General features: G+C 53.5%; 1 protein-coding gene across 4 annotated transcripts; it reads left to right on the plus strand.

The window, feature by feature from the left end:
• The first annotated feature begins 5,716 nt into the window (after nt 1-5,716).
• Nucleotides 5,717-106,641, plus strand: AGPAT3 (1-acylglycerol-3-phosphate O-acyltransferase 3). 4 transcript variants are annotated; one of them, XM_067739623.1, is made up of 10 exons: nt 5,717-5,853; nt 32,895-32,960; nt 74,391-74,617; nt 82,978-83,147; nt 83,737-83,898; nt 84,798-84,951; nt 85,448-85,550; nt 90,143-90,218; nt 95,618-95,816; nt 96,456-101,753. In XM_067739623.1, the coding sequence occupies exons 3-10, from the start codon at nt 74,440-74,442 to the stop codon at nt 96,542-96,544; spliced, it is 1,131 nt and encodes a 376-aa protein (XP_067595724.1). In that variant the 5' UTR covers nt 5,717-5,853; nt 32,895-32,960; nt 74,391-74,439; the 3' UTR covers nt 96,545-101,753. The 4 variants fall into 4 exon arrangements, with proteins under 4 accessions (XP_067595724.1, XP_067595725.1, XP_067595723.1 ...); XM_067739624.1 differs by lacking the exons at nt 95,618-95,816; nt 96,456-101,753 and adding an exon at nt 106,449-106,641 and having other exon boundaries at nt 90,143-90,217; XM_067739622.1 differs by lacking the exon at nt 96,456-101,753 and having other exon boundaries at nt 95,618-96,311.
• The last annotated feature ends 2,862 nt before the right edge of the window (nt 106,642-109,503 follow it).

A 109,503-nucleotide genomic window follows, 5' to 3' on the forward strand; every position in this document is an offset into this window, starting at 1 on the left:
CATAAAAAACAAACTTATGATTACCAAAGGGGAAAGGGGGTGGGTAGGGATAAATTAGGAGTGTGGGATTAACAGATACACACTACTGTATATAAAATAAATAAACAACAAGGATTGACTGTACAGCACTGGGAACTATATTCAATATGTTGTAATAACCTACAATGGGAAAGAGTCTGGAAAAGAATATATATATTCTTATTTTATATATATATGTACGTCCAAATCACTTTGTGGTACACCTGAAACTAACATAATATTGTAGATCAACTCGACTACAATAAAATTTAAAAAAATAATAAAAATAAATGACAGCTAATAAAAAATAAGCAATCTATAATAAGAATGGAAGAGAGGGGACTTCCCTGGCGGTCCAGTGGTTAAGACTTCACCTTCCAATGCAGGGGGAGCGGGTTTGATCCCTGGTCGGGGAGCTAAGATCCTACAGGCCTTGCGGCCAAAAAAAAAAAAAATCCAAAACATAAAACAGAAGCAATATTGTAACAAATTCAATAAAGACTTTAAAAATCGTCCACATCAAAAAATATATATTAAAAAATTCTTAACAACAACAACAAAAAAGAATGGAAGAGCGTTTTATTCAAGCCAAGGACTCTAGCCTGGGGGTGAAGTCTCCACCGAGGAGGAAAGCATGGTCTTCAGCAGTTTTATGTTGTTTTCGCTAGAACGGAGAACAAACATCAAACAAGACAGGGGTGTATTCCTTCAAGGTTTCAGAAGAGACAGATTAGCACCTGCACAGCAAGTCAGTATGGCCTTGGCATCTGGGAGGGAAACTCATCTTTGAAAGAGGACCAGCATTCATCCCTGTCTTCAAAGTGGACATTCTTATTTCTGGATAATGCATTGTTTTCTTTAATGGTTAGAGCAGAGGTAATGCATGTTTGCCAGGCCATAAGGCAGGTGCTCTAGTTCACATAAAGTACAGGCCAAGTCCTGTATAAGCCAGGATGGCTTCCCCATACCCCAATCAGTCTGCAGAGTTGAGTGCATATCCGGAGTGCCCTGGTCAAGCAGCACTTCTAAGCAAGGTGTGGGGGGCAAGGTCTCTGTGTCAAGTGGGGTCTCCAGGCAGAACGCAGAGCAGGGTTAGGGTGCAAGGGGCTTGGGTGGGGCCACTGTAACACCTGTGAAAGATAAAGGGGGGCAGGACTGGGCGGGGGAAGCCTCAGACCTCCATGCAGCTGACTGAGGTTCAGAGCAAAGATTGCCTGGTAGGGGCATCGGGCCACAGGCAGACATGCCCCAGTGCCCCAGACACTGACTGGTTGGGGCCTGGGGAGCCCCGATCTGCCCCTTGGCCTGCCCTCTGGCCCAGCTGTCCTTCCTCTGGCGCCTTGATTCTCCCATGGGACTCTACAAGGGTATTGATGGCCGTCCACAGCTAACAGCTCAGCAGGCCCTGTGCTCAGGTTACAGGGCCTCAGGCCCCTGGACAGGATGACCACACACAGAAGCCACTGTCATCCCCACTTGGCCGAGCGGCTAGTACAATGTGCAACCAGATTTGAACCCAGGGCTTCACCCCTGCACGCACAGCTTCCCTGTGTGCTGGAGGTTTGCCGGAGATCTCTCCTGGGCCGGGCACTGGCTTCACCGCTCTTGTGACCTTGACTTTGACCTGCAGGCTGGTCAGGCCAGGCATCTCCCCAGAGCCCCCTCTGCATTATATTCTCCACTGACACTCGGATGTCTGATGGGTGTCGACATTCTTGTCTGACTCCGCACCTCTAGGCCCAACTCAGTTTCTCCACAGTCACCTGGAGGGTGGGGCTTGGTGTGTCCTGGGGCTTCTAAGTCTCTCTGCTGAGAAAAACCCTCGTGTAATTTTTGCCCTTGAAGAAGCCTATGTTTGAAATTTTAGGGACTTCCCTGGTGGCGCAGTGGTTAAGAATCCGCCTGCCAATGCAAGGGACACATGTTCAATCCCCGGGCTGGGAAGATTCCACATGCCGCGGAGCAACTGAGGCGGCAAGCCACAACTACTGAGTCCACATGCCACAACTACTGAAGCCCGTGCGCCTAGAGCCCGTGCTCCGCAACAAGAGAAGCCACCGCAATGAGAAGCCCCCGAGCCGCAAGGAAGAGCAGCCCCCTCTCCCCGCGACTAGAGAAAGCCTGCGCTCAGCAACAAAGACCCAACGCAGCCAAAAATAAATAAATAAAAATAAAAAATTATATATATATATACACACGCACAATTTATTTATGTAAAATAATTTGTCTCCTGAAAACTTTGCATTTATCAATGTTTTCCTATCATGTATTAAAAACCTGTACCGTCTACCCATTTCAGATTAGTATTAACGTGCTGGAGTTAATACATTTCCAGCAAAGTTATTATCTTTGGTGTTGGTTAATTTTTGCATCTTGAGTAAATATAAAGTTTTGTCTTAGACTTTTAAAAATGCCTGAATTAGCCCCAGGGCCTGTGGCTCTCCTGGCACACCCTTGGAATCACGAAGTCCTGGTGGGAATCTCCTCGCTTTACAGAAAAGGAAACTAAGACTCCAAAGGGCAATGTCCTTGTCCAAAGTCACAGTCCAAGGCTGGCTCCAAGCCCCAGCTCTCAGTTCCCCGGTAGGATGTCCAGCTGCTCCAGGAGCCCTCCGCCAGCCAGGCTGGCCCCTCCCCAGACCCGCCTGGACCCCTCACCTTTGCTCCAGGCACCTGAGCTGGTCTTGACAGGAAAGTTCCCAATGAGAGTGTTTCAGAGCTGGAAAGACTCCTTCTGGGCTTAGGGTGGGCAGCAGTCTGCCATTTGATTTGGGATCACCTCTCAGTCTCTGGTTTACTTATCTGTGAAATGGGATGCCAGCAAGTTCGTTCTGAGAATTAGAACAGATAATGAACAGAGAATTCCCTCTCCCAGGGCTTAGCTCACACCTATTTTTGGTACTCAGATCCTACTTTTCCTTGGCTCATTCATGGCAGAAATGCCCTCTGTCTACATACCTGTGCCAAATAATATTCTAGGTGAGACTTTTCCTTTCCCCATTTTAATTCAGCAGGCTAGGGGCCAGAGTTTCTCTCTTAGCAAGACAGCATCCTTACTGGGGTCATGAGAAGCTCCATCCTTGTGGCCGAGTCAGGGCCTGGAGCCAGGCTGCTGGCTCTGCCACCAGCCGTATACCGGTGGAGCTTTGCTGGGCCTCAGTTTCCACAACTGTAAAATGGGATGCTAACAGTCTCTACCTCACGGCCTTGCTTTGATAAGTAGGTGAAATAATAGCTTTCAGTAAATCTTAGCGATGGCCACATCTCCTGTCAACATGAACACGTGCACTGCACAGGGCCTGGTCAGGAGCTAAGGGCTGCTTGGCTGACTTCCAAGTTCCCGTCATATGTTTACTCTGTTCATATGTTCAGGGGAGATTTTCCAGAGGCAAATTCCTGCTCAGCTGAGGTCTGAGTGATCATAGATTCACAATGACTATAGGTTAGATTGCTCACAATTTATGCTGTTGAGACAAACACGGTCTTACTGAGCTGATCTCAAAGCTCAAAGTAACTATTAAGGGGCCATCGAATGCCTAAATGATGAGACGCATTTTAATTAGTTTTTTTAAAAAAGTAATTATAAAATGTGTGGGTATGATGCATTTAAACTTTACCACTTAGCATACAATAAAGCTTCCTCACCCCAGCCCAGCCAATGAGTCTCATGTTTATCCTTCCAGATGTTTTCTGGACGTGTATATGCGTATATTGCTTTTTGATACAGAAAAGGGATCATTGGATAGAAGATGCTCTGTATCTTCTCTTTATTTTTTATTTTAACTTAATCTTAGAGATTATGTACTATCAGCATGTATAGAATTACTACACTCTTTGTTTTAAAATAATAAATTATTAGGGGCTTCCCTGGTGGCGCAGTGGTTAAGAATCCGCCTGCCAATGCAGGGGACGCAGGTTCGTGTCCCGGTCTGGGAAGATCCCACATGCCGCGGAGCGGCTAGGCCCGTGAGCCACAACTACTGAGCCTGCGTTTCTGGAGCCTGTGCTTCGCAACGGGAGAGGCCGCAACAGTGAGAGGCCCGCGCACCGCGATGAAGAGTGGCTCTCGCTCGCCGCAACTGGAGAAAGCCCTCGCACAGAAACGAAGACCCAACACAGCCAAAAATAAATATAATAAATAAATAAATAAATAAATATTAAATGAACATTCCAGAGTTTATTTAACAAGGTGTCTTGTTGGTTGTTTCAGGGTTTTGTTTTTGTTTTTGTTTTTTCCCGTAATATATGCTGTGTCAGGACCTCCTGTACATACACCTGCAGATGCCTGTGGGGATTCATCTATAGGATCCACGACTGAAGTAGCAGTGCCAGGCCCAAGGCTTTACAATATTAAATTTACATGAACATTGCCAACCATACTTCCTTTTTCAAGGATAAGGGGACTGTGAGTGGAACAGGTGCAGGTATGTTTATTTTAGTCCGGGTGTTTTCTGAAATAATTCGAGGTGGCTTAAAATAAGGCCCAGCAGACAGCAACAGCACCTGGTATTGTAAAGAGTTTTCGAAGGAAGCTCCTCCCAGCTCAGGAGGTCCACCTTGGACCTGAGGACCCGAGCAGGGGGCAGGCCACACGGAGGTACGGAGTACAGACTGGAGGTGACCCTCCACCCTTGTGTACAGCCCAGCGCCAGACAGCCCCGCCTGGACGCTCCCTCGGGCCCGGGGCCTGGCAGGGGACGCAGGCAGCCCTTCTTCCAGGAGGGGACATTGTCAGGGACCGCGGGCGACGGGTGGGGCTAGCGAGGCCGGTTCAGGGCGACCGCCTCCCCCCATCCCAATTCGGGGAGGCTTCCTCCAGGGTCAACGTTGGGATACAACGTTGTATCCTCCAGGGATACAACGTTGCCAGCCGAGGGCCAACTGTAAAGAAGTCAAAGGGCGCTTTACTTGGGTCTGAAACACGACCTCGTGCGGACCAGCGGCTCCCAGGACGTCCCCCACGGCGACCCCCCGAGACCCCCCTCCCCGCCCCACGGCGGTAACCGTGGCCTGGGGGGAGTCTCATGCCTGGAAACACCCCTAGTGCGCGCAGCGGGGCCCCTGGGGAGATGGGGCAGTCCAGGAGGTCCGCACTGTCCGTGGTGCTGCCTGCCGCCACAGCCACCCCCCCCCCCCACCCCGCCTCCACCGCCACGTATGCCGGCCCACCATGCAGTTCCCCCAGCCCTGGGTCCAGCCTCCAGGCGGTCTGTGCCCCCGACGGATCCCCTCCCTCCACCCCCAATCCAGCCCTCCACCGACCTCGCTGTCCCGCCCCCAAAGTGTCCCGCCGGCCCCAAGCCCTCCGGGTGCTCCAGCCGCGTGCGTTACTGGACACGGGCCCGTCCCTTCGCAGCCGGCGCCCCGCCAGGCCGCCCACCCCGGTGTCCCCCTGTCTCCCCACGTGTCTCATGTTTTCCCCGCTGTCCCCCTGTACCTCCCTGTCCCCTTGGCTTATCCCCCCTTGTGTCCCCCCCTTGTGTCCCCCCCGACCCGTATTCCCTCCCCACTGTTACCCTGTACTCCCGCGTCCCCGGCATGTCTCCCCGCTGTGTCCCCCCCGCACGTCCCGTGTCCCCTCCCCGCGTGTCCCCGCCGCCCCGCGCGCCGGCGGAACTGTGGGATCGCCGCGCACAGGAAGTGGCGGGGCGGCGCGGCCGAGGGCGGAGGGCGGCGGGCCGGGCGGGGCGGGATGGGGGCCGGGGGCGGCGGGCGCCGCACTCGCTGAGGCCCGACGCAGGGCCGGGCGCGCCCAGGGCCGGAGCGCAGCGGCCGGAACGGCCCGGAGGCGACGCCGGGGCCGAGCGCGCGACGAGCAGGTGGCGGCGGCTGCAGGTGAGCGGCGCTGCCCCCAGGTCGGGCCCCCGCCCGGCCCGCCGCCCGAGGTCGGGGCTGCCTCCACCGCCGTCCCAGGTCGCCCCCGACCCGGGCCCCGCGCCGCAGTGGGCTGGCTGCGCTCCGCCCTGCGCGGGGCCTGCGGGAGGACCGGGACTGGGGCCCGCGGGCCCCGGGTCCCCTCCCGGCCTCCCCGGGGCCTCGTCCGGCCAGGCCCAGGCCCCGTCCCCTCCCCGTCCCCGCAGGCCCGCCTGCGGCGCTGCAGCCGGGCGCGCCGGTCCGGGCTGGCTCGCGGCCAGGGCCGGGGCACCCCAGGAGGGGCGGGCGACCCGGCTGGGCGAGGGCACGACACCCCCGCCCCTCTCCCCGCGGGGTTTCTCGGGCCCCTCTGCTCCCCGCGGACGCGACGTGCCCCCCTCCCCCCCTCGGTTTCTGGGCGCTGGGGACCCGGCCCCGAGCGCTCCCCCGACCCTGCGCTCTATCTACGGCCGGGGGTTAGTTTCACTTTTTGCTCGGCCAGGAGGGAGGGCTGCAGGTGGGAATGCGCAGCAGTGGTGGGTGCTGAGTGTTCAGATTTGACTTTGGCGCTTGGACCAAAGGCCGTCTGTGAATTTCCACGGTTCCAGTCAGGTGATGGGGTCGGTCAGTAATCCAAGAGCCATTTGGGAGGAAAACCACCGCCACCCCAGGGCCGCCCAGAGCACCCAGGTCGGTTGATCCTGCCCGAGGGTCTCAGGAAGGCAGGCTGTGACTAGCAGTTGAAGCTACCTTGAAAGTATTGTGCTGGTTCCTCACTTTCTTTCTTCCAACTTTTTTTTTTTTTTTTTTTTTTTTTTTGGCTGTGTTGGGTCTTCGTTGCGGTGCACGGCCTTCTCACTGCGGTGGCTTCCCTTGTTGCAGAGCACTGGCTCTAGGTGCGGGCTTCAGTAGTTGTGGCATGCAGGCTCAGTAGTTGTGGCTCACGGGCTCTAGAGTGCAGGCTCAGTAGTTGTGGCGCTCGGGCTTGGTTGCTCTGTGGCATGTGGGATCTTCCCGGACCAGGGCTCGAACCCATGTCCCCTGCATTGGCAGGGGGATTCTTAACCACTGTGCCACCAGGGAAACCCCACACCCCAGACTTTTTTTTAAAGCACACTATATACAGCCTCCTCTAAGAGAATACTAGAGCAGTTAGGTTCCTTTTCATAGGAAATATGATCTCACGAGAAGGAAAAATGAGGTGGGCCGTTGGCCGTGAGATAGACTGGAATGAGAACTGCCACCCATATTAAGGGTGGAAACCACCCAGAGATCCCAAACCCCGAGCGGTGTGTGGTGGCCTGGCGATGGCTGTGTTTTGAGGGGCCCAGTGATGCTGGACTAAGCCGGGGGGGGGGATCCCCTACGTGTTCTAAATTACAGCTCTGCCGGCTGACTGTACTCATTTAGGGACTGCTAATGAACGTTTTCTCCATTTAAAAGCTTCATAAGGGATCTCAGTGAGATTCTGCACATTCTCTAATTTGATCATTTCCTTACTGCTTTCCCTCCCCCTTCTTTGCATCCTAACTCCACCCTCCTCTCCTTCAAAGTTGCAGAGTTGGCCTGTCACAACTCACTTCTGTATCCCTTTCTCAGCCACTCTGAGGGAATCTTCCTGATTACATTGTTTAAAAAAAGGTGCTACGTGTGATTGGCGTTCACACACACGTGATTGACATTCAGAACGCCCACACACGTGGCTGAGGGTCAGCATACACAGGGCCTCCTCTGGGCCTTGGAAGGCGCAGGCCTTGATGTTCTGAACCACACTTCACGGGCACGCAGACTGGCTGTGTTGGTCGGAGCATGCTGTTCACCCCACCTGCGTGGGGCCTGCGGGGGCATGTCTGCCAAGAGGCCTAGGCCGAGCAGTAGCCTGGAGAAGGTGCGGGAGCAGAGGGTTAAAGTCCCTGTCGTAGGAAGTGAAGGGAGGTGCAGGAAGGACACTTGCATTGCCAGGGTGTGGACTCCAGAAGCCGCCTCCTGGGAGGCAGGGCCGGCAGGCTGATGTTCCATGTGCCTGTCCCACGTCTAGGTGCCAGGGCCAGGGAAGCACACTGAAAGCAGTTGTTTATTTTGGAAGTTAGAAAGAGTGCATCCACCGAAGTGATCTGGGCTGTCCGTGTTTACTCCAGCGTCCCACGTTAACCAGCGTGGGTCCTGATACACAGGGTTAGCCCTTTACATGTGACAACTCTGCTAGCACTTCCACCTTGGAAAAGAGTGGTCTGAGAAGACCCAGAGGTTGGGTTACCCCCCGAAGGTTGGGTCGCAAATCGGCGTGGCCAGAATTTAAACTAAGATCTATGGACTCCCACCTTCTCAGCCCCATCTGTCTGCTAAGAGTCTGGAAACACTTTTATCTCTGGTCAAATCAGAGGTAGGAGGGAAATGTTGAAATCAGTATAAACAAGGAAAATGAGAAACAGAAATTGTGTTTGAGGAGAGCCAATTTACTGGGTTTTCCGGGGTGGGGTGGAAGGGAGGGTGTGGTCAACGCTTCCAATCGCATTGGACCCCCAAAACACACATCTTCCCCTGGCTTTCAGCCTGACCTAGCGTGGGAGACAGGACAGGGGGCTTCAGTGGAGATCAGTGGCGGCCCCTCGCTGTTAGCAGTTAGCCCCCCATCAAAGTCCACCTGGGGCAGAAGCAGTGGCTTCTGCTTCCATCTTTTTCTTCCCTCTCTTGGGCCTCATCAGAAACTCTAATGTTTTACTGTTACAAGTTGTGGCAAAGCATTGGATACAATTGGCTACATTTGCCTGTTTCTTAATGATTTGACTGTATGACATAAGATCTTTGGTTACTCAGTCTTCTCATTGAGAAACGTATGTTACAGTCCGATTGGACTGAATTTTGTAAAACAATTGCTTGGAAATTTCATGGATTTTACTTTTGGTTAACCAAGGAATGCTTGAGGTTTTAAATGAGTTGATTCACATTGTAAAGCGAAATGACTCTGACTTAATCCGTTGTTTCTAAAACCACTTCGTAATAATCTTAAACTAATCCTAAATTACTGATTTCAAAATGCTGGATTTTAGGTAAACACATGAGTGGTCCAGCCTGGGACAGTCTCTCGTTTAATTATTGAGAAGAATTCACCATGTCCTGTTTATCTTTGTGGAGCAAAGTGCTAGAAACCGAAACACGGATCATCTGGGGGCGGCATCTGTGTTTCTCTTTGGAGGCAGAGGAGCAGATGCCCGGGGAAAGTTGGCCCAAGTTCCCGCCGCAGGGCTGGAGCCTTTGGCCCTGGACGCTGTGCTTTAATTCGCCTTGTCTTTCCGCAAGTGCAGCCAGAAGGTCACAGATAGGATACATTTTAAATATTAGTGTTGAAAGAAACCGTATCCTTCAGTATGTGACAGGCAGATGTCTTCTTCCAGGCGGAAGTGCTTCGCATCACGCAGGACTAAAAACCGAAGCTGAAGCTGGGCGCTCCTGGTGGGAGCTGCCTGCCAGCAGCCGAGAGGCCTGTCCTCAGGTGGCCCCGGGAGGCCATGCATCATTGATGTGGCTCTTCTCAGTTCCCTCCTAAAGTGGGTGGGGAACGAAAGCAGCGATAAGAAGGGTGGTAGTGAGTTCTACCCTGAGCAGCGTTGAGAAGCTGCAGTGAGGAACACCTTTACCCTATCTGCTCTCACGGGTCCTGTGAGCCCCGCTGGCTGCATCCCCGGGGGCGGGCGTGGGGTGGGGGCTGAATTCCAGAGCTCCACCGACGGGGGTTCTTTTTCTCTTCATCACTCAGTTTGCTGACCTGAAAACTTTATAAGTATATGCTGACGTTCAGTGTGTCCCTGCTTTGCGTCTGGTCTGATGACAACAGCTCCAATTATTGCATCTCCATGAGGCATCTTATGGGCTCATTGTGTTGTTTCTGTGAGGACAGGGTATTGCCCCATTACACAGCTGGAGGGACTGGGCGGGAGAGCTCGGCCACAGTCCCTCGGCTGGCAAGCGACGCACCTAGGTTTCCAACAAGGTCTCATTGAATCCAAACCAACGCGGTGCTCAGAAGACTCAGTCTATGAAAATCTGCATTTTTGAAGCAGAAACTCAGTGACTGGCTTCACAGAAGTATTCATTTAAAAAAACCTTTTCGCTTGTAGGAGGCGAGACTTGGTGGACCGGGGCCCGGAAACCCCCATTGAAGATGATAGAAACAGGTACACGCTAGAAATGATGTTGCCTGGGGAAGAAAGAAATTCCATTTATGCAGATTCATCTGTGCTCAGCTTTTCATTTTCCGCTCAGTAGCGGTAAAGTGAAGAGCGGCCTGTTGACTCTTACCATAAAGAATGTGCTGGTGATCGGGTTATGCTTCTCATACATTGATTTCTAATTAGACCATCGCCCCAGGCTAATTGGAGTGACTGATTGGATGAATGAATGAGGATACACGTCATCCTTATGTTCAGAGAGAAATGAATCAATTGGTATGCCTTCCAAAATATGGCTTGCTAGGAGTGATTTTTGCCAAAATAAGACAAGTCAGATTGTTAGATGAAGCCGTCACCTGTTTGGGTTCCGCGTGAGGAGGACGCCAAGATGGGACGTGCAGGAGGTTCGGGGGGGGGCACACTGTGGGGGCTGGAGGGGGTGATCCGACCCCTGAGTGAGGGGACAGGGAGCGGGGAGGCCTGGGAGGATGTGGCTCTGAGAAAGTCAGCCTGGGGTCCTCGGGCCCCGCCCTTCGGGCAGTCAGGTCCGGCAGGCACCCCCCAACCCCCGGCGGCAGGTTCTCTCCTGAGGGGAGTCTGAGTGTCAAAGCACCCTGACAGCCTCCACGTTTAGTGACTTGGAGTCCACAAAAGTAGAAATAAATAATCGCAACAGTAAAAGGAATCCCAAACCGTGAATAGTCCCTGGGCCCCCGGCAGTGTTTTGGTTTAGTTTTAGGAAAAGCCCTGCAGTCTGGCAGGTCCCCTTGAGCCGTTATTTGGGCTCCTTTGCTGTAACTAGTGGTGAGCTGGTACACAAAAGTGAGTGTCCAGCGATGAAAGGAAGCAGAGTGCTTCCAGACGGGGGACAGAGGTCAGAGCACACGCCTGTTAGCGCACGACAGCTATTTTCAGCTTCCTAAATCGAGGCGCTAACTACCGTAACTTCAGTTCTAGAACATTTGTTAGAAAATGCTTTGGTGGCCTGCGGTCCAGTTCTAGCTCCAAGCCAGCAGGGTGTTTTCCTGGGGTCCCAACTGCTTTGTACCTGGCATTCTTTAAATTTTAATGAGTTATTGGGTATAAATGTTTCTCCTACTTTGGTAAACAAAGCTATATGTGAGAGCTGCACACAGATCTAACAAGTGCCAGGTGGGGGTGGCCGTGCCGATGAGTGATGACTGTACGTCTCTTCTCTCGGATGTGCCTTGCCTGACCCCCGGCCTCTGACCCCTCTGACCCCCAGCCTCGGACCCCTAGCAGACATGCCAGGCAGGTACGGGACCAAAGTCACTAGCTCTTTGATCTGCTGAGACAAGACACAAATCTAGATCTTTCTATGCAATTATTTATTTTTAACAAGCTGCAGGCAAACGAAACAATGTTCCTGCCTGAATTTAGCCTCTGGGCCACTATTTTTACAACCTCTGGTCTACACTGTTTGTTTAATTTTCACAATAAAGTAAGTGAGCCAATTAAATGAGGACTAAATGGGCACTTTCAAAATGCATGCAAGAGAAGCGAAACAAGAATAACGGAAACCCAAGACTTTATGTACAGATGAAAACCAAAAGAATTGTCTTTCTTGTCTCAACTGTGGCTGCTGGAAACAGGATGGGGTTACGTGATGCTGGGTAGAGGAAGAGAGAAGATGGTACCCAGAGAGGTGTCAGTCTGGGAACAGAGGAACTCCGTGTGTCTCCGAGTGCGTGCAGGAGGCCCTCCTGAGGTCCACGTGAAGATGAAGTAATGTCTACAAAATGCATCGGGGCTTTTACCAGAAGGCGCCCCTCATCCTGCTCTGTTTTGATGGCATGTCCTGTGTCCACGCCTCCTGTTACACGTGTAGAATGGGGCCACTGGGCGGGGAAGTCCAGGCAGGTTAAAATTTACACAGTGATATTTACACTGGGCTGTTTCCCAGAGCGATGGGAAAGAGACTAGGGGTGTGAGTGGACCCACATACTCCATAGCACGTGGTATTGTTAAGTTTTGCAATAGATTGGATGCAAAACACTCCTGTCTGATTGTGGCCTGACGTGTGTTTCCTGGTAGATGGAGTTGATACTCTCCCTATATTTACTGGTAGACGTGTTTCCTCCCCTGTGAATTCCTTCACCCATTTTCCTGTTAGGTGATAACTTTCTCGTGCGTATTCCTTACGTATAATTCTATATGATGTGTTTCCTTATGTATTCACGATAGTGATCCTTCGTTGTCACGTGTTCATTAGGTACCTTTCCTAGCCGTGTCTTGTCTTTTTACTTTATTTTGATGAATAGAAATTCTTAATTCAATGTGGAGTTTATCCATCTTTTCTTTTGTGGCCTTTCGAGTGTCGCTGAGAAGTCTTTCCCAGCCCTGGGGTCACTCGTGTGTTCTCCTGCGTTTTCTCGTAGAAGTTGTAACGTTTGCTTTCCACACTGAAGCCCTTGGTCCCTCGGGAGTAGACTCTGGTGACGAGTAGGGAGCTCTGTCCCCATGTGGAGAACAGTTGTCCTGACACCAGCCTCGGCCGGTCGGTCGTCTTTCCCTGCTGACCTGTTGCGCCACTGCGGCCGTGTATGCCGTCCCCTCGGTTGGCTTCTCTGTCCTGCCGGTCCGTGTGTCTGCGTGAGTGGCACCTGCCCCTGTAGCTGTCTGGACATCCTCCCCTCTACGCCCCCTGCCCCCTGGGTTCTCCAGAGCACCTGGTTATTCGTGCTCTTTGTTTCTCTGTGTTAAAATCAGCTTGTCAAGTTTCATGAAAAACTTGGTCAGGATTTAGATAGAAATTGCACCAATTCCATAGATCAGTTGAGGGGAATTTCTGTTTTATGGTATTAAGACTACCTGCTGTAAACGTGGTGTGTCTCAACTAATGTAGGTCTTCTTAAACGGCTTTTAATAAGGCCCTGTATATACTGTAAGTAACTGTCTTAGACTCTGTGCTTAAATTTATTCCCAGGTGTCCTTCTTATTTTTTGTTACTTTCATAAGTAGTATTTTTAAATTTTATTTTTTTATTTAAAAAAATGTCTCACTCTTGTTGGTGTTGAACAGAAATGCAGTTGACCTTGGATATTGATTTTATATCCAGTCACCTTGCCAATCTCTATCTCTTATAATTTACCTGTAGATTTCGGGGAGTTTCTGCGTAGACAGGGAACGGTGATGGCCTCGTTTCTTCCTTATGCCTTAATACTTTTCCATCCTGTTTCACTGCCTGGGCCAGCGCCGTCAGGACCGTATCGAACGGAGGTGCGAGGGGGCGTTTCTGTCCTATTTCCTGATTTTCAGGAAATGCTGCTCAGTTTTCCCGTTTGGTGTTGGTACAAACACGGAGACTGCTTAGTTCAGAATCTTCCTACGGCTCCTCCTGGGAACAAAGGAGCAAACAGACGGAAGGAAATGAGAGGAGAAGAGATTCAAGACTTACCTTCACGGGTCATCAGGGAGACGCAAAAATAAAAGCACAGTGAGATGCCGGCCTGCCGCACCCGGGGAGCCAGGATGTAGAGAGAGTGCCTGGGCCGGTGTGGTCACAGACGTGAGTCAGCGGAGCGCAGGTGCGGGTGTGGACTGGTGGGCCGTGTCTGCACAGGGGGCTTTCACCTCTAGGCGTACCTGGCACGTGGTCCCCGGCACGTCTGGGCGGCCCCAGTATGGGCAAGGTGTCCCCAGCGGCACTGCTTACTAACGGCCCCGGGGGCACTGCTGGGGGAGAGGCAGGGGTTAGGGCTAAGCGCAAGGCATGGGGGGCGGTAAGAACGCCTTTTCAAATTTCTTGTATTGAAGTGACGACGTGCTGGGAGGAGACTCAAGACTTCATATAAGGGGTGGGAAGGTGCAGCGGGGAGGGGCCCCGGTGTGTTACTTATCTCCTTGGATTATGTTTACCTGTTTACAATAATGAAATTATAAAAAAAAGAGAGAGAGAGAGAGAATGCTGAGTTTTCTTTAGATGCTCCCTTTCCGGTTAGAAAGGTGTCTTGTTTATACAAATATTTGACTGAAAATGCTTTATCAAAGACTTTTTCTGCACGTATGAAGCTGATTGTGTAAGATTTTCTCCTTTGATAGGTGGATTTGGTGAAGTACATGAGTAGATTTTCTGGAAATGTCCCATCTCGGCCATGATATATTATTCTGTACTGCGTTACCACGTTCGGTTTGTTAATATTTTGTTTAGAATTTGTTGCACCTTTGTTCAGAAGTGCGCATGGCTTGGAATTGTCCTTTATTACACTGTCCCCGTCTTGTCTGGGTTAGGTGCCGGCTTGTACTGGTTTCATCATATGAGTGGACAGTATTGCCTCCTTTTCTGTGGTATAAAAGAGCTTCTGTGAGACTGAGGTTATGCGTTTCTTACATAATTTCTTGGTCTGGGCCTGGCTCTCGTGCAGACAGATTTTTACATCCTGGTCGATTACTTTAATAGTACAGATCTGTTCAGCTTTTCCAGCCTTTTAAAAATAAGGTTGGGTATTATTTTCTAGGGAGTGATCTGCATTAGTTATCTGTTGCTGTGTAACAAATGACCCCAACACTTACTGGCTGTCAACAGCACTTACCATCTCACCGTTTCTGTGGTCCAGGAATCCAGGCTCAGCTTAGCTGGGTCCTCAGGCCCGGGGTCCCTCACAGGCGGTGACCAAGGTGCCGCCTGGGGCTGCAGTCTTATCTGAAGGTGCCACGGGGCAAGGATCCCTCTTCAAGTTCATCCATGTTTCTGTCAGGATTCAGGTCCTTGCCAGTTGTGCTGAGGGCTCCCCAACCTGGCAACTTGTCCGTCAGAGTGAGAGTGAGGGGGAGAGGGAGGGGGAGACACCAGCTAGACGCAGTCTCAGTGTTGTAAACCACATCTCGGATGCCACCTTCCACTACTTTTCTCGTCCACTTTTTGTTGGAAGCCAGTCAGTAGGTCCAGCCCGCCCTCAAGGGTGCGGGTTACACAAGGGTGTGAACCATGGGGGTCATCTTAGACCTGTCTACCCCAGTATCCGTGTCAGTTACATTGTCTGTTTCTTGGTACAGAAGTCATAATACTTTCTTGATTTTTAAATCTCTACTGTATCTGACATTAAGCTCCCCCTTTCATTCCTGAAATGTTTTTGCTTTTCTTTGTTCTTGATTCATCTTAGCAGAGGCTTCTCTGTTTCTTTGCCATTCGCAAAGAGCCGACTTTCAGTTTTATAGGTCTTGTCCAGCACATCTTTGGTTCCCGTGTCATTAATTTATCCTTTCGTTGTAATCGTATCTTTCTACACTCCCTGGGTTGTTTTTTTCCTTTCCTGGTGTTCCCTTTACAGGTTATTGAGTTGAAAGCTTAACTTCTTTTTTTTATTTTTTCTAAGCATAGTTTCTTAATTTTCAGACTTTATTTCTATCATAAGCATTTAAGGCTATAACCTTCCTTCCTGGTTCTGCTGTCCTGTGTCCTGTATATTTTGGTGTGCAGTAATATCATTGCTCAGTATTTGAGTTTTTGAGCATTTAAAAATCCTTTATTATTCTTCTATGACCCGTGAGTGATACAGAGGTACTTTTATTTTCTAAATGCACTGGCATTTTAGGTTATATATTTACTGTTGGCTTCACCTCAGAAGCCTCGTGGGCAGAGGACATGGTCTGTGTGGCACTGACTGGCATTCTCTGAGACGTGGATTACACCCTGTCACCTCCTCCTGGCTCAGGGACCCGCTGTCAGTTCCGCTGTCCTTCCTGCATCAGTAATGTTTCCTCTCTGCTGTGTTTGTGGTCCCTTTTACATCCAGTATTCTTCAATTTTTATTTTTTTTTATTTTTTGGCGGTACACGGGCCTCTCACTGTTGTGGCCTCTCCCGTTGCAGAGCACAGGCTCCGGATGCGCAGGCTCAGCGGCCATGGCTCACGGGCCCAGCCGCTCCGCGGCATGTGGGATCTTCCCGGACCTGGGCACGAACCCGTGTCCCCTGCATTGGCAGGCGGACTCTCAACCACTGCGCCACCAGGGAAGCCCCAGTATTCTTCAATTTCATGGTGGCATCTCTGGAGTGGATTTCTTCTTATTTTCCTGCTTTGGAGTCAGTGTGCTTCCTGAGGATAAAGTTTTGTGTCTCTCAGTAATTCTGGAAAAATTTCAGCCATTCTTTTGTTGAATTTTGTTTCTACCTTATGCTTGACTTTCTCACACCATCTTCCAAGCCTCTTCAACTCTTGTTCATGTCTGTCTTTCAGTCTTTTTTGGCCACATTCTGTGTGATTTCCTCAGCTTTCCTTTCCAGTTTTCCAGCTCCATCTTCATCTCTGTCTAATCTGCTGCTTAACCTGCTCCTTATTAAACTGCTCATTTCGGTGATTATAGTTTTCATCCTCGAACGTTCTCTGTGGTTCTTTCCAAACCGTGCCTCTTCTCTCGCATGGTGGTCTTTTCTTTGCACATATTTCAATTTCCTTTTTTATCTCTAAGCATATTACTCTATATGCTGCAAAGAATAATGCCAAAGTAATAACAGCGCCCCAAATCATACCGAAGTCTAAATGTCTTGGGGGTTGAATCCCGCTGTTTGTTATGCTGCCTCTCACTCCCTGAAGCTAGTTTCTCGTGTGCCTTGTAGCTTGGACTGTGCTCTTGTATTCAGGAGGACTTTGTCTGCAGGTTCCCTGGAGCACGTCTCCCTGGACAGGTTCTGCCTTCAGAAGTGCTGCCTGCTTCTGCCAGGAGCCCAGGAGTGGGACTGATCCGGAGCCATGATAGGTGAATTTTCTGGACTCATAAAAGGGAACTTCTGAAGACATCATTGACAAAGAAGGAAAATGATCCCCAAACAAAACTCTGAGCTTGACGAGGTTGCTAAGGTGAATCGACACAAATGCTGATGAATAAACAATAATGAAGTTAAGGAATGCCGTAGGTTGGAGTATACCTAAGTGACTAAGCTAACTTGGGGTAAATTTTATCCTGGCCTACAACTGCCTGCTGGGAGACAACTGTGGTGTCCGGGGAGCTTAACGCTGGGGGCCCCTCCCTCCCAGTGCACATCTTTATCGAGCGCTTTAACCAGTTTGGGACACAACTGCAAAACCTGTCTCAGATTTTGTCTTCAATGAACTCAACTTCCCGTCAACTTCTCTGTCGTCTGTACAACTGAGGTGGTGTCTGCTTTTTTAGAACTGGAGACTAAGCCACCATCCAAACAGTTTGCTTCAAATGACATTTTTTGGTAGCTGGAAAACTACCATACATGTGCGGTGTGCAGTATATGCCAGTAAAAGTGAAAGGGCGTGTTTTTAAGACGGTTCATACATTTTAGCACGTCCGATTTCAAAACTGGAAAATAAACGTCGGGACTTCCCTGGTGGTCCAGTGGGTAAAACTCTGCGCTCCCAGTGCAGGGGGCCTGGGTTCGATCCCTGCTTGGGGAACTGATCCCCGCATGGAGGCCACAACCAAGGAGTCTGCACGCAGCAACTAAAGATCCCGTGTGCTGCAATGAAGATCCCGCGTGCCACAACTAAGACCCGGTGCAGCCAAAATAAATTAAATAAATAAATATTTTAAAAAAGGAAACTAAATGGGAAGGGAAAGATGCTTAATGAAGCATCTGGAATGGTGTTATCTGGGGGGCTCTGCCTGAGGTCCTGTCTGCCAGGGGCCTCCCGTCGCCCCTTGTTATTTTAATTACCTGCGAGGCTGTGACCCCAGCTTGCTGTCCTCTCAGCTCCGAGCCCTAAACCCCAGGCCCACAGGCTTCCCCCCCGCAGGCTGTGTGTCCTCAGCCCAGGCGCTCGATCTCAGCAGGCCTCCCCTGTCCACCCACAGCCGTGAAACACCCCTACCCTCTCCCCGTCTCCTGCGGTGAGGTCACCGCGCTGGCGTCCAAGCCAGGCCCCTGCCCCGCCTTGACCCCTTCCTCCGTGTCTCTCCCCAAACCCCCACTGTCCCTCGTGGAACCTCACTGATTCCCCCCCGAGACAGGCCACACACGGGCTGCTCCAGTGCCCCCAAAGGTCCCCAGGCCTCCAGTTCCGCTCCCACCAGATTCCTTCCCTAGGGCGCATCGAGGTTGTTTCGGTAGCCCCGGTACTGTCCCTGTCACTCCCGGGCTCCAGCCCGTGGTGACGCCCCACCGACGCTTCCTCCTCTTCCTGGTCCTCGATGTTGCCCCAACCGGGTCCCGGCTTCTCCCCCGAGGCACGCTGCACCTTGGACCTCTCGCTTCACCAGGAGGCCTTCCCCACCCCGAGTCTGCGTCGGAATGCACACGCACGCACACCTGTGCTCACACGTGCACACACATATGCTCACATATACCCACACGTGGACCACGTCGTACAGCTGTCTTTGCGGCCCACTTTCCTTGGTTCACGTCACACTGCTGACCTTTGCCATCTGCCCCTGTCCCTGGGTAAAGACCGCGAGGGCCGTGCTCGACTCCGTTGTGTGGTCAGCGACGCCTGCGGCTGGCGGCACCAGAGCTGTTTGTGTTTCCCTGTCGGAAGTCCGGCGGGCGCCCTGCACGGCTCTTCCCTGGTCGGCTTCCTGAGGGCAAGTCCTCCCGGGGATCGCTGAGCCAGGGTCCTCACGGCCAGAGACTTCCGACCCCTGTGGCCGACTTACCCCCAAAGAGACCACGCCTGTTTCCACTCACACTAGTAATACTTGAAAGAATAACACCATTCTAGGTGCCTAATCGTTTTCTCATTTCCACTTTATTTTCCAGTTTTTTTTTTTTTCCAGTTTTGAAATCCAACCTGCTAAGGCTCTGTCCCTGCGTTTCACTGTGCACTGCGGCAGTAGGCAGTAGCATAACCGACACTGTCCCCTGTTTGTTCAGGCCCGCAGTGCAAATACATGGCAGGTGACTGGTCTGCCCCCGTGGGAGCTGTGGGACGGGCCCCGGGCTCGAGTGGCTCCCGGGAGGTGACTTCATGCCTCTCGGTGGTGGCCCTCTGCTCCTCATGGCTCCCCCAGGGGCTGGTGAGGATTAGAAAACATCACGTGTGTAAGTACTTTATAGAGCGGTGTCACACACGAGGCGCCGCACGCGTGTCGGAGCAGCGATGCCGCGCGTGGGGGTGAGCGGCGAGTCCCAGCAGGGCTGCCCGCGGACAACAGCACGTGGACGAGCGACCCGAGGCCATGAGCGCCTCAGGGAGGGCAGAGATGGACATGGCTGAGCTCTGCACAGGCTCGTTCCCAAAACGGCCACCGTGTCCTTAGGCAGCTGACAAGGGTCCCGGCTACCTCTCGTCTGGTGCCCCTCAGGTGCAGAGCAAGAGAATGGTGGGTTTTGTCCGTCCGCGTTGCTCTCCGCTTTTGCAGAAGCATGTGGCAGAGGCCTTAGGCTGCGTCCTGCTGTGTCCGGCGCGTTTCTGGAACACGGGAGAGGCCGCTGTCCACCAGCCCGCGCCCAGACCGAGGGCTTGTCTAACATCACAGAAGTGCTGGCTTTCTGTGCCAACTTGACGTGTCCCGCGGTGCTGAATCATTTCATGGCTCAGCACATCTGAGCGGAGCTTCTTTTCCCTCTAAAGCATCCCTGAGGGTAGCAGGGATGCTGGCCGCCGAGCCTCAGGGGCCACCTGCCCTCTGTGTGGCGGGAGCAGGCAGGGCACCTCGTCCGTCTGTCCCTGTGTGGCTCTGAGGTTGCTCCTTGGGGGTGCGAGGCTGTGTTTGTGAATCACTGGGAGAAAAGCCGGGACTTTGCATGGAGTCTTGACTGATGAACGCTGCGAGTCCAGTTTCAGGCTTCTGGTGGAGCGGGCCTAGATGAGCCTGTCCCGCTGTGTCATCAGGGACTCTGATGGGCTCAGAGTGGATACGCTCCCTTTCTCAGCAGTGTTCTTGCCATTTGTGTGTGTGTGTGTGTGTGTCACATACACACCTGTGGCCCTTTGAAAATAAATGTCAAAATGTGCAATCACATGTGTGGTAGCACAGTTGTATTTAAAGCTATGACTTTTGGCAGTTATTCTTTTTATTCGCACTCACATACATCCACCAAAACCCGGAATAAGCACATAGGTAGAGGGCGGAACCCGACCCCGGTGCGCTGACATGCAGGGAGCAGGCGGTGGTGGCCTGGACGTTTCAGGGGAGCTGTATCAGGCGTCGTGTCTAACTTGACACGTGTGACAAGTAGCAGTGTGTTAGCTGTGCTCAACGAGAGAGATTTGCTCCAGGCTTGGGGTGTGTTTACAGGGTTGACCCTTCCAAACTGGGTGATGGGGGGCCGGGGAGAGAGACACAGAGACAGGACAGAGGCAAAGAGAGACAGGGAAGGGGAGAGGGAGAGAGAACATGAATAAGAGAGAGGCTTCTTGTAAGTAAGACTTTTTTAGGAAGAAAAGAAAAGCGAAGAGGAAGTGAGTTGCTAGGTGTTCGTGCTTTGTCAGGTACAGTGTATCTATTTCCAGAGAGGGGTCAGTTTCTTCTCCTTCCAAATTTTATAGAAGGAAAAGAAAATTGGAAATATTTTGTCATAATGGTTATTTGTAACTTGTTGATTATATTGTACTTCCAGGAATGGGTTAGCTTCTTTTTTTCAAATTAAGAAATGCTTTAGTGTATGAAACACAGAGAATACTGGAGCCCCTGTACCTACCGTCCAGTGGAGGAATTAACCACTGCGGATACATGGGAAGCCAAAGAGTTGGTGGAACTAAAAATTTCTAAAATTCTTAACATGTAAGCAGAAAAGGGAACGAGAGGCAAATAACAGCAAGTATGTTGTGTCTGAACCTGTGAGGCCGTGAGGCCATGAGCCACAGAGCCACACAGCCAGAGACGTGGCTGGTCTGGATTGAGATGTGCTGTTAGGGACGAATGCACCCTAGGTTCACAGACTTAGTGTGAAAAAAACGTAGAACATCTCACTGATTCTTTTAGATTGAATAGACGTCAAAATGATAATATTTTGGATATATTGGGTTAAATAAATGTATTATTAAATTATTTTTGCCTGTTTCTCTTTTTTATTGAAGTCTAGTTGATTTACAATATTGTGTTAGTTTCAGGTGTACAGCAAAGTGATTCCATGTTTTATGTGTATGTATACACACACACATACACACACACACATACTTTTTCTCAGATTCTTTTCCATTATAGGTAATTACAAGATATTGAGTATAGTCCCCTGTGCTGTACAGTAGGTCCTTGTTGGTTATCTATTTTATATATAGTAGTGTGTATCTGTTAATCCCAAACTCCTAATTTATCTCTCCCCCTCTTTCCCCTTGGTAACCGTAAGTTTGTTTTCTATGTCTGTGGGTCTATTTTTTTTTTTTTTTTTTTTTTTTTAGCGGTACACGGGCCTCTCACTGTTGTGGCCTCTCCCGTTGCGGAGCACAGGCTCCGGACGCGCAGGCTCAGCGGCCATGGCTCACGGGCCCAGCCGCTCCGCGGCATGTGGGATCTTCCCGGACCGGGGCACGAACCCGTGTCCCCTGCATCGGCAGGCGGACTCTCAACCACTGCACCACCAGGGAAGCCCCTGTGGGTCTATTTCTGTTTTGTATATGAGTTCATTTGTATCACATTTTAGAGTCTACATATAAGTGATATCATATGATATTTGTCTTTCTCTGTCTGACTTCACTTAGTATGATAATCTCTAGGTCCATCCATGTTGCTGCAAATGGCATTATTTTTTATGGCTGAGTAATATTCCATTCTCTGTGTGTGTGTGTGTGTGTGTGTATGCATGTATATTTCAATATATACATATATATATCAATACTATACATATATTCTTAAACCAATCGTCTGAAGGACACTTGGGTTGTTTCCATGCCTCGTTTGCCTGTTTCTTTTTCCTTTTTAATGCGGCCCCTAGGAGATTTAAAATTGCATTTTGGCCCCTGTCATGTTTCCCCTGGACGTGCTAGTTGTGGTTCTGAGTGGCCTCATGAGGGTGGAGCTGTATGACCTGGGCGGGTCCTTCGTCTTTGGGCCCCGCACCCCAGGAGTCACGGGAGGTTTGTCTAGTGTGTAAGTCTCTACCCTGTGGGACCCCGTGCCTCTGGCCAAGTGCACTTAATACACGTGAAATGCTCAGAACAGAGTCTGGCAAATCCTAACCACCAAGTGTGTCTCATATTATTATTAATAGAATATTTGGTAAGATCTTCTTTGCTGTATAGACATGGATTTCATAGATTGTCCACACCCAGAATTTCAGAAGGATAGGTGTTCCAATCCGGAAATGCCTGGGCGGGTCAGAACCCCGGCGCTGGCGGCTGTCGCGTGGTAGGGGGACAGGCAGAGGACACCCCCAGGTGTGTCTCCCCGGGAGGTGGCTGCTTTCCTGGACTGGTCAGCACGTGCAACAACCAGGTCGTGGTGTTTGCTCCAAGTGGGGTCGGGCCGTGACTCTGAGGGCAGGAGTTCGGGGAGACCCGCCCCCCAAAACCAGCAACAGGCACCGACCCCGGTAATACAATCGCTGCACAGCGAGCGGGAAGGTCCGGGGGACCCGCCGGCCTGAGAGCCCCTCGGCGCGGCCCAGCGCCACCCTTGTCTGTCCTCGGGGCCCTGGGGCTGGAGCCCGGCCTCGCTCTGCCCTTGCTGTGCGGCCCACGAGGGCCCCGCGGAGGCTGTAGAGCCGGAGGGGCAGCGCCTGCTTCTGTCGCGGGAGATTGTGCGGGGACGCTCCGGAGGAGAGGCTGGGACGCACGGGGCTCCTCGTCCGCTCCTGGCGCCGGTGCTCAGGGCCCCCAGGGTCTCCGGGAGGGACGCGCCCGGAGCGCGGTGGCCGTGGCTCTGGGCTCCTCGGGCCGCTGTAGCCCCGCTGGGAAGGCCAAGGCCGTCAGCCCCGGAGCCGCTGCCCCTGCCGCCCAGCCGCCGGCCCTTGAGGGTCTGCCGTGGTCCTGCGCGCAGCCTCTGAGGGACCCGGGGCCCTGGGGACCTTCTTCTCCTCTCTGCCGTGGGCACGGTGTCTGTCTCCTGAGACACCCTTGACCCAGCTGGGCTCTGCTGTCACCAGGCATGTGCCACGCTGTCCCTGACAGCCCAGAATAGTCCCCGGGCTGGGGGCCCCTCCCCTTCCCTCTTCTCCCGCCCCACTCCTCCCCTCCCCCCTCCGCCCGTCTGTGTCATGAAGCCTTTGACTGGGAGCCGGCGATGGGGGTCGTACCCTTCTCAGCACATACGCTTTCGTGGCGAGCTCATCGCTGGAAACATGTCAAACGTGAACCTTGTCTTTGTGTACCTGCCACTCATTCTTCCGTATGTTCTGCGGCTTCTCAGCGGAGCGCGATGGTCTCCGCAGCTGAGCGACCCGCAGCCCGTCCCGCCCCTCGCTGGCCTGCGTGTGCCGTGCGGGCACCTTGGGCCTGGACGGGGCGCGCGGGCGGGCATGGCCGGGGCTGCGCTCTGGGGCAGCTGAGGGTTGACCCGGAGCGCGGGCCTGGCCTGGGTCGGCATCGGCCGCTCGTTGTACACTTTAACTCTCTGTCTCTGCCCTCCCTTCTCCCCCGTTACCCTTAATAATCAGCGAACGGTGATGCTCTGTGTTTTCTTCAGAAGCATGACCTTCACCCCCAGAGACCTTGTTGGAATGGAGGCACTCGTCTTACTGAAGAGCAGGGGTTTGCTCCAGCCAGGGAGCGGGCGTGGCAGTGGGACTGGGGTCTGGACAGTGTCCCCTGGCCCCGCAGGTGGCGTGGGGCTCGGGCCCGAAGGGGAGCCCCGGGTGTCCGGACACCCTGTTCACGCACAGCTTGCTCTCAGTCTCCACCGCGGCGAGAGTAGATCTCCAAGCTCACACTTGCTTCTTGAGTCACCAACTTTCAGTTAAATGTCTTCTCCACTCGTGATGGCAGGTTTCTGACACAAGCCGATTTGAAGGAGACGTTGTCAACCTGTCCTGTGGGTCTGAGGGCCCAGGCTCCAGCCGGGCAGGCCCAGGGGTGCCAGGCGTCTGCGAGGGTGGTGGTCCCCAGGTGAGGGGCGCAGGCAAGGGCCTCGGTTTCCAGGGTCCTGGGGGCGGCTTGTCACTTCTGCTTCAGGTTTTTAAAGTTGGCCTGTGCTTTGAGTTTTCTGTAGCTTTTTGGTCAGTTGCTCTTCCTAGGAATTTGTCCTGTTAGCTCTGTTTTCAAGTTGATTGCTCCAGAGCTGCTCGTAATTCCCTCTTAAAAATGTCCGCAGCGTTTGCTTATACCTCCTCCTCCTGCTCCTGATGCGGTCCATGCCATCTCTCTCTTTATCTTGATTCTCTTGCCAGAACTCTGCCACTTGTGCTGATCCGTTCCAAAAACCACCTTTGTGGTTTTCTGTATGCTTTTTATTCCATTAATTTCTACTTTCTAAGTTATTTCCTTCCTTCCTTTTGATTTACTTTCTGTTTTTCTAACTTACGTTTTAGGTCATTTGTTTTCAGCCTTCTGACATTTCCTACCACACACTTAAGTATGACCTTTGATCCCTTTAAGGACTTTTAGCTGCAGCCTATAAGTTGTGATATGACACATTTTTGTCACTCTTCCATTCAATAGATTTTCCAGTGTCTAATTGATTTATTTTTTGATTGTTGATAACTGTTTTGAATTTCTAAGCATAATGGAATTTTTCCAAATATCTTTTTGTTGCCTTTTTTTTTGCATCCGTACATTTTGGTCAAAGAATATACTCTGATACTGATGCCTGTCTTCTGAAATGTGTTGACTTGTTTTATGGCCCAGCGTACGGTCACATTTTGGAAATGCTCTGTGCGTCTTTGAACAGACCGTATTCTGCAGTTGGTGAGATTAGTTTTGGTAGGTTCGTTATCATGCTGTTTAAGCTGTCAATGGTAGGCCTCGGCAAACTGTAGCGCATGGGCCGAATCTGGCTCGCCACTTGCTCCTAGAAATAAATTCTTATGAGATCACGTCCACACGCATTGGCTTATGTATTGTCTATGACTGTTTTGCACTGTGACTTGGTTGAGTAGTTTCAGTAGAGACCGTTTGGCCGGAAAAATCTAAAATATTTACTATTTGGCCCCTTCCAGAAAATGTTCGCCAGCTCTTGTATCCTCGTTGACTTCTTGTATCTATCTGTTTTATCAAATACAGAGAGAGGTCCGTTAGACTCCCTAGTTATCACTGTGTATTTGCCTATTAATTCTTGCATTTCTATCAATCTTTGAATTTTAAAAAATTAATTAATTAATTAATTTTCGGCTGTGTTGGGGCTTCATTGCGGTGCGCGGGCTTCTCATTGCGGTGGCTTCTCTTTGTTGCGGAGCACGGGCTCCAGGCACACGGGCTCAGTAGTTGGGGCTCGTGGGCTCTAGAGCGCAGGCTCAGTAGTTGTGGCGCACGCGCTTAGTTGCTCCGCGGCATGTGGAATCCCAGACCAGGGATCGAACCCACGTCCCCTGCGTTGGCAGGCGGATTCTTAACCACTGCACCACCAGGGAAGTCCATCATTTCTATTAATTTTTGCTTTATATGTTTGGGACTGTGTTATACTAATGACACCAGTTTTAAAATTGCGGCATCTTTTTTATGAATGAAGTGTCTGTCATATGAAGTGATTGGCCATCTCTTCTAGTGTTTTTTGCCTGTACGTCTGCTTTGTCTGAAATTCATGTAGCTGAACCTTTGGGTAGTCCTTGCCTTGTATACTCTTTCTATTCTTTTATTTTTAACCCTTTCGTATTTTTATGTCTTAGATGTACGTCATAAACAGCATCTAATTGAAGTGTTTTTTTTAACTGAAGTTTGATAATCTCTTTAAAATATTCTGACAATTAAAATTTTTTTAAACTGGAGTCTTTATTTGGTTTACTTTAAATGTAATGACATAGATTTGAGTTTAAATCTACCATCTTATCTTTTACTGACTGTTTTATCTGTGCTATGTTTATTTTTTCTTTCCTTCTCCTTTCTTGCTTTTTATTGAATTGATGATGGATCCTTTCTTTGTTTCTTCCTTTTTTTTTTTTTTTTTGACCACTACCACTAGGAAGTTATAGACTCTTTCTGTTCCTTCGATGGTTTTCCCAGAAATTACAACATTCTTACTTATCAAACGTCTAAAATTAACTAGTACTTTACCTTTCAGGGGGGATCCAAGGACTGAGATCACCCCTAACTTTCCCTTCCGCCTCATGTGTTATTGTGTATTTAATGTTTTTAACCTCACAAACCTTTGTTGCTATATCCTTAGTATTACTTCTGTTTTTGACTTGTAGATATATCTGCCACTTTCTTTGCTCTTTATTCTTTTCTCATCTTTGACTTCCCATCTGAGATCACTTCTTCCTGCTTGAAGTGTGCGTGCATTAGAAATTCCTTTAGTTAGATTCTGATGGTGGCAAGCCTTCCCCACTTTTGTTTAGTTTTCCCTGCTCCTTCAGAGACGCATTTGCTGGTTGTAGAATCTGGGTTGCCAGTCGGGTCCTTTTATCACATTGACGACAGCCTGTGCTGGCCATCGACATCCTTCATGTGCGAGCAAATCATTGTCAGGCTGTCTCTCCTTTGCAGGTAATCCGCCTTTTTTCTCTGGCTTCTGAGATCCAAATTAAAAGCCTTTGTGCTTCAAGAAAGTGAAAAGACAACCCACAGGATGGGAGAAACTATTTGCAAATTACACATCTGACAAGGGGCTGGTACCAGAACGTAGAAAGAGTTCTGACAGGGCTGAGCGGTCGGTGCCTGAGTGCCAGTATGGAACGTCTCAGGAAGGGGCAACAATGGGGGAGGCCCTGCCACCTGCCGCTGGTTCTGAGCTGTGCCCTCCTGCCTCGTGCTGTCGCCCCCGCCCGGACCCCCCTCCATCCACCCGCGTGCAGGAGAGTCGCTGGTCCTCTTTCCAGGTGTTGCAGGCATCTCCATTCCGTGCAGCTGCAGCCTCTGCCTCTGACATGCTGATCAGCGCTTCTCAGCTGAGGTGCAGCGGTCACGTCCGCTAGCGCTGCCCACTGTGGACGAGTGAGAAATGGAGTGAAAATGCAAGATCCCAACGTCCACATCTAGCCACGATGGGATGAAAGGGACCAGACCGCACATCCCACCTTAAACAAAGGAAAACACACAGAAGTGTGTGAGGCTACTGACCTCACACGTGCACAGCAGGGGCACCGGACGGTGACCCCACGAGAGGGTGTGAGTGGGGCACCCCTCTCCCAGCTTATCACCTGCAGCGGCCAGCCGAGCACAGGGAGGGCAGGTGGAGACAGAGGCTGGCGTTCAGGGACTCCGTGAAGGCTGGAATTTGTGGGAATACTGGAGAGGATAGGACTGCGTGACTCAGGAGTTCTAGAGAGCTGAGAACAGTACCCCCCGACTCGTTCTTAGACTGTGGTGATCTGCGCACGTGTGTGGGACGCCACCAAGGTCGGGGGAGCCTGGAAAGGGGTAGCTAGAACCGTTCCCTCAGTTCACACGGGCTGTGCATGAAGTTGTGTTCTCACCAGCCAGGTGGAGAGACCTCACAGCTCAGAGGATGTCGGGTAGGCACCTCAGAGGCCATCGCCTCCCCCGCAGATGCGAGCCTGCTCAGGACCCACAGAAACAAAGCTTGGGAAGGTCAAACAACTCTTAGAAAGTTAATGACACTTCCAGACAAAGCCTGACAATACTTGAGGGACCACAAGCTCATCCCCCAACGCGCCATGTCCACAGTGTCCAGGAGCCAAGCAGAAATTCCTTGTCATGCAAACAGGTGGGGAAACATAACCCAGAAGGCGAGAAAAATCAACTAGAAACAGGTCCAGGTGGACCCACAGCTATCCATATGGCAGAATTAGCACAGAAGGATGCTAAAAACGCCTGTTATAAATGTGTCCAATGGCACAGAGAAAATATGCACAGGACGAGGAGAAAATAGAAGATGTAGAAAAGACCCAAAGCTTCTAGAGAGGAAAATGCGCTGGGCGGGGTTCACGGGGGGTCAGACACTCAGACCCAACATGTATCTTCAGTATTCTTGAAGACATATCACTAGAAACTTTCTAAAATGAAACACAGGAAAAGGACAGGGAGAAAGAAAAAACAGCATCAGTGGAACCATATAAAGAGGGATAACAAACATGAAATTGAATTCCAGAAAAGAGATGTGTGTGATGGAAAATATTTGAAAAAAATAATGGCTACAATTTTGCAAATTTGATGAAAACTGACTTTCAAGAAGATCAGTAAATCCCAGGCAGAAGAATCATGAAGAGAACTACACCCATGTACATCAGAATCAAATTTCTGGAAATCTTAAAGGCAGAAGATCTTAAAAGCAGCCAGAGGCAAAAGCCTACGCTGTACGGAGGAAACAGAGGTGAAGTCACAGTGGACTTCCTGTCAGAAGTGGTGCAATTCAGAAGATTATGGAAGGGCATCTTCAAGATACAGAAGGAAAAAAAGCTTCAGCCTACAATTCCTTAGCTAACAGAGTCTCTTTCCAAAGTGAAAGCCAAATAAAGACTTTTTTAGACATTTAAAAGCTGAAAAAAATTATCACCAGCTGACTTGAACTCCAGAAAATATAGAGGAAGTCCTCTGGGGACAAGGAAAGTGACACCAGACAGGAATTTGGATCTGAAGGAATAAAAAGCAGCAGAAATGCAGGAAAATGTAAAAGACTTTTGTCCTCTCATTTTAAAAAGTCCTTTAGGGCTTCCCTGGTGGCGCAGTGGTTGGGAGTCCGCCTGCCGATGCAGGGGCCGCGGGTTCGTGCCCCGGTCCGGGAAGATCCCACATGCCGTGGAGCGGCTGGGACCGTGAGCCATGGCCGCTGAGCCTGCGCGTCCGGAGTCTGTGCTCCGCAACGGGAGAGGCCGCGACAGTGAGGGGCCCGCGTACCACACACACACACAAAGAAAAGTCCTTTAAAAGATAATTTACTGTTTAAAATAAAAGTACTAACAATGTTGTATAGAGTTTATAAGTAGAAGTAAGAGGTATGGCAGTAATATAGCCAAAAATCTAGAAGTGGGGAAGTGGAAACTAGTAAAATTCTTAAAATACATGTGAAGTATTATAATATTATTGGAAAGTAGACAGTGATATACTAAAGATATACATTGTAAATTCTAGGGCAACCATTAAAAAAACAACAAAGTGGTATAGCTAATAAACTAATAATGGAAATAAAATGGAATCTTAAAAAAATCCCTAATCCAGAAGAAGACAGAAAAAAGAGAAAATGAAACAAACAAATCCAGATAGGACAGATAGAACGATAATAGATTTAATCCCAACCATATCAATAATCACATCAAATATGGACGGCCTGAAAACTCCAATTAAAAGGCAGCTTGTCAGAGTGTCAGAGCAGATAGAAAAGATTAGGTAAACGTGCTTTCCACATTAAATATAAAGACAGAGATAGGTTAAAAGTAAAGGGTTGGAGAGATAGATACCATGCCAACGTGAATCACAGGATAGCCCAAGTGGATATATTAAAATCAGACACGTTATATTTCAGGACGAGAAATATTGCCAGGGAAGAGAATGTCTCCTCATAGTGATAAAAGGGGTCGGGTCGTCAAGAGAACGTAATATATTGAATATATGTGCGCTTAACAAGAGCTTCAAAATACATACTGCAAAAACTGATAGAACTGAAAGGAGAATTAGACAAACCCACAATCACAGCGGGAGATTTCAACACTCCTCTTTCAATAACTGACAGAACAAATAGAAAATCAGTAAAGACAGAGAAGACTTGAACACCATCAGTCAGCTTGACTTGACTGGTGTTGATAGAACACCCATCCAGCAACAGCAGGGCACATCTTCTTTGCAAGTACACACGGAGCTTTCACCAACGTAGACCAAATTCTGGCCCATGAAAATAACCTCAGTAATTGAAACCATACAAAGTATTTTCTGTGATCAACAGAGAATTAAACTAGAAGTCAGTAATTGAAAGATATCTGGAAAAATCCTCAAATATTTGAAAACTCAATAAAGACACCTTTAAATAGTCCATGGCCAAAGGAAAAGTCACGAGGGAAGTTTGATAACATTATGAACTGAGTGGGAGTTAAAACATAAGGTACCAGAATTTGTGGAGTGCAGGGAAAATAGTGCTTAGGCATCTGTAGCATTAAATGATCATATTAGAACATAAAGCAGTCCTCAAATCAATGATTTAAGCTTCAACCTTAAGAAAAAGTAAACAAAGGAAAGAAATAACAAAGAGCAAAAATCAATGAGACAGAAAACAAACAGTAGAAAAATATCAATGAAACCGAAAGTTGGTTCTTTGAAAGAATCATTAAAATCGGTAAACCTCTAGTTAGACTGATCAGAAAAAAAAAGAGAGAAGAAAAACTACCAAAATCAGAACTGAGAGGGGAAGAGTCACTAGAGATCCTAAGGGAATATTCTGCAATGCTCCATGCCACAGATGAGAGGGACATATTCCTGGAGCAAAAGAAATCACTAAAACGTATTCAAGTCAAAATAGATAACCCAAATAACCCTGAATCTATCAAAAAATGCAATTTGTATATAAAAACCTTCTAACAAAGAAAACTCTTGGCCCAGATGACATCGTTGATGAATTCTTTCAAACATTCAAGGAAGAAATAGTACCAGTTCTACACAAAGTCCTCCAGTAATTAGAGGAGGAGGGAACACTTAGCTCATTTTATGAGGCCAGCATCGCCCTGGTACCCAAACCACACAGGTATGGACCGATATCCATCCTGAACAAAATCCTGCCTGAATTAGAAATGTTTAGCAAATCAAACCCAGCAATATGTAAAAAGTCTAGTGCACCATAACCAAGTGAGATTTATCCCAGGAATGCAAAGTTGGTTTGACATTCAAAATCAGTCATTATAATTCACTTTATTAACAGACAAAAAAGAAAACCATATGACTATCTCAGTGGTGCAAAAAAAAAAAAAAAAAAGGCATTTACTACTCATTTGTGGTAAAAAAAAAAAAAAAATCTCTCAGCAAACTAGAAGTCGATGGCCTCAGTCTAATAAAGGGCATCTATGAAAAACCTACAGCTAACATCCTACATAATGGTGAAAGACTGAAGCTTTCCTTCTATATTGGGAGCGAGGCAAGGACATCTGCTCTTATTCACCACTCTTATTCAACATTATACTAGAAGAATAAGGCAAGAAAAAGAAAGAAAAGACATACAGAAGGGGAAGAAAGAAGTAAAAATGTCTTTACTCACAGATGGCATGATGGCCTATGTGGAAAATCCTAAGAAATGCACAAAGTTACTAGAACCAGTAGGTGAGTTCGGTGAATTTACAGGACTCAAGGTCATTATAACAAAATTAATTTTATTTCTACATACTAGCACCGAATAGTTAAAAGCTGTAACAAAACACCATTTACAGTAGCATCAAAAATATGAAATTCTTAGGGATAAATATAACAAAATAGTGCCGAGAGAAATTAAAGCAGACCTAAATAAATGGGGAGCTATACCATGTTAATGGACCACAGGACCCAATGTTACTAAAATGCCAATTCTACCAAAACTGTTAAATAGATTCAGTGCAATCACAAACAAAATCCTGGCAAGGCTTTTTGTAGAAACTTACAAGCTTATTCTAAAATTTACGTTGGAAATCTAAGGACCTAGGAGAGCTCTAATAATTTTGAAGAGGCAAAGAAAAGAGTGCCTGGCTTTAAGACTTCCTCTGCTTCTGTGGTAATGTAGACGTTGTGGAACGGCAAAAAGATATACGTGCAGATCATTGGAACGGAGTAGATTCCAGAAACTGACCCACACATTTATAGTAAATTGATTTCCAACAAAAGTTTCAACATAATTCAATGGGGAAGTGATAGTATTTTCAACAGCTGGTGCCAGGACTATTGGACAGCTATGTGCAAAAACAGTGAACCTTCGCCCAACTTCATCCCATATTAAAAAATTAACTCAGAATGGTCTGGTCGTCCAGACCTAAATACGAAAGCTAAAGCTATAAGGTTTACAGAAGAAAAAAACGTTGTATTTGAGTACAGTGTAATATCCTTCAGCCTTGAAAGCAAAGTTATGACACGTGCTACGACGCGAATGAACCTTGAGGACATTATGTTCAGTGAAGTAAGCCAGACATAAAAGGACAACTACTGTGTGATCCACTTACACGAGGTCCCTGGAGGAGTCAGATTCGTAGGGACAGACAGCAGGACAACAGTGGGGGCCGGGGCCCGGGGAGGGGATGGGAGGGAGTGTTTCATGGGGACAGAGTTTCAGTTTGGGAAGATGGAAAGTTCTGTGGATGGACAGTGGTGATGGCTCCCCAACAGTGTGAATGGACTTAACCCCACTGAACTGTGACCACTGTAAAATGGTTTAAATGGGGATTTGTGTGTGTATTTTACCACAGTTCAAAACAAACAAAAACAAGGACTAAAATTAGCCAGTCGGCCTGGGTTTGGCTTTATCAATGGCAGACTGGGCTGGCCTGGCGGGAGCCCCTCCTGCAGGCTTAGTGGGTTTGGGAGGGAGGAGAGTGCAGGCGAGGTCGGCACAGTGGCTGTCCTGCGAACGGGAGCCTCAGCGCCCAGAGGGGCCGGGAGGCCTGGAGGCTGTTCTGCGTCTTGTCCATCCATCCAGGAGGTGACCTACCTTCCGCTGTTCGTGCGAGCCTGCAGGCGAGGTTGAAATTGCTTCGCGGTCCGTCCTGGGGTGTGGTCTCTGCATCTCTGCGGTTTGTTCATTTATGGTCCATCTGTTGGGCCTCCTTATCAGGCGGGGGGAAGTAACAGCACTTGGAAAGGCCTGATAGGCTGTGTCCCTGGTGTTTGCTTAAGTTAGTAGACCATTCAGGTCATCGGGACCTGAATCAAGTTCATTCATAACTGTCTGCTTCCCTGATGTGCAGTCTTTTTGATTTTAAAGTAACTGCGCGTAGTTTATTCACGGAGTATTTTTCCAGTCCTGCCTAAGTACATTTCTGTTTGTCTTTAACTCTCAGGCCTTCAAGTTGGAAGCCTCTGAGGACGATTGCTCACCCCACTGACCCTGCTGACCCTGGGCCACGGTGAGTCAGGAGAGGGGGGCACCTGACGCTTGAGCCGCGTGCGTGTGTGTGTATGTGCGTGCGTGCTCCCTGGAGCAGCCCTGGAGTGGGTCCTGCCCCAGTGGTCTGGACCTGGCTCTGTCGGCAGACACAGAAGTCTATCGCCTTGAGAGCCGGACTCGCTGATCCAGCTTCAGTGACATTGAAGGGACCGAGCAGGGCACAGCCGGACCTTAACACGTTGTTGGATTTTCTTAAAGGGGTATACACTTTAAAGTTTTCTTACAGACAAAGGATATTTATTATAATCAGAATACAAATGAAAAAGTCCCGGTAACGCGGTTCCCCTTCTGTTTCTTCCTGGAGGGATGAGTGAAGGGGCCAAGCTAAAACTGCTGCTGGGTGGAGGGCATCTCGGGAAGTGAAGAATGGGCGTCCCCCTAGCAGAGCTGGACCCAGCTTTTGTTAGCAGACCTGGAAGTCCGTGAGTCTTTTGGAGATGGACATAGCTGTCCAGCCTAGTCGTCCAGGGCTGGACTGTGACCCGGAGGTCAGGGAGCATGTTTGCCATCAGGATGTTCTGCTCCTGTAGGTAGCTCCTCTGGGAAGCCCAGTGGTAATCGGCAGCTGTGGCAGAGATCCCTGGTCAGTTGGCCTTGGTTCCTCCGGGGCTGAGGACAGAACCTGGCCGCAGAGTGACCGCCAGTGACCCGGCCCTCTCCCGTGCTCCCGTGTCCTGTCTTCGGGCCATCCAGGACCTGCCTTTCAGGCTCCAAGCTGACCTCACCTTCTGCGCGCAGACACGTTCTCGGGGATCTGCCGTGTTAGGTGACTGAGTGACGGGTTCCTTTTGTATTAATCCAGCCTTGACCAGAAGGCCTCCCCCTGCCATTTCTTCTTTGGACCCAGGAGACATCTGTCACTTCAAGTGCTTTCTGCAGAGAGCGAATCCAGCCATTAGGTTTGGAAGTTTACAAGTTTCACTGCGGGATCCCAACTCTGGGTGGGCACAGGCAGTTTCCCCTCATGTGTAATAGTTACACGGTGTTCTGATAGTGACTGGCCTAGCGGGTTAAGAACAAGCTCTGGGGATGTGAATAGGATGAACGCAAGCCAGTGTCAGTCGCATACTTTTTATATTCATAGTCATGACTTACTGAAAATAATGTTGCTTAAATATATGACTGGAGCACTGCAGTTAAAACTACTTTGTTTGGTGTCTCTTTATAATTAAGTATTTTATTATGAGCGCTTATTGGATAACTGGAAATATAAATATGACTACATGGCAGCTCTCAGCTACCGCGTTCTCTGAGCACCTCATCTCCCGACATTCTGAATCAACAAAGGTTTATTTGCTTTTTTTGCTCATTATTGATTGAGTACACAGCTTGTGGTTTTAGCTGTTAAATTGTTGCAAGCTTCTGTTCTGTGCAAAAGAATATCAAACTACATCGTATCCTAAAGTTGAGCTCTCCATGTATTCCTTTCCTTTTATCATGTGGCCGTGGCTGAACTATACTTGGGGCTAAAAGGATTCTCTCCCTCATAACTGCCGCTGCCCAGGATGTGGCCTGCGAGGGCCGCGGGGACTGTGGGTGGCACCAAGAGCCTTCTGATGTGTGAAGCATGTCGCGTCGTACGCGGCAGGAATGTGTCGTCAACACTGGTTTGTTTCTGGAGGAGAGTGACCGGGGGCCCTGGTCATCAACCAGACCTCTCCCAGAAAGACGGGATTGGGGGAGGTTGGAGATGGGAATCAGTTTGCTCTCCCTCTTTTGTGGGGACGGGACCTCCAAGTTCTTTAGCAATTGAGGGCTGGGAAAAGGGACGGGGAGAAGAGTGGCAAGTTGGAGACGTGCTTTTCAGCCCCGGGACAGTCAGATTTATAACCAAGCATCCAGCAAGATTAACTCAACATTTACAAAAATAAATGACTTTTCAGTTACGCATGTACGACTTACCATATTTTAGAGGCAGGAAAGATATAACCCCTCCGCCCAAGCTAGTAATCATCAGTATTGAAATTTAAAGCAAATCATTCGTTTGTGACTTGAACTGGCACCTCTCAAAAGATGTCCAAATGTCTAATAAACATCTGAAAAGGTGTGCAACTTAGTCGTCAGAGAAATGGAAGTTACAAGCCACGATGTGGTTTGATGAGTGGAAGGATGAGCTGAGTGGACCAGGGTGGGGGCAGGGGGCTCATCCATCACTCTTTTTTTTTTTAACATTTATTTTATTTTTTAAAATTTATTTATTTTACTTTTGGCTGCTTTGGGTCTTCATTGCTGCGCGCGGGCTTTCTCTGGTTGCGGCGAGCGGGGGCTACTCTTCGTTGCGGTGCGCGGGCTTCTCATTGTGGTGGCTTCTCTTGTTGGGAGCACAGGCTCTAGGCGCACGGGCTTCAGTAGTTGTGGCGCACGGGCTCCGTAGTTGTGGCTCATGGGCTGTAGAACGCAGGCTCAGTAGTTATGGCTTGCAGGCTTAGTTGTTCCGCAGCATGTGGGATCTTCCTGGACCGGGGCTGTAACCCGTGTCTCCTGCACTGGCAGGTGGATTCTTAACCACTGCGCCACCAGGGAAGCCCCTCATCCATCACTCTTGTCATTGCTATTATGCATGTCGGCTCTGAGCTGAGCACTTAAAAATCCCTCACTGTTCAATTCTCTTCCTATAGTGCGGAACAAATGTTACTTGTGTTTTTCTGATGAGGACGCAGGCTCAGGATGAGTCCTTTGCCTGTGCTCACGAGTGGTCCCCTGGGGTTCAGCGCTCTGCTGTGCCCCGAGGGCAGGTGTATGTGGTCCTGTCCCTGCCGGCCCCTGGCACCCTGGTGGACACTTGTGCTGGTCGTCAGGTCCTGTGCCAGCCCTGCAGGATGTGCGGTTGCTGCCTGGGAGGGAGAGGCTAGGGGAGAAGCTGGGAGAGTGCTAGGACTTCGGCTGCGCGGACCCTTGGGCTCTGGGACCTGAGAACGCCCGCCTCCAACGTGGCCTCAAGGCAGCATGCTTAGTGGCTGGCTCTGTGGCCCCCTCACTGATGAATGGTAGAACAAGCAAAACATCTCTCCTACAGCTTATTGCAATTTTGGCTCCCACGAGTTTTCCATTAACTTTTCTTACAAGTTTAAGATGACTGGAAGGTTTTCCTTAGTCTTTCTTAGGTACTGATGCTGAAACAGTGCCTTTCCCTCCCCCGCTGTGGCCCACGTGGACTGCAGACTCAGAACTCAGTCCAGGGGGTGGGGGAAGGGGGGCAGGGGGAGGGGCTGCGAGGGCGGTCGAGGTGGGAGGCCCCCGTGTGCAGCCCCCTGCATGGCCGTGTTTGAGGACGGGTTCTCTTTGCTCTAAAGGTGACACGAGGGGCTGAGCAAAGGGCTCAGACTCTGACGGGCCAAGTTGTGTCTGGAGGAGCCTGGTATCCTGCAGGGTAAGCTTTTTCCCTTAAGAAACAGTCTTAACAGTGTTCAGCGTAACTGTTTAGACTTCGTCACCACTGGAGAGACGGAAGGTTGGAGCTTTACAAGCAAGCAGGTAATTTTTTGTTAATATTTAAATTTTAATTTAAGAAGTGATACGTGCTTATAAAAATTAAACACAGAACCAAATCTAATAAGTAATCAAAATTCCATTCTTTACTCCATCCCAAATCCCACCCTTTTTCCTGGAGGGAAGCACGAAAAATGGCTTGTGGTTTATCCTTTCAGAGCTTGTCAAAACACACTTAAGAACACACGGGCACAGAGTTTCTAAAAATGTGTCTGTGTGTCATGATATCCATCTGTGCAACTTAATTTTAACCTGCTTGAGGGTCTTGTACTACACATAGATCTACCTCATTTAAAAAGACTTAGCTTCCTCTTTCATGCATGTTCTAAAGAGCGTGGCCGTATATACGTACACGCGCACACGCGCACGCTTTACAAGAGCGTGGCTGTATATACGTATACGTACACACACACGCACACGCTTTACAAGAAGTCTGGGTGATAGTGTCAGAGCACATTTACCTGGTTATCAGTTTCTTAGAGCCAGAGTGTGCTTTCAAGACTTGAGATGTGTTTGTGTGTCTCAGAAAGCGTCATAACTAGCACACTCATTCTTGTATTGAGGGGCTGGGGGGAGGGGTTGGGTGAGTGCAGTGGGGACAGTCCTCTGGGAGGGTGACAATGGGCCTCCAGGCTCTGCAGTATCTGAGCGGCCCTGCCCAGCCCAGCTGCCTGACCTGCTGGAAGGTGGACTTTGCCCCCTGCCCGTGTGGAGTCTCTGGCTGGTGCTGTTTGTAAGTTGGAGGGGTGGGCGTGGGTAGGCTCTCCAGGGACAGTGGCCTGGGCCGGATTCCGTTTCCACCGAGGAGTGTCTGTTTTCTGGAACATTCCAGGCCGCGTTCCTGTCATTGGTAGACATATAAAGGGTTGTGTGCACACGTGGTTACACGCACTTTATCGCCTGGTCACCAGTGTTCGGTAGCAAAGCCGGGTCCTTCAAGTATCTGAAGTGCAAGCACAGCAGAAGCAGAAACGGGCCGGGGCCTCCGTCTGGCTCTGCTTGGCCACGAGGCCACCGTGTCCCACAGACGCCGTCTGCCTGGCTGTTCCTCATCTCTCGGTGAATAGAACCGAAAGTGGGAGAATACGCCTGAGCCAGGCGCCGTGCCTGAGCGCCAGGACGCTTGCCGCCGGCTGGCCGGCTCTGCTCCACGGGGCCGGAGCGAGACGAGCGGGGATGGGCGTCCGGGGAAGCGCCTTCCGGAACCGCGAGTTCCCGCTGCCGCCTCGCGCACTTGGCTCTGGCCTTGACTGAGGTTGTTTCACACGGGCTTGTGTGTGAATTGAATTTAGGAAGCGTGTCCATGGAAACATGGAAACCCCAGGACCGAGGCAGGCGAGGGACAGTCCAGCTTGCACAGCCCAGCGCAGATGCTGGAGAGAGAGCTGGCCCATGAGCGCCTGTCAGGTCGCGCACGTGTGGCCCCTTCTCGGGTCTAGGGCTGCTGTGCTGTCTTCCTGGTTCCCCCAGCGACGTGAGCTTCTCTCGGGGGAGCTGCTGGCTGGGAGCAGACCCGGGAGGAGGGAGGCCCTGCCCGGCTGCCCACCTGCCGGAATCCTCACTGCCCCCTTGCTATCGCCAATAACCTGCCTCAGGAACTTCCTGGATTTTCTGTGTAGACAGTCATATCACCTACAAGTGACGAAAGCTGGTTTCCTTCTTTTTAACCCTGGTTTCTCTTCTTTCTTTTTTTTTTTTTTTTTTTTTGGGGCGGCACGCGGGCCTCTCACTGCTGTGGCCTCTCCCGTTGCGGAGCACAGGCTCCGGACGCGCAGGCTCAGCGGCCATGGCTCACGGGCCCAGCCGCTCCGCGGCACGTGGGATCCTCCCGGACCGGGTCATGAACCCATGTCCCCCGTATCGGCAGGCGGACTCTCAACCACTGCGCCACCAGGGAGGCCCTCTCTTATTTCTTTCCTTGTCTTATCACCGTGGCTGCAGTGAGCTTTCTGGGGAGTCGGGGCCTTGAGGCCGGACGTCCTTAAACAGTTGTGGGAGGTGCTGAGCAACTTCAGCTGCTTTTCCCGAAGCTCATGAAATAATCGTGTTGTTTTTCTTCTTTTGTCTGTTGACAATCACTAGACGAATTGATTTTCTATGGTAGACCATTCCTGCGTCCTGGCATAAACCAGATTTGGTCACGATGTTTTGTTTTTAACTATGTGACCGGAATCGGTTTGCTAAGGTACATTTATTGAGAATGTCCGGTCTGTGTTCACGCATCTGATTGGCCTGTTAAGTAACGGCGTCTTGTCTTTTTCCTGATGTTTGCTGGATGCCTCTCGTGTTTCTCCATTAAGTAAACGCTGATTTGGAGTCTTAGATGTTATCACCTCACGGAGAAGTATATGGTGAGTGTCTCATCTTAGGGGGAAGCATATAATGAGTGTATGTAATAATTTTAAATTGTTCCTACTTTAATGAGTGTTCTCATCAGGGAGTGAGGTTAGATTTTGTTAAATTATCTGCCCAGAATTCTTTTTAAAGAAATATAATGGATTTTATTAATAGATCTCCTCCTGTCGAACCATCCTTGCATTCATGGAGCAGACCCCACTTGGTCATGGTGCATTAGCTTTTTAATGTGCTGTTAGAGTCTGTGTGCTAATTTTAAAGGAATTTTTGTATTTATATCCATAAGTAAGGAGCAGTGGGTCTGAAAATTTTGGTCTCTTTGCACTCTTAAAACATTACTGAGGACCCTAAGAAGCTTTGGTTTCTGTGGGTTATGCCCACTGTGGCTCTCAGCTGGGTGGCCCCCCCACCCAAGGGGACGTTTGGCAACACCAGGAGATGCTTTTGGTTGACACAACTGGTGCGCTGGGGTGTCTCTACTGGCATCCAGTGGGTAGAAGTTAGGGACGCTGCCGAATATCCTACAATGCACAGGACTGTCCCCTGACAGAAGAGTATCTGGTCCCAAATGTCAATAGTGCCACAGCTGAGAAACCCTGCTCTTGATAGGTAATCGTTTAGAAATCAACACAGAACACTAAAAATTTTTATTTAATAATTCATTTAAAAGAGCAGCAATAGGGCTTCCCTGGTGGTGTAGCGGTTGAGAGTCCGCCTGCCGACGCAGGGGACGCGGGTTCGTGCCCCGGTCCGGGAAGATCCCACATGCCGCGGAGCGGCTGGGCCCGTGAGCCATGGCCGCTGAGCCTGCGCGTCCAGAGCCTGTGCTCCGCAACGGGAGAGGCCACAGCAGTGAGAGGCCCGCGTGCCGCCGCAAAAAAAAAAAAAAAAAAAAAAAAAAAAAAAGAGCAGCAATAAACCCATTACATGTTAACATAAATAGCATTTTTTAATGAAGAAGAACTATATTTTCCAAAACTGAAAAAAAGTGTAATGAGGAGAGGGCCATTATTTTATATTTCTACAATGTAATTAATCTCTCGGGCATCTGACCTAATAGGAGACCCCTGAAATACCTGCTTCTGCATTCAGACTGTTTTACTGTGTTGTTTGGTGGAGCTATGCCATGAAAATTCTGCTTCCCCAAGTATGTGCTTGGAAAACAGATGACTCTCAGACTCCCCCCACCCCGCCCCGGGGTCCTCATATCACACTTGAGAGCTGTTGCTTTAGACGAGTCCCCCTCTTTCTGCTTTCACTCTCCCATTGTGGATTCAGCATCCCGCTTCCTTCACAAAAAGGCATTTGGAAATTTCCTTCCTTCTCTGTGTTCTGGAGAATGTTAGGTTGTGTCAAGATAATCTGTTCTTATAGGACTGAGTCATCTGGGTTTGGTATCTTTTCTTAGAGGTAACTCTGACAGACAACTCTTCTAATTCTATAAAACTAGGTCTGTTCAGACTTTCTATCTTTTCTGTGGTCACTGTTTCCGTAAATTTTTTTCTCTTAGAAAATTATCCATGTCAACCAAGTTTTCAGCTTTATTTGCATAGAGATGTACAGTTATTTCCGTGATTTTTAAAAAACTTTATTTTTTGATGGTTTTTCTCTTTTCTTATTTTATGTATTTTTATTGCCCTAGGGGGTGTATGTTTTATTAATTTTTTTGAACACGAGTTTTTAAAGATTTAACTATTATATGCTTTTTTTTCTAACGCATTGTTGCTTTTACCTTATTAATTCCTTCAGTTACTTTTGTAATTCTGAGTTTCTCAATTGGAGGCTTAACTCTCTTATTTTCATGCTCTCATTTCTAAAGATGTAAAGTATTTAATGTGGTAAATTTTCCTCCAAGCACTGCTTTAGTTTTCGTTACGTTTTCTAGAAATTCTGCAGTTTGGGTTTCTACTTCCCCTGGAGAGGAGCGCCTAAGAGGAAAATATTCATGTTTGGGGCAGACGGTGGGGTGGGAAAGGCCTTTTCTGTCTCCTGATTTCTAGGCAATATTGTCTGTGTTTTAATTACTGTTTGGGATTTGTTGAAAATTTCTTTGTTGCTTAATTTATGGGCACTGTTCATGAATGTTTCTATGAGCAATTGAGAGAAAGTGTGTCTTCCCTTATCAAGTGCAGGATTGGCTACCTGTCCCAAAGATCCCCTTCATACATCTTGCTGCTGCGTCGTCTGTGGTCTCTCTTAGTTCCTGGCCACTGTTCTGTCTTGGATTAAAAGAGATGTACTAACACCTATTATTAGCATGCTTTGATTTGTTTCTATGGCATCCCTGTAATTTCTGCTTTATGAAAATTAAAGCTGCCTTATTTGGTACATAGATATTAAACTTACATCTTCCTTGAGAATTTTAGTTTCTAGAATGATCCGTAGTCCTGCTTTGTCTCATTAATTTCCCGTGCCTGATACTCTATTCTCTGATATCAAGATCTTGGACCCTGTTTTTTGGGCATTTCCCAGTATGTATTTATTCATTCTTTTCGACCCTGATGAATTGTTTGGGTTGAGGTTTTCTCTTGCACCTGGCAGAGCTGAATTTTTTTTCACAAGCCAGTTTGAAAATAGTTCCCTTTTGGTAGCTGAACTCAGCCCATTCGTATTGACTGATATGATCCATGTGTTCGGGTTAGTGCTGTCCCTATTTTGTGTATTTCAAGGGTAAATACAGGTAGAACGGTGCCCATACATAAACACACTCACTGGTTCTGTATGTGGGGTCTGTTCTCAGCCTTTCTGGTGTTGTGTTTTGTGTTTGGCAGTGCTGACCCGATAGAGGGGAAAGTACGTTTGGCCGTAGTGGTCACCTAATACGAGGAGCTTTATGTCAGATCCTGGGTCCCCTCCTTCTGGATAATGTCTGTTGTTTCTCTACTAGGAGTGACAGTAAGATGCCCTGACACCTCCCCTCCCCGCGGCGTTCCCCTGCCTGGCACCTGCTCCCGACGCCCCTGCACACGGGCTCCCCGTCGGTGTACCTGCTTCTGCCCGCCCCCCTCCCTCCCCCGCCTGCCCTGCTTGGTTGCCGTCCTGTCGGGTCCGCCGTCTCCACCTGGTCTTCTCTCTCCCCTGGAACACGCCAGAGCTCCTTCCGGTGGCCAGGGTGTGTCCTCCAGCCGCATGGTGGGCACCGGTTCAGAACCGCTTCCCCATGTGCCAGCCCCCTTCATGGCTTAGGGCCTCTCCGCTTCGAGTCTGCTTCTCCCTCTTGCTGTGCCACACCAGCGTTCTTCCCGTGGGTGTTTGTCTGCGCGTCTTTCCTTTGCCTTCGGTTTCTGTCTTTCTGTGACACCGTGTCTTAGCTTTGTGTGTCTCCTGTAAGTCTAGCAGACAGCTGGAGTTTCAGACTGCTCTCTACACGTGTCGTGATCAAGTGATATACTTGTTCATCACTGGTAATGAAGGGCTTTCTACGTCACTGTCATCACGTCATCATTATTCACCATCCTTTTCCTTTGCTTTCCTGCCTGTTCTTGAATTTAGCCTGTTAAATCTGTTCATTTGCTCCTCTCCGTGGAGTGGTACCCTTCTGACGCTAGGATGCCTGGAGACCGAGATAAAGGGCATCCGTGTCTCTATTTTCTTCCCGAATAGCGTGAAGACCTGAGAACCAGGATCTGGGCTCACGATGTTTTCACAGCCTCATTTCTGGGCACGTACAGCACCGTGCCGGGCGCTTGCACCTCTGCTCCCTCAGAGTCCCTGCCGTGGCCGGACAGGCTCTGGGCGTCGTCTGCAGACGAGGGACCGAGGGACCGGGAGCTCGGGGAAGTGATGCTGGAGCAGACGGCAGGACACATGGGCCCCGACTGTGTCCCTCCCTGCCCACTTCTCCTTTCCACCCCTGCCCTCCCCAGATGCTCGCCCTGCCTTTTTTTTTTTTTTTTTTTTTGGTTGCAGTATGCGGGCCTCTCACTGTTGTGGCCTCTCCCGTTGCAGAGCGCAGGCTCAGCGGCCATGGCTCACGGGCCCAGCCGCTCCGCGGCATGTGGGATCTTCCCGGAGCGGGGCACGAACCCGCGTCCCCTGCATCGGCAGGCGGACTCTCAACCACTGCGCCACCAGGGAAGCCCCGGGCCTGCCTTTATATCCTGTTCGTTCTCTATCCCACATGCCCATACAGTTCTGATTGCAGCAGCCCAGCGGGTGCTGAAGTCCACGACCAACCGTGACCACCACATTCACCCTTGCCCGCACCCCCGAGCGTGGGGGCCCTTCCCAGGGCAGCTTCCCCCACCGGCTCATTCTTCTGTGGGCGTGTGTGTGTCCCCCTGTGGGAGGGTGGGGCTCAGGGCTGCCCGTCCCATCCTGGCTCTGTGATGCCAGGAACTTGGCTTTATCAGGGCTTTATCAGGGACCTCGGAGCAGCTCTGCTGTTTGGCCCCCAGCCCACAGCTTGTTTTCAGTTGACGGTTGTGCTTCTGTTAATCAGTAACCAGCTCCCGGCTGTTGGTTCTCTGAGGAGAGTCTCCAGGGGTCATGCTTGTGACCCCTGACCTCTGGAGTCTGGGGATGGGCCGGTGGGTGTCTGGGGAGGTAGGCGTGTCCACAGCCACTCCGCAGGACGGGTGTGGTGGAGAACATTCCAGGAGCGCAGGGGGACGTCGCAGGAGACCAGCGGTAGGTGCAAATGTCAGGAGAGTCCTTTATGATTTCTCTGTATCTTGATGCTGTTTTTGTGAAGGTTTAACAAACACTTGATAGATTGTTGTGAGGATGCAGGCTTCTTTATTTGGGGTAAATGCTGTCTAGTGAAAACGATTTCCCCTTTAGTAAAAGAAAATCCTCACACCCGGGATCTGGGTGTGGGGAGCGAAAACTTGAGGAAGGAGGGAGTTCTGGTGGCTGGTACCAGCAGGACGTGGGGGACATGGGACATCCATTTGGGTGTTTTTTCCCTGCTCTAGGTACCTCGTGTTGGACGTGCTAGAAAAATACCTCAACCGGCAAGCAACACGTGTTGTCTTTCTCAGTAGCCGTGTTGCTCATAAAGGACCTGCGGTTTAATGCTTTGCAGTAAAGACAGACTCTGATCTGGGGTTTCCGGGGCCGCGGGGAGGGTCTGTTGCTCTTTGGGTTTGGAGCCTTGGTGTCCACTGTGGTTTGGCAGTGAGGAGAGGACCTGGTCACCATGACCACACACCTGCCCAGGCCCCTAGGCGGGCGGCCCCTGCAGGAGGTCAGGTGCCCAGGTGGGGGAGGGAGGCGCAGCGCCAAACGTGCGGCGCGGCGCGTCCATCACAGATCACGTCCAGCAATCGCTAACTGTAGTGGAGGCCACATGCCGCGTGCCGCTTGGGGTCGGGGCGGGCGAACGCCTGCAGGCCTCGCTGCTTGTGGAGGCCCCGGGCCCCGGGGAGGCAGCACGGATCGACGTGAGATGCGCGCGAAGCCCCACCTGCGGGCCATCTGTTCCTTGTCGATTTGTAGGGCCCTTCTCGGTTCCCAGGGCGACGTTCCACTGGGCGGTGGCGCCGACGTGACGGTGCAGACACCAAAATGCCGGGTGACAGGTGCTACAAGGAGCCTAGCTGGGGGTGTGGCAGAGTGACGGTGGGGTGGACGCTGCGGGGGAACAGACAGCCCCTCCCGGGGGGGTGGGGGGGCAGGAGGTAAAGGGCCCTAGCAGGAGCGCGCTGGAGCGGGGACAGACGGGCTGAGGGACGGCAGGACGGACACAGCACAGCTGGTGAGGGGGGCAGGGGAGTACGGACAGCGGGCCCAGCAGCCAGGCCGGGGGGTTGCTCTCGGTTCAGTGGGGCCCCCGGCAGAGGCCCGGCACCGTCATGGTCTCACCGGACGGCGGGGGGGCGCGCGTGAAGGTCGGGAGACGGACAGAGAGCAGCCCGGCTTGCGGGGTGGGGTGCGTGCATGGTGGACGTGTGGGCAGGAGGGGCGCCTTGGCCGAGGGCGGGGCGGGGGGCAGGTGTGTGGAGTGTCGCCCCCCCCCCCACACCGTGCGGCGTGGCCACACCGGGACGGAGCCACGTGCCGCCGGGAGATGCTGCTTCTGCCGGTGCTCCGCGCCGGGCCCGCCTGGCAGGACGTCTGTCCAGTGTCTTCCGCCACTTCGCAGGGTAGCCATTTTCCAGGAGCTGCGCGTACCCTTGACCTTTCGGCTGAATTAGGTGGAAAGCGGGCGGCCTTTCCCCGTTTCTCTGTCCCCCCCCCTCACTGCTCTCCATGCCTTGGCGGCGCTACACTGCTGACCTGTACTTCTTCTTTCAGTGTGGGGGGCTGGTCAGGCCCCAGCTTTCAGTCTCCAACAGGAAGGAGGAGGAGACGCCAGCCACGGTCTCTTCCCGGATGGCCCCCCGCCTCCTCGGGGGCGGGTCCAGCGGCCGTGGGCAGCAGCTCCCTCTGCCCTGGGCCCTGCAGCGGCTGCCCCAGGCCGCGTTCCTGGCCGCTCCTGCTCTCCTGGCTCGTAGGGCACAGAGTTTGGGTCACTGGTGAAAAGCGCCCCTCCCTGGACCCAGGCAGGAAGCAGGATCCTCCCTCCCGGCCTCCTTGCAGCTCCTTCCTGGCCAACTGGGCGGGGCTGAGGGCAGGATAAAAGCCACCTCCTGGGACTCCGGTGCATACCCTGCTCTGAGGCACGGTCCTGCATGCCGTTGCCCGGAGCCCACAGGTGAGGGCGGGGCTGGTGAGCCGCTCCCCAGCAGAGCCTTCCTCCTTCCCGCTTGTGGGGCGAGAGGATGGGAGTTCAGGGCCGCGCATCTCAGGCCCGCGGTCTCCAACTCTGCACCCTCTGTGGGCTCCCCTCTTCCTAGGCTCCGGCTGCAGAAGAGTGGGGTGGGGTTAGTTGTTTATCCAGGGACCCCTCCCCACCTTGGCTGGCCTCGAAATTTGAAAATTTGCTCCTTTTTAACGTATGGAAGGTCCCGCAGTTTGTCTGTCCTAAGCCTGAGCTTCAGGAGACGGGCAAGGGCCGGGGACATTAGAGTTCTTGTTTTGGTGCGTCCCGTGTGCCCGACTGCAGTGCCTCCCACTCGATGCTGGAATCCGTCAGGCTGTCACAGCAGATTAATTTCTGTGTCTGTAGTGCCTCCCTGGTCAGGGTGGTCAAGAGCTTTCTTCTGCCACAAGTGTCATGTGAGTAACAGGAACAACAGAGCCCGACGGTCCAACGTGGCATCCCGCGGCCCACACGCGGGTGCTGAGCCCTTGAGAGCCGAGGGGCCGCGAGAATTAAAAACATACGCGGACTTCAGAGACCCAGACAAAGGGGTGATACGCAACATCTCATTATTGCCTTTTTAATTTGGACTGCATGTTAAAACGATGATATCTTGGCTATATTGGGTTAAATAAAAGACATCATTAAAGTGAATTTCACCTTTCACTTTTTAAACGTGGAAGTAGAACATATAAATTACACGTGGGGCTCACGGTGTCTCCCTGGGCCAGCCCGCTTTGCCTGCGCCGGACTCTGAGTCTGCTGAGAGAGAAGGGGGGCCGATCGGCTGTCACTCCTGCTTCCGCCGGCCGAATGGCCGTTTCTCCGGCCATTAATGCGTCCCTACGATGGAATACTCTGCAGCTGACTTTACAAGGATGAAATCGGTGATGCTGATGCTAGCGCTGCTGGGCCCTGGACCTGCCCCTCACCCAAGTACTTTGCACAATTCGCTCATGTCATCTTGTCTTCCCCACTGTACAGATGAGGAAATGGAGGCTCAGAGAGGTGCCTAACTTTCTCAGGGTCACACAACTCGTTGGTGGCGAGGCCAGGGTTCGAACCCCGGTAGTGCTCTCTGTGGTCTCCACTACTTTTGCAGAAGAGGAGAGGTTTGTACTGACCCGAAACACTCTTCTGCTATAGTGGTTAGTCCATTCAGGCTGCTATGACAGACTCCCATAGACTGGGGGCTGATGAGAACAGACCTTTATTCTCACAGTTCTAGAGCCTGGAAGTTCAAGATCAAGGTACTGGGACTTCCCTGGCGGCGCAGTGGTTAAGAATCCGCCTGCTAATGCAGGGGGCACGGGTTTGATCCCTGGTCCAGGAAGATCCCACATGCCACAGCTACTGAGCCTGCGCTCTAGAGCCCGCGAGCCACAACTACTGAGCTCACAAGCCACAACTACTGAAGCCCGCGCGCCTACAGCCCGTGCTTCGCAACAAGAGAAACCACCGCAATGAGAAGCCCACGCACCGCAACAAACAGTAGCCTCCGCTCGCCGCAACTAGAGAAAGCCCGCGCGCAGCAACGAAGACCTAATGCAGCCATAAATAAATAAATAAAAATTTAAATAAATAAATAAATATAAAGACATAATTTAAAAAAAATAGAAAGATCAGGGTGCTGGCAGATTCGGTGTCTGGTGAGAACCCACTTCCTAGTTCACAGCCGGCCAACTTGGCACTGGGTCCTCACATGGTAGAAGGGGCAGGGAGCTCTCTGGGGTCACTTTTATAAGGGGCTCCACCCTCATGACCTAATCACCTCCCAAAGACCCCACCTCAAATGCCACCCCACTGGAAATGACTGGGATTTCAACGATGAATCCGGGGGGAGACGAAACCATTCAGTCCATAGCACAGAGCATGGAGGGAGAAAGACAAGTTACAGAGGCCACAGTATCACAGAGTGTGACTGTTTGAAATCACCACATTTGAAAACTACAAGCGTCAGAAGAAGAGACACCAGACTCCACAGCCGTCGGGCTGGGGGTGGGACGGGGCCGCGGCAGACACTTCCCTTCTTACTGTGCACTTCTGCATGGTTTCACATTTTTACAGCCAAAAATTTATTACTCCCTACTCATTTACAGAATCTTGTTAATTTGCAAAATCTTTTAAAAAACAGAGTTCAGAAGTCGGGGTGTTGTCTACTGGAAACATTTCGCTGGAGCTGGAGAACTGGGCGGGCCGTTCTCCCCCCAGGCTGAGAGGTGCAGCCTTGTGTGCCCCGCTGAGTGGAGGGTCCAAGGAGTTCCCCCCCGCCCCTCAGGCCTGGTTTTAGGAGTCGGTGAAACAAAGCTGCTTCTCTAATCTTCTTCTACCCCCCCATCTTCTCTGCTCCCCGCAGAGACTAGCAGGTCTTTGCAGCTGTGAGGCTCAGATGTTCTCAGATCCAGGGGAAATCTGCCTTTCAGTGGATGTGGGAAAAATAGGCATTTCCCGAACGTTTTGGTTGGTTTTTGCTCCTTGCTGTTTAAGACGCTATTCCTACTTCTGGTTTTGCAGTTAGCTGGCCTGACTCTGCCGCATGTTCACTGTGTGACGCTGGGCAAGTTGCCTAACCTCTCTGAACCTCAGTTCCCTCATCTGTAAATGAAGCTCCTAGGAGTGCCCGCGTCCCGAGAGAGCTGTGAAGAGTGAGGGGGCAGACTCGCAGAGCCGCCAGGACGCCCAGGGACGGTGACCTGCGTGCAGGGCGCTAGCTACAACAGCGGTCACGGTCACCAGGCAGGACCGTGAACTCCAGCTGGTGTTAGGGGTGTGGCCTGAAATTCTACAACTCAGGTTCCCCCTCCAGTGAGCTGGGAGGGTGGGGGGGCCCACGCTGGCCTGCTGCTTGGCGGCAGGGGCGGGCGGGTCTGCCGGCGCGTCCAGCTGCCGTCCACTGGCCGGGCCGCCGAGCCACCTGTGGACGCAGCAGGCTCGTGTGATAGCCACCCGGCCGGTGGGGGCAGCCGCCCCCGAGGGAGGAACGAGGCCTGTCTGCAGGTGAGGGCGTGCTTCGTGGTTCCATCCCTTCCACTCAGCAGCCTCGGAGGGCCTTCTCTTTGCCGCTTCCTGGAGCTCAGAGCACGTTGGTGGCTGTGCGTCCCATTTCTGGGAGCAATGCGGGGACGGGGACGGGCACAGGGGAGGGGAGTCCCTCCCCACTGTTGTTGGGGTCCAGCCCAGCTCCCTCCTCCTCTTCCTGTCAGAGGCTGCCCAGCCCCCCACCCAGGGCAGGCATCCTGCCACTAAGAGCGGTACACTGTGTGCGGCGCTGCTGTGTGCTCGCTCTTATTCTCACTGAATACATCCAGGGTTGGATGAACCCTTCCCAGGCTGCTTCAGGGTTTCTGTCTACACGTCATTTGAATGGATGCAAAGCATTAAGGCACCTGGGCACGTCCTTGTTGTAGACACCTGGCTCGTTCCTGTGCTCCGACATCTGTAAGCATTGCGGGAAGAGCCTTGGTGCTTGGGGCGTTATGACATTTACAGCTTCTCGTGCTTGTTTTCTTGCACTGGGGTAACTTTCACCAGGAGGTTGTGAAGACCTGAGTGAGGGTTACGTACAGCCCTGCCTGGGAACGGGGACCCACAGGCTGCGGCGTCCGTATGCCGGTCACTTAGCGGCAGGTTAGACAGAAATTTTAATAGTGATTTTTAGTTGAAATGGTTGGGAACAAAGCAAGCTGATTAGTATGAATTTTAAGAATCACGATAATCGTTCAAAGAGGTTTCATGACTGAAAGGACATTTTGTTTAAAAATTGCTTTCCCTGTAGGAGTTTTCTTTCTGGGATGAGTTTCAAACGGGTGGTACTAGTTCCTGGAAGCTGTGAGATTCACTAAGAAGGGTGTACACGTGTGTGTAAACTCCACGCAGAATGCTGGGCTGTGCAGTGTTGTCTCATAATGAACTGAAATCGTCCACACGCCAGTTCTCTTGCTTACTGTGCCGTCATTTTGCTTCTCGAAGGGCCACCAGGTAGTTCTTGCAGGTGCGTCCATGCTCTGTGCACGTCTTCCTCACCGTCACCTACCACTGAACTGTAAGTGCCTTTGGAAGGCCTACCAGCCAGTCCCGACAAAAATAAGTGTGTCCCCATTATCTGAACGCCCGAGGTGGCCGAGGGCCAGAGAGCCTGGTCCTTAGAAGGCTTTGCAGGCGGACCCCCTGACTCAGAGGGAGTTGCTCATCTAGACCCCCTCCCCGCGGATCAGAGTTTTCCCAGGACACCTACTGTGGTTGCCGCCTCTGCCCTAGTTCACCCGACCGGCCCGCACAGATGCTGCAGAGTCACTGCCGCTGCGCGGACGGTGCTGGGGGAGTTCTGAGCTGCTCCGCAGCACTGGAGACCTGGCCTGGCTTTCCTGGGCTCACGCCTCAGGCTGTTTACCCGTGTTTGGTTTGCATAGTAACCTGTGTTCTCCAAGGTCCCAGTTTGGTTTGGAAGGGTGTTGTATCAGTGGGTCCCTGAGAGCCCCGGCGGCCTCCTTCCTGGGACCTCTGCCACCACCGGCTTGTTCACCCCAGAGCTTTTCACGCGTGGGGTTTATCTTTGTTATTTACGTATTTATTCGTGTATTTAAAGCTGTGGGAGGGCACATCGGGTTGAGTGAAATATAAAACCTCCAGGTGAGAGGGCAGGAGGTCGCCTCCCCCAGGTGCCACCGTGTGTGTGTCCCAGGCCGGTTCCCGGCAGAACGCGTGGACGGGCCCTCCTCCAGGACGCGTGGATGGGCGTGGGTCGGAGCATCTTCTCTGGGAAGTGCTTGCGTTGCAGACGCCGCAGCTGCCTGCTTCCTCCGGGACCGGTGGAGAAAAACCGAGAAACTCACGCCCTTTCCAGTTTCGAGCTGCCTGCAGACACCAGAAGCTCAGTGTCCAGGCGTCAGCGGGAGGGATGCCCTGGGCATGGGAACGAGGTGCGGGGGGCGGGGAGGGGGGAGGGTGATGTCCTTGGTGGGAGGGAGCCCAGCAAGGCCTGCAGGGGCCCGGAAGCCACGAGTGAGTGCTTTTGGCAACGCGTCTCCCCCAGCTCTGGTGCCCAGCTAACTGGGTAAACAAGCGCTGAGCCGGGCTCGCAGCAGCGGGCCGGCGGCATCTCGGCAGCAGACTCCAGGAGCGCGAGGCCCGCCACCTGGGACAGAGGAGAGCAGAGCAGAATCCGAGCCCTCTCCTCCCCAAACCCGGGCCTCGTCGCTGCCCTTCTGCGTGTGCGCCGGTCCCATCGTCCTGAGCCAGGGTGCTGGGATTGACACAGTGTCTTCGGGGAAACTGGGCCGGAGGGTGACTGACTGCCATTTAACAAGCGTCTGAGGCGTGGAGACGTGGGGACCAACTCCAGGACACCCCAGCCCCTGGGGACTGCAGGAGACAGGATAAGCCCAGCTCGCTCGTTCCTGGGGCGTCTTGGGTTGGACCGGCCGGCAGGGGGCAGCGATGTGCTCAGAGCCCACCTTGACCAAACAGGTTTCAAATCCTGGTGACCTTGGGCAGAATTCTCTGGAGTGGGCAGCAGTACGGTGATCGTTCAGCGAGTAATCCTTGTACAGTACCGTCAGTTAGCGTGACCTTGGCGTGGCCCCCGTGACCGCCCACCCACGTGTCTCGGCATGGTCTCCTTTCCGCTTAACTCTTGGCTCCTTGTTCCTGGGTCAGGAGCTCGTGGGCCTGCGGATACCAGGGAAGGGGTTTGCCTCTCGTTAGGGCTCTACCTCGCCTGCTGCCTCGCGGGCCCTGCCAGCCGGCCTGTGGTCCTCGGTGTCCGCCACCGTCGGCAGGCAGTGTGGGGTACCCTGCTGGATGAGGGGGGTCAGCGGGGATGACAAAGAGGGCTGCTCTTTGAAGCTACACAATAATAGCTGCATATTCTTCACATGTGCCCGTGTGTGATGGGCGTAATGGTTACTAATAGTTAAGCAGGAATAGTTAGTTACACCTTGAGTTCTGCTGAGCCGCGTAAGAAAGGGAACGTGGAAATGTCATGAGAAGAGTCATCTAGTCAGAAGAAAGGTTTCACCAAGTTTTTTTTTTTTTTTTTTTTTTTTTTTGTGGTACGCGGGCCTCTCACTGTTGTGGCCTCTCCCGTTGCGGAGCACAGGCTCCAGACGCGCAGGCCCAGCGGCCATGGCTCACGGGCCCAGCCACTCTGCGGCATGTAGGATCCTCCCGGACCGGGGCACGAACCCGTGTCCCCTGCATCGGCAGGCGGACTCTCAACCACTGCACCACCAGGGAAGCCCTTCACCAAGTTTTTAAAGCATTCCTTTTAGGTTGCTGCCGTACAGAAACCGCCAGGAAATTCTAGCAACATTCTCCCTGGTCTTTTAATACTCTGTATAAATCAATAATTTTCAGGTCCAGGGAAATAGAGCCATTATATTCCTGTGCCATTTTCTTGTGTAGTATTTGTTCTCCTTAACTTTAAAGAAGAGACGTGGAGAACCAAACCCGAGTAGTTATAGCGAGTGACGCTGGCCTGTGGGCCGCTCTCAGCAGAGGACGGAGAGGACGCTTCCCTCCATGGGTCCCAGCCACGCACAGCCATGCAAGCGCAGACAGGCCCCGCACGGCGAGTCTCCATTCAGCAGAAACGCTGCTTATAGGAGGAGGGTTTTGCCAAAATTCCTATGCCAACCTTTAATTCAAAATAAATAAAACCGGGCTTCCCTGGTGGCGCAGTGGTTGAGAGTCCGCCTGCCGATGCAGGGGACGCGGGTTCGTGCCCCGGTCCGGGAAGATCCCACATGCCGCGGAGCGGCTGGGCCCGTGAGCCATGGCCGCTGAGCCTGCGCGTCCGGAGCCTGTGCTCTGCAACGGGAGAGGCCACAGCAGTGAGAAGCCCGCGTACCGCAAAATAAATAAATAAATAAATAAAAATAAAGAAATAAAACCAAGTTACTGAACGTTCTAGGTTTGGTGTGTTTTACGCAAATCACGTAAAGCGTGTCATAAAAACCTGCTGCAGTCCCCATGTCCCACGTGGTCAGCGCAGCCAAAACCAGGGTTGAGGTTTTGCTTCCCTCCTGCTTCTAGCCTGGAGAGACACCTCGGGTATGTCTTTAATCTCTGCTGACCTGTTGCCTCCAAAGGAAACGATTTGGGCACAGTGACGATGTCACCGTAAGCGCGAAGCGCCTCTGGCATTTGCTGCGACAGGCATTTCCCCGGGGGGACCTTGACGTAGTAGCGGGATCACTCCCACGTTACAGTGGGGGAGACTGAGGCTCAGCCGGGAAGCGGGGGCGGGGCGCAGGGATCGGAGCCCAGTGACAGCACGTGTGTGCTGCGCACCTCTCCCTGGGGGCTCTCTCTAGGACGCGCTGAAGACCCCAAAGGAGGGCAAGGGCCAGGCCCGCATCTGCCAGTGAGCCGCCTTCCCCAAGCCGGGACTTGGCAGGCAAGGGACCAGTGGGCTCAGCCTGACTGTTCCGTTCTGTCCCCGACACGTGGCCGGAGAGTCTGGGCCCGAGGGACCATCTAAGGCCCGGGGCCGAGGGCAGGCCCATCACTGCTCCCCAGGGTCCAGAGTCCAGCGCAGAACAGAGGAGAAGCAGACATGGCACAGCCCCTGGAGGAGCCCCTGGGGAGGCGGTCTGAGGACACGGGCTCAGAGGAGTCTGCGTGGGGCGTGCAGGGACCCCACCCCACGCCGGTCACCCACCCGCCTGCCCCCCGAGCTTGGCTCCAGCCCTGAGAATGCAGCAGGAGGCTGGGGACAGGACAGGACTTGGGAGCGTCCCCAAGGCCTGGAATCGAAGGTGACCGTTGGGATGCTGGCAGTGGCAGCAGGGCGGGCTGTGGCCTGATTTCGCTTCAGACGAGCAGTTAGTTCTGGCTGCGCGTGGAGAAGGCCTGGAGAGTCTTTCAGGAGCAGGGCAGAGCCAAGTGGGGCTCAGGAAGTCCTCACAAATAGCCTTTTCTTTTTTAAAGTTTATTTATTTATTTTTGGCTGTGTTGGGTCTTCGTTGCTGCGCGCGGGCTTTCTCTAGTTGCTGTGAGCAGGGGCCACTCTTCATTGCAGTGCATGGGCCTCTCACTGCGGTGGCTTCTCTTGTTGCAGAGCACGGGCTGTAGGTGCACAGGCTTCAGTAGCTGTGGCTCGCAGGCCCCAGAGCACAGCCTCAGTAGTTGTGGCGCACAGGCTCAGTAGTTGTGGCTTGCGGGCTCTAGAGCACAGGCTCAGTATTTGTGGCACCCGGGCTCAGTAGTTGTGGCTCATGGACTCTAGAGCACAGGCTCAGTAGTTGTGGCACACAGGCTCAACAGTTGTGGCTCACGGGCTCTAGAGCACAGGCTCAGTAGTTGTGGCGCATGGGCTTAGTTGCTCCAGGGCATGTGGGATCTTCCCGGACCAGGGCTCGAACCCGTGACCCCTGCATTGGCAGGCGGATTCTTAAGCACTGCACCACCAGGGAAGCCCCCCAAATAGCTTTTCAGATGGTAACTGGCCTCAGGGGAAAGGTTGAGTCCAGGTGCTGCCGGTCAAGGATCAGGTCAAGGGTGCCTGCCGCCTTCCCTGGAGACCCGGGAGAGCCCTCCGCTCAGTGACAGGTCACAACCTCACGGGCAGCATCCTTGACATCCCACGAGCAGACGCATCCAGGACCCCAGGGTCTCAAGGCTGCGTCTGCCCGACTTTGGGGGCTTGTTCTGCGGACGTAGGTCACTGGGCAGCTCTGGGGGAGGAGGGCTGTGTCATGACTCATTGGGAAGGCAGAGGTGCGTCCTCTCCTGGGGCTCTGCGCGTCTTCCAGGAGCTGGCCTCCCAGCTCAGCAGCTCCTCCACTGCTGTAGGGATTAAGGGCTGGAAAGCCTTAGCCAGTGGGACTGTGCTGGGCAGTGCTTGGAGCCCCGCCCGTGGGCTCAGTGGACGAGTGATGACTGCCTCCTCCCCTGGTAGCTTCTTAGGCCGGGAGCCAGAGGCTGGAATGGCAGGACTACGCGTCTAGAAGGAGCCTTACAGAGCCTGTCCAGAGGCCCCAGGTCAGCTGCCTCAGGTCACTCGGGGATGTTCACACCCCGCAGACTCACTGTGGAGCTCGGGGCCCGAGCAGGCTTGTCCAGCTGTGGGTGCCCCCACCGTGCAGGGCGCAGGGCTGCGAGGGGGCCAGGCAGGCAGCAGCGGGGCAGCTGCCAGTTTGGAAGACGGTGTTTTGTGCCGAGTGCCACAAAGGTGGACGGCATAACGACTGCCGTTCCATCCCAGTACAGCGTGAAGAGCCCTCAGAAAGCCTTCCGCCACTCCTCGCGCGTCTGTGCCCTGAGAACGGGTTTTGCGGGGGCCACCTCTGCCCCGGGTCACCTCATGTCACCTCGGCCCCTCGTTGCAGGTTCAGACATTGCAGGCTGGGGAGGCATCAGAGGACAGCAGCCCCCAGTTTGCTTGTTCCCTCATCCCGTTCATTCCACACCCTTCCCAAGAGTAAGAGGGGCAACTCCTCCCCACGGTTCTTTGCAGAGACGGTGCCGGAGTGGCTGTGCACCCAGCGCCCGGACTTGGAACTGGGTGGCACGTGTGGCCTGGCGTCCGGGTAGGGGTCTGGGGAGCCCGTGAGCCCGGACCCAGCCCCGCATAGAGGACCTATGCCTGTCACCTTTCCAGCCCGGGGGCCGAGCCAGGCCCGCCCGTCTAGCTCACCAGGCCGGGCGGGGCTGGGGGCGTCGTGCTGTCGGGGTTCCTGCGTGTTCCCTCCATCCGCAGTCAGGTTGGGGGCGGAGGGGGCCCGCTGACCTGTCTCCTGGCCAAACCCCGTGACGCCACCTGCTTACGACGGCTCCAGGCTGCAAGCCGATTACTGGATTAGTGTGCGCCCGCAGAGCCCCCGCCGGGGCCGAGGAGAGGCCCGCATCTTCTGTGGGGCTCCAGAGTTCCGTGTGCATCCGCGCTGGCCGCGAGACCCGCAGGCCGCTGCTGGGAAGGCGGCATCCAGAAGTGGTGTCCCCTCTCTGCGGGGCAGATGGTCTGGGTGGCTGAGGCCCGGGCAGTGTGGGCCTGGCCGTAATCCCACTTCTCATCCTCGGCTGGAGGCTGACCCGCCCCCGCTGCCAGTCTCCTCTCACCGACTTTCAGAAGGATCCGAAGATGCTGGCCAGCTACTCGGCCTGCCTGTTCTGGGGGGTCTGCGCCGCCCTGCTGGCCGTGGCTCTGGCCTATTATTTCTACTGGTGAGCATGGCCGGCGCCCGGGCCGGGCTGTCCCGGGGGCGGGGGGCGGGCAGGGGAGAACATGCTTCTGCTTTTGCTGCGGCTCTGCCCCCTCTGCTCTCCACACTGACGAACAGTCCCTCCCGTCGGTGGGGGCCTGGCAGCAAACAAGGGAAGCAGGTCGCCAGAGCAGGCTGCGTCTCCGCGAGGCGAGGCTGCCGCGGCTGCTAATGTACACGGTGGTCTGTAAATTAAGTGGAAAACGGGTCGTTTCCGTTAAAGGGATGCCGCTCGTTGTAGCCGTAAATGACGAGCTGACTTACGGCGAATCACTCGGACCCTGTGCGCAGTCGCGATGGGAGTGCCCACCAGTTCTCGCGGTGAACGCGGGGAGGTGCCAAGCCGGAGACCACGCCCGCCTGGGCTCCCGACGCCCCTTTCCAGCCTGGCCCCTCACGAGGCTGGGATCGTAAACGGGGCCTGTGAGCTCCAGGACCCCAGTTTCCGTCTGGAGAGCGAGACACCGATGTACTGTCTGCAGGTGACAACCTCGAGCAGGCCGATGGTGATGCCACGGAGTTCAGGGAGCGACCCCCACAGGGCGGCGCCCACCTGTTAGTGGCAGCTGGCAGGGCGGCCGTGCGGAAACCCAGACCCCAGGTCCGGGGCTGACTTTATTTGCTGGAGCTGGAGAACGGGGTAGCTTCCTATGAGGAGACCTCTGCTCTTCTGAAGGTTCTGTCCCGGGATTATTTTTGTTTCCTCCCTTTTTGTACTTGGCTGGTTGGGAATTCAGTTCTCTGATCTGGAAGCTTTCTGTCCCATAGATCCGATTAATGCTGGTTCTGTTTCTGATGACGAGGAGGGGCCAGGCCGGCAGGCAGGGGGTGGGGGGGCCCCCCCGGGCAGGCTTGTCCTTGGCCCCGGGCTCTGCAGCACCACCCCCAGGGTTAATACAATTTACAAGTGAGGATTATACAGAACCAAAAGATAAACACATGAGTGTGGGGAGGAGTTAGCCCTAATTCCTAATTAGACTTGTGTCCCTTGTTAAATGGGTTTCTGGCCTCTTTTGAGGGTGAGTAGCAGCCGTTGTTGGCCAGGAGGGGCCCCCATAGGAGGAGTGACCCCCATAGGAGGAGTGACCAGTAACGTTACCGCAGACCCTGAGACACTCCTGAGGGTGAAGGACCACGGCACAGGTGTGCGGTACCACTGCCCACAGGTAGCCTCCGTGGGGGGCCGGCTCCGGGCCCCTGGGGTGGGCGGCGGGTGTGTCTGTTGCCCCGTCGTCATGTCATGGTGAGTCAAGGCAGGGAGGGGGCAGTCTGTGCACTCCTGCTGGGCGTGGGGCGGGGGAGGGGCGGCTGGTTTCTAGTCTGGCCCGTCCTCCCACGTTCCCTCCACCGACACTCGTCCCAGCCACTCAGTGGTCGCTTGATCCACAAACGGGTAGAGACCCAGTTCAAGGAACATTCTTGAAGCAGCCACGATCCGACCAGAGAGTCTGGCAGCCCCTGTCGGGTCCCCGAGGCTGAGAACTGAGAGGGGGTGTCAAGGTTATCATTCTCTGGGTCTACAGAACTGTCCTCCCCAGTTGGACTGAACTGGACTCCAGCGCCGCCTTTTCCGGGGCCGTCGTCCCCAGTGACCCCGCACCCTGCTCCGGGCGGGCACTGGCTCAGCGCTGGTGGAAGGCCCCCTGCAGAGGGGCGACTGGGGGCTCGCAGCTCACTGCACAGATGCAGCCCAGCTCCTGGTCGGAGGGTGCGGGGAGGAGCGTCCTGCTCCGCGGCGAGAGGCCGGCGCACCTTCGTGGACGCACCTTTGTGGACGTGCGCACACTTCAAGGACAGGGTGGCGGCCTCCGTGCTGCAGATCATGTAAATCTTGGCTCCCCCTACTGGGAGCAGCACGGGAAGTCCAGCGGGAGGGACCTTCCCCTGGCGGGCACCGGGTGACTATAGTCACAGCTGCCCGGGACGTCCCAGCACCCAGGACAGAGGTCTCACCTCCTCTGGTTCTCTCCGTGGGCAGGGACTCTGGCCAGAGCGGGCTCCGTCTGCTGCTGGGTGTGAACCCGTCACTCACAGGGGCGCTGGACGCGGCCAGCATGGTCTGGGGGAGAAGTCGCCCTGCCCCGTGAAGGGGGCCCCTTTTGAGGCTTTACGTGGGGGAGTCTGGTCTGGCAGCCCTGCGGGGTCACGGAAGGTGCCACGCGGACCCTCTGACCAGGGAGTGAGGTGGGGGAGAGTCGCCTCGTCTGGGCTCCGGGGCCAGGATGGAGCCCAGCTTTTCCCAGGAAGCCTGGCTAAGTTTGATAAGTTTCCCTCCCTGTTGACGTGTGTTTATCGCTCTGGGGTTTTGGGGTGTTTGTGGGGGGGAGAAAAAAAAAAACCTAGCGCTGAAAACCTTGTTTGAAATTATAAGGGTGGCTGTTTTTCATGTTAGTTATTTATAAGCGTGTGCAGTAATCAGATTTCAACCACGCCCTTCGAAATGAAGTGTGTAGAGAATAATTAAAACCTCATTAGTGTAGAGCCAGGAGGGAAAGTGAGTCTGAATTAGTGAAACTGGCAAACAGGGACCTAGAGCTTCACTGAGCTCACGTTTGGGAAGTAACTGGCCAGCCCATCTCTTTGCTGCCGACCGTCTCAGAGCGTGTATCTGTTACCTTCAGCATGGAGTGGGGCGCCCAGGATCCCCCAAACTCATGTGGCAACAGGACCCTCTTGTGCAAGCCGTTTTTTGGGGTTAGCAGCTGAATTATGCGGTTTTGCAGACGCTCAAAATGATTCAGATTCTATAATTTGTGGGGAAAATAGCACCTTTGTTTGCTGACCTGGGAACTTGAATGCCCTTTAAAACTTGGCTTACAGAGGCTGTTTCAGACCTCAGCTGTTTATAAAGGAAGGAGGGAGGGAGGCTTATGAACCCTTAGAGCCCGCCTGTGCCGCTGCGCGTAAAGGCTGCCTCATCGCCACCTTCAAACAGATACAGAAATTCAAAAGGATCATGTCACCCGCTGAGGCCACAGACACGGGACAAGAAGGCACTCCTAAGCCCCAGTGTCAACACACTCCTCCTTTTTGGTGGAGAAAACCGTGGCGGGCGGGCGGGACCCTGGGCACCGAGGGTGGACGCTGACGCGTTGACGGAATTCATCTTCAGAGTCTCCACTGAGAATGAGTCCTCGGGCGCGTTCCACAGAGTTTGCACGTGCCTCTCTCTCTTGACTTAAACTTTATCCAGTTCCCGGACAGATTTTTACTAAGTATCCACCGTGTCCCAGGCACTGTTCTAGATCTTTGGTTATCAGTGTGTAAGGTGGACCAGACCCCCATCCTCATCAGCGGTACCTGTCCACTCCTCACGCGGAGCGATGAGGAATTTAGTCAACTTACGTGCCTCCCACCTTCTCTCCAATGCTGCCACTAAGTTTTGTTACTTATACTGTTGTTTTTAGTTATTTTACTGTTCCCTTAAAACTGTAATGTACTCAAATTTCCACTTTTTTTTTTTTTTTTTTTTTTTTTTTGCTGTATGCGGGCCTCTCACTGCTGTGGCCTCTCCCGTTGTGGAGCACAGGCTCCGGACGTGCAGGCTCAGCGACCATGGCTCACAGGCCCAGCCGCTCCGCGGCATGTGGGATCTTCCCGGACCGGGGCACGAACCCATGTCCCCTGCATCGGCAGGCGGACTCTCAACCACTGCGCCACCAGGGAAGCCCATGTTTTTTATTTTTGAGGAAAGAAACATATTCCTTCTTCAATACCAAAAACTTCCAGCTCCCTAGTTATATTCTTTGTTGAACAAATTCTATTTTCTTCTTGAAAGATTTCCTGTTTTAATCTGGGCCAGTTTCTTTCCAGGCCATCTATAAAGTTGTTATCCTGGCATTTCTTTTCATTGCAGACCTGCCTATTTCTTCTTCTTAAATTCCATGTCTTCCTCTTCCTTAGATTCCTTCTTGTTTTGCTGGGCTACATCCTCAAATCATCTTTTCACAAAGGATGAGTGGAAGTCAAATTTTCTGAAACCTCGCCTATCATGAGGTTGCCATAATTTTTGTCGTCTTCTTTGTGTGGGTCAGCGTCCTGATAGAAAACAGACGTGTGAAGGGAGGATTAGTAAAGGGTCTGTTTTCAAAGGTGTACGCAGAGATTAAGAAAGCAGGAAGGTAAAAAAGAACTTGCGTTAACCAGTTCTTGCAGACAGTGGGACTTATTCCAGCACACTTTTTGTGGGGAGGGAGCGTCCAGGGGAAAGTAGGAGGAGAATCATGGAATTAAATGTTACTGTTCTTGGTCCCAGGGTCCAAATTCTGTGAAATTTGTAAAGTGACCACATTTTGGCTTGTTCACGCATCAAATCCTCAAGGAAAACCCTGCTGTGTCCACTGCTATTGGCCTAAATAGAGGTTTCAACCTGAAAGCACTTAGGAAGCGGATGCTGCTGGTAGTGAGATAACCATTGCAATACATTTAATATGACAGTAAAGCATTTGTAGTACGAGCGTATTATTATTTCTTGGTTCAGTCAATAGACCCGTCTCTGCTATGTATGTTACAATTTAGAAAAATCCATAGGATGGGAGTCAGTGCGCTGTGCAGGGGAGAAGATAGAGCCTCTCAGAGAGGGCGATCGTTCCCGGTGCTTCTTCCAAAGGGAACTGGACAGAGTGCGTGGCCGTTCATGCAGGGGCAGGGGGCGGGGCGGGGCGCGCTCCAGCCGTGTCGGGACCTTCCGTCAGCAGCGCCAGATGTAGAGGACTTGGAGTTTCTATGCTGACTGGAAGGGATTAAAACTTCTTAAGCAATTTAACATTTTAAATGTTGCAAGATCATTGCCACCATAACGGGCTATCATTTAGTAGATGAAATTAATCCTAGTGAATCTTTGCCATCTCATGAATTTAATTTTCTTTTCTTCCGCTCAGTGCATTGTTCTGTCTTGATACTTGGTCTTTCTGTCGAGTAGAGCATCGCATCCTGCACTGAGGTGGTGCCGTGCCATTATCTCTAGGATGCAAAAGCAGTGACTGCCCACAGCAGGTTCTTCGCAAGTACTTATTGATAAAGGAGAAGAGCCCAGCGCTAGAAAGAGCTAGAAAGGTCGTCACCTGTCTTCTTACTCAGGCTTCAGTATTAACTCTCTGTCACAGCTGGAACATCTGTAAAGGTCACCAGATTCCCTGGTAACTCTTTCCATGGCTGTATTAACATTAAACTCAGAAAATGTTTTATCTATTGTGTCTTTTAAATATTAACAAATTTTGTTATAACTCATATCTTTGGAAGTAGATGTGCTACCTTACATAATGGGGCTATCAGTGGGAGATGCGTGGCTGGTACGTTCACCTGCAGGATTCGCCATCAGTTCCTGTGCTGTTCCTATGGAGTGCTGGGTGCTGGGTGAGGTCGGGGCAGCACGGCAGCCAGCCTGCTTGCTGCAGGGTTGCCCTGACTTTTAGGGAAGGACACTGTGGGACTAGGTCTGCCCTAGAGGCAGCCGTCCTCCCTCAGCTGCTGACCTGTCCTCCCCGAGCAGGGTCATCTGAAAGTGATCACAGCAAGAGGTTGGTTCCCCCCAAAAGAGCAAAAAGCAAGGCCTGTTCCTCAGATACAGCCGTGCTCTTTCTAGGGTGCCCTGCAGGCCTCTGATGGCGTCGCGTCCAGTGGTCCCGTCCAGCGGTCTCAGGTCTCCTCCCCCACCCCACCCCCGGATGCGCCCACGTTGCCCGCGACCCAGCCGTCCTCAGATGCTGCTGTCGGTCTTGCCTGCTATGGAAAGGAATCCTTAGGGTAAACTTGAGAACAAAGGGCTTTGGTGTAAACTTTTGGGGATTGGGGGAAAAGCAGAAGAAAGACAAAGCCCGAGAAAGGGATGAATTCATGTTCAAGGAAATGAAGTGCGGAAGAATTTAGGATTTACCTGTCTGTTTGTAGATCACCTCTTACCTTCACAAAAGGCTGTGAGGGAGCCAGTGGGACTGCCCATAAAATCCCATCAGACTCCACTGGCGTTTCCCATTTGTGCTGGAAAAACTGGTTTCAGGGCGAGAAGCTCCGTTGTGGGGATGCAGCAAGGAGGGGGTGGCCGTCGGTTCCTGCACCTGCCCCCCAGGCACAGGAGAGGTCTCCCCAGCGGCCAGTGCCCCCTGCCCCGCCCGGGACTTGTAACCTGAGCGTCCAGGTGGGGCGAAGTGGGGGTGGAGCCGCTCTGGGGGCAGGAGTGGGCTGCTGCCCTGTGGCCTTGAAGGCTGCTTGTCCAGCCCCACCACAGAGGTTTTCCACTTTCCAGTCCGGCTACTGGTAGGAAAGGGAGGAGGAACTCAGGGCTTGTCTCCCAGGGTCCCAGGGTCCCGGGGTCCCGGGGCGACGCCTCTGCTCTGCGTCAGGCCGTGTGCAGCAAGTGGGTGCACGGCGTTCGTGACAGTCTTCGTTTCACTTTCTACCTGATGTTTCTACCTAACATCTGGTTAATGTTCTCGGAAACCATCCTCTACTTCACAACGTGCATGTCTGAGATGCTCTGAGTTTGTGCTCTGGCCAGAAGCTCAAATGACAGGCAGGCTGCTGAGTGACAGGCGACCCTCGTTCTCCGACTTGGGGTGAGTCTGACCTCTTCCGAACGCCTCTGGGTCGGGGCTGCTCTGGGACCCGCGAAGCGGGCTCTTCCTCCCCTCTGGACAGAGGCCGAGGTGGACATTTGAAACCTGTCGTGTTTACTCCATTTTGAATCCTACGTTTCTTTTTTTTTTTAATTTTATTTTGTTTATTTTTTATACAGCAGGTTCTCATTAGTTATCTGTTTTATACATATTAGTGTATATATGTCAATCCCAATGTCCCAATCCTACCTTTCTAAAACTCTTGTCTTTTTAAGTGTGTGATGATGCCTCTTCAATGGCAAATGTGACAACATCTTTTACCTTTGCAAGTGGCCTTGCTCATCCTCCGAGATTTGTGTTCTGCACGCTTAAAAAGCACTGCCAACTACCTGCAGACTCTAGAGTCTGTGTAGGAGCTTTTCCCAGACCCTCAGGCGTGCTGGTCGGGGCTCATGGAGAAAAGGCCTGCGGGAGGGGAGACTCCCTCCGCACTGGCAGCTCTGGGACCCCTCACGCCCTCCCCGGCTGCGTGGCCTCCTGTGACCAGCTCCTCCTGGGTCTGTCCCCGGGAACCCCGGGGCTCAGTCCCGCCCCCTTCAGGCGCCCACCTCACCCCACATTTTTTGTTAATTGCTTGTCCTGTGACCTCACATCTCTGATGGGCTCAAGAAAAGTCATGAACTTGCAGTTTGTCTGGCTTTACCTCGTTGCAGGCTGGGAGTGACAAGCCCTCTGCATTCCTAAGGGAACCCCAGGACTCGATGTAACTTTTTTTTTTTTTTTTTTGTGCTGTACGCGGCCCTCTCACTGTTATGGCCTCTCCCGTTGCGGAGCGCAGGCTCAGCGGCCATGGCTCACGGGCCCAGCCGCTCTGCGGCATGTGGGATCCTCCCGGACCGGGGCACGAACCCGTGTCCCCTGCGTCGGCAGGCGGACTCTCAACCACCGCGCCACCAGGGAAGCCCTCGATGTAACTTTTTAAATTGTGAAATATATTGTACATGTAGAAAAGTGCATTAACAACCAATTTACTGAATAATTATAAAGCAAACTCCCATCTGTTTCTCTACGAGTAAAACGTCTTTATTATAAAGGGCAGATCATTGTCACAAAGTTACATCCAAGGCAGGTTAGCTGTGCCTGTTTCCTGTGTGCACGTGCACACGTGTGAGTGCGCGTGTGCACATGTGTGCGTGTGTGCGTACAGGCCAGGCAGCCACCTTGGTGTGAGGGGCGCCCGCTGTGTCCTCAGGCCTAGAGGCTTGTCACGGGCCTACTGTGCAGTCGTAAGGCCTGGGAGCTCTTCGCGTCCCTCCCACCCCGCACCGCAAACCTCACCGCTGCTCGGGCCAGTAAAACCATCAGAGCAACCTCAGAAAGACGGAGGATTCTGGAGCTCTGGTAGGTGGGGCAGGTGGGGCCCGGAGTCCCTCTCATGCCTTCTCACCGTGGCCCGTGGCCGTCTGTCCCTGGGCTTCTGCCCCAGGCCCCCTCCTCGCCCAGCCGCCCCTCTCTTCTTGCCTGGGGCACCGCTTCCACAGTGGAAAGCCCCCTGGGGACGTGACAGCACTTCCCCACCCTTGTCCTCCGTCTGTAGTTCCCAGGCCCTTCTCCTAGCCTGGCGGGGAGCTTCGGCCTCCTTTGGAGGGGGCCTGGGGGCCTGGGGACCCTTTGATCCATCAGGCTCCTCCAGCAGCCCGCGGTCAGGACAGTGCTGGCTGCGCGTGGCCCCTGCCCTTCAGCCTGGGCAGCCAGTTATCTGTCCGGCCTTCGCTAGCTACAGCAATGCCCCAGGTGTCTCCGATGGGACCCGGAAATATGGGCGGTTTCCTTTGTCCTGAGTCGGGAGCCCTCCCCCGCCAGCCTGCACAGCCCCTCTGCAGCCAACGGCACTGGCCCGTCCGGAGTTTGACAGGGTTTTCAGAGTCTTAGATGAGACTGTCAGGTAACGTGCTACATTGGCTCTCCTGTAACGTTGGTCTTTCAGGAAACGTGTCGTTGAGGCAGCTCGTGATGACACGTGAAAGGCACGAGCTTCAGGAGTCACGCTGCTGGTGTCGCACGTGAACGCGGTAAACACGTGGCATCCCTTTAGCCAGCTTTGCCGAGCATCGTGTATGTGCGAGACCTGCGTGCGTGACAGTGCCAGCAACGGGGAGGGTGCGCGGGCGGGGGTCTGGGCCGCAGGTAACAGAAGTGGTGGTTGAAATACCCGAGACTCGTGTCCCCTCTGCCTCTGGCTGTGGCAGCCGCTGGCTGCTCGCCGAGGCCGCCGCGCGCAGCGTGGGTCCTTTCTCCCCTTGCTTGTCCCTTCGTGCTCCTGACGTTGCTACCATGGATGCCGCTTACTCACTCAAGGAGGGCCAGGAGCAGAGGGGCAGCACAGTGAGCGGGGCCTGTCTCTGGTCCAGGAAAGCAGACGCCTTCCTGGGAGCCCCTGAAGGCCCCACTGCCTGGAACTGGGCCATCCCTGGGGCAGCCGCTCCAACTGGGGACAGGGTCACCTTTATGGCTTAGATCTGGGGCTGGGGGTCCCCTCCCAGGGCCCAAGGATGAGCGCTGCTGCCATGGCCGAGCTCTCTCATGAGGGGCGGTTGTCACGGAGGCCTGGAGGGGCCGTTTGGTACATCCTTTCATGATACCTTCCTTACCCCTTGGTTGAGAGATACGGAATGCCAAAAGAGTTTCATGAACCCAGTGATGGTTTTAAGTTAATTGTATCCTATTTTTTTTTAAGATTTTTTTTTTTTGATGTGGACCATTTTTAACATCTTTATTGAATTTGTTACAATATTGCTTCTGTTTTATGTTTTGTTTTGTTTTGCTGTTTTTTGGCCGCGCGGCATGTGGGATCTTAGCTCGACCAAACCCACACCCGCTGCGTTGGAAGGTGCAGTCTTAACCGCTGGGCTGCCAGGGAAGTCCCAACTGTATCCTATTTATTGTGCATACGGTAGAAATGCAAGTCTGCCTAAAGGCAAGTGCGACGGAAAGCCAGGCATGTGGGACGTGTCCTGTGCCGTCTGCTCAGCCTGCAGCAACGCTCAGGCCACACGGCTTCCAAGTCTCCCACCAGCGGCTGCAGGCTTACTGCTCTAGGTGCCCAGGGACTCCAGGAGGCCAGGTCCACACTCTTAATAGCAGAGGCTTCGTTGTACGTGATCGTATCTTGCAGGCTGTTCCCTGGTTCTTTTTCATGGTTGTCTTGGTTTTCTTTCCTGTTTGTTTCTCCGTGTGGACTGCAGGATCAGCATTTCTAGCTCCAGGGCTGAGGGATGGGGGACCTGTTGGTATTTTAATTAGGGTTCAGTTATATTTATAAATGAACTTAGAATGAATGGCTTGTGTATTATTTATGTATTACTATCTGAAAAACCACCTCAAAAGGTTGTGATTGAAAACAACCACTGTTTTCTTAGCTCACAGCTGTGGGTCAGCACTTTGGGCTGGGCTCAGCAGGGCGGCTTTCTGCTCATCTCACCTGGGGTCATTTGCAAGGCTGCGGTCAGCCGGCAGCCTGCCTGGGGCCGTGGGTCCATTTCTGCTCCATGTGGGCCCACCTTCCAGCTGGCTGGCCTGAGTTTCCTCCTCTGGCGCCTGGAGGGTGCGCTGGAAGCTGCAAGGGCTCTGAAGGCCCAGGCTCGGGAGTCAGTCGTGTGATGCAAGGCCCGCCCCAGTCTATTTAGTGCTGAGCCCTGTCGCCAGCCTGCGATCCGGGGCCAGGAAGCCGACCCCACATCTCGATGGGGAGAACAGTGCTGCTTTACCAGGGCGTGACCGCAGGGGGCAGTGTCGCCCCTGCCGCACAGTGTTTTCCCATTTGTTTAGTTCTGCTTTTGTCTCTTTCTGGATATTCCAAGGTTTACCCATATAAACCTGTTTATTTCTCCTGAAGTTCGTGATTAGGTATTTTGTCTTTTTTGTTGCAAATGTACACAGGGTCTTCTCCACTGTGTCTTCTGTTTTTGTGTGTTCACGTGGAGGTGTGCCCACTGGGCCACACTCTCTGGTGGCCTGGACATACCGCAGGGCTCTGTGTCCTCATCGTTCTGCTCACCAAGGGCTTGGACTGCGAGTTTGCACCCCTCTTGCTTTACAGGAAATCCCTAGTCCTGGACTTCCAATTTTCCCCTTTCTACCTGCTAGAGAGGAGCAATGGAGCAACGCAGGAAGCCACGCACTGAAGATGGCAGGGCTCCTGGCAGCCTGGGCCCCAGACGACCACGGTGGGCAGAGCTGCCAGGCTGCATCTTCAGTGCATGGCTTCCTAGGTTGCTCCATTGTCCCAAATAACCATCTGGGGCCCGCGACCTGGATCTGTTAAGTCAGAAAGAAATAAACTTCTCTATTGTCTTAGTGCCTCCTGATTATTTCAGGTAGAACTAGTTGTTGAACATTATTAGAATGTTGACTTCTGACATTGTATTAATTTCGTCCCTTTCAGCATCACTGTCAGCCTTTACTGTTTGTAGTGGCACTTTGGTTACGGGGACTCTTTTGGGTCTATACGGTACAAACCCACCAGCTGCAAGCAGGGATGATTTCACTCCTCCTTTTCAATTTTTAGGCTCATGAGGTTGGACCAGCAACACATGATTATTAGCAAAGAAATGTCGTATTTTTCAGCCTTATTGAAAGACAAGGTGGTCCCTGTAAGTGAATTTACCCAAGAACTGAAGCCAGCCCCTTTAAACCTCAAAAACAGGATTGTGTTGGTCTAATCTAAAATTTTTGTTAGACTCATGAAAGTCCTTCTCTGCCCCTCGGCCACCATCAGTACTACGGTGAGTGGCGCAGCCCCCCTTGCGCAGGGGCACGGTCAGGGTGGACGACAGTTGCTGCATTACGTTCTCATTCGTGATGCCATCGTGGGGCCGCTGGGTCTGCGAGCTGCCCCGGCCCCGGATGCCCTCCAGGTGGCGCTGTCTCCAGTCGCGGGCTTGCCTCCCTCGTGCTGCCGCCAGCGGGACGCCTGCCTCCAGCGCCTGCCGCCCCCTCTTTTCTCATCTGGCGCTTCGGCTTGGCCGTGGGCCAGGAGACCACCCAGTCCCACATGTCCCAGCTGCGTTGACAGCAAGAGTGAGGAGGAGCCCATCTAGGAGCTAAGGAGTCCCTGTGGGTGACGTGTCTGCGTCCCTGATACCCAGACTGACTGCCCAGAAAGCGGTGGGGGTTTATTCCCATTCTTGGCTATGTTCTGAACAGTAGACGTTGCCACCTAAATTATCTTAAGATACTTTAAAAATATTAGAGATGACGTTATCTCTCTACTGTCCCTTGTTTCCAATAGTCAGTCTTGTTCATAGACTTTTTCTCTGGTGTTTCCTGACTCGGAAACAACAGAAGTATTCACACGCAAAACAAAAACCTAGGGCTTGCCCCCAGTTTGCCCCCCGTGCAGCCAGCCAGCGTGGCCTTTCTGTTCTGCTGCCTCATAGCAGACCACGTCTGCTCTGCTTACTGCACACATAGGCACTCAAATATGGGACAGATGGATGGGTGGGCGGATGGATGGATAGGTGGATGGATGGGTAGATGGGTGGATGGATGGGTGGGTGGATGGATGGGTGGGCGGGTGGATGGATGGGTGGATGGATGGGTAGATGGGTGGATGGTTGGGTGGGTGGGTGGGTGGGTGGATGGATGGGATGGGTGGACGGGTGGGTGGAAGGATGGATGGGTGGATGGAGGGGTGGATGGATGGGTGGGTGGATGGATGGGTGGGTGGATGGATGGATGGGATGGGTGGACGGGTGGGTGGATAGATAGGTGGATGGATGGGTAGGTGGGTGGGTGGATGGATGGGTGGATGGGTGGATGGAACAAAGGAAGGAAGAAGGGAAGGTAACAGCCTTGGTTCTCCTTCATTATGGACTTTGAATTTAGATCACATATAACTAAACCGTTCTTTTAATCCTATAGTCCAGACTTCCTATTTAGAACATCAAAAATGAGGCACTTTTGGCATGTTTAATGTCTTCTCCCTTCACCAGCCACTGTGCTCAAGGTCAGACCTGCTCAGGAGAGACTGCCCCGACAGGGCAGGGTGAGGCTGCCAGGCTCTGACCTCAGCTCCGAGAGGTAGTTGGCCCAGAGTGGTTATCAGCGGCGATGCCTTCTCCCTGGATCTCAGGAGCAGGGCAGCAGGGCAGCTGAAGTGGCGTCCCCCAGAGCTGGCCAGCTTCTGCCCAGTGGAGAGCCACAGCACTGGATGTTTCAGGCTGGGGTGCAGTTTCAGGCTGGGGGTGCAGTTTCCGATTGGGCGCTGCTCCCCCAGCTGTAAGATTAGACCGCGTTGGCAGAGGCTGGAGGGACTGACGTGGGCCCTGTGTGCAAATGGGAGAGCGGTCTTCCACGTGCAGAGAGAGCCATTCACCTTCCCTGCATGGAGCAAGGAAGCACTCTGATGGGCCCTCGACTACAACTTCTGTTTCTGTTGAAAGGCTTTGTTGGAAAGATGGGGGTTTGGGCAAAGATGGGGGTGTGCCTGGTAAGGAGATCTGAAGACCACACCATCTGCCGGGCTAGTTCCTGAGGAAGAGGGACAGAGGGACCAGTGCCAGTCCTGGGGCGAGCCCTGAGGCAGGTGCAGGGGACGTGAGCAGGGTGAGGCTGGGCCAGGGTCCGCGGCAGACCCTGGGCCTCCTGGGCAGCAGGACGTGGGAAGGGGCCTGTGCACGCCCAGAATTACGGGATCTGGGAACAAGGCCTGCATACTTCTAAGAGCTGTGTTCCTCTGCTCCGGGGCCCTGACACACACCGCAGGCTGCGGGCTTAAACAACAGACATCGATTCTCCCTGTCCTGGAGGCTGGAAGGCCGAGGCCAGGGTGTCGGAGGCTGTGAAGGAACAAGCTGCGTGTAGAGACCGCCTCCACCCATGTCCTCACACGGCCATCCCTGTGCACATCTGTGTCCTAATCTCTTCTTATAAGGCTGCCGGTCCAATTGGATTAGGGCGCACCCTAGTGCCCCCGTTTAACTTGATTTCCTTTGTTGAGACCATATTTCCAAACACAGCCACACGCTGGGGTGCTGGCAGTAGGACCCCAACATATCCTTGTGAGGGGACACAATTCACTCGTAACAAGAGGTGCCAAGGTCGGGGCTGGCAGTGGCGGCGGCAGAGCCCAGCAGCGGGCCAGGCCCTTGGCGGGATGGTGGGGAGGTGGTCCAGGCGCTCCTGGCTCCCAGGTCTCCCCTTCACCACCCTGAGCCCCGAGCAACGCGGCCACGGGAACTGGCTCAGAACTAGCAGCAACAGCCCTGGAGGGACAGGGTCAGGTCCACGAGGGTCCTGCTGCTGGGGCAGGGGGAGGGGGCAGTGCTGGAGCTGGGAGGAGGGTCTGGTCTGGCTCCCGGCCCTTCCTGCCCCACCGGAGCTCTGGCAGCTCCCGAGAGGCCCCGTCACTGTCTCTCAGAGGACGCGTGTCGTGTTGCAGCTCCGGGAGCCTCACTCACCTGCCCTGGAACTGTGGGCAGCGCGGCTCTGCTGACTGCCCGGCCCCTCCCCCTCCCCCGGCCGGCCTCTGTTCTGTGCCCCTTGTCCCCAGGTGGCAGCGCCACCCTCTGTCTCCCCTTTGGTGAGGGTGAGTGCACCTCGTCCCCTGCCCCGAGAAGGTGGGGTCCGGCAGCTTGTACGGAGCCACAGTACCCTTAGGACCGGGCTGTGCAGGTGCCAGGCTTCTGGAACGACCTAAACTCTTACCTGAGGACGGGACTTGGGCTCAGGTTTCCTGGCCAGCAACAGCATCTGAGTATTAATGAAAAGGGGCCAATGTCTTTTACTTTAAAATAAAACGTTATGGAACAATGGCGGTTACCTTGGGGGTGTCGGGGGATGGATGGATACCAATTATGTATGCCTCATAATTTCTACCTTAGATGCGTTCTTCTATTCTAGGCCGTATCACGTGTCTTCTAGAAGCTTACAGCAACGTCAGTGGAAGAGCTGCGTGTTGCTGCAGTTTTGAAGCATCTCTTTTGTGTCGTGAGGTTAAGTGCATCACACAGGCAGGGGTAATGGGGCCCTACAGCACCCATTACAGGGCGGTGGTTACGGGTCAGAACAAGCTCTGCCCACTTGGCGCTCAGGATGTGAGAGTTAGGCGGGAGGGGGCCTTGACGGAAACTGGGGTCAGAGGTGGTTGGGGGTGGATATCAACTCAAACGTCTCCCATCAGATTGGGGGGTGAGCCCAGCAGGCTGCACTTTTGCCTTCCGACACCTAGGGGCACTGCCTTCACCAAGCTGTGGCAGGAAGGGGACAAGGGGCAGTGCCCCTGGTGGGTGCAGCCAGGAGCCCCCAGCATCATCCTGAGCGTGGATTAGTCGCAAGGAAGCACAGCCAGACTGCGGGGTATCTACGGGACAGCTGTCCCGGGCTCTTCCGGCGGGAGCGGGAGCGGGAGTGTGGTATAGGTCAGAGGAGAACAGGGGCGTGCGATCAAACGCCGCACTGGCCCTCGACCGGGGCCTGGACGAAAAGAAGTGACACGGGCCATTTGGGGAACACAGATGGGATATTTGGTGATATGCTCACGTCAGTGTTAAATTTCTCAGATGTGATCATGGCGTTGTGGTCAAGCAAATGCCCAGATTCTAAGGTGACACAGGCTGAACTGCTTAGGAGTGGATTTTCATCAAATATTCCAGAAGAAGTTTTGAAACTTAAATTTAACCTATGCACAAGAAATGTAAAAATCAAATTTAAATATTCATACATATTTTTGTTACATAATGTTAGGTTAAGATGATTGGTGAAAGACTCTCAATCATAATAAATGGTATTACAATGAGATCCTGTAGAGGACGTACAATGGAAATACAAATTTTTTTTTTTTTTTCGGTACGCGGGCCTCTCACTGCTGTGGCCTCTCCCGTCGCGGAGCACAGGCTCCGGACGCGCAGGCTCAGCGGCCACGGCTCACGGGCCCAGCCGCTCCGCGGCATGTGGGATCTTCCCGGACCGGGGCACGGACCCGTGTCCCCTGCATCGGCAGGCGGACTCCCAACCACTGCACCACCAGGGAAGCCCTCAAATTGTGAACTTTAACCTTCTCCCAGGCTGGCAGCATGCGGTCGGACGCTCCCTCTGATGCTGGGCAGTGGTGGCTGCAACCCCGCCAGCCCCGCCATCGCGAGGGTGAACAACCAGTGCACTGACGACCGTGCTGGGCCCAGAGAGCCGCTCTGTCTTCTGCTTTCAGTACAGTATTCCATCCGTTCCAGGAGACACTCACTTTCCTGTAGAGTAGGCTTTGTGTCAGGTGATTTCGCCCAACTGCAGGATAATGTGAGTTTACACCGAGCACGTTTAAGGGGGGCAAGGCTCAGCTTTGATGTTTGGGAAGTTAGGTGTATTAAATATATTTCAACTTAACAAGATATTTTCAACTTACGATGGGTTTATTGGGATGTAATCCCGCTGTAAGTTAAGGAAGATCTGTATGTTTAAAAGTTCACAGTATGACAGAATTTATGCCCCTTGCATATTTAAACTTGGGTTTCAAAATGTAGAAATCAACTTAGAATTCTCTGATGATCTATATATATATTTATTATTATTTTTTTTAATGTTTTCAGGGGCTGCACACGAGCCAGTGCTCCTGGGGGCTGCCGAGTTGATGCTTTCCTGCTTACCAGTCTGCAGGCCTTGGGGGAGAGCTGGGGAGGGTGTGGGCTGATTGGGGAGCAGGGTGGGTTCTGCGGGGGTGGGGGGGCTGGTCAGCCCTCCCCCACCGTCATTGAAGGTCCTCCAAGTTAGCACGTGTGACTGACGTGTTATCAAGACTGTCAGGCCCAGCTGGGTCAGAGGTGGTAGGCCGAGAGGCAGCGATGTCCAAGCAGATGGTGGGCACTGGGTGCTCTCGTGGCAGGGGCAGGTGGGAGGGGCCTGGACTGCAGCTGCTGACGTGCCTTAGGACAGGGTCTGGCCCACAGGGAGCAAGGACACCAGACCCACATCTGGGCATTGGGGACAGACTGACAACCAGGGAGGACAGCCGACTGTAGCCAGGAGCCCCGGCCAGGCTCACCTCCAAGCGGGGCTGAGGGGCCGTTCCAGATGGGGGTGCGGCTCTCTGGGGCCTCTGGGGATGGACTTCCTCGACCAGAGATTCAGGAGATGGACCGGGGACTGGGACTTGTTAAACAGATTCCCGAGGGAAGGCCTGTGTCCGCACAGAGGCTCGCTGGGGAAAGTGCGGGGCCAGAGGCCGCACACCTGCTGCCGTCGGCAGGTGAACAGGTGAGCGGACAGACTGGAGACCGCCCTGCCATCTGAGGCTGGACTGCAGGTCCCATGCGGGCCTCTTTATGTGAACCTCTAGCAAAGGAAGCTTGATCCCGTGTCAGGAAGCCCAGAGGGGCTGCCAGGGGCTGGGGGGGCGTGGAGCTGCTTGGTCATGATGGGGCAGCGGTCCGACAGGTGCCCTCACACTGCGCGTGTGTGAGCGATCCCTCTGTGAAGCTGATTCTCCAGCAGGTCTGGCACGGACCTGGGGAACCTGCTTCTAACAGCATCACAGCTGACGGGCCGATCTTCGAGCTGGCTTTTGGGGACCCTGGTTATTGTGGCCCACACGGTTATTGAGCCTGACCCAGGATGGCGGGGTGGGGAACAGCCTGGTCTCCTGGGGCCGGGGGTGCAGGGAGCCCGCCTGGTGGCAGGTGCGGGTCCAGATGCCGGGCGGCAGCGTCAGGTCTGGTCAGAGCCGTTCTCTCTGGTCCCAGAAGGCAGCTGGCCCCAGGCCTGGCCTGGCTGATGTGTGAGTCTGTGCGTTACAGAGGGGTCCCCGCCCACGGGGGCACAGGCGCGGGGCTCCCTGCTGGGACTGGAGTCCGGCCCTCCTGCTTTGCGCTGCGTGGCCCTGAACAAGTCAAAAAGCCTCTGCGCTTCCTTTGCTCGCCCGTCACATAGGGGCAGTGACGGCGTCCCCCGGATTCGTGCGAGTTTAGGAGGCGGTGGCAGGAAGCGTGTGCAGCGCCGCACGTGCGTCCTCTCGGGGCCTCTCGGGGTCAGAGCTTTGGACACGAAGGCGGGGGGCTGGGGCCTCTCGGGGGCTGCGGGCATCAGAAGGCCTGCTCGGGCCTGGGGGGCCGGCTCCCCTGGGGACTCCCACGCCTCGGCTCCTTCCCTGTCCTCCCGGGCATCCTCCCCACGTGGCTGCTGGTTTATCCGCCACCCCCGCCCCTCACGCAGCCACTCGGGGGCCAAGGGCGGACGGAGGGCATCCTCTGGAGTCACGTGGCCTCATGCCTGGCACAGCAGCCAGGCCCTTGTGCCCCGGTGTGCCCAGCGTGGCCACCCTGGAGGCCTCTGGAGCCCACTCCACTCGCATCCCGGAGAGCGTGGGGCCCGTCTCTGGAGGACCCAGCCGCGGTCGAGGCAAGCAGCCACCAGGCTGCGGCGCGGCCGGCTCTGAGAGTGCCAGGGCTCCGTCCCAGCCGTCTGCTTGCTTCTGTCCACGCGAGATTCCAGGGCAGCTCGCGGAACAAGTACAGCCATGAAATGCGAGCCTCTGGCTTCATCTTTGAAACCAAGAAACCAGTGTTGAAGGGAAGCGGGAGAAGCTGGCTGAGTCCCGAGGGGTCACCGCTTCTGCGTTAGAGACCAAAACAAAAGCCTGTCAGCTAAAAAGGGTACAGCAGCTTGGGAGTTAAAAGACAGTAGTTGAAATGTTTTTATAGAGATTGAGTGTGCAGTTTTGATCTTTTAAGTAAGATGCTAAAAAAAGAAAAGAAAAATTACCCATCATGCCTTTACCTAGAGATACTCACTATTAATATTTGTGTGCATCTCTTCTAGTCTTTTCTTTCTTCCTTTCTTTTATGCATGTGTGTATACGTTGTGTGGTGTGTATGTAAGGTGTGTGTGTGTGCATGTGTGTGTATGTTGCGGGTGATGCCTGCGTGCACGGTGTGTCAGCTCCCCCGTCCGCCCCGTACGTACGTCGCTCTCGGGAGGGAAGGGCATGAGGACCCCGTGGGGGGTGGCTGCAGATCTGGGCTCTGGCGTGAGCACCGTGGACCCCTCCTCCGCCCGCAGCCCCTCACCCCTGGGGTCCCTGGCGCCCCACCTGACCGCCGGCCCCGTCTTTGCAGGACGGCTGTTCTCAGTGAAGGGCCCTGCACTCGCTACTGAGCTGTGGCCATGGGCCTGCTTGCCTTCCTGAAGACCCAGTTCGTCGTGCACCTCCTCATCGGCTTCGTCTTCGTGGTGAGCGGGCTGATCATCAACTCCATCCAGCTCTGCACGCTCGTCCTCTGGCCCGTGAACAAGCAGCTGTACCGCCGGCTCAACTGCCGCCTTGCATACTCGCTCTGGAGCCGTGAGTACCCGCCGCGTGTGCACGGCGGGGATCGGGGGGCCGCGGACAGTCAGGACGGCGCCCTTTCTGCTGGACGGTCCCGGACAAACCAGTGCAGGGCCCCTGGGGTGAACGCCTGTGGTGGTGAGACGAGACACAGTGGGCTGGCTCCCGCTCCCCGGCAGGAACCGGGGGTGCTCCTGGCCAGTAGCTGTAGCAGGGGCGGGGTTTGGCCTGAGCTCTTCACTGGGCTGAACCACGTGACGGCCCGATCCCTGAGCCTCTGGACCCACAGAGGTGGCAGTTCCACGCGGTCTCGCGCGGTACTCTGGGGAGTTGGAAACGAGCAATGATAAAGTCAGTTCACCATGACCAAGGCCTAACAGCTGCCGCCGATACGTGGCCAGTCTTGGGTCACCAGACCCCCAGTCACCCCCTCACCAGAGTACAGTGAAGCTACCCTCGGGGCGGCCTGCCATCACGTGTAAATGTTGCGGTACCTCTCTGCAAGAGGCAAGGACTCCCCCCCGTCTCTTAATTAAATGTATGTGTTTAGGCGTGTACAGGTGTTACCGATACGCCCTTGTGATGCGTGTGCATTCGTACAAACAGAATCGGTCTTCACCCATCAGCTGGACAGAGACTTAGAAGCTGCTGACGGGGGGCGTGGGGGGCCGCTCGCCCTGCAGGTTGGGGTCACGGGGCACATCTTTGGACGGCAGTTTGCCGGTAGCGATGGACAACTTACGCGGTTCTATTTTTTTACCTAAATATTCCACCAAATAAGAATGTAACCTAGAAAGATACCTGCAGCAGTACATATGTGTGCAGATATTCTCATGTTACCACTTTTATGGTAACACAAGACTAATATAAAACGGAGCAGCCCAAATGCCCATCAATGGAAGCTAACTGTGGTGTGTCCACCGGATGGAATCCCACACGGCCACCAAGAACAACAGGGAGAATCTCTCTGTCCTGCTAGAGAGCCAAGTTCAAGATACATTTTTAAGTGAAAACGGAAGCGATAAAGCAAAGCACAGAGGGTGCTCTGCATTTATTTACTTTTAAGACACGTGTGTGATGTGTCTGCAGTTGTGTGTGGCCACCCCTGCTTAGAGAAAGCTGAAGGGTGAACAGAAGACGTAACCACCCCGGGAGTGAAGGAAGGCGGGGACTCGTGTTTATTTCATACTGTGTGCTGTTTACACTTCTTAGCATAAGAACGCGTTTCTTTTACAATGAAGAGAAAATAATACACACGTTACTTCCTATGGGAAGTGGTGAGTCTGTGTGCCTGTCCCTGTGACCCCTCGCAGTGCAGGAGCAGGAAGACGGCAGCTAAGCGGCCATAGGAGTGTCCACGCCCAGGTGTGTGCACCCCCCCCACCCCGCAAGGTGCGGCAGCCCTGCCTGTGCTTCCAGCCGTAAATAGTCTAAACTGCGATAAATAAATAGCATAAACTGAGATAGTTTCAGTTCCCAGGCGGTTTTTTCCTAAATAAAAGGCCACCTTTATGTGTGTGTGAGAAGGAGAATTAGAAATCCTATCATAGAGGACATACAGTGGGAGATGAGTACATACCTAAAGGGCAAATGCCAACTAGATGAAAATCATAGACTCCACCTCCGGCAGTATTCTGAAGTTAAAACGCTACAAAACAGCCAAACTCTGGCGAATAAAGATGGTAATTATAATATTTTTTAAAAGTAAAAGCTTAGTGAATGAATGTTACAGCTTAGATTAGATACAGATTAGATACAGCTAGTGAGAGAGTGAGTGAACTGGACATTACTATGAAGAAATCATCCTGATCGCAGTAGAAAGACAAGATGAAAAATATAAAACAGGAGTTAAAAGATGTAAGGGGAGAGTGACAGTCTATGAAACAGGTCTTGGACTCCTGTACCCAAGGAAAGAATAAGCGGAAGCTCCATTGGAGGAAACGATGGCTGAGAATTTTCCCGAACGGATGAAAAACAAGATTCTGTAGCTCTAGGAAGCAAATGTAAACGAAGCAGGGTATATAAACAGAAGTTCACACTTAGACCCGTCACAGAGAAACCACAAACCACCAGAGACAAAAAGAAGATCTTAAAAACGCCCAGAAAAGAAAGCTAGACCACCTACACAGATTGACAGACTCCCAGCTGACTCGGCAGAACGTATGTCATCAGAGCCAGAGGCAGCGGGCTGTCTCCAGCCTCGGCCTAGAGCTCTATATCCAGCAAAGTGCCCTTTCAGGACTGAGAATGAGATCAAACAGCCTGAGGGGAACAAAAAGTGAGTATATCGTCACCTGAAATTTTTTTAAAGAATATTCTTTAGTAAGAACAAAAACCATCAGAGAAAGTAGGGTCTGAGTTACCAGAAAGACTGGTGGACTGAGAAATTGGTAAGTAGGTAACTCTAAACAGTCATATAAGATAATAACGATGCCCCGACCCGCGTGGCTGAGAGCAGACAGGACCAGCGGCAGGCAGTCTGTCAGTCGGGAGTGGGGACAAAAGTTCGGACTCCATCATTCTTGTATTTGTCAGGAAGACAGCAGAGATCTTTCCTTAAGGCTTTGTTAACTAAGTATAGGGTAGAAAACAGAAATCAAACATAACTTCTAAACTGTTTGAAAAAGATGGATTAAAAAAGCAAAGACGAATTCATTTTTTAAGGCAAGAAAGTATAAAAAAGCATAAAAATAAGAAAACTTGAGGTAGAAGTTAAGATTTACGTAAAATCCTCCAGTATTTGGAAGGAACACAGGTGCCCACTGAACCCACATGCTGTGAGAGTTTCCCCCAGGACCTGGTGAATCGGGGGGGCTTCTCCACTTGTCCATTTCTGAAATACACGAGCAGGAGTCCTTCCCGGATTTGCGCTGGTGAAAGCTTTCCCCGATCCCGTGGGCATGTGGGGTGAGCGAGGGTCACACCAATGTGCGGACCAGCGGCCCCCAACCTTTTTGGCACCAGAGGCCGGTTTCATGGACGACAGTTCTTCCGCAGACGGAGGGCGGTGATGCAAGCGATGGGGTTCGCTAGCGGGCCAGCCGCTCACCTCCTGCTGTGTGGCCTGGTTCCTAACAGGCCGGGGACCGGTACCGGTTTGCGGCCCGGGGCTTGGGAACCCCTGGTGTAGGCGACCCTGAACCACTGCTTTATTTTCAACTCTGCGAGCATCCCTGTGTTCCTTCTGTGATGCCAGGTGTCTTTTGCTGTCCCCCCGAGCCCAGGGTGACTCGTCGTCCTCAGGCCCGAGGAGTCTTCGTGCTGTGTTAGGGGCACAGATGTGGACCCAGAGAGCCTGGCTGGGGCCCTGGCTCCCTGCGGACCTCAGCCAAGGCTCTCACCCTTCTCGTCTGTGAAACAGAGACGGCGCCTCTCAGCTGGACCATCAAGATTAAATTAGCGCGTAGAATGTGCGTACAACGCCGTTAAATAAACGATTACTCGTAGTAGGCAAGTTTGAATTTTTCAAACACTCATTCGCTGGAATGTGCAGAGCATGGCTTGCTCATGTGTGTTAGGGCAAAAAGCATATGTTTGAATGAAGGAAATCACAAAAAAAGTCCTCATTCAAAATATTCTCCAAATTGACCGCGAGCACCTTCGCGGCGTCAGCCCTGGCCGCGTGCGTGGCGATCTACGATCTACGATCTACGAGAGACGGATGTGGCTGGACATGCGCTGAGCAGCCCACCGGGCCATGCTGGCAGCTGGTGGAACAGAGCTGCCTCGCCGCGCCGCTTTCCTGCAGGCAGCCCTCTGCTGGGCTCACTCTCCGGGCAGGGCCGGGGTGGGGATGGGGGGGGTGCAGGGATAATGCCTGCAGGGGCTGCCGGTGTTGTCTTCAGTTCAGTCCTGCTCACCAGCCCCACCTGGGCCAGACCTCTCGCGCTGGACCAGAAATGCCCAGGTCCCAGGTGCTGCCAGGGGAGGGTGTGCGGCCAGGGGAAGGCACCCCGCCCGCACCCCATGAGCACTTTCTCCCCTGCATCCTGGCTGCTGGCCAGAGCTCCCGCCCACAGAAGCCTGCCGTGTAGCGAGGAGGCGGTGTACCCGTGCAGGCCGCCCAGGGATGAGCGCACAGTCCCATGCAGTGGTCCTCGTGTGCCTGGACGGTGCCATGGGGTCGCAGCTCCGGCGTCCTTTCCACCTGTGAGTGGCCAGCGGACGTGGCCCGTCCCCCGCAGGTGGCAGCTCTGAGCCGGCGCTGTGGTGTCCAGCAGCGTGATTTGCAGGTCATCCTGGGAGGCGGTCGTGGAAACAAGGAGCCTTTAGATGCGGCGTCAGTGCCCACGTGAGTGAGGCACGTGTTGTCAGGCCTAAGTGAAGAAATGACTTTGAAAGGTGGCTTTTTTAGAAAATTTCGTGTCTGGGGCGGTTTTAGACTCGCACCCCTACTCGCTTCGTCCAGGGCTTCCTCCATCACACACAGGGACGGCCGGGAGAGCCGGGTTCACTGGGGTCCTGAGCACCCCCTGCGGGCTCTGCATCCTCCCCAGAGGACGGCCGAGGTCCCTGCTCCTTGGACGAGGGGCCCGCAGGTCGGAGCAGCTCATCCAGGCCGCCACCCTCCCTGCCGGGTGATTTTTACGTCAGTGGGTTGAGGCTGTATTGATTCCTCTCAGACTTGTGGTGAGAAAGCATCGCAGGATTTCCCCATCAAAGAGACGGCCACACCTCAGCGTCCACTGCAGCATCGTTCACAATAGCCAAGATGTGGAAACAACGTCAGTGTCCATCAACGGACGAACAGATGAGCAAAATGTGGTCTATACGTACAAGAGAATATTATTCAGCCTTTAGAAAGGAAATCCTGCCGTATGTGACAACATGGGTGAACTTGGAGGACAAGATGTGGAGGAGCCAGTCACAGAAGGACAGACTGCACTTGTCCTTCTTATATGAGGGGCCTAACGTAATTGAGCTCAAGGAAGCAGAGGAGAGAATGGGGGCTGCCGGGGCTGGGGGAGGGGAAGGGGCGAGCGCTGTCAGAGGGGTGTGCAGCGTCAGTTACACACAGTGAGTAAGTTCTAGAGGCCCGCAGTTACCAGTACTGTACTGTCCACTCGGAATCTGTGAGGAGGGTAGGCCTCAAGTTAAATGTCCTCACTACAGGCTTCCCTGGTGGCGCAGTGGTTAGGAATCCGCCTGCCAACGCAGGGGACACGGGTTCGAGCCCTGGTCCGGGAAGATCCCACATGCCTCGGAGCAACTAAGCCCGTGCGTCACAACTACTGGGCCTGCACTCTAGAGCCCGCGAGCCACAACTACTGAGACTGTGAGCCACAACTACTGAAGCCCGTGCGCCTAGAGCCCGTGCTCCGCAACAAGAGAAGCCACAGCTTGCCTCAACTAGAGAAAGCCCACGCGCAGCAACGAAGACCCAATGCAGCCAAAAATAAATAAATAAAATAAATGTCCTGACTACGATAATGAATAAACCCTTCCTTGTTCCCGAGCAAATTGCTTCAGAAGCAGTGGCCTCAGCCACAGGCTCTTACGTGACCAGCTGACACATGGAGGTCTGCCCAGGCCTCCGTCATCGAGAAAGGGACAGGAACAGGCCATCGCCAAGCTGCACGCGGGTCTGTCTCAGCCCTGGTCCCCGCCGCCTGGGTGGGGTGTTCACCAAGCCCCCAGCAGCTGCCTGTGCTTCCAGATGGACGGGTCAGCCTAACCTTGGGCCTCTTTATTTCTTTTTTCTTTTTCTTTTAATGTTTGTTTATCAGGCTGTGCTGGGTCTCAGTTGCGGTATGTGGGATCTAGTTCCCTGACCAGGGATCGAAGCCGGGCCCCCTGCGTGGGGAGTGCGGAGCCTTAACTGCCGGAGCACCCGGAAAGTCCCTGTTTCCGTCTGCTTTGTAATTCTTAAACAGCTATCGGGGTGAAATTCACCCATTTAAAGCATGCAGCCCGGCGGTTTGAGTGTATTCATAGAGTCATGGGCCCATCAGCACGGTCTAATCGTAGAACATTTTCACCCCATAAAGAAGAGGTCACCCCCCCCCATTCTGCCCCCTCCCCGGCCCCTGGCAGTCACTGCTCTGCCTCCTGTCTCGGTGGCTTCTCCCCGGCCCCTGGCAGTCACTGCTCTGCCTCCTGTCTCGGTGGCTTCTCCCCGGCCCCTGGCAGTCACTGCTCTGCCTCCTGTCTCGGTGGCTTCTCCCCGGCCCCTGGCAGTCACTGCTCTGCCTCCTGTCTCGGTGGCTTCTCCCCGGCCCCTGGCAGTCACTGCTCTGCCCCCTGTCTCGGTGGCTTCGCCTCTTCTGCACATTTCATGCAAATGGAACCACGCGGTGTGTGGTCGTGTCTGACTCCTTTCACTCGGAGCTCAGTGCTTCCAAGGTTCGTCCACACCGTAGCGCGTGTGAGGCCCGCGTTCCCGCGTCCCTGAGAGACGTCACCCTGTGTGGATATGCGCTGCCTGCTCACGCATCAGTTGGTGCACATCTGGGTCGTTGCCCCTTTGCGGCTTTGTGGATAACGCTGCCGTGAAGTGTTTGCGCAGACGTCTGCCCTCGCTTCTCCTGGGCGTCTGCCTAGTGGTGCAGCTGCTGGGGCCTCTGGCCACTCGTCTGGAACATAGTTTTCCAGCGCGGCTGCGCCTTTCGCGTCCCCACCAGCAGCGTCAGGGGTCCCAGGCACCCTTTCCTCACCAGCACCTGCTATTTACTGTCTGTCCGTTAGATGACAGCGTCCCGGTGCGCGTGACGTGGTTGCCTCGCCGTGGCTCTGGCCTGCACTCTCCCGACGACTGGTGGTGCCGAGCATCTACTCGTGGGCTTGCCGGCCGTCTGTAACTCCTCTTTGGAGACCGTCTGTCCAGGGCCTCTTGTCTTTCCATTCCTCGGGTCTTTTTTCATGCCTTGAGTGCTGGCTGGAAGTCGCCAGGCTAACAGGTGCATCCCGGGGGGGAGTTTGCCATTGTTGACCTGGCCTGTGTCCCCTCAGAGCCCTCTCTGGTCCCTTGATGAAGCTTATGGCGAGCATGTCCTGGAGCTGACCTCTTTATGACCCCTCCTCTGACTGCCCCGAGGGTAGGAGGGACCGCGGTTTGTGGTTCGAGAGTGTTCAGGTATTACCTGAGAGTCGGCCTTCCGTCCAGTCCCCGCCTTGTGTAGAAAAGGAAGTTCAGATGCCAGCACGTGGGGTGGAGCTGTGTGTCCCCCCACTTCCACCTGGGCTGGTGGGGACACTAAGTGGAAGGAGAAACCAGGCCCCGTGCCGAGTCCCATCCAGTCCCCCACAGCCCTGTGAGGAAGCCACTATTGTCTCCTGTCAACAGGGAAACCGAGGCCCAGGCAGTCAGGCTCAGAGCCCACTGTCTAAGCGCTGGGCTGTCCTGCCCCATCAGCCTTCCCTGGCCTCCCTCCCTGAGGGCCAGTCTCCGGAAAACCGATGGCTTGGTGTCCAGCAAACAAAGGACAGGCTGTCTGGTGGGCGTCCTGAGCCTGGGAGCCATACTTCCTGGTCTGAGGCCACCCTCCTCGGGCGCCTGGCCGTGTTGGGTGTGATGCTGGCTGGCTGTGCGCCTGCAGCCTCCCCTTCCTGCTCTACTGGGGACTGAACGTGTGCTATCCCGTCAGTGCACAGCACCTGTGAGAACTGCAGTCGGACATGACGAGAAAGGTATCCACCTAAACTCTTGTAACGAGTAACGTGGGTAAGAGTTACAGTGCTTAACGTACATAAACTGAGGACCCCTTTGTAGCCCGACGAGGACCCTAGTTTATTTGTCTATTTCTGTGTTTTTAAGCTTCCTCTGAAACTTTCCACAGAGCCCCGGGCTCAGTGTGTTGGGCTGAGATTGGAACTCCACCACTTTTTATCTGTGCTTTGGGAATGATAATAGCACTAACTCAAGTCGCCTGAGAAGTAGATGACATAACGTATGTAATTTACATAGCAGAGCACGTGGTATCCTGTCGGTATTCAATGACTTGTAGTTGTTGATAATAATAGTAATATAATGCTGATGGTGTATTCTCTTAATAAGCGAATGCTTTGCTCACCGTGCCATCCTATGGGACATTTGATTTTTAAGAAAAGCGAAGATCTGATTTTTAAGAAAAAATGTTTTAAATTAAGTCCTTCAGATATGTTGGTCAGAAAAACTTCCACCTAAAACGGGCTCCCTCCTCCATCTCTTCTGCGTTCATTTGACTTCTCCCCTGACTTTTGCTTAGAGAGGCGTAATTAGAATTTCAGAAAACTTAATTTTAAACATAAACATAAACCATCAAAACTCATTTCTAGCCGAAAATGCCAGTCGGGCTGATACCGTACAAGCCCTGCCCACGTCAGGGAGCGGGGGGGGGGGCCCGGCCCGGAGTGCGGTGGTCTGCACCTCGCCGACGTCCCTCCCTGTGTGTCCTCAGAGCTGGTCATGCTTCTGGAGTGGTGGTCATGCACGGAGTGCACCCTGTTCACCGACCAGGCCACGGTGGGCCACTTCGGGAAGGAGCATGTGGTCATCATCCTGAACCACAACTTCGAAATCGACTTCCTCTGTGGGTGGACCATGTGTGAGCGCTTTGGCGTGCTGGGGGTGAGCGATGTGGGGTTCCCGGGAGGGAGTGGGCTGCGAGACGCGGGGGTCGCAGGAGGGTGGGGTAAGTGACGTGGGGTCCCAGGGAGGTGCTGGCATGGCTCCCTGGGGTCTGGCCTTCCCTCTGGTTTAGCCCCTGGTCCCTGCAAGCTAGGAGTCCCAGCATGGCTGACCGCAGGGCACCTGGGACTACAGGCTGCCCCAGCTGCCCCAGGGCTTGCTCACGAGACCAGGTGTTACTGCGTTTCCTCTCAACTCCTTCCTCCCCCGGTTGGCTCAGCTGCCTCAGATGAGACAGGATGAGGGGTCCCCTGCGGTGGAAGCGCAGTGCGTGGCGGCCCTGGCATCTTCCTTGGGGAGCCCCAGGCCTGGCGGCCAGGGCAACCTCTAGGTCCCTGGCTCCCGTGCTGCCCACCTGCCCGCGGTTTCCCCATCTGGTGGCGCCTGCACTCTGGGTCCATGCTTACCAAGAGCGTCACACTCAGAGGCAGGGTCTCTCGAGGACAGCCAGTCCTGGGGGCGGCCTGCGGGGGCGTGCCCTCGGGGACCTTGTGGTCCTGATGCGCCAGCTGCTCTGCCCTCCCCCCAGAGTTCCAAAGTCCTGGCTAAAAGGGAGCTGCTGTACGTGCCCCTCATCGGCTGGACGTGGTACTTCCTGGAGATCGTGTTCTGCAAACGGAAATGGGAGGAGGACCGGGATGCCGTCATCAAAGGGCTGAGGCGCCTGGCTGACTACCCCGAATACGTGTGGGTGAGTGAGGGGTGAAGCCACACGGACCGTGTTGTCTTGAGTCTCGGGCGCAGCCTGAGTTCTTAGTGGTGAGCCAGCAAGAGCCTCTGAGCACCAAGGAAGCTGTCTGAGGAGCGCGGGGCCCCGCCCCTCTGAGCCCGCAGGCTTGGGAACCCCTCTTGGACCACCTGCTTCCACCTGCCCCAGGTGGGACCCGCCACGCCAGGGGCACCGCCGCCCCTCACACCTGGCCCCACTCAGAGCAGAGCCTGCGCGGCTGAGCCGGGGCTCCCTGGAGACGTTAGCGGGCCGTCTGCCCAGCGCCCGGGCTGTTCCGCCGAGTCGGGGCTCAGGACAAGCCCTCGTGGGCTGTAGTTCTGTGGGTCGACGTGGACTTCAGTTGCTAGAAGGTTTGCGCTGCACTTAAATCAGCCACCCTTCAAGGGCAGGGCAGGGCCCTGGGGGGCGGGGCTCTGGTGGTCCTTTCTGAGCCCCTGGATGGAGTTTGATGGACAGCCATCTGAAATGATCGGTATCGATCGGTTTGCATATCAGTTCCGGTCTCTGACGGCAGTTCCTTATTTGGTGTCCGTAACTCACCAAGGCAAAGGGATAGGAGACTTTGTTTTCCACTCGCCATCGGAAGGCTGCTGCCTAGGGATACCTTGTCTCACTCTCTCCGGGAAGTGTCTTTTCATTCCCTGAGAACAGGTGCAGGGCTGTTGCTGTCTGTGAAGGAGTCGTGTGCACCGTGTGATTGCGGCATCTCTGGTCATGCCCCGCTCTGGTCGCTGGAGGGCGACATTTCCACAAGACTTTGCCGCCAGGCGGGGGCACGTACACGGGCGATAAGGAGCCTGTCGGGCTCCAGTCCCGGTCGCCAGCACCGCACTGACCTCCGTCCCCTGTCTGTGTCTTAGTTTCTCCTGTACTGTGAGGGCACGCGCTTCACGGAGAAGAAGCATCGGGTCAGCATGGAGGTGGCCGCCTCCAAGGGGCTGCCCGTCCTCAAGTACCACCTGCTGCCTCGGACCAAGGGCTTCACCACCGCGGTCCAGTGCCTCCGTGGGACAGGTAAGAGCCACCTGCTGGGACTGTCTCCAGCCCGGGCTCCAAGCGAAGCAAGACGTGAAGTCAGTGATTTGCCAAAAACCAGATCAGTGAGTTCCGTGTAAAATACAGGATGCCAGTGGCGTTAAAGGGAGAACTGAGTACTCAGATTTACATGTTGTAAGATTCTCGTATCATTTTTTGAGGTGATAAAGTACTAGTTAGTGGAAAACAACTAAAATGATAATAAAAAAGGTATATAACTGAAAACCTTATAAAGGAAAAAATATATATCCAGTTAATCCGAAAGGAAGGCAAGATGAAAGGGACAAAGGACAGGATGGATAGGAAACGGTCGCTTTAAACACGAACGTGCCCGTAAGTACGGTAGAGGTGACTCAACTAAATGCCCCAATAAGAGAGGAGAAGTGGCAAATGGAGCAATCCAGGTCAGGAGCCGCAGTGGCCCTGCTGCAGGATGTCAGCTGGCACCTGTCACCCTCTGCCCCTCTCCCTGCAGTCGCAGCTGTCTACGACGTCACACTGAACTTCCGAGGAAACAAGAACCCGTCTTTGCTGGGGATCCTCTACGGGAAGAAGTACGAGGCGGACATGTGTGTGAGGTGAGCAGACAGGTGCCCACAGGGGCGGGGCCGGCAGGTGGGTGGGACTGGGGCCAGCTCCTCCCACCTCCTGGCTGCCTCCCGGCGGCCTCCATGTAGAGGTGGCTGGCATTCCACCCTCCAGGGCGGGCACACGGTGGGGACAGTACAGAGCAAAGGAGCGGGTGCGACTTACACGAGGAATGTTCCAGAAGCTCCGAGGGAGGCGTGACCCCTCCCAGTGGAGGGAGCAGAGGCCTTTTGGAGGAGGCTTCTGAGCTAAAACTTGGACAGCAAGTAGGACTTTAATAGGAGAAGGACAAGCTGTCCCCGTCTGAATGGGACGCACACGTGTCCCCCTTTTCATGGTGTACAGCCACGCAGACCACCTGGGAGAGAAGGTGGGGTCAGGGCCACATGCTGGGCTTCCGGCTCCTGGCTGCCTGGTCTGAGCTGGGAGGTTCCACCCAGCCAGCCTCCACCCCATTGGCTCAGAGGCAGCCCCGCCCGCACTGATCTGGTGAACGCAGGGCAGCTCTGGATGGCCCCCGTGGGACACCCGAGGATGCCCCAGAAGAGAAACTCAGCCCGAGGAGGGGCCCCACATGGCCCTTAAAATGCCCCCAGGTTATCGGAAGCTATTCCCGTTGGTCTGTGCAGTGAGCATTTATTGCGTGTATGCACAGTAAGGGGGTAGAGGGATCAGAGAGAACGGAGCTTCTGAAAGGATTCACTGCTGCGGGGGCAGAAACCTGCTCGGCGGGCGGGGCTCCAGGCGCCACTCTGGGAGCAGAGGAAGGGAAATGGCAAAGTGACCGTCTTTCTCTCCAGTTTGTTGGGCCATAATGGGAGAGGCCACCTGCACCCTGTCCTCCCTCCTCCGGGGAAGCCCTTGTGGCTGACTCCGCCCCCTCCCCGCCCCCCCCCACGGTGCTGACCTTTCACCCCGATAGAAACCCGCATCTCTCTGAGCTGATTAGTGCAGGGTCTCCCTCCCCAGGAACATGACGGCCTGACGCTGCACGGCTTATGGAGTGACTTTTGCTGGCACTGGTGGCTTTGGCCCAGAGGGGCAGGGATTTCAAGGTCAGAGGGGAACAGAATCCCTTTGGGGTTCCATCCCGAGTGACTCGTGGTCTTTGTGAAATGTCCAGACGTCCAGGGCCACCGGCAGAGCCTGAGGCTCCACTGGGAGAGCGGGCTCCATGTCTGTAACACAAGGTCAAGGGCAGGGACTAGGGCTGTGGCCGGAGGTCGCTGTGTCTCTCCGCCACGCCACGCTCTGATGCTCGATGGTTTTCTGCCTGGTGAAGAGAAGATGATCCACCCAGAAGTCTTTTTACCTTAAAGCACAGCCCGGGGGCTGCTCTGTTCGTTAAGTGGCGCTCTGACCTGATTCCAGCTCCAGGCCTAATTCCAGGCAGGCCTTCCGGGTCCACGTGTTGTCTGGGTCATCCTGTTTGAACTCGCCAGTCTCCTGTTTCACTCACATGTGCCCAGAAAGGCAGGACATTCCTGTGTGTATAAACCACATAGCCCCGTCCCTGTGTCGGCCCCGTGTCGGCCACTGACTGCCACCAACTTGGTGTCCATCCTGGTTACTCTGACCCAAGGAGGCTCTGACCGGCCCTCTTTCTTGAGAGCTTGAGCCAGGACAAGTTTTAAAAAAAATACCACTCAGTTCTGCTGCCCCAGTGTAGGAAGTTTCCAGGAATAATTTTGTGAAGATAAACAGGAAGCTGGGTGGCTTTTTCCCTCTGACGTTCACAGAGGACTAGCTCAAAGTCGCTGTAGGGTCTCTTATTCCATCCCGGGATCAAGGGAGAGCCCAGGACCCTTGCCCTTAGCTCTCTAGAACCCCTGGCCGGGGGCTGACCACTGGTGGCCAACAGGGAACGGGTGATTTTTCTGGGGCCCTGGATGGTCCCGGTCATCCTCACGGGAGCCCTCAGAGGCAGACCCTGCTCTTGTCCCTGGCTAGGAGGGCTCTGGCAGCCTTAAAGGCCGCCTGCGATCAGAGCTGGTAGGTGGCAGAGCTGGGGGAGCCTGCTTGGTGCAGCTGCAGGCCAATGCTCACACCACCCTCCAGGCTATAGCGCCCCTCCCCGTGGGCACCCAGCTCCAGCTGGAGAGGACTGGTGCTTTAATGTGCTCGTTTTCCCCTTTGTTGCGGAAAATGTGAGGCTATATTTCACCCAATCGTATCTTAATAAATATATTCTTAGAATTTCTAAAAGTTTCAACTTATTGTTTTGTATTACCAAACGGGTGTCTTGAGTGAAAGCAATATCCCAGTGAGTCCAAAACATACCTGTGATCAAAGAAGACAAGGTTCCCGTGACCCAGTGGAGTTGTGCCTCATTTCCCCGGGGGCCTGAGACTGGGCATGGCCGGGGCCTTGGGGATGGTGACTTGAGGCTCTCCTGTGTCCATGCTGGCAGTTGGGGCCAGCGTCCTCAAAGTGGAGTCAACTCCAGAGTTGTATTTATGTTTTATCTCATCATTTAAAACTCTTATTTTATATATTTTGTCCTGCATATAACAGACATACAACAGAACCTGTATGTGGTAATGTGAAATCAGGGGAGAACAGTCACATGAGTTTGACACTTTGGGCCGTCATCCCTCTGTGGACAGACCCCTTCCAACTTCCTTTCCTTCCTGAGACGGCACCTGTGGCAAACCCTTCAAGCGCTACTTCTCACCGTGTACTCCTGGAGGTCCCCAGCACCTTTCGGGTCCACAGAGTTAAACCGTTTCGTTTACTAGGAGGTTCTAGGTCTTCTTGTCTCCTCTGAGCGTACAGCGGAGTCTCCCAGAGGCTGCGTGACATGTGGCCCAGCATCGCTCGGATGTCTGGTTGTGTGTGTGCTTGTAAAACTGGGAAGTTTTACAAGATGGATGGTAAAGATGGGTCGGTATAACCCACAAAATCCAAAGTTCTCAACTTTTAGAGACAAGAAGGTAGGGCTTTGGGCTTTTTCGTGGCGCAGTGGTTAAGAATCCGCCCGCCAATGCAGGGGACATGGATTCGAGCCCTGGTCCGGGAAGATCCCACATGCAGCAGAGCAACTAAGCCTGTGCTGCACAACTACTGAGCCTGTGCTCTAGAGCCCGCGAGCCACAACTACTGAGCCCATGCGCCACAACTACTGAGCCTGCACTCTAGAGCCCGTGCGCCACAACTACTGAGTCCATGCACCACAACTACTGAGCCTGCACTCTAGAGCCTGCGTGCCACAACTACTGAGCCTGTGTGCCACAACTACTGAAGCCCACGCGCCTAGAGCCCATGCTCCACAACACAATAAGCCACCATAATAAGAAGCCTGTGCACCACAACTACGGAGCCTGTGCTCTAGAGCCCGCGTGCCACAACTACTGAGCCTGCGCTCTAGAGCCTGCGAGCCACAACTACTGAGCCTGTGTGCCACAACTACTGAGCCTGTGCTCTAGAGCCCACGAGCCACAACTACTGAGCCCGTGCACCACAACTACTGAGCCTGCTCTCTAGAGCCCGTGTGCCACAACTACCGAGGCTGTGCGCCACAACTACTGAGGCTGCACTCTAGAGCCTGCATGCCACAACTACTGAGCCTGTGCGCCACAACTACTGAGCCTGCACTCTAGAGCCCGCAGGCCACAACTACTGAAGCCTGCGCGCCTAGAGCCCGTGCTCCGCAACAAGAGAAGCCACCGGAATGAAAAGCACCACACCGAAGAGTAGCCCCCGCTCACCACAACTAGAGAAAGCCCGTGCGCAGCAACGAAGACCCAACGCAGCCAAACATAAATAAAAATAAATTTATTTTAAAAACCAAAAACGTTGAGATCCCTGAAAACATGGAGATTTGCCTCTGGCCGTGGACTTTTCTCGTGGCTCTGCTCTCACCCTGGGCCCTCTGAGGTGGGCAGCCAGCCCCCAGGATGACCGCGGTCCCTTGTTAAATTACTGTTGCTCACACGTGCGCTCAGCGGCCCCTTCTGGCGATCCCGAGGTACTACAGTTGCCGTAGAAAGCGGTCCTTGCCCTCCTTGTGTTACCGGGTAGACGCCTCCCCTGGTGGGGCTGGTAATTCAGCTGGCGATAGGGCTTGTACAGAGGTCAGTGTCATCATTGACGCCAGCCGTTTGTTAATTGAGATTAAAGTTTCGAAATCTCTACTGCTTTTCATACTTGAAGCAAATGGATTTCATTTGTGAAACACAAACTCTTCTTTGCCTCATAACAGACACTCAGCTGTGGTCACTCCCGAAGAACAAACTATTAAGAAAGACCAAAACTGCTTAATGAACGGTCAGTGTTCCCAACGGAGCTGGGGGCGTAATCTGCTCAGCTCAGTGCTTCTGGGTGTCCCCGGGCGAGGCTTCCGCGCTCCCGGGCACACGAAGCACCTCCCGGCCCCTCCGTGGTTCCCTGCAGTCCCACCAGGCATGGGGGAATGCCCGAGAAGTTACTTTGATGTGTGTGTGTCTTTAGAAATTGAGAGTCAGATTTGAATAGAAAAGGCAGGGCTGACAAGTAACCCTGATGTATAATGATTTATTTTTCCTCTTTTCAGTTTGACGTCATCTGGTAATTGACTTTGCTTTCAATCTTCTTAATAAAACAGGAGATTTCCTCTGGAAGAGATCCCGCTGGATGAAAAGGAAGCGGCTCAGTGGCTTCATAAACTCTACCAGGAGAAGGTAAAGGCGCTCAGCTCTCCCCACACCCACCCTCTTCTCGGGGTCTTACGAAGAGGTTTCAGAGGGGCAGCTAACAGGGCAGGCAGGTAGCACATTGGCTTCCTCTGGAGACAGGAGTGCCGTGCCACTCTCAACTTCTTCTTTCCAATCCTCTTCTTCGTCTTTCATTTTTCCTAACTTTTGAGGAATTAACAAACTAGAGAAAAGTGTAATGGATATCATAATGCTTGTATAACCATTGGCAATAACATTTTATCACATTTGTTTCATTTTTTCATGTAAAGAAATGAGACATATAACACGCATTATGTACGTGTGTATGTGTATATATATGATTTAATAGGTAAGGCACAATATAGATGATGGGACAGGCTTCTTATGATGACCCCACCCGGTCCCTCCTCCATCCCCCCCAACATGCCTCACCCCCGCCTTTATACTGTGTGTATAAAGTTTATTTTATACACACAAACAAACAGGACACTAGGTTATCATCTTCAGCAATAGGGGAGGCTTGGATAATCAGAAAGTCCTTCTAGTATAAAACACATATCCTTTTAGACGCATTGACAAGTGCTGAAGAAAGGAAGGGAAATCTCTAGGGAGCAAAAGAGGAGGTGGGACTGAAATCCAGGTGGGAAGGCTGTGAGCTGAAGCTCCAGGAGTTTGCTGGTCCACCCAACCTGAAGGCTTGAGTTTTAATGCCTACATGGAAGCAGAGAACAAAGATTTGACCTCACTTGGGGCTGGAAGTTGGAACTGAAGACCCTTATGAAGCTGAGACCCCCTGGGAGTTTTGCCCTCAGGTGGTTAAACTGGAAAATGTAACTGCCAGCATAGGAAGTGACTTTGAAGTTGCCTTTCCCCCCTTGGTCTCTAAACGTCTCCCTGGTAATTCATAATCACAACACTGTCCTCAAACAGCTGTGGGGATTGAAGTTATGCTAACAGCGTAGCTCAAAGTATCCGCATAAAAAGTGGTTTTAGGTGAATCTCTCTAGAGCCCCTGAGAAAAGCACATGGAAAACTAGAAGAACACGACTCCAAACCTAAGCAGCCCGAGATTTCTTGAGAACAGTTCTGCTGGAGATGCACGCATAACCAAAACCCACGATGGGCAAGTACAGCAGACAGAAGAATTAAACCCGCCCGAAACTTCCGCTAATGGAACTACCAGGCAGGCTCAAATCAGTATGTTTGAAATGATTAAGCAAAAAAGAAGGGATTGAAAACAGAAGAACAAGACCGATTAAAGAATGAGACAGCTTTGAGAAAAACCAGGTGAGATGTGCAGGCGTGAGAAGTCTACTAACTGACGGCAGATGAGATGCGGCTGAAGAGAGAATTAGCGAGCTGGCAGGCTTTGAGGACATCACTCAGAATGCAGCGCAGAGGGAGCGAAAATGTAAAAAGGAAGTCTAAAAGATCTAGAGGATAAACAGACGTCCAGAATGTAACAATTAGGGAGTCCAGAGGAGAAGGTGGGAAGAATGGTGAAGAGCAGTTGTCAGAGATGACCATAAAACTTCTAGAATTGGGGCTCCCCTGGGGGCGCAGTGGTTGAGAGTCCGCCTGCCGATGCAGGGGACACGGGTTCGTGCCCCGGTCCGGGAAGATCCCACGTGCCGCGGAGCGGCTGGGCCCGTGAGCCATGGCCGCTGAGCCTGCGCGTCCGGAGCCTGTGCTCCACAACGGGAGAGGCCACAACAGTGAGAGGCCCGCGTACTGCAAAAAACAAACAAACAAACAAAAAACTTCTAAAATTGATGAACATGGGTTTCGTCAGCTTCAAGAAACCCAAGTCTGGAATAGGATAGATACAAAGAATGTATACAGTGTACATATATGTGTGTACACATATGCACACATATACATTATACAAACATACACAAGATAGAGTAAACCCAGAGAGAGAACAAAGAAAGTAAAAATAGTGTAAGTTATTGAAGCACAAAGCAAAGCTACAAAAGAGTGAATCTACTGCACCAAAAGCTTTTCTTTAAAAATATTAATAAAATAGAAAGCCTTGGGCAAGACTGACCAATTAAAAAAGAGTGCCGGCATTAATGGGAACAAAAACAGTGACACAACCAAAGAGCAAGGAGTGAAAGTGGTATGAGCAGTACGACAGCTTTATGCTCCTACATTTGAAAACTTGGATGAAGTGTGTGATTTCCAAGAACAATAGAACTCTCCAGAAGAGAAGGAAACCTAAATAAAAAGGAATAGAGTGTGTGTGCATCACATGGTGGATGCGCAGAAAGACGTTGTGTGCACGAGGCTGCAGAAGAGAACGCATCTCCGGATCAGGGTCAAGTTTTAAAAGTTTGAAGGGACTTCGCTGGTGGTCCAGTGGTTAAGAATCCACCTTCCAATGCAGGGGACGTGGGTTCGATCCCTGGTCGGGGAACTAAGATCCCACATGCTGCGGGGAAACTAAGCCCGTGTGCTGCAACTACTGAGCCCACGGCGCTCTGGAGCACATGCGCCACAACTAGAGAGAAGCCTGCGCGCCGCTACGAAAGATCCCGCGTGTCACAGCTAAGACCCAACGCAGCCAAATAAATAAATATTTTTTTTAAAAAAGTTTGAAACTCTTACAAAGAGTGACATTTGCAATCAACAGTAGTTGTTTAGCAGGAAATGAGAAATAACCCAGAAGTGCATTATTAGGAAATAGATACATTATGCATGTGTATTCATTTACCTGTGAGTCAGTTAAAATGAATGAACTGCACATTATCAACCTAAATGAATCTTGAGAAAGTAGGTGTAAAGAAAAGCAGATTGCAACAGGCGTATAATGTGATGCTATTCTCAGAAAATCACCCAGCGCAGGCGCAGTACCGTGCATTAGCGTAGAGGTACCTGAGCACAGGGCTGCAGGTGTAAGCCCTTCCTGGGGATGGAGACCACCCGCTGAAGTGTGATGGCTCCTGGCGGGGATGGACCACAGGCCTTGTCTTCATCTCTAAGGGTTACTTTCTAAAACAACCTGATGCAAATACAGCAAGTGACAGGTTTTGACATAACTGATTTATTTGGGTATTTTCTATTATTTGCTATGTTTTTCCATAATATTGAAACATATACATTTTTTATCGCTTTTCATGTCACTTATATTGTAATTTGCATCAGGGACCGCACTGTGTGTCACGTTCTCCCGTTCTGTTTTTAGTGACCATTGTCTGTTACATCTTTCAGCGTTGACATAGCTTTAAATCACCCCTTTAGATGCTGTGCTCCACTGTGTGTGTTTCCCATGTGATGACGCCCCGTTTTGGCTCGTCGTCTTCCTACCTGTGAACATTTATGAACTATTTATGAACTTTCTGCTGTTCCCCACGCGGCAGGGCACGTGTGGGAGCGTTTCTGCCAGATGTTAACGCTGTGACTGGTGGTAGGAGGCTCTGGTCCCTTGTGAAATGTCTCTAAGTTGTGCTTCAGAGAGCCTGCCCGTTATGTCCCCAGCCGAGCACGAGAAGCCCTTTCTCCCCGTCTTGTGAGTAGGGGGTCTGCACCGCCTTCGGCCCCATTGCCCCCTGCCAGGGAATACGCAGACCCTGAAGCAGCCAAACTGGGTGCTCTGGTCCTGCTGTAACACACGTGTTTCCGGAGACACTGACGCCTCTGGTCACTTACCAGTGAGCTCCGGTTGTAATGTGGAAACAGAGCTCGGTGTCACCAAAGGGCCTTGAAGGTCATTCCAGACAGTTTCCCCATTTTGCAGATGTGGGAACTAAGGTCCTGAGGAGGAGGTGACTATCCTCTGGGTGGAACTGTCCCCAGGTCTCCCGGCCTCTGCCCCCCCGCTATGCTCCTCCATGCTTGCTGTGCTCACCAGGTGGGGTTGGTGAAGGAAAGGGGCCTGTAATGACAGAGGGCCTGGAGCCCCCGAGGGCTAGGGCGAGGGAGGGACTGGAAAACGGTAAGGGAGGCTGGAGGTGTTGATGGTTTAGGTGGGGTCAGTTTCTCTAAAGTTCCACAATAAGCACGTTCAACAGAGGTTAGAAAGAGGAAAGAGGAGATTGGTGAAGCAAGGCGTCAGGGTTAGGAGAAAGGACGTGATGTCTGAGTGACACAAGCAGCAGTGTGTGTGGCAGGTCCCTCCCCAGGAGAGCGGGTGTGTGTGTGTGTGTGTGTGTGTTTTATTCAGGTGATCAAAAGGTCTGTCACAAACTTGGTGCAAATCTGTAAGCACACTGGACTCTCCTGCGGGGCTAGGTCCTGCCTTCTTGTCTCTGGGTGGCCTCCGGGCCCGGTTCACCTGACCCGTGAGCTCGCCGAGAGCCCCAGGGCGCCCCTGCTTCCCCCCGCCCACCGACAGGTGCTCCAGGAGCAGAAGGAGGGCATGGCCCGTCTGCGTGGGGCAGGTGGTCAGAGCGGAGCTGGCCGAGCGAGCGGGCTTGAAGACGCTCTGGGGCTGCACGGGGGAGGGCCTTCTGGTGGGGGCTCATGTGGTCGCCCGGAGGGTACACGTGGGCATAAGGGTCGCAGTGGCTCCTGACCGCACAGCACCTGTGGCGCCTGCCCCGTGCCCCGCCGACCAGCAGGGACAGTTGGTGCCTGACCACAAGCTGGAAGAGGCTGCGAGGCTGGGTGTTTGTTAATCCCCCTGCCCTGTTTTTATGTAATACACAACACAGCTGTAGAAAGCTAACTGCAGAAAATAAAAGAGAAGAAAAATGAGGACAGGTGAGACTGACTCCCCGGGTAACTCAGCTCGTGTGGGTGTGCAACTTCGCAGACTCCGTCCTAGACAAATACGTAGGCGTTCATATTTTCACTTAAGCGGAATTGCGTGGCACTTAACTTCTTCCAGAAAACAAACTATCGTGAGTGTATCTCCTTGTTAGCATGTGACGTGTCGTGGCCACAGAGGAATCTATGTCATCGTCGCAGTTTCTCAGGCAGCTGGTGCTCGGTGTTGAGCGTGTGTCCCGTTTCCCTGTTGAGGGTGCTCTCATGTCCTCACCCGGTCCTCTGTCCTCCCATCATTAGCCACCAGGACACGGAGGAAGGAGAGGTTCAATAGCTTTCTGTGGGTGACAAAACCAGCGGGGGGTGACGCCAGGCCGCTGGACTCCCAGCAGGTGGTGGCCGCCACCCTCGCCCTGGAGATGTCACAGGAGACAGTGGGGGCCGGCCGACACCGCAGTCCTGGGTGTTGAAGGTGCGTGTCGCGCACCAGGCACCGGCTGACAATTTTCCTAGGAAAGCTGCCCTGTCGAAGGGTTTGTATTTTTCAAGCTTTCGGTAGAGGCCACCGAGGTTCTCCACGAAGGTCATACGAACTGCATCTCCCACCCGCAGCCTGCATGGCCCGTCCACTTTATTTATAGGTCGAGTCCCTTTTCACTGTGGGGTTGTAACAACAGCACACCGGTCGACTGTTTCAGGATGCGCTGCAGGAGATGTATAACCAGAAAGGCATGTTTCCGGGGGAGCAGTTCAAACCCGCCCGGCGGCCGTGGACACTCCTGAACTTCCTCTTCTGGGCCACGCTTCTCCTGTCTCCTCTCTTCAGTTTTGTCTTAGGCGTCTTTGCCAGTGGGTCTCCTCTTCTGATCCTGACGTTCCTGGGGTTTGTCGGGGCAGGTAATGCACGGGCGCGACGGCGCGGCTTGAGGTTGGGAGTCTTCCATGTGCCGGCTGCGGCGCCCAGGCCTGGAGATGGTCACCTGGGAGCCGGGATGCAACCTGAGCCTTGCCGGCCTCAGAGAGCTGCTCTGGCCACTGAGCCACAGGGCCGTGAAGGCCACAGCCAGATTCCGGGGCCATCTGTCCAGAAAGCTGGCCGGCCATCCGCCCGCCTGGCATCTCCTTCTAAGAGCTGTGTGGGGAGGGCCTGGGCCACCGGTTTGAGCTCGGGCAGTTAGGGGCGTGGGCTGGTGTGATGGGCTGAGGTTCCCGGGACGCTTTCGAGGCCCTGCAGCCCTGAGTGCACTGCTGGGCACCCGGTCTGTCGGGCACCTGGCTGGGCACTACGGCCCTCAGCCCTGGCTGAGAACTGCACCCCGCAGCGGGCGCACACTCCCCCGGGCTGGTGGGGGAGCAGAGCTGGCCGCCTCCCGGGACAGGCTGAGTGGGCAGGGCAGGGAGGGGCGGAGGAGGGGAGAAGGCCGGCCTGCCCCCCCCCACCCAGGGAAGTCTGAGGCCGAAGGTCCGCCCGCCCCCATGACGATGTTTCCAGCTTGCCAGCTATCGGTCTAACCTCACCTGTTTCCTATTTTAAAGCTTCCTTTGGAGTCCGCCGACTGATAGGAGTGACTGAGATAGAGAAAGGCTCCAGCTATGGAAACCAAGAATTTAAGAAAAAGGAATAATGAACGGCTGTGACTGAACACACACACACCTGACCGTGGTATCCAATTAACTCAATTAAAAACAACACCACACACAGAGCGGGGGTGGGGAAAAAAGACACTTAGAAACTATTTTTCTTATTAACTGGTGACTAATACTGACCAATAAAACTTGAGCCAAGAGCAAAGCAGTCGGAAGGCCTGCAGACGGAGACAGACGCCAGCCTCGCACCTGCGCGTCCGCTGCCGGCAGAGCGGCCCGGGGGACCCGCTCCCGGGACAACGGGTGTCGCCGCTGCTCCCGGGACAACGGGTGTCGCCGCTGCCGTCTCGCTAGAGCTCTGCCTGACAGGGAACTTTTGGATGCTTTCTCTTCTCACACTTAGATCCAGTTTTTGGTTTTTATCCGTTATCTCGGGAGTTTCCCCCTGCCCCTCGCCTCCTCCCCTGTTCTCCCTGCAAACTCTCTTCCCCCGTCGCCCCCGGGACGGTGTGCGCGGGTCCCGGCGTCCCCAGAGCACCCGCCGGTCCCGACCTGCTGGCACCTCGATTCCAGGCAATGGGGGCGGGGCCTGGGGACGTCCCCTCGGCGATAAGCACACTGGGCGGGGCTGGCGGCGGGACACGCCCCCTGGTCGTTTCCGGAGCGTCCTCGCGCTTCCCACCTAAGCCTGCCTGACACACCTTAAATCGGTTTTAAAGCGAGTGGAGCCCGAGAACGCGGTGAGATGTCGAGTCCTTCCCGTGCCTGGAGCTCAGCTCCTCTGTCCCACCCGGTCACCCCGCCGGGTGCAGGGCGGCCCCCTCCCCAGCCGGCCGGAGCCGGGGAGACCTCCGCCCGCAGCCCGCAGGACTGTTGGATTTTTGAAAAGGCAGTGTCACCATCATCCTGTCTTCTAAAGGAGACTGTTAACACGGAGCTTTTAGAGATTTTATTTTCACAGTTGATCTGTTGATGGCTCTCAACTTCCTAATGGAAGCTAGAGGTGGTGAGCCTTCCCCTCCGCTGCCACCCCCCTTCCGAGCAGATGCACTTGTCCTGGGGGAGGGTGACCGGAGTGCCCTGACCTCGTCCCCTTCAGCCTGCTGCCCTGGTGGGAGCCGTTTTTTCTTCAGAGGGAGGTATTTCGTGCGCGTTTGGCCAATGGCCTGGCCGGGCTGCTGGGCAGAGTGGGGGGACTGGGACGTCCTCCCCGCTCCCGCTGGAGCCCCGCACTCCGCCAGGCCATTCCACTGTCACCCTGCCTGCATCGGACTTTCGTCTTAAACGTTCAACTTGGTTTTTTTAAGTCACATTCCCCTCATCTTTTTTAGCAAGGGAAAGAAAAATAATGGGTGTTATCTCTGATAATACTGTAACCAGCGTTCAGGATAGAGGCAGGTTGAATTTTCTAGGGGAAAAGATGGAAGCAAGAGGCATGGAAAACAGTATAAACTAAACTGGAACAATGCATTGGCCCTAAGTATGCATTCTGGGAGACTTATGGAAACAGCATATACCCTTCATAATGACACTACTGAATTGTGCATGGTGACCTTGGTGAAGGGACCAAGGTCACAGGGAAGCGAATCACAGTTCTGGGCTCGCTCATGAGTGGTAGTGAGTGCACACAAGTCCTCGTGAGGTTGAAAGACAGCTTTGAAGTGCTTTCTCAGAAGAGAGCTTCCCTCTGCCACAAAGCACGTCTCCCCCTTCCCTTGGAGCCCAACCGAGCAGGGGGGCTGCGGTGAGCGGCTGCCTTCGATCTTACTTTTCCTCACACAGTATACTGCTCGTCTGTCTCTGTGTGTTTATGTCATTTGCTAATTCACTAATCCCTAAAAATCTTAAAGGAAAAAGTTGAAGGGTACTACCGTGAAGGCATATTACCTGGAAGATGCAAATTTAGGTCTTTTACCATTGAATTAATAGTTCTTGCTTCCCAGCTACGTTCCCTCCCCTTGAAATTAGTACACAATGTGTAAATTCTATATTGAGTCAGTGAGGAGCTGTGAAGACTCCTAGATGAATGGAGATTGAGACCACGTGTAGGTTTTACGTCTCAGTGACTTCCTTCTGATTTAACAAAGATTAGCTTGTGCATTTGAATACCAAGCCCTCTGAGAGCAATAAAAACTACACCATGAATGTTTGGGTTTTTTTTTTTTTTTTGGAGGGTGGATTTTGCTTTTCATGCACTTCGGAAGGGAAGGGGAGGCTCCTTTCATTTTTTAAATTAATAAATCTCAGAACAGTGTTTTTCTTATTTCTTTTCCTTTACCCCCTTTTGTTTCTGATGTTACCATTGTCCAAATTCAGGCTGGATGTTGGGACAGTCGTGCTTGTCATAGTCCGGGAGGGTGTGCTCTAGATTGAAGTCGTTGGCAGCCTACATGCTAGGCCCTGGGTTGGGCGGGGCAAGGAATTTCTGTGGTGTTTGCTGACCTCTCTGCAGGGGCAGCCTCCAGGGCCAGCCCCCCTCCCACTGGAGATATACAAAGGGCGGGGCCCCAGGCCTTGGGCCCCTCCCACAAGTGCCCGACAGGCTGAGTTCTGAGCCGGGGTGCTGCTGGCCGGCGTGTTTCTCAGCTCAGGTCCCGGTGACATGTCTTTTGTCACCTGCACACGTATCCTGGTGCAGCCTGGCGAGTAGAGTTTGGCTTCTGGGCCCTCCCCGTGTGTCCAGCAGTCCCCTCTGGAAAGTTCCAGGGGGCTTCTAGGGTGCCTGTGGCATTTCATGGTAACCTTCTGACAGCTACCAGCACCTGGGGACTTTCTGGCCCCTCTCGGGGTCTTTGTGACAGCACTGAGCAGAGATGGCTTCACTCCTGCAGGTGAGCAGACGCTGGGGAAAGGCTTACCTGACCGGGGAGACCACTGACAAGAGTTTTAACCCCAAAGAAAGAAGTGATGCCGGTCATCCGGTCTTTGGTGACGGCGTACGGGATGCATGGCCCTGTCTGTCCACAGCCCCTGCCTGAGAAGCACAGAGTCAGGCTGAAGAGTGGTCTCTACACAAACCACTCAGCAATGACACAAATCAGCGGCGTGAACAGAACTTTCTTGCAAAGGCAGTGCAGGCATGATCGCCAGTCAGTTTGGAATCTCCACCCCGTTTGCCCCGTCCCCGCCGTGTGCACCGTGGTACACGCTCTTTGTCACACTAGTTACTGAGCACCGAAATCGATCTGGGGAGAAAGCGGTGCGTGCAGTCACGTGTAGGCCAAGAGCCGTCTCCAAGCTGTCCGTGCCCATGGGACCCCCATTTGTGTCAGATTTGGGGTGAAGAATAAGTATCTCTCTGCATGTTGCTTTGTCTCTGCCCAAGACACCTGTAGACAAGCCAGATAGAATCTTCTCAGCCCAACTGATTCTCAGCTGAATTGTCCGACCCTGTGTGTGAATTCGTGCTGCAAATTTCTCACCCACAGCTGCATGCAGCCCCGGCATGCGACACAGCGGGCAGTGGTGCCGCGTGGCTTTCAACCCTCTGCAGTGTAACCGGGCTTAGGGTTAAACCATGGGCCTGACGTGCCTACCTGCCTTCCGTCTGGAGACAGCATGTCCCTGGCCCACGTGTCTGCCCCTCTCTCTAGCAAGTTAGCTCCCAAAGCAAAGGCAAGCCTCTCCCCAGCACCTGGGCGTGGCCCATGGCGCCGGCCACACCCCGGCCACGGCCCTGCCTTGGTCCCACGAGGTGCTGCCGGGTGTGTGCAGATGTTCCTGCGGGTTCTGCATCCTTGCGTATCAGGGCCAGGACACGAAAATGCAGGGCGTGTTTTGGGTAGGAGATGTCACACTGCACTCTGCTTGACGGAAGGGGTGGACACACGTGAATTAAGTTCACCGCAGGCCTCAGCCACTAGCTAACTCGTTGGCAATGGTGGCGTTTCCCACAAAACGCTCTGGACATAAGAGCGCTTCGGGGAGCCCAGGAAATCACAGGGTGGCTGACACCTGGCAGCAGCCGCGTGTTCTTTTCAAAGACAATTGAATCACTTTAAAGTTTTAAGCTTTGTGATGACAAGTTCACTTGGAGTTTTCTTTTCCCATAAACTTTTCCGTTTCTTAACTTTTTGTTGCAAAAGTATTTTGGACAGAAGTTGAACTGTGAACGAGATGCTGAAATGCACTAAATTGTATTAAACTGGAGTTACTTGATACCATGAAGAAATGCATCTGATCTACTTGTATTTATTGTCTCAGAATTGTACGTGGTGACAATCAAATAATACTTGCCTAAACGCCGGGAAATTCACCTGGCTTCTTAATCATAAGGGTCGTCAGCAAGTACTGTAGCTGTAAATGAAAACATCTCTCTTTGGAAAATCACACCAACCATCGACTCAAATGTGTGGGACAGATGTCGGGGTTCTTTTTCTATTGTCGACCCTCTGCCGTACCTGACCGTTGGCCAGCTTCGAAGGGTGATACATTGTATGCAGGGTGCAAATGTATTATACGGACGCTTCCTTTTGTACACTTCATTTTTACAAATTCGCTACAGCTTTGTGTAGTTGAGGAGAGCGGTATTTTTGGTCTGTGGGAGCTTGTGGGGGGAGGGAATGGGGGGAGCTATAACTTCGACTCGAAAAGCCTGTATCCCGTAAAACTGGCTGCATTTGCCGTGCGCTTGCGAAGGTCACTTTGTACGCAGGCGTGCTTGAGCCTGCCTGAGTGGCAGTATTTTCTAGATAAAATGCTGTGGGCATCATACTCGTTGATTAAAATTGCTGCTGTGAAAGAGGGGGATAAAATAACCCCGCTACAAGAAAAAGTGACTGACTGCCTCCTTCTGTCCCTTTGCTTCTGGTCTGCGGAGGGTTTTCCCAGGGAAGGAAAGGCCCTCCAGGCACATCCTGGCCCGCGGGGTCCTCGCCTGAACAGACCCTCCCGAGGCTGTCGTGAGGACACTTTCTGAGCCTTTCCATTTCATGTCAGTTGCTTTCGGAAGGGAAATCGAGAAGGAGAGCAACCGTCAGGCGGAAACAAGGGAGAAAAGTCTGTTGGTGCATAAAGCATGCTAAGTGACCCTCTGCCTAAAAGCGGGTCTTAAAAGCCATCCAGGACTCAAGGTTTCCAAAGTAGGCATGTATATATCAAAAACTATTTTTTTGTAAAAACAAATGCATTCTGTGGAGAAAACCCAGGAACGCTTTTTCTTTATAAAGAAAAGAACTCTTGTCAGAACCAAGAGCTATTCCAGGGTCTGATTTGTCTGTCTTGTGAAAATAAATCGAGCTAAAAGAACCATGGTGTCACTTCTGCTCTGGGAACGGCCCCTGAGTATGTGCTTTTCTGCTCTGGGGCCGGTGCCGGCAGTGGGGATGGGCCCACGTCCGCCCTGAGACCTGGGAAAGCCGGGCTGGGACCGGCGCTCCTGGCGCGCACACGTCTACCCACGATGTAGCTTTAAAAATATATCCTGAATTCAGAGCATGCGAGTACCAGCACATGCCTACAGGCGCCCCCCCCCATACACACGTGTATTGGCACACACACACGCACACGTACACACCCCAGACAGCAAGGGGAGAGCTTGGGGTGGTCATACAGGAACAGCCCCACTAGGAAATGGGATGACACCCCAGGCCTGCGCTGGGGGCTCGCCTCCCGTGTCTTCTCCCAGCGTGGAGCCTGAGAGCACAGCCTGGTCCAAGTGGCCGCCCAGCAGCGGGTCTGAAAGTGCTCCCCAAAGGCTGAACCCACAGTGGGGAGATGGAATTGTCCTGTGACAGCTCAGAGGAAGGGGGCGATGTTGCGTGCTCTGGGCTCCAGATCCACCAGGTGGTGGGGATAGTCCACCTACAGGAGCCCCGACATCCTGCCAGGGGTCAGAGACGCGGAGGGACTCCAAGTACTGTGAGGCCGGGGGCTGCGGGGCAGGGGTGCACTGTCTGAGAAGGCGCTGCTCGCCTGCCCCAGGGGTCCTCCGCTCCCCCCACCCCAAGCTCCTCAGTCATGGCTCAGGACCAGAAGACCTCTGGGACATAGTTGCCCCGCAGACGGTGCTAAAACATCACCACTTACTGGTGGAGGATTCCGCTGATGTCTGACGAAACGGTCGGTCCCACCTGCCCAGGACTTTGTAAGAAGGCTGACCCACTGGGCCAGCCCAAGGCCATGGAAGGCAGGGCGGTGGCTGCCCCCCTGGGACTGTGCCATCCGGACACAACACGGAGCTGTGCTCCTGGGCTCAGGACGGACCTTCAGTGCCCGGAGTCAGCCGGGCAGGTAGGCGCTGTCGGCCACCCCTCCCCCTCAACCCCGTTTTCTGCGGCTCCAAACAGAAAATGGGGTTTGGGGCCAGCCTGCATCGGCTCCTTCTCCAGGGAAAGGTTTGGTGCAGAAGGAGGTGGGCGCTACGGGCCCCGGGGAGGCTCAGGGTTTGGGGGGGTGCGTCCGGCATGGGGCTGCCCCTGGGGTCACGCAGGACTCCGGGTTTGGAGAGGCGCCCGCCCTTGGGCGTGGGAGACACGTAGTCCAGACGCCCCTCCTCAGCCCCGCTGTTCCCCTGGGACACCCCGCACATCGCCAGTGTCCTTGGCGCCCCAACGGCGCTGAGTCAGGACAAGCGTAAGGAGAAGCGTTTCTTCGTGGCGGCTCAGTTTGCTGCACACTCTCCGGGACCCGATGACCCGCAGAGCTGCTGGGGGTGGAGGGGAAAGCACAGACGTGCCGTCCCTGCCAGCCCGCACGGCAGGCGCGCCGCAGAGTCCAGCCCTGCGCAGGGCCATCCGGAGTGGGGCTGACCCTTCTGTTGTTCCCACGCCCTGTCCCCAAGGAGGGAACCTCATTCTACTGTCCTGAACGCTGTTCCCACTTAGATTTGTTTTTTGGCTGCACCGCGTGGGATCTTAGTTCCCCGACCAGGGACTGAACCCACGCCCTCGGCAGCGAGAGCGCAGAGTCCTAACCACTGGACCGCCAGGGAAGCCCCCCCACTTAGACCTTTTGCAGTTCCTTTTCCAGTGTCCTTAGCGCGAGTGAATTCCGCCCTCTGTCACCACCACGTGTTAACAGATCAGCGCGTGGAATCTCCCGGGGAGACCTCCAGAAGGCTCCTCGCACTTGAAGGATGTAAGTGACCGGCGCGGCATCGTTGGGCGTTCTTCCTGCTCGTCCCGGAAGGGGCTGCTACCCCACCCCAGGCGGGCGCTGGACTATAGCCTGGAGGTCGAAGGCCGCCCTCCCCCAGGACACGGCAGCAGCCAGCAGAGCGGACGCCTCTCGGCCAGGACATCCGGGTCTCCAGGGTTGGGGGAAGCAGGGGGCTGGGAGACGGACCTTGGGTCTCAGCCAACAAATGGCTCCCGGGTGCCTCAGGCCTGCAGCACCCAGAGAAGCAGGAGAGCTGGCCTCGTGCCGGGCGTGCCTGGAGAGGCCTGTGCTGTCGGCTCCGTCCCAGCAGGAGACAGACAGAGACCCGCCCGCCCAGTCAGGAGGGGTTAATAGGGGGGCCGCTCCCGGACACGGTGGTAGCCGGTCATCACTCAAAGGCGGCCAAGGCAGGTCTTCTTCCGCGACAGCTGCTGCGGGAGGGGGAGAGCCGGGGAGACCCGAGCCCTGCTCCCCACGCCAAGGCAGGAGGCTCCGGAAGGCTGGGCGCCCCAAAGGAAGGGCGCAGGGCAGGGCTGGGGCCGTGAGGCCGGGCCACCCGGGCGAGCTAACTGGACGTGCCGGAGGCACCCTGCGGACAGGAGGCCGTGTTGTGCCTGGAGCGAGGGGCCTGGAGGGTAGGCCCTGACCTCCCCCGGAACAGGACGGGACGGGACGGGAAGGGGAGAGCGTGGGGCGCCCTGAGCGTTTGCTCCCTGGTCCTCAGGGCAACGGCGCAGGGCAGGGAGGTTTACGTCTGAAGGTGAAGGGCGGAGGATTTGTAATCACAAGCCGGCTAGAGAAACCGCCCCGAGAGGGGCTCTGGGGGGCCCCCGCCTATCGCCAGGCGGGGCTGGAACAGGCAGGGGCCAGCAGAGCAGGGTCAGGCTCACTGTGGGGTTTGGACAGAGCCCTTGGTCCCAGAGTCTGCAGTTCTCACCACCCTGCGGAAGGAGCTGGGGGACAAGGGCCGTCCTGCTAGCTGCCCCCTGGCGTGGCCCATAGGGGCACGGAGCCCCTGAAGCGGGGTCACCGGAGCTAGAGAGCAAAGGGAAGCCAACCTGCACAGAAGCTGCCGGAGGGAACTTGGGAAGGTCACAGCAGAGTGGGAAGGCGGGGAATTTCCAAGGGGCATCGCTGCACTACAGGGGAGGTCCCCCGCAGCACGCGTGGCCCGTGCTCTCACTCTCCCAGGGCCGTGCTGAGTCGCCCTAAAGGCCTGGAGCTCGGGGTGGGGGGGTGGGGGGTGGGGGCGTGGTTTGGAAAGGAAGCCCCAAGATGAACTTTGGGAAGGAAAAAGAGCTGAAGTGAAAACGAGGCGCCCCCAGCAAAGCAACCATGCAATCAACCGCTTGAAACAGACAGAAAGATGGACAGAATAGTGAAAAGAAGGCCCACGTGCCCGTCCCTAAACCGTGCAGCCTCGGGCGTCCTGCGCATCCTAGCCGGGGGCCCATCGTGGTGATATCCGTGGGCCAGGCCGTGTTCTGGGCGCTTCACATGTGGCAACTCAAATGTCACATCAAACCAGGAGGAAACACTGCCGCAGTAGGTGGCAGAGCTAGAGGGGCCAGGCTGTGGTATCCCGGGCCTGCAGCCCCTGCCTTCCACGGGATGGCTCTCAGGACGTCACCCAGGTGAGCGGAAGGGGGTCGCACTGAGGGGTCACCCTGCATTTTGCTGTCCTCATCCAGCGTTGCTGGGGGGACTCACGCAGGAGCTATGGTCCAGCGTTGCTGCCGTATCATGCTTCTTTGTGCGAACACGTCAGAGTCCATTTTCCTGTTGGACTCACAGGTGCACCATTTCTGGCTGCAGTGAATCTTCCGTCCACGTTTCTCTGCGCTCTGGTTCTGGTGCGAGACCCTCGGGCGTATGTTTGGGGCTGGAACGGCTACATCGAGGAGGAAGGAGGCCCTGCTTTCCCAGATCTTCCCTTTGTTCCCAACCCCCACCCATGGGTGTGCGGTCACAGGTCCACGGCGAGTGTAAGTGCTGCCCTTCAGGGGTGCGAGGGGTCCCGTGTGGTTCAGCCTACGCCTCCCTGACCACTGGGGGGGGGGGGTCCAGCCCCAGCACATGCGTGTTAGCCGCGGGAGCTTCCTCTGCAGAAGTGTTGTAACTTCCCTCCCTTTTCGAATTTGTTGCTGGCCTTCTGTTTATTGATTCCTGGACTTTCTTTATATAAGTCGGCGGCACTCATTTTTTTGGTGGTGTTATTCATTACCAAAGTCTTCTCATTTCTGTTCGTTTTTTCCCTTTATTTTTGTGTCTTTTGATGCACAGAATTTTTGTCATTGAATGGAACTGAATGTATTCATCATTTCCTTTGTGGTTTGGACACTGTGTGCCTTGCTAAGAAATCCGTTCCCCTCCTGAAGTCATAACTGATTCTCTCACACTCTATTTTGAAAATTGTAATGTTCAGCTTTGAACCGAAATCCACCTGGAACTGAATCTGGGGGATGGCAAATAGAAGTAAGTATCCTAGGGCTTCCCTGGTGGCGCAGTGGTTGAGAGTACCGCAACAAAAAAAAAAAAAAGAAAGAAAGAAGTAAGTATCCTATTTTATTTTACGTTTCCTGCCTGGGGAACAGGTCACCCCAGGACCATTTGAAGATCCTGCCCTTCCCCACTGGTCAGCAGGGCCCCCAGGGTCACCGCAGGCCTCCTGACGTGACGTGCGGGGTCTGCTTCTGGGCCCTTATCTCGTGCGGTTGGCCCACCGGCCCCGCGTTTCTGATGACTGTGGCTTCACAAGTGGTCGAGGCATCTGGTAAGGCAAGCCCTTGTTTTGTATTCTTCAAATTTTTCTTGGTTATTCAACAACCTTTATTCTTCCACGCGGATTTTAGAATCAGCTCCTAAGTACTATTTAAAAACCCACGAAACCTGTTGGAACTTTCACTGGCACGAGGCTCGATGAACTCAGGAGGATGGCCATTTCCAGCATCGATTCTTCCCGTGTGTGAACGTTCTGTCCCTCCTCTCATGTAATCCTCTTTCACGTCTTACAATAAAGTTTTATGAGTTTTCCGTACAGGTGGTGCACACCTCTTGTTCAGAAGTACCGGCCACCCACTCTGGGCTGTAGAGTCTTACGTGTGTCCCTCAAATCAAGCTCGCTACTTTCATTTTTGCAATTTTCTATATCCTTGCTCATTTCTACCTGATAATCTATCAGGAAGAGAAGGATGTTAAAATTCCGCACAAAGTTGGCATTGTCCGTTTCTCCTTGAAGTTCTGTCAATTTTTGTTTTCTATTGCTTGGGGCCTAGGAATTTACAGTTGTTTTCTTGGTGAGCTGCTTTTTGCTCTAAATCGAATCTAATGTTAATATAGCTACATATTACTTTTCTTGCCTAGTGTATAATTTTCCTTCCTTTTAACTTATCTGTGTCTTTATATATATATATATATATATATTTTTTTTTTTTTTTTTTTTTTTTTTTTTGCGGTACGCGGGCCTCTCACTGTGTGGCCTCTCCCGTTGCGGAGCACAGGCTCCGGACGCGCAGGCTCAGCGGCCATGGCTCACGGGCCCAGCCGCTCCGCGGCATGTGGGATCCTCCCGGACCGGGGCACGAACCCGTGTCCCCTGCATCGGCAGGCGGACTCCCAACCACTGCGCCACCAGGGAAGCCGTCCTTCTCGTTTTTACCCCCAAAGTCACTGTTGCTATTTCCAGTGAGTTCCCATTTGCCTGGATTTCCCTGCATCTGCAGCTTCTGGGGTCCTCGGCCCTGTTTCATCTTAGGACCCCACCCTGGGCTCATTTTCCTCGAAACAAACCTTTGGGAACTTCCTTGAGTGGGCCCGGTGGTAGTAAATGTCTCAATTTTAGCTTTTCTGCAAATGTCTTTATCTCATCCTGGTTTTGAGATGGGAGTTTTAGCTGTGCGGTAATTACAAGGCATCATTGCTTTCTCTCAGTATTTTAAGACATTTTCCACATTTCTTGCTGGGAGGTCAGCGGACAGGATCTTATCGTTCCCCCCCACCACCAGTTGCTAATCTGTCCTTTCTCTCTGTCTGATCTAAAATTCTCCCCGCTCTTTGTCTTCGCTGTCTGGAGCGGCACTAGAATATGTCTGAGCATGAATTTATTTCTATCTGGCTTGAAATTTGACTTGCCCCTTGCATCTGAGATTATAGTCTTTTATCAGTTCTAGACATTTCTCAGCCATCCTCGTGCTTCACATATTGCCTCTGTCCCATTCCCTCTCGCCTTCTCTCTGCAGCTCCAGCCAGGTGTGCTCTACCTGCCTCTCCATCCCCGGGTCTCAGACCCTCTTTCCCGTGCTCCACCTCTGGGTCTCTGCACTGCATCGGGGCATTTCTGTCCATCTGTTGGTTTGCACATTCTCTCAGCAGCCGCATCTAGTCTGCTCTCTAAACTGTCCACCGAGTCTTAAAATTTACATTTTCATCACTATGTTTTTCAAAAGGGAAAAAACACTTCTCTTTTTCATATAGTATCACGTTTCCGCCTTGTGCTTTTGCTGTTCTTTCAACACTTGAAACATTTTGTACCCACGAAACCACGAATGGCTAAAAGACCCAGAGTCCCTGAGTTCTGGACATACCCGTCCTCACCCAGCACACGCAGGGCCAGGCCGCTCTCTGGGGAGGTACCGCCTTTCTTTGATTATGAGGCCACTGGCGTGAGGAGCGCTAAGTGACCGGAGGTGGCCATAGCTTTGTTTCTGTGCAGTACTTAGTGTAACCCCCATGGAGCATCCTCCACGGTTCCCCCAAACCAGAACCTCTAATCCAACAGGATCTAAGGTCGCAGGGATGAGAAGCACACATTTCGCAAGTGGGTTTCTGGGATCGATGGTGAGAGGACCCAACCCTGCCCCCCACCGTGGGTCCCCGATGGCGTGTTACTGGGGAGTCTGGCTGTGGGGAGACATGACTGTACATTCGGCTCTTGGCTAAATACATAGACCGTGTCCTGGAGCTCAACGCCCTACCCCCGCAGTCGCTGAGCCTTGGCTCTGCAGGCCGTTTTCTGGGGCTGGCTGCCCTGGGGGATGGGGAACCAGTGACACAGCAGTGGTCCCTGTGGCCACAGCTCTTCTGCTGTGAGGTGAGTCCCCGGTCTGAGGCTGTGATGCGTGAGGTCTCCTGACTGTGAGCTCGGCACTTCAAGAACCCTTGGATAGCAGAGCGGGCCCAGGCCCTGGGGGCAGGGGAGCAAGCCCCTGGCTGGAGCTGATGTCACCTCTGGTGGTGACGACTCACTGCCCTCTCCAGTGTGGATGGAGGTCTCCTGTCACCAATCTACCCCCAGCTGGCTGGTTGGGCGCCTTGGGAAAAGGCCACTGTCATGGGCCCAGCATCAGTCTTCTGCTGGCGGGCTGGACGTTCGGCCACGTCATCCTCGGAGAGCGGGGGCACGAGCTGTCTCGTGCAGTGGCCAGTGAGCGAGATGCTGACGCCTGCCCGATGGCCCGATGAGCCATCTGTCCACCTGGCTTTTCTCTGCGATGGATGTTCTCTGTGGACGTTGGCGGGACACAGAGATCCACACGTGTTGTGCCGCCTCTTAGACCAATCCACTTTCCCTAAGGCATCCCATGGTTGCCCTTCCCCCGAACCTTCTGGAGCTGGTTTTCCGATTTTGCTGCTTCCAGGCAGCTGAGTAGTGAGTGAGCCAAGCCATTCATCGCTGCCCAGAAGTCCTCCCGTGGCATCACCTCAAGTCACCCCTCCCTCTGTCCAAAGGCACAGCGCAGCGATCTCTCTAATCTCTGCCCACTGGTCTTCAGGGCCACCTGCGTGGGCTGGGCTGCAGTCGCTGGGCATGTTCCTTTGGCGCCGTGATACGAGGCGGAGACACTCGTGAATCAGACCCAGGATGCTCCCTCTAGTAGCGTCTTGGGACTTAGGGGACACC

Source organism: Pseudorca crassidens, chromosome 5 (genome assembly GCF_039906515.1).
Source record: "Pseudorca crassidens isolate mPseCra1 chromosome 5, mPseCra1.hap1, whole genome shotgun sequence".
NCBI classification, from domain to species: Eukaryota; Metazoa; Chordata; class Mammalia; order Artiodactyla; family Delphinidae; genus Pseudorca; species Pseudorca crassidens.

Excerpts from the sequence above, each read along its gene's own strand:
- AGPAT3 (XM_067739622.1), top strand. The coding sequence starts at position 74,440 with ATGGGCCTGCTTGCCTTCCTGAAGACCCAGTTCGTCGTGCACCTCCTC. Across the intron at positions 83,899-84,797 it reads ACTACCCCGAATACGTGTGG|TTTCTCCTGTACTGTGAGGG; the intron begins GTGAGTGAGGGG and ends TCTGTGTCTTAG. Across the intron at positions 90,219-95,617 it reads ATAAACTCTACCAGGAGAAG|GATGCGCTGCAGGAGATGTA; the intron begins GTAAAGGCGCTC and ends CGACTGTTTCAG.